Genomic DNA, 144,179 nt, shown 5'->3' on the forward strand with positions numbered 1-144,179 from the left:
TTAGATGCTCATTAACTTAAATTACATTCGATTTGATGTTGACTATGTACCTACGATTGTGATTAATGTAGGTATTCTTAATGGTCCCGGTGCCAGTTTTTCAAATTTTTCACAATTCAATAAAATTTGAAAATAAAATTTTATATTTTAGTTGCCCCCTCAATATTATAAGACTTTTCCCCTAATCTACTACCCGATACCTATTAAGGGGGGGTTGATAGGGTGTATTATATCGAAAAAAATTACTTTATTACTCAAGCTTTGTAGAGTTGTCGGATTTTGATGACTATTTTTTTATCTGAAAGAAGAAGACGTCCTACACCCGCATCGATCTCTGATTTTGTATTTTATTTCAAATAGTTGTACTAAAAATTTGTAACAAAAATGCTTTTTATCTTGAATTTTTTTAGACATATCAATCATATCATAAAGTTTGAGAATAAAATATTGAAAAACAGAGATCGATGCGGGCTGTAAAATATTCACCTCTAGCAATTAAAAAAAAAATTGTGAAATTTGGTTGATTCTATTATAAGACGGTATTGTTATTCCCGTAGAGTGTATTTTTGAGGACAAAAAGGCATCGGCACCGGGCGCCTTAAGACAGAATTTAGTTAGTATAGCGATAAGCGCACAACAACATATATTGCACACTTATATTATTATTATTATTATTATATCATAATTAAATTTATTTAATAAGAATATAAGCATAATTTTAGATACTCATCAACTTAAATTACACTCGATTAGCTGTTGACTATGTACGATTGCTGCGAATGTAGAGATTTTAAGAGCTTACGATAATATAAGTCACGTCCCAAATCATTGATAACTAATTCATATAATATTAGCGTTCGAATCACATCAATATTATACGTAGAACTCTGGAGAAAAAAATTTCTCTTAATATAGGTATAAGAAAATTACAGTGTTTGAAAAAGTACCTTAAAAAAAGAATTCGTACCGTTACTTGTTCATTAAAAAAAAAAGAATTCGTTTCTTTAGAAAATCAAAGAGTTGATTTTTTAGTTCCAAATAAAATAAAAATTCTTATTTAATCATTAATGTTTTTTTTTCTTATGCATACATCTTTAATTTTAGATTCTGAGCGAAGCGATGAATGTATTGATTTTACAATGATGTGTGTTTTTTTATTATTTTTTTTTTATTTTTTTTATTTTTTTTATTTTTTTTTTATTTTTGGGTCTGTCATCACCTTTTAGGACAGTAAAAGTGCTTGGATTTTCTTCAACAGTAACTTTTCTGATAGGAAAGTGAATCTAGTTGGTACTTTGGGGGGTCAAAAGTAAAAATTCCAGTAGTTTTCACAAGCGACGTGAAAAACAAAAGAAAAATTAAGGAAAAATGGGAATTTTTACGCAAAATCTGTTTTCGAGAAAATCGATTTTGGTTTTTGGTGTAACTCTAAAACAAATGACCGTAGGGACATGAAATTTTGACTGAATGTTTATATTAGCATTTTCTATATACCATAAAATTTTGAAAATATTTTGACTCTTTTTGAGCTGTTTACGGCCTTTGTCAGTTTTCAATTTTTTTAGTTTTTTTTTCTATAAATATCAATGAAATTTTATCTGATGAGTAAAAAAGCTTGAAAATTTAATAGAAGGCTCCTAGGTTATTATTTCAAAGGCAGATGAAAAAAATTAAAAATCCTTAGTCACAGTTTTTAATTATAGCATTTAAAGTTCAAATTTTGACAAAATACGGAAAAATCACGAAAAATAGCAAATTATTTTGATGAGAATTCATAAAAATTTTCTTTTTAAATCTAAGATTTGAAAATGTAATATAAGATTACTCATAAGTTTGTCTACCTTTATCAAAAAAAAAATGTATAGAAGAAACTTAAATTAAATTTTTATGAGCGTCTGAAATTTATATTTTTACAACATTTGATATTTACTCGATTTCTCATGTAACAATTTTCTTATTTTATTGTAATTAAAAAACGAATGACTGTAGATACTTGAAAATTTCACTGAATGTTTATATTAGCACTTTCTATACACCATAAAATGTTGAAAATATTTTGACTCTTTTTGAGCTGTTTACGGACATTGTCAGTTTTAAATTTTTTTAGTTTTTTTTTTCTATAAATATCAATAAATTTTTATTTGTTGGGTAAAAAAGCGTGAAAATTTAATGTAAGGCTCCTGATATATTGTTACAAAAGCAGTTGAAAAATATTAAAAATACATAGGCACAATTTTTTTTTATAAGCATTTAAAGTTCAAATTTTGACAACATTTGTCAAATTTATAATTTATTAATTATTTTGTGGTTAAAAATTTATAAATTTATAAATTTTTAACTTTTATGGCTAAGGATTGAAAATTTAAAACAAGGCTCCACGTAAATAGGTTATATATAAATTACTTTATTCACAATAATATCATCAAATATACTTGGTAAAATCATAGGCTGACTGACAGTTTTCGCTCAGAATCGTTTTTCTTATACAATGATATTATATCATTGAATTCAAATTTAACACCATCCATTACAGTGACCCACTTGTAACCCACTGTACAGCAGAGCGACATCCACTTATCCACCTTTTTTAATTATAATATATACCTACAAGTTAGTAAGGTATACATTTTATAATTCTATTTTGAGATTTTCATCAAAATTAAATCGTTGGCCGACGTGTGTCGACTGTCTTATCATTTATTGTTATAAATAATAATTATATTTTATATAGGTACTCAATTCTATATAAATAATAACTATTATAACTAATGAGAAATATTAATAAAGTAACTAATGACTAATGAGTAACAATTAACGTCGATACTCGATAACGATCACTAATTGGCAATATACATTAGACACATTAAAAAAAAATATATCTTAATTTCAATTATTTACATATCAGTGAAAATTATTGGAACTAGTAAAAAACGAAAAATTTTGTTACTTTTCCTCGAAAAAGTGAACTTGTTCTTTTTTTTATAAAAAGGAATTCGTTTCAGGAATCAGTTTCTTTTGGAACTCGTTCCTTCCAAACTTTAAATGATTAATTATCTACAATTTTTAAATGAATATTAATTATATATTTATACATCAAATATATAGTATTAACAATTGTACAATTATTAATGAAAATGTAATAGAGTATTTTGTATTTTCGGTCTTTTTTGTCTGACAATAAAAAATGAGTCCGGACTTTTTGTCCAACTTTTTTTCAGAATGGACTTTTTGTCCCCGAAGTTTTCGTCTGGGATTTGGCAATATATAGGCATTTTAAATTATTAAACGTTATTCTTAAATTGGTTGTCGTTGGTAAATGTCCACATTCTGCAGTTTCATACTTAAAACCGGAACTGGTTTTTTAATTTTGGTTCAAAAAATGGATCAACTATTATAATTGATTTAATAATAATACTAATTGTATTGTTGTCTAATAATTGATCTATACGAATCTATACCTATATATTTTATAGTATATAATCTATAGTTATAGTCTATAAAGAATAGAAGATATAATGGGTAATCTTATACCAATTTAAATTTTTAAGTGTAATTCGCAATTAATATTACCTATAATTTAGAGGTACCTACCTAATATTAGCTCAACATTTTTTGAGTATACGGTATACCTTTAGTCTTTACATAAATATATATACATATTTAAATTTTGAATATGTTTTTGGTATTATGGTTTTCGAATATCTACGATATAGCATAATATTATATTATAGATATCAAAGCATCAATTGTTTTGCGACTTATACGTCTTTTGTGCGTTACTACATTATGTTTATTGTTAGCTATCTACTATCAATAAGACAATAACTACGTTTACACTTTTTATGGTACCTAACGTTATTAAAATGGTTTTGAATCCACGGATAATATTGTAATTTTCAATTCAAGGCGTGTATTCGTGTATATTTAAAACCGTATTAACTTATTGTGTATTGTGTTTTCTATACCTAATCTGTAGTCTATACTCTTATATACTCTAAAAGTCTAAAGTATAGAGTTACTCTATAATTTTAGAGTATATAATATTATATGGGGAAAATTACGCACACACACTAAATATTAGTAAACGTTACTATTTTTATTTAATTTAAACTCCATCAGTAAATCGTTGATTCAAAATCCGTTTGTTATTACCCATACATGTTAATTTAAATATTTTTGCATGTAATATCTGATATAGCTTGTTACTGGTATTCACTATTCAGCTATATAAGACAGGTAATGCCACATTCCTTCAGCGATTAAGTCTCCAGTGCGCCAGCTTCATATTTGTCAGTGATTTTTCCAACATAATATCCTACTAATATTATAAACGCGAAAGTTTGTAAGTATGTTTGTTACTCTTTCACGTAAAAACCACTGAATGGATTTTAATGAAACTTTACAATAATATAACTTATACATAAGAATAACACATAGGCTACAATTTATAAAGATATATTGTGTGCATTTTTTAATTTTAATTTTAACCCATTAGCGCCCGGCGTTAACATATGACAACAAAACTGATTAAAAAAAAAAATTTTTATTTTAATATTAGTGTCAGGGTCAGGGTCAGGCACAGGGTCCGCGATCTACCGCAGGTAGACTGCTTACCTGATAATATAGTGCTGCGAAACAGAATTTTTATTCCGGGAAACGGAAAAGTTAAGATAAATTTTGAACACCATACATTGAATATTAAATAACGAATTGAACAAAATTTGAGTCATATAGAGTTGGTATATTTAACAGGCAACAAAGTGCACGGGATCAGCTAGTATACAATATACTCAAGTTCTGTCAGTAATTTTTGAAATATACAATTAAAAACGTTGCGACTGCAAAAATGTTTGCATTAAAACATCATTACATTGTTAATAAATAAAACTTTTTCAAGATAACAAAATAAAATATAATAAAAACCATAAACAGTAATAAGGTGTATTCTATCTAAGCTGTTAAACGTTAACACTTACTGGTAACATTTTGTGAACAAAATACATGTATTATTGAAGATTTCAAAATTATATTAGCAAAACTAATATTTTTATAAATCATTATCAATAATAAATAACACTTGTTATCAAAATATATATTTTGTTATTTAATAATATTTTTCAACTAGATTTTTTTTTTTTATAGATTACAATACAATTGTGATATTAATAATAATTACAGTTATAATAAAATAATGATAATATATAAATTATTCAGCATAAAACATAATAAAACATAATCCAAATAATAAGTAAAAACTAAAGATGTGTGTAAAAAATAGTATATAATAAATATAATGTCTATTGATATCTTTTGTCAGCAATTAAGATTAAGAAATCATAATATATTTTTTTATTTATTTTTATTATTATTGGATACATAACATATTTTAATTATTAAACTTAAGTTATCTGGAACAGACGTAAATTTTGTAAATGTTAGATTGAAGAATGTCTTAATCATTTTATTTTATTTTTTGTTTTACTTAAAATAGAAGATTATCGTCATCAACAATAGTAATAATATAGAATTATTATTATTATTCAACATCACTGCACAAGTGTACACTTGTAAATAGAATCGTTTTCTTCATATTATAAGATCCAACAAATACAATTCATATTAAACAAAAAAAAAAAAAACGAGGTATAAAACTACAATAATTATTTACCATAGTATAAAATAAATTTTTTTAACATTTAAAATGGCCAATATTCTAAGGATACAATTTATTATTATTTTTAAACAGGTCCATCAATAGAGCTGACCTTAATTCGGCAATAATATAGACATTTCCAAAGTGCTAAAAGTGTTAAGATGAGGACACCTGTGGAAAAGTGAAATATGCAAATATTATTGGAACAGAATTAAATTTTAATTTAATTTCAATACTAACCAATGTGAATAATGAAATAACCGCTGTGAGCCTTTGCATTTGAATATGTGAAGAATACAACACCTCCGCCAATAATAAACAGTATTACAGATAAAATGAGGAAAAAAATGGCTTTTGCTTTAGCAAATTCGGGGCCAACAGAAGACCTGTAAACAAAGATAACAAATATCTTAAAAAATGCATAATAGTTTTAGTTTTTTTTAAAAAAAAAACAACAGAATACTTACACTTTACGGCAATGCGGGCATCTGGCCAATGCGTTTTGTAACATATTAAACTGAAATATAATTTGAATAAATTAATCAAACTTAAATAACACAAAATATTATATTACTTTTTTTTATTTAATACAAACAAAAATATAAACATTAAACATAGGTATTATTTTGGATAGAGTTTATTCAGGGAGAAGTGTCATTGATCTATATAACCTAAGTTATTTTTGTTTTGGTGATTATTAAGCAGTATAATTCCCATGCCTTTTATACATGTATACAATTACAGTTTTACATAGTTTTAGATAAATACTTTCTATTACTGTTGTCGTTGTAAATGTTTGTATCAATAATCGGTAATTTATCCATAACCCAATCGGATTCAGATAAGTGATTAATTATTATTTATTTGCTTACTCATTCTTTAAAAAATATTTTATACAATAAGACGATCAAATTTCTCCATAAAATTGGTTTTATAATAAAAACATATTTTTTTTTTTTGTATTTATATTAGAGGTGGGACGAATTAAAAAATGATGGTCTCGAACCGAACATTGGTATGTCAAACCGAACTCGAACCAAACATTTTAGTGTGATGTCGAACTCGAATCCGAGCATTTTATTCAACATCTAACCACACCGGTACCATATATTTCATTACCAAAATAAACCCAAAATAAACTTTTGAATTTAATGACAAATAAAAGCTTTATATTTGTATGCTCAGTGTTGGAAAATATCTAGATAAGTAAATAAAAATTATTTATCTTTTATCTTTTATCTTATATAGATAATTTTCAGCTCGATTATATTTATCTTCATCTTGGTCAAATTCTAGTTATCTATGTGTACCTATCTATATAATTTATTTTAATGGACAAAAAAAAATGTTGAAAATTATTAATATTATTCATATTTTTTATTTACTATAGTATCGTATAGTATAGTATATTTATATAGTATAATATAGAATATAGCATATAACTATATAGACAATAAACAAAAATAAACACAACAATAAGCACCGGGAAAATTGTTAGCTTGAAGTTGAAACGTTTGACATGTTAGAATTTATTACTGTTCGAACTATTTTAATTGTCGAACTATTTTGATTTTCAAACTTTTTTGTTGGAGTTCGGTTCGGTTTTTTTTTTTAAAACTTGGTTTGACTTTCGAACTCGAACTGAACACCGACCCACCTCTAATTTATATGAATAGAATGTACCTGTTATTTGTTAGCTGGTAAGGATATGTTCCTCTCCATAGACTATAGTATATTATAATATAATCAATAATAATAATATACATCCAAATAATTGAGTAAAGTAACTTTTGAGCAATATATAAAAAGAACTTTTAATTAATCATCAAAAAGATCAACATGTCTCATTAAATTATTCAACATGACACTTTCCTAGGTTAAATAAGCTCAAAAATAATTTGAATAATGAACTCTCATAATGTAACTAATAATAATATTAAATTAATTTAAAAAATTTAAAATAAAATAATATAATTATTACATGTAAACAAATATTTGAATATCTACTAAAATATAAGTACTGTAATTCGTAATTTGTTATAATAAATAAATAATACAATATTTATATTAATATGGCTATTACCTAATAATTTATAACTTAATTAAAATAGGCTTTGGTTCAGAATACTGATAGTAAGGTTATATAAAAATTTAAATATTTTTAACACTTACAAGGAATGTATCCTGGCAGTGTACACAAGTAACGCGACACATGCCTGGAACCTGAGGAATCGGCGGTGTTACAGGACTTGGTGCTAAGTTTATAACTCTTTTGCAGTTTATACGGGGACAAGCAATACGTTGTGATGTACTTTTGCAAATCAAAAGACAATGACACAGACAGCGTACATATTTCTTGCCTGCTGGAGCACTTCTAATAGGCTAAAAATTGTAATTATAATTAAATGATTATGCAGTGTTGTTTGTAATGTATATTATAAACATATAGGTAAGTATAAATATTTTATACAATATATAAAATACATATCATTCATCCTAATTTTTATCCAGAATTTACTAAATCATTTTGATTTTACTCACAGTGGCTTCATTGCAGCGATTACATTTTACAACATGTTGTTCCCTTTTACCAATTACATCAATCATTTCTTGACAAACTCTACATGTTACTTTAGAAGCAGCATTTTCAGGTCCCATTTCAGGAACTGTAAATTCTGAATTTTCATTTGGTACATTAGTAGATAATGTATTGGAATCAATAATGGAAGATGAAGGAGACTCTAAAAAAAACATTAAAAAAAATAATATAGTTGATTGTACAAGAAAAGTAATGCATAATTTATTGTGTTACAAACATTTTAATATTAACTAGAGCGCAGATTTGTATGCACTAAAATATGTCATATAATACGCAGTTGAAATCATGAAAATATGCAGGAAAAAATCTTTAAATTGTGTAATATGGTAAAAAATTCACAATTTAATAGTTTATAAATGTATGACTCAAAAATAATTTAAAACAAATTAAATAACTTATAATTGTAATTATATGTATCTACTATCTATATGGTTGAAATATACAAGGTTATTGCATATATATATATATATATATATATATTTGATGATAAAAACAAAAATGGCAGTGTAAAGCTGTAAAGTAAGCCAATAATAATCAAGCATATATGCGCGGGAATTTTGAACTCGTTAGCTTTTGCCAGCATATTTCTGATGATAAGAAAAATGTATATTTGTGATATCCCTTTACGCAGCCATTTTGTTTCTGACAACAATCCGAGTTTATATACAATAACATGTATATTTTAACCATGGTCTCTACTTAATAAACATACAATTTTGTTATTTTGTAATTCATTATTATTAAAATGAATAATCACTTAGTGCCTACAAAATGAATTATAAAATATTATGCTTGAAAAAAATGATATTTTAAATTTCCGCTTCAGCATGCAAAACATTTTGAACTTTGTCAAAATATGCAGAATAATGCAAAAAACAAAATCGTCATTATCTTCCAACTATTAGAATTCGTAAAGGTTACGGATAAAAATCCCAAAAATGTGAAAAGGAAAAAATATGCAATTCCATAAAAATCTGAGCTATAATTATAACTAATGTATACATTTATTCGTAAATTAAAATAAATATCAAATATTTTAGTACATATACTTTATTCAAGTTGAGAAACATAGTTGGTGGCCAACTTGTGTGCAGGGGCATGGAAATACTACACGATAAGTATATAGATCAGAGGTCACCAACTGGCGGACTGCGGTCTAGATACTGACTCTTATCCGGAGTAGTTTTTAAATTTATATAATACATATGTAAAAACTATAAGTGTCATATAAAATTTATATTACAACAAAAATTGTTCATACTAAAAATGAAATGTTTTCTTGTATACCTTATCATCTTTTTTAGAATTTTTCTATAGTAATAATATTATCAGATTAAATAAATCAATTAATATAAATACAAATTAAAATAAAATAAAAATTGTTTTTATTAACGTGTGTTGTGTGTAAGTCATTAAAACTGTTTGGGACCGCAAAAGTTAGGAAAGTTTCATAACTGACCTCTTTAGAAATTATTTGATGACCCCCTGATATAGATAGTTGACTTGGTATGGGTTACAAACGTGTGTTGCCTGACTGTCGCCGACAAAATTAGCGGTAAAATACTAGTTAACAAATGCCTACAAAATATTGAAATTCATTCAAGATTTTTAAACTTTTGACTTATCAAAACAAAAAAAAACCTGATTATTTAATTGGATATTAATAAATAAAATACAAACTAATAAAATATTGTAAATTAAAAACATTGTAATATTAAATTCTTCAGTTTCAGAAAACACAAATGTAATTTAACATTTGATAGTAGAATTTAATTGCACAGTACAAGACAATCAAACTATAAATTAATATATAATTTTCGATTGTACCTACGACTTTTATAATATTTAGTTTATTATCCTGTATGATTGATGATATTTGTATAATAAAATACCTATGCTGTAAAAATCTATTCATATTAACATATTATTATTGTTAATAACTAATAAGAAATGGAAATTAAATTAAATTCATCACTATTCAAATTTGTAAGTTAACAAGTTGTCTATAAAATATAATTAACCCACTCAGACAAAATAAGCTTACTTTTATTTTACATATTTCTTCAAACATACAAATTTTTAATTCTCTATTTTTCACAATAATTTCAAATTTAATGAATACATTTTCATAGATATGTGTATTAAATTATCTTAAAATGTTTAATACTATCTATATAGTGAAATTTTCAAAGGCCATTAATGTATTTTACCAAAGATATCCTTGAGATGTCTTACACATGCACTTCATTGTATTGGAGAGAATATAAGAGCATTATTTTCAAAGTGGAAAAGTAATCTGCTCCCAGTCAAATAAAAGTTGAAAGAAATGTATCCAAATTTGAATCAAAATATTAATGAGTATATAATATAAATAATAATATCACAATCATATAAAATAATTAATATCTAAATAATAGTAATTTATCCTTAATAGGTATACTAAACAATAATTCTATTATAATATTATTTTAAGATAAATATTTTTTACCCAAGATTAAGTAAAAATGTAATTTTCTCAAACATAGATAATGTTATTCAAACACTAACAAAAAAATAAGTATACTTGCATACTAACCAATTTAATAATTATAAATAAATAAGTTACCAACCGGGTTTTTGTTAAACTTTTTTTACATACCTACCTAGTTTCAAAATAAAACATAAAGGTTAATTATTGATTTTATACATTTTTTAACAATGGAATGTCACAATATATGATCATAGACTTCAATGACATTCTATTGTTTATTCCTGTAATGTTTAATAAGTTTAAAATATAAAAATTATACATATTATACAAAAAAAAATCCAATTCTCAAATTAAATCTATAGGTAGCCAAGAATTTGTTATTTCTATATTTCTTTTATTCATTACAAGTTTCAATAATATTTGAGTGTGTAAATTTAGATCTTTAGATATAAAATTAACTAATAACTCTATTAAAAAAATGTTTACTTAATTATTAGGTATTTCTTATCATGCAAGTAAATTAATTATTTATTTAGAACAATTAATTAGAATAAAAGTATTTAACATAAATTTAAATATGCAATTAAAACAATCTTAGGTAGAAAATACAAATTTATTAGTCTATTATTTGATTTAGTTTTTTTTATTACTTTAAGTTTATTAGGTAATTCAGATTAATAAAACCTATTAAACAGGGTTAGGCATGGGTCTTTATTTTTTCACTCAATAACCAATTTATTCATAGTATTTATTTATAGTGATTTAAGGAAAGTACCTAAACAGAAACTATATTTTTAAATAGGTACTTATATTCAGTATGCCATTTAAGGCGTGCCTGTGGTGGTACTAACTTTTTTTACAAATGAATACTTATACAATTTTTTTAGTGAAAATTGTTAAACAGATGATTTGTTTAAAAATGTTATGTACATAAATCAAACAAGTGCTTAGTTTCTGAATTAGTAAGTATACTTTGTGCTAACAATAATAATCCATGAAACAGAAAAACGTACAGACTATAATGATTTGAATATTTTAGTAATTAACAATAATATATTAGCATTTTATAATTTGTAAAAGTCGTCTGAGCAGAGTTACATAATATTATGCACTAGAATAATTAATATTACATCTTTGTATATTTGATGTAAAATCTACAATTAAAACAATTATTCTTAGAACCTACATAATATTTAATAATGAAACCACACAATTTAATTTTAATTTAGATGCATCAAAATTAGAATCAGAATTTTCAAAGAAATCATGATTAACAATTTAAAGTAACAAAGGGTTTAATGGTGTTTTTCATTTGGAAAAAATAAGTCTATATTGCCATAGAAATGTCAACTGAATGATAACTTTAAATGTTATAATAATCTAGTATATTTAACCGGGCTGCATAAATAATCACTAAACTAATAAATCAATAGTGAGCTAATGGTCCCTTAAACATGATTGGTCAATTAAATATAAGTGAACCATTAAATTTATCAATTTTTTATGTAACTCAACTATTCCCAAACTGTTAGTATACCTACATATAATAAAACTAGTGCATTGTACCAGTTACAGCTTTATAATCACTAAATGAACAAAAAACGTAAGAGCTACCTACCTATTACCTACTAATTGTGTATTTGTATAGCACACAAAAATGGCCCAAAACTTTTGTCGATAATAATGAATCTATACAACAAATATTGACAAAAGCAATAAATAAAAAAAACTAACTCTACGAAGCTCGGTCGAGCAGACAAAACTACGTCTATCGATTGATATGTTGCAAGACAGCCCGATTAAACAGGTACCAAAGCTAGGAACACTAAATAGGTACACATTATAAACAAAATAATATGTAACCATTGTAACTTTTGGGGTTTTCGGGCACTGAAGACAAAGGGAGAAAAAAAACAAGCCGAGAAATATAGTAGACGACAAATAAATCAACATCAGCTCCGTTTACCTGCTTCCGAAGCTTTTTGGGCGGTCGAATCTTCGCTGTCCAACAGCGGTTTCGTGTCCGTCATTTTTCCACAGTCGGCAATCAGCAATCAGCAATGGCAACAAAAGTATAATACAATTTATAGCTATTGTTATTATTACTATTATTATTATTATTATTATCCAACTGCGTCGACAATGGTGACAGACGCGGCCAACGGGGGAAACGCCGCAGCAAACGGGAACGGCCTACGGAATACTAAAACGGAAACAAAGTCGTAAAAACTAAAAAGGACTACCCGTCTACCATATACGGCTGGCGGCGGCGGCGGCGGCGGCGGCGGCGGCTGAGTTTCCAAGCTCTGTTGTCGTGTTACAGCCAATAATTATTTTTTTATCACTCGTCCGTCGTGCGGTGTCGGTGTGTGGCTGGTCGGCGCGAGACGCAAAACAAACGCCGAACACAATAATAATAATAATAATAATAAAATATTGATAACACGTTACGCGATCAATATGGCGACTGATCGTCGTCCAGCGACGTGCGTCGTGCTCACGGCTCACGCACAGCAGTTCAATAATGAAATAATAATAATATTAATAGTAAATAATACAATTAAATATTTAAATATTATAACGCTGTAATCTGCATCGATTTTTGAATTGAGTATTTATTTTTTAAGGTGATCGGGTTCTGGTATCGCACTAACCAGGAAGTTGAAAGCTTTGGTGCCTACGGTTGTCGGTTTGTGATAAAGTTGTCACGAAAATATTGATATATTTATTATATAATCCTAGACAAAGAAAATATATATTAATAAATCCGACAACCATAATATTATAAGTAATAACAAAGAGTGACGACGGTCAAGGCGATAGTAAATTCTGTAATACCTATTGGGTATGGTATTTGGTATATTACTATTTAGTATTTGGTGACCGCAAGATGTCGGCGACGGCGACACGACGACACAAACTATACAATAATATGATTATATTATTAAATAATTAATATTATTATCGCCGGACGTCGAATGCTTGGGGTATTTTCGTTTCAGCTCCGCCCGGGAATTATTATTTAATAATAATTCAATTGAGATTATTATTGTTATTTTTTTTTTACACTTCTTTATTCGTCTATCACGACTCACGACTGACAGCCAGCATAAATGCGTAATCGTTACGGTATACTTATATCGTTTGGGCTCACCAGCCTCCGCCGACCCATCGACGTCGTCGTGGGTTTTCCTTATCAGCCGGCCGAAATGTTATATTGACATCACCGCGACACTCCGCTTTCGTCATCATTATTTATTTTATTGTTCGTCTTCATTCTTTTACCACGGCTATTACCGTACCTACTCAGTGACGGTCAAATCATTTTGTAATTTGGTGGTTACCGTTGTTTACCTAAATCTATAAATCAATATAAATATTGAAAAAAGATCATTGGTGTGTGTTTTCAAATAATCGATTTTATTTTTTTATTGTAACTCATAAAACTAATAACCGTATACATTTGAAATGCTCACCAAATACTTATATTACCATTTTCCATAATATTATAATATGGTAGAGTGACCCCGATACCGATATACTCGATATTGGCACTATCGATATATCGCCATATCGGCTATCGGTTTTTTTTCGAACCGACATAATGCGGTCGCATATAAATTTAAAATTTGTATGTAATGGTGGTCGGTGGTCGGTGGTCGGTGGTGGTTAATGGTTATACCAATAATGTTACTTCTGAATAAGAACCAGAAATATACTTATAAGTTAAAATATATTAACATTTACCACTAATCACTAATTGGTATCTAATTAATAATTATTAACTTTTTTTTATTGTCTAAAAATAAAAAGTTTAAAGAACTTTTTTGTTATTAATACTTAATTAATAAAATAATAAATATCAAATAGTTATTATTTAGTACAGCGATTTAAAGTTTGTTTATTATAATATTTTATAATTTTGTATTACTATTATATTGTTTTTTTTTTTTTAGTCCAATTATTCAACTAAAAGAATATTTTAAATTATTAATTTATCACTAATTATCCTTGCGGTCTTCGGAAATCTAATATGTTTTGGTATGTCAGTACTCAGTATGTCACATGATTAATATTATGTTACATCAGTTTATATATATATCGCCATATCAGGTAGCGGTTTTTAAAAATATATTGGTATATAAATAAAATATCAGTTTTATATCATCAATATATGTAAATCGGAATATCGGATATTGGAAAAAGAGTTTTTGGCCCAGCTCTAATATATGGTAATAATTTTGAAATATTTTTACATAGCTCTTTTTGAGTTATTTATACAGTCATGACAAATTTTCCAAATTTTGTAAATTATTTTTCAGTTAGAGATTAATAAAAGTTTTCTTTCCATAGCTAACATTAAACATTTTAATAGAAGATTTCCGTTAAATTTTTTCACCTTTAACAGAAAAAAAGTTTGGCGGAAAGTTACTCTATTTATAGTCAAGAGATATTTTCGATTTATATTAATTTTTTGACTATTAAATTTGATTTATTATACAAGGATTATTTACAGGAGGACACAACGTCTACGCTAAAAACTGTTTTTCGTATGCAATGATTTATTATTGAATTCAAATTTAACACATCCATTACAATGACATAGGAATTCGAAAAATACTGTACAGCAGAGTGGTACACTGGTACCCACTGACTACATGTCCACGTTTTAGATTCTGAGCTATGAATAAATTGATTTTACAATTTTTATTTTTTTATTTTTGTGCCCTTTTGGGGCAGTGAAATTTCTTCGATTTTCTTCAACAGTATCTTGTTCGATGTGAAAGTGAAACTTTGTGCATTGTGGAGATCAACATTTAAAATTCCCAGTAGTTTTAAAATGCGAAAAACAAACATAAATTTTCTATAAATATTAATAAAATTTAATTTGTTGGGTAAAAAAAGCGTGAACATTATTTAATACAAGGCTCCTAATATATTGTTACAGTAAAAGTTAAAAAATATAAAAAATACACAGGCACATATTTTTTTTATAAGCATTAAAAGATCGAATTTTGCAAAATTTATCAAATTTAAAATTTAATAATTATTTTGTAGTTAAAAATTTATAAAATATTCAACTTTTATAGCTAAGAATTGAAAATTTAAAACAAGGTTCCACGTAAATAGGTAAATATATAAATTACTTTATTCACAATAATAATATCATCAAATATTATACTTAGTAATATCATAGGCTGACTGACCGTTTTCGCTCAGAATCATTTTTCTTATACAATGTCACAATGATATTATATCATTGAATTCAAATTTAACACCATCCATTTCAGTGAACTACTTGTAACCTACTGTACAACAGAGCGACCTAACCTAACCCACTTGCCCACATTTTTAATTTTTTTTCGGCTTGAATATTTTTAGTGGCTTATTCTTCAAAAGTTATGTTTTTCTAGTGTCTAGACTACTGAACAACCGTATTAACCAACATTAAGCAGAATAATAACAGTTATTAAAACCCTAACGTTTGTTCAAATTTTTATTCCGATTTTTGAACACCCGAATACATCCAGCATTATATTTTCTAAACAAAATAATTTGCACATTTTCGTGATTTTTATGTATTTTGTCAAAATTCGAATTTTAAATACGGTCTTATCATCCGAATCATTTATTCATGTTTCGGGTTTTCGATATACCTGCCCACATATAATTATATATATTTCATATACCTATAGTTAATATTCATTTGAAAAATGTAATTAATAATTGTCTTATACAATATTAATATTAAATTATACTTGATGGATATTCCTATTATAGGTATTGTAATAACGTAGAATAAGATAACATATAAATAATTATAAACATACGGCTCCTGCCGATAGTTATATTAAAATAGTAAAAGTTAGAATTGTAAAATTACGCTATTACCTTCCTCCAGGTGTTCGGAGGGCTCTCGAGATCGTGTATTCGAGAATTATATCAAATACACCGTACAATATGATTTTATGAAAAAAAGCACATAGAACGTATTGACTGCAATCCACATAAAATATTATATCAAATGCCTTACCTGATTCGCAGTTGTTCGTAGACAATATTGTAAGAGTTTTAGGTTTTAGATAAAATAAAGTACTACTTCAAATACACAAATTTAATTAACGAACGCACTGATTATTGCTTGCATAAGAAGTCCAGTTGTCGCTCGTTGAAATCGGTTTCTTTGGTACTTGAGAGGTTGTTACTTGGTGGCTGGTGCTCATGCACTGGTTTAAGGGACGGACGCGAGGATGCTGACCAGAGATAGGAGGGTGGCTTTGTCACTAACTTATTGTGGGCCTGGGAACTAGATTATTCTTTGGCGTCAGCATAAAATAAGGTCACACACATCCTACGTAATATTGTTATGAGTGCGTGTCGAATTATTAGTTGTCGTAATCAATGGTTTTATTTGATGCGACCGATTTCTACAAGCGACAGTCTGGCTGTTGTTTATTAATCTGTACAATTTTAGTTTATTATAATGGTATGTGAGCATATCATTACATCCACCCTGCACTTTTTTGTGTTGTGCCCTCACAACACCACTCGTGGGTGAGAGTGAGAGCAATACAAATATTTAAGTAGAGGAGAGATAAAGTTAGAAAAAGTTGAAAGTTGAAAAAGTTATACAATTTAAACTGGACATTTGTATATATATATATATATATATAAAGAAAACAAATTTTACTATACAATTTAAAAGGGGCAATGTAAATAATATTAAAGTTTACATATTACATTGGAAAACAAAAAATTAGGAAGATAGAACTGAAGCTGAAAGTTCGTACTCCCCGCATTCCATTGATGTGTTTCTATTCTTATATATTTTATATTTTAAGTTCCCTATCTGGTGTTGTAATGATAGCTATACAGTTTTTTTTTTTTAATTTAATATTTGTGTACAATATATTGTCATGTTGACATGTTATGAATTTTTACATATTTTGGTTTTTATCCTATATATTCTACATAGTTTTAACTTTTAACTAATCTAATCATACATTTTTCATATTTACTTTGCTTACAATGTATTTAGTTTATAGACATTTTTTTTTTTGTTTTTATGATAACTTAAAAGTTAAACAAAGTTAATTTTTTTTTTATATATATATTTTTTTTTTTTTTGGTATTTCTTATGCTTAACATTTATTTTCTTATTAGTACTAACTTAAAATTAAGTTAATCATTTTACATTTTTTTTTTTTACATTTGTTTTCAAGCTTATGCTGACTTAAATAAATTAGAAAAAATTTTACACATTCTTTGTACTTGACTTGCTTTAACATTTTTTTTTTGTATCTTATACTAACTTAAATTAGGTTAATTTTTTTTTACATTTTTATTTTTTTTTACATTTTTATTTTTTTTTATACATTTGCTTGCTTTAACATTTATTTTTGTGCTTATGCTGACTTAAATTAGGTTTTAGTGCTTAGGTAAGTAACTTAAGGTATGTTATTTGTATTTGTTATTATTATTCTGTAACTTTTATACAATAGTTATATAATAGTTATATAGGTAGTCTTAATAATTCGTGATTTTTTTTTTTTTTTAAAAGTTATGTTAGTAAAACAAAACATTTATTTGGGGTTTTTATTATTAGTCCTGTAGGAGGTTGATAGTATGATTGAGTCTTCCATAAGATTTGGTATTAATACTTTTTTTGTTTTCATAATATATAGTTTGGATACTTGTCAGGGTAGTATTTTTATTGTTAATTGGTTTATTTTACAAGTGTTGTGGTATTTGTGAATTAAAGATTAATGTTTTTTGTATTTTTAAGAGTGTTGGTTTGTTTGACCTTTTATTATTTATTTTTTTTGTTTGTATATCAATTGGTTTGTTAGGGTATTTTACTATTTTCTTAATTCTTTATTTCTTTTTGTATGATTTTCGATCGAAGTTATTTGTATTTTGTTTATTTTAATCGTTGTGTTTTTACCATCGTATTTCTTGTATGTGAATTTAATTATATTGTTGGGATTTTTACTGGACATTTTTGTTTTAACGGTATACAATCCACGATTCCCATCGTCGAGGGCGTTTTCTCCTGGTTTGAATATAGGACATATATTATTGGCTTGTTTTTTAGGTTGTATCATGTGTTTTATTTTTGTTTCATTTTTATTATTATCATTAAAAAATTTATGAATGTTATTTATTATGTTAATGTGTTCTTTTGATTTACAATTGTGTGTTATTTTTTGTTCATCTTTATAGTATATATGTATTTTAATGTTAGTATTTTAAAATTCAGAGTATATTAATTTTCTTATTATAGACCAATTTAATTTGTCTATTCGTGAAACTAAGGTGCAGGGTATTGCAATTTTTGAAATATTTAGTTTTGTAGCTTCAAGTTTTAGATTGTGAATTGAAGATTTTAGATCCTTATATTTGGGCTTGTGATAGTGTAAATTTTTTGTTATTAAGTGAAATATAGTTTTATAGTTATTGATTATAGGTATTGTGTCCCCCACATTTATTTCTTGTAATGCAAGTTGTGGTTTAGTATCACCGTATACTTTAGATAATAAATTCGTTATCCCCTTATTCATTTTGAGATCTGCAGATATACAGTGTGCTATAGCGAAGTTATCTGGGCAATTAAATATGCTACCTGTTAATTCTATAATATTGTTGGTATTATCTATACTATTGAGCGCGTTTATATTATTGTTGATTTTTAATTGGATATTTATATTATTATTTAAAATAATGTTACTGTCTTTGAAATTGATCAGGGCATTATTTTTGATCAAAAAGTCATTTCCAAGTAAGATTGCGCTGCTTAATTTTTTTACTACGTGAGCGTCAATATTGAAATAGTTATTGTCGATTTTGATTTTAATTTTGGTTATACCTACCACGCATAGTAGTTCATTATCTGGTCCTGATAGCTGTAGCGTACTCGGCGTTATTGTATAATTACTAGGTAGTAGTTCTTGTCTAATACAACATATGTTTGCCCCCGTGTCAATTGTTATTGGTAAGGTAATATTATTAAATTGAGCTTCAATATAGATAGCATCGGGTGTACAGTTAATTTTATTTATATTTTGTTTCCGTATTTCTGTATTTAAAGATGAGCAATTATCAGAAGAATTTAACCTTGTATTTAATTTTTTTGGCTTGTTAGTTGAACTTGAACGACAAGTGATCGCGGAATGTCCAAATTTATTGCATAATTGACATATTATATTAGTTTTGTTTTTAAAGTAACATTCATATTCAGTGTGGTTATTCTTCGAGCATATCGAGCATTGTTTTGTGTGTGCTGAATTATTATTATTATTGATATAATTACTGTTATTTTCGTTATATCTCAAAATTGGGTCGTATTTAGTAAAATTGTTTTGATAATTATTATCATTGTTTATCTGAGATAGTTTTAACTGACCTATAGTTTCTTTTAAATTTTCTATTTCCTCTCGTAATTTACTATTTTCGTTGGTTTTTAGTTTGTAGTTTGTATTTATTTGCTGGATTTTATTTTCAATTGTCTCTGTTTCAATTTCATATGGGTTTTTATCTATACTATCTGCTGTCATAAACTCTATAAGTTCATATTTGCGAACGTTATTTTTAAGTTCATCAAGTGTTTTATTTCCTAATATTCCTATACATCTCAATATTGTGGGTTTTAAGCCTTTCATTATACTTCGTACAATTTCTCCTTGTGACATATCTTTGTCAATTCGCCTACACAATGACTCTACTTCATTAATGTAAGACACACTTTGTTCATCCGGTTTCTGTTTGCGTTTTTCAAGCATTATTCGAAGCATATGAGTTTGGGCAATGGGTTCAAATTCTAGTCTAAATTTTTTTTCTAGATCGGACCAATTAATGTTTTCAACGGTATCCATTATATTGTCATAAAATATGAGAGCAGTGCCTTCTAAAAATACGGGAATATATAGACTTTTTTCAGATTCGGACCATCCGTTAATTAGTGCAGCTCTTTGATAATTTTTTAAGAAAGAATCGACGTTTTCAGAATTATTTCCCATGAATTTTCCGGGTTCAAAGTAAGGTTTTTTATTGTCTCCCATATTTAATTACCTATTTGTATTATTTTTAAAAAATAGATTTATAATAAATAATGTACCATTATTTAATTGTAATATTTTTGCAACTAATTTAATAGATTTAATTAATATATTTATTACTAAATAAGTAATTTTTTTATTTTAATGAATATAAATTAATTGGTTTTGTTTTTATAATAAATGATGATACCTATGTTAAATCATAAATCGTAAATTAGTATGTTTTATTAATAAATAAATCTCTTTTTGTTATTATTGTTTTTCTAAATTTTTTTTTTAATATTTTTTTGTATTAATAATATAATTTTTTTATTAATTCTTAAAATTAATATTAAAATATTATAATCTTATACAACGAATATAATTTTGTAAAATGTATTTGATCAATTCTCAGTTTATTTATCTGAATAAACTGAACTTGTGTGGCGCCACTTTGTAATAACGTAAAATAGGATAACATATAAATAATTATAAATATACGTATATTAATACGGCTCCTGCCGATAGTTATATTAAAATAGTAAAAGTTAGAATAGTATAATTACGCTATTACCTTCCTCCAGGTGTTCGGAGGGCTCTCGAGATCGTGTATTCGAGAATTATATCAAATACACCGTACAATATGATTTTATGAAAAAAAGCACATAGAACGTATTGACTGCAATCCACATAAAATATTATATCAAATGCCTTACCTGATTCGCAGTTGTTCGTAGACAATATTGTAAGAGTTTTAGGTTTTAGATAAAATAAAGTACTACTTCAAATACACAAATTTAATTAACGAACGCACTGATTATTGCTTGCATAAGAAGTCCAGTTGTCGCTCGTTGAAATCGGTTTCTTTGGTACTTGAGAGGTTGTTACTTGGTGGCTGGTGCTCATGCACTGGTTTAAGGGACGGACGCGAGGATGCTGACCAGAGATAGGAGGGTGGCTTTGTCACTAACTTATTGTGGGCCTGGGAACTAGATTATTCTTTGGCGTCAGCATAAAATAAGGTCACACACATCCTACGTAATATTGTTATGAGTGCGTGTCGAATTATTAGTTGTCGTAATCAATGGTTTTATTTGATGCGACCGATTTCTACAAGCGACAGTCTGGCTGTTGTTTATTAATCTGTACAATTTTAGTTTATTATAATGGTATGTGAGCATATCATTACATCCACCCTGCACTTTTTTGTGTTGTGCCCTCACAACACCACTCGTGGGTGAGAGTGAGAGCAATACAAATATTTAAGTAGAGGAGAGATAAAGTTAGAAAAAGTTGAAAGTTGAAAAAGTTATACAATTTAAACTGGACATTTGTATATATATATATATATATATAAAGAAAACAAATTTTACTATACAATTTAAAAGGGGCAATGTAAATAATATTAAAGTTTACATATTACATTGGAAAACAAAAAATTAGGAAGATAGAACTGAAGCTGAAAGTTCGTACTCCCCGCATTCCATTGATGTGTTTCTATTCTTATAGACTATAGTTCCATATAAACATTTAAAATAATGGTCAATAATCAATATAAAAGTAAGTTCAAAATCAGTGTTTGGAACTCAATGGAAGGAACGAGTTCCATAAGGTCCATAAGGATCAGATTCCTGGAACGGATTACTTTTCAAAAAAAAGAACGAGAAAATAAACGAGTTCCTTTTTCTTAAGGAAAAATAACAAAATTATTCGTTCTTTTCTAGTTCCAATAATTTACAGAGATATGTAAATAATTGAAATTAAGATATATTTTTTTTATGTGTATCTAATGTATATTGCCAATTAGTGATCGTTATGGAGTTTCGACGGTAATCGTTACTCATTAGTCATTAGTCACTTTATTAATATAGGTATCTCATAAGTTAAGTTATAATTTATATAAAATGAGTAAGTACCTATACAAAATATAATCATTTATAACAATAAACGATAGTCGACATTATATAGTGACATACGTCGGCCAACAATTTAATTTTGAAGAAAACCTCAAAATAGAATTATAAATGGGGGGATCATGGGGTTAGACCTCCCCCCCCCATCGACCGTATTATTTTCACTATTTCACGTACGTATTACAATTAAATATTTTTTTACCAACAATATCACGATTATTGATTAAGTGAATAAATTAATATAATAAATAAAAATAAATGAATGTATTGAATATACAATTATGTTTTTTTATTTATTTATTTATTTTATTTGTTTGTGTACACGATAAGTATAGTCGAAATATGCTTCGATTTTCCACTTCAGTATCTTGTTCGATGGCAAAGTGAATCTAGTTGGTGCATTGGGGAGGTCAAAATTCCATACTCCCATTAGTGTTAAAAAGCGCCGGGAATTTTTACACTAAATCGGTGTTTGACCAAATCGATTTTGGTTCTTGGTGTAACTTTAAAACAAACGACCGTAGATACTACAAATTTTCACTGGTTGTTTATATTATCATTTTCTATACACGATAAAATGTATTATTAATATTATTTGGATTTATTTTGAACTGTTTACGGACATTTTTGGTCCACTTTTGTTTCTTTTTTTTTCTATGAATGTCAATAAAATTTTATTTGTTCTATAAAAAGCTTTAACATTTAATACAAGGATCTTAATATATTGTTACAATGACATATTTTTAAAAGTATTAAACATCTATAGGCACAATTTATCATATGTTTATTTTATCAATTCTTATATGGATATACACTTGATAAAATTTTCAAAATTTCAAAATGGTTTTCTTGTTTTGAGCTGTTTACGGACAATTTCTAATTTCCAATTTTTTAGTTTTTTTTTCTATAAAAATCAATAAAATTTTATTTGTAGTCCAAAAAGCAAGGCTGGGCATCAACAAGTTATAATAAGTTAAAGGTTGGGTTAGGTAAAGTTTTACTTTTAACTAAGTTACTTTTTTTCTTATGTTATTCAGTAACTTACAAATTAATTAATTTTTTTCCTAAGCCACAGGTTTAAAATAAATTCAATTTTGTAAAAATTAATTTTATAAAAAAAAAATCAGAAATATTAAATTAATATATTAGTTATTATAGTTATATTATTTATTAGTAAATAATAATTTATAATAATAGTTATTATATTGCATATTCACAGAAAATATTATATAACTATATTATAGACGGAAATGTTATAAGGGTTACTGTTAATATTACTTTCTTACAATATTGTATCGTACCTATTGTTTGAAATTTTGAATAAAAATATGGATAACTATTAACTATTAACTTAGCTAATAGTGACACATCTCATTCAAAATGGAGTCGTTAATAAATAGTTTAAAGAAACGTTCGGGCCGTGATAACAGGCAGAGCTCATCCCCACTATTGAATTCTAGTGAATTTTCAGAACCCACCCCATAGAAAATTCCTGAGAACGCCACTGCTTGTAGGTATATATTATAAATAAAAATTAAAGAAGTATACATATGAAAAAAAAAATATTAATGATTAAATATTAATTTTTATTTTATTTAGAACTAAAAGAGGAACGAATTCTTTTTTTTTAAGGAAAAAGGAACGGACCGAATTCCTTTTTTAAAAAAAGAATGAGGAACGGAACGAATTCCTTTTTATAAGAAACTTGCCAAAGTGCCAAACATTGTTCAAAATATATATCAACCTTTTGTCTTTAAGAAATATGATAAACAATTTAAAAAAAAATTAGTCAATACAATCATTGATTGGTATCAACCAATAATAAATAAATACTATTTCTATTAATTATTTCTCCTATAACCAATAGCAACCATTTATAAACAAAATATTTCCATCGTAAATCTCAAAATCCTTGTTTGAGCACTTCTATTAATTGGTCGTAGTGTGATATTATATAGCCTTTAACCTTCCTCGATGAATGGACTATCGAACAAAAAAATAATTTTTCGATTCGAACCAGTAGTTCCTGAGATTAGCGCGTTCAAACACATAAACTCTACAGCTTTATATATTAGTTTAGATAATTATTATATAGATTAACTATATAGGTACCTACATATTATATATTATATTATTAATTATGTATATAGTATATGATTAGGTATAAATGAAAATGTAATAAAATATTTTGTATTTTCGGATTTTTTGTCTGAGTATGACAATAAAAATGTTCTCGGACTTTTGTCCAACTTTTTCCAAAACGGACTTTTTGATCAATTACTAGAAAGCATTTATTATCTTGTATAATAGTTAATTATCTTGTTGAAAATAAATATTAATTAAAAGTGTCGAGAGGAAGCGATTAATAAAGTAATCCAAACAGTGTTAAGTTGAAATAATAAAAAGATTACAGTGAATAATAAACCATATAATAATACAATGCACTCAGAAACGTATATCGCCAACGGGTCGTATAATATCTCGACTGCCATAAGAACTGTATTATAATAATACTATAGCTAATATTTCTAACTGCCGTATACACACAATATTGAAAATATGTCAATTCTGCATTTTTGCTTTCCTTATACATGTATAACTAAATAGCTAATCTACAGTATGACAATACTACTTATTCTATACAATCTACAGGGTGAAAACTAAATTTAAATTTAATATTTTAACAAAAAGTTTCAATTTTTACAGTTTCAAATGCTGAGATGCCAATTCAAAATTACGTAGACATAATTTACACATATTTAATAATATATCTATCGCATGTATCCATCTAAATTTTCTGAGCTTTGAAATAAAACTAAATACATTATTTTAATCAGTACTCCAGGCGCGGTACTAGGACTAAATTTTCGTATGGGCAACAGAACATTTATGATTTATATACATTTAGGTATAATTAGGACTGTCTTAACTGCGAATAACATTCTCTCCCCCCCCTCCCCACAAATATTCTCTTAATAAAATATTAATGCTTATAGTTTCCACGGCAGTGGTGTACGCTTTTATATTTTACCATAAAATTTTGAAAATATTTTGATTCGTTTTGAGCTGTTTACGGACATTGTCAGTTTTCAATTTTTTTAGTTTTTTTTTCTATAAATATCAATAAAGTTATATATGTTGAGTAAAAAAGCTTGACAATTTAATAGAAAGCTCCTAGGTTATTGTTTCAAAGGCAGATGAAAAAAATTAAAAATCCTAAGTCACAGTTTTTATTTATAAGTATTTAAAGTTCAAATCTTGACAAAATACGGAAAAATCACGAAAATTAGCAAATTATTTTGAGTTGAGAATTCATAAAATTTTTTTTTTTTAAATCTAATATTTGAAAATGTAATACAAGATTATCCATAAGTTTGTCTACCTTTATCAAAAAAAAAAATGTCTACAAGAAAGTCAAATTAAATTTTTATGAGCGTTTGAAATTCATATTTTTACATTTGATATTCACTCGATTTCTCGTGTGAAAACTTCTTTTTTGTTGTAATTAAAAAACGTATGACTGTAGATACTTGAAAATTTCATTAAATGTTTGTAATTAGCATTTTCTATATACGATAAAATTTTGAAAATAATTTGACTCTTTATGAGCTGTTTACGGACATTGTCAGTTTTCAATTTTTTTAGTTTTTTTTTCTAAAAATATCAATAAAATTTTATTTGTTGGGTAAAAAGGCGTGAACATTATTTAATACAAGGCTCCTAATATATTGTTACAGTAGAAGTTAAAAAATATAAAAAATACACAGGCACAATTTTTTTTTATAAGCATTTAAAGTTCAAATTTTGACAAAATTTATCAAATTTAAAATTTAATTACTCTTTTGTAGTTAAAAATTTATAAAATATTTAACTTTTATAGCTAAGGATTGAAAATTGAAAACAAGGCTCCACATAAATAGGTTATATATAAATTACTTTATTCTCAATTATATCATCAAATATACTTGGTAATATCATAGGCTGACCGACCGTTTTTCTTATACAATGATATTATATTATTAAATTTAAATTTAACACCATCCATTACAGTGACCCACTTGTAACCTACTATACAGCAGAGTGACATCCACTTACCCACCTTTTTTTTTTTATTAAAGTTAGAACAATTTATGGGGAATCTTTTATTAAAATTTCTAATGTTACCTCTGGAAAGAAATCTTTTATGAATTTCTAACTGAAAATTAATTTACAAAATTAGAAAAATATTTTCATGTATATAATTAGCTCAAAACGAGTCGAAATAGTTTGTAAAATTTTACCATGTGTTGAAAATTATAATATGAATATTTGGTGTAAATGTCAATAGTGTATACAGTTATACATTTTGAAATTACAACAAGATATCAAAAATCGATTAATGGGAAATCGTTCGTTAGGTATAAATTATACCTAGTATACGTTTAACTTTGCAATCTTATACTATATTACAAAAAAAATCTTCTCTATAAAAATTGTAGATTGCTAAATTGCAAAAATTAGATGCTAGATTAGAAGCGACATTACCACGACATTGATAACTAGTAACTACCAGTTTGTCACAAATATAATTATAATAATATAATTTATTATTGTAAATATTATCATAATAATTTATCAAAAGATAAAAACATCTTATGTTTGTAAAAAATTACAATTTAAAGTAAGGTCACAAGAAATTTTGATTTAGACAGCTAGAACCATAGCTAGAACCGCCACTGCAGTACTTCTTCCAACATGCCTACTGGAGTAAGGCTGTAGAAATATGCTTGCTCTTGCTATACAACTTACAACCACCAGCTATATAAGTACAACTGGAGATTTAAGATCTCACCTAAAAGGAAAAACCTTTTCATCCCACCAAATATTTAAAAAAATATATTTCTGATTTTAAAATAGGTTGAAAATTAATTTTATCTTTAGGATTATTATGCATTATTTTCTAGTGATGCCTAAACCAACCAAATCAATAGCTGTAAGATTTAAATCTAGAATAATAGCCTGCTTTAAATACAATTGTTCAGTCAATATGATCCTGCAGCCCAGTATAATCCTTTTTGTTCACCCAATATATTATTATTATTATTATTTACTTATAAAATAACATAATGGTCTTGAAGAATAGTCCTCCAAATCTCAAAACAGAAAAAAATCAAAAATCAACGCCGACCGACATAAAAACATTAAACAATATATAACAATAGTATGATACCGCCATAGAAGTTGTATATTTTATTGTTGATAACTGGAACAATTGCATTTGATTTTATGATATTAACTATTAAGTATAACATGGACAGTTTTAATACATTCATAAGAAATTTACATTTTATTAGACCTTAAAACATTAACTTATAAAATAATACAGATGTATATAAATATAGAATACAATTTTTAAATGATGTAATTAGTAGTTTGATATAACCTTATAATTCATTGAAAATTATCTTTTTTAATTAAAAATCATAGCTATTCCTATTTAGTTACCTTTATACAATAACTTTCCACTAGACATTGGCAAATAAGCTACATATATGGTTGCATAAATAAAGCAAAAATATGCAATAAATGAAAACAACAAAACTTGAATTCAACTACATATCTTAAAAAAAATAACTTAAACACAGATGTTACAAAATGATAGAATAGTTGAAGAAATAAACTAAATATTGACCCTCTCTATCAGTTATATAATATAAACTAATAATAATACTTAGTACAACATTTTCATCACATTATGGGATACTTAGATATTTGTTTACAAAAGTTACGTGGAATTGCTTCCAAATTTCTCCAACCTTTTTAACCTAATAATTCGCTGCTGTTCAGTTTCTTCTTGGATCAATTGATCTTCACTGCCACTGCTGCTACTAAATATTTCAAATATTATTAATATTTTGAATTACAGTAAAATAAATTATTTACACAGTTGATTTGTAATTCAGTAGAATTAAAATAAATGTATATGTTTGTTAAGAAAAACTTATAACATACAATAAATATTTTGTTAATTGTTTCAATAATAAATATAGATACCTAATTACAAATTTTGCAATTTAATATAAAAACTGTCATTCATTGTATCACATATTTTATTTTCATCCAGTGAATGAAATCATTTCCAAATCCAGTTTTAATAATTTTTTTGAGATTTAGATAGTAAAGTCCCCTTAGCAGTCAACGTGATTCAATAGAAAACTAAATTAAATTACTGGTTTTACAATTTTTTTTTTTTTCTATATGTTTCCTATTTAATCATCTAAGTATTAAGTATGTTCTCTAGATAAAAGAGCAGTATAATACATATAGTGTGCACCCAAACTCTACACATTCAGTAGCTATTGAATGTGACAATATTTACATTTTAGATCACTAAAAAAACAATGGGTTAAAAATAGAGGTGCACGAGTGGCATACAGGCATATGACATTTGAAGATCTATTAACAAAATACAATTTGGCTTCTTTACTCAATAGTTGTTAATACATATCAACTGAAGAATCGCTAAAAATAAATTAGCTAGGTTATATCCATAGAATTAGATGGCCATTGACCACTTAAAATTCATCAAGAAAGACGTTCCCAGTGAATCAGAATTTGAGCAATAGTAATTGCAACAGTACCTAAAAGTAGTGAAAAATCAAATGGACATAAATACTGAGTTTATTGGAATCCATATAGCTTAATTAATTTAAAAAGAATATAGGTAATGATTGATAAGACACATGCAATTTAAAAATATATATAAGATTTGACAAGAAGTATTAAAAAAAATCTGTAACTCCTCAAAACAAATTTAAATACAATAAATAAAATACCTATTGTACTTGATAACTATGTAAATGATCCATATACTTCAACAAATGGCTATACTCAGCAAACTATTACAATTGGATCAGAAGAAAAAATATGAGAAGCACTTGCAAAAAGAATATCATTACTGTTTGAAGGCTTTGTGATAACTTGGCAGTGAAAGCTAAAATCACCAAAAAAAATTTGAGAAGTAGACAGAGAAAAATAGAAAATGTTGATCCAAACAAAAATTGACAAAGAAAAGATGAATAGCAAGGATGAGGACAAAGATTGTAATTTGTGAGTGTACTATGTATTTATGTTGATACAATTCAGAGGCTATTAGAGGTATATTAATTGGGGTAAAGTAATGTAAACGCAGATTCGCCTACGTCCTTCATTTATAAAAAAGAAAATAATATATTAAGGCCATCTATAGAACCAGGAAAACCTATTGCACGCTTGTTAAATTTTTGCAGCATGTAAAAATAGTATTTCATTGTTCAATATTGTGTTTAGTAAAAAAAAAAATTGTAAACCAAATTATTTATTATTTTTTAAAAAAGTCATCAATTAAAAAAAGTTTGGAACTCACTACTTCTAGAAATAATATTTTATACTTAGACAAAAAATGGCTCATTCCAAATATATACAATATTCACGCCAACATACTTAATATTTGAAAGATTATTTTCCACAAAGAATTATTTTAAATCCAAACAGTGGAATAATAAATTATTGGATGAAGCTAATTCTGTTTGTAATTCATTAAAACATCTAAGACTAACAAAATACACAACTGATAATAAATAATCTCAGTAGACTTATTAAGACCTCGTCACCTTGAGAAATAATGTTTATAGGTACCCATGAACATAATATATTACTAGCATGTGAATTTTTTTTAAACTTTAATACAAAATGTTGGTATGTGACAAGAAAAGGTCCACCACCTCTGCTAGAGTCTGATGGGTGAATAAAACAATTTTATATTCACTGTATAGTACTATGGGGTATAACCAAAATAACACAAAAACAAATTCGATTTAAGTGTTATTGGTTTATTTGGTCATGAGAAAGTAGAATTTGTATCTTTGTGTGATTAAAGATGATGGTTAATTATTGTTAATAGAAGTAATTGAGTAAAAAGGAAACTCAGATGATGATGATTATAAGTATTATAACAGTAGCCTAGTATTACTAAATAATATATATATTATTAATACTTAGGTATCTAGGATGTTTTTTGTTATACCTACAATTTTTATCTTTATATATATAATTTTTCTACGTGTGTACCTATTTAAACTCCTTCTAAATGTTTGGACTGATTTTGATGAAATTGTTTGTGTGTGTTTAAGTTTGTGGGTTCCTGGATGGTTTAAATGCACAACTGGACCCGATAGGTCCAATCCGGAACTACCTTATAGGTCGCTAGAGGGTAGCTCACCTATTATTTTTTTTTCAGCTTTCGAAAAAAGAAAAAAAATGTTTGTTTATCTAAATGGTTGCAATTGGTCGGCCAGTACAGCGAGTTTTTTTTATATATTTTTTCATTTGTTAAAACAAGAAGACCAAACAAAACTAAATAAGACTAAAATATTTACCAGAAATTTGTTTTTTTTGGTTAAATTTATAGTATAGTATAGTTCATAAACGTTAAAATTATAATTGTTATCAAATGTAAATAATTAAAACCAAATTTTTGTGTTACAAAGCACTGGATTGGGCCAGACTGATTATTTTTTTTTCTGATGCCATACATTAGATTTTTAATGTCATACTCTAGTATAAAAAAAATAGTTATACCCAATGTGTTGCCTCCGTCTTACAGACGTATAACATACCAATTTTGTTTTGTTAGCGTTTATATTAGAGTGAATTGACCTATCATGTAAGGACTTAAAGACATTATAAATTATAAGTGTTATCTTGTTGAATGTTTATGATATATTTCTTTTTAAACAAGTTATGATAATGTAAAGTATTAATATTTAAATATGCTCATAACTCACTTGAAATTCAAATATCATAAAAAACCAAAGAACATAGATAATGTTCTTACCTTTGAGTTTCATTTAAGATTAATTCACTCTAATATTAAAGCTAACAACACAAAACTGGAACATCAGAACATATTTTAGTATGTTATCATTATGAAGACGAAGACAACATAATATGCAGGTACGACAATGGATACTCCTTTTAGGAGGATGTGACATTTTACAATATAGGTAATTGTCTGCATGGGTATGGGTTATGATAATGTATTTGTAGTAAGAGATCATTAGTGTGTGTAACTACATACTTAGAAATACTTGAGTGCATGTCAATATCACACTACATAGATGTTAATCAATTAATTTTTTTCATAAACACCAACCTTTTTCCAATTCTATTACCTATACCGGCTATACCTAGTTATCCAATAAAATTTCTGAAAATATATTTGAATGTATCATAACATTATATTAAAATCAATTTTTTTTTATCAATGTTCTTATTAACATATAACAATTCTTAGTACTTAAAATTTAAAATTCTAATTTTGAAGGATTCAAGAATTTAATTCTAAAAAAACTGGAGAAGTTGTTTTAAGTAAACTTTAAGACTAATTTAAAAATGTTCTCAGGAGTTATATCCGATACTAGGTAATTGGAACTATTGGTATAATATAGGTCTATTTGTGTAGAAAACACTGCCAGGATAATTCTCCTTAACTTTTCTATAAATTCTATACAATTTTTTTAATAGTTGGTCTAAAGTAAAACCAGTTGAATTAGAACAATACTCTTCACAGTTAGGTTATAAACATTATTATATAATTAAAAACAGCAAGTAAACTAATTTGTGAAGTTTAATGAAAAAAAAATATACAAGTTTGCAAAAACCCTAGGGCTTAATTTATTGTTTAAAAATAATAAATTTTGAATCATCATAAATACCTAGTAACTCCACTACCGGTACTAGAATCAGTTTCAGAAGAAATATTACTGGGTGGTCTAGTTTCTAATTGCTCATCATTTTCTGTAGTATCCGAAGTTTTAGTTTCACTGTTAAAAGTTGAATCCGTACTATCGAGACTAGAAAACAAAACGATTACAATTAACAAAGTTTGTTATCATTAAAACATAAAATTTGGTACATTAAAACATTTCAGAATATTACCAAATTGAAAACAGAACTACTTATAAAAGTTATAACTACAAATTACTTAATTATAATACTAGGTCATTTTAGATTCTGAACGGTTAAAACGGATGAATGCATTGGTTGTACACAGTGCTCAAAGTGGCTCAAAATAAGTGAAGGGATGCATTTGATTTATACAGTTCTTATACCTGACTTAAAAGGACGGTACACTCGCATGTGTTGTCTCCGTTTTACAAATAATTAAAAAAACATTTGAACAAAACAATTTTTTCAATATCGATTTTGTTTTTTGTTGGAATAAATGAATGTAGATACTTGAAATTTTTTCCAAATACTTATTAAGCATTAACTAAAAATATTTTGGGTCTTTTTATTGATAAATATTAAAATTGTTGACTTAATTTAGTTTTATGTAATTTTGTTTTGGAGTTATAAAGCTAAAAAATTTAAAACAAGATTCCTCATAAGTTGTTCATAACAGAATTAAAAAACATCAAAAATATAGTTATCATTTTTTTGTAAGTTTAAAGTACAAATTTCTAAGAAATTCATCATAATCACAACATTTGGACAAATTATAAGATTCATAAAATGTTTAAGATTTGTAAATTGAATACAAGATTTCTCATTATTATAAGTTGCTATAAAAATGTTTATGATATTGGACATTCAAATAAATAATAACGGTTTACCCTCTAACAATTTTTGTTATTTTGTGATTAAACAAAATATTAATTATTAATTGCTGAAGCTTGAAACTTTTCATTAGAAATATAGTACCTACTACATCCACTATAAGATATTATTTTCTATACACGATTAATTTTTTTTAATATTTAGATTAATTTTAAGCTACTTTTAGGAATTAAAATTTTTTTTAGTTTGTTTTTTTTAAAGTGTTTAGGTTTGGTCAAAAAGTTTGAAAATGTTGTACAACATAAAGGAATTTAAAAATATTGAAAATACATACCCACAATTTTTTGGATAAGTGTTATAAGTGTTTTATAAAATTAGATAACAATCAAAATGAAAAAAAAAGATTTCAGTTGCGTGATGGTTCAAAAATATTATTCATGAGGACTTGAAACTTTTAAGTATTCAGTGAAACCTCTAAATAGCAGACAAAGTTTCGGTAACCGAGAGTGTCCGGTATTTAGAGGTTTCACTTTATCACATTATTATCATGATTATATTTTAGTATGAACAATGGCATTGCCAAAATTTAGATTAATTTTAAGCTATTGCCTAGTATAATAAGAACTTATTTATATCGTAAGTCGGTACTGACATTAATATAACATTAATATTTGATATTATACTTTTATAATAAATGCAATATTTTTGCCAAAAATGTATTCCAGTGGTGGCTTGAATCTACAAAAGTCAAGGAGCAAACTTCATAAGCTACTCGCCCACTTATCTACTAAATTTACTAGGACCAATGTAATATTTGTAGGTTATTCATAAGTTAGATTTTTCATGTACTTATGCAATCAAATATTATTAAATAATAGATACACTTTTTTAGCTTGAAAGATTAATTTTCTGTTATGATAAAAGTATAAAACTTGTTTAAATTCAAAAAAAAATTGTATGATGATTAGGGCATGGTTTTGAATGCAAAATGCAATATTTTTTTGGGAAGTCCCAGGCAATGCTTTTCAAGTACAAAATTTGTTTCATACATCAGAGAAATGAAAACTTAGTTTTATTTTATTTTCAAAATATTAGCCCAAAAAAATGTATTCTGACCATTTATCGTTCGTCAATTTGTACAATTTATGATTTTGATACGTTGATAACGTCTTTACCTACCATGTTAATAATATTAAAATAAATTACTCTAATAGCAATATAAATATTATAAAATATAGTTGGTGGACAGACCGTCTTAACTCAGAATAGTTTTTTGTTTGCAATGATTTATTATTGAATTCAAATTTAACACATCCACTCAATAACACAATGACAAGAACACTTCTTAGATCATATACAATGGATGGAGTTATGTGTGTGTTTCTCGTATACCGAGCTGTGTCCAATATAACCCCCCACCACCCATTTAATTTCAAGATACAACGAGTTATTGCGCATGCGTTTCGCTGACAATCACTATAAAATAACTAATAAGTGGGGGGTTATGTTGGACACAGCAAATGATTAAAGCAGCTCCATCCATTGAATATGATCTAAGCTCCACCTACTATATAACAAATAGTTCAATTTTCATTTAAATTCTAATATCACTAATATTTTTACTTGTAATACATTTGACTTAATATTGTAAAATCCAAAAGTTACACATACAATTAAGAAATATACATAATTTAAAATCATTTACCCAGCCATAAGACATGCTGATGAATACTGATTCATCATCACAACAGCAGCGTCCAGCATACATTTTATATCAGTAATGTATTTAATACGTGCTAAACATCCTTGTCTTGTATTTTGCTCCATTAGACGTAATTCTTCATCTGATAGTGTATCCAAGTTAGGAGGTATATTTGGTGGCTGAATTGCGATTCCTTTTATTAACAATATATTATATTAGTTCAAATAATAAGAAATTACAAGAAAATATTATTTTGTAAAATGTCCAACATATCTATAATATATATAATACTGGAAGTTTATAGATGAGTATAAATAATTATTTATTTTAAGTTAATTCTGTAGAAAGGAATAATAATACCAGTTTCCCAAACGTTTTTGAGTTAGCAGTTTATTTAAATATATAATAAGTATAAGTATAGGTAATTTTTAACTTATTTTGAATTTTAAACAAAAAATTATTAGGTTTTAAATATTTTATTCTTCTTCTTTTCATATTATGCTATCCCACATAAATTAGGGCTTGCTTTTCTATACATCCTATTACCCAACGCCTACTTTGGGAAGCTCATAAAAAATCCAAAAATATTGTGTTTGAACCGCATTTCAGTCGAAATTTTTTTTTATTGGACATGTAAGCAAATTATATTTTAGACGACAGTATTAGTTAATAGTATTTTAACCAATAATATTTTAGATAACATTACTTCAGCAACAGTTTTTTAACAAAAATTTTGACCGACATTATTATAGCTAACTGCTAAAATACGTTTCGACTAAAATATGGTTTAGCCAAAATATTTGTTGGCTGAAATACTGTCGGCCAAATTATTTTTGAATCAAATACTGTCAATCAAGATATTATTCAGCTGACATATTTTCGGGTAAAATATTATTCGGTCCAAATAATTGTCAGCTAAAATACTGTCCGTGACATTATTTTCAGATTATTTATAGTTCTTCCCTATTTTGTGACAAAACAATAAAACATATTTCATGCAATATCATGTGATATGTAAATCAATTATTTATTATAAATAAGGAATATTTTTAAAACCATTAAGATAGAATAACATGTACTCCCTCTTTTTAAATAAAAATAATTCAAAATTAAGTAAAAAAGTACCTAAATAGAATTTAAACATTAGTAAAAGTATAAAATTTACTTACCACCAACAAATGGTAAATTAAGTGGAATCTGTGGTATGTTTGTAAATGGTAAATTGGAGGATGTTTGTGGCATATCATCTAATTAAAACAAACAAATAAATAAATAATAAGTTAAACTTTTTAAAAATGTTGTTATTTCTAAAATTTAGATTTTTAATTACTGAACAATGATGATGGTCCAATTCCACCACCTATTCCTGCTGCATTCATAAATGCTATCCATGATTCATTCATATTATTTGATTCAGGTATACCACTATTTGAATTATCACTGTTGTTTCCATTAATTTCATCAACAGAAGTTGATCGTTGTTGAAATGTATATGGTCTAAATTGATACTGCAGTGGTGTTTGATTATAATAGGAGCTTCCACTACTTCCTGCTTGATTTGATGGTACATGTGTATGATTACTAGTAGATGGCCCACGACTATTATCAGTGGCAGAAGATGATGCAGCTGCTTCAGTTGATGGTGTTTCCTGGGCTGTCCTGTCAGGTGTTGGTGTTACTGGTGTAGGAACATTAGAATTCTGAGTTGTCGAAGGCGTTGGGCGTAAAATATCTAATCTACAAGTTGGACAAGTTTGATGACGTTGGAACCAGCTACGTAGACATGATGTATGAAATATATGATTACAAGGCAATTTTTTTGCAGCTAAAAATAATTAAATTAAAAATCAGAATTTTTTTTATTATTTAAATAGAATGAAAAAAATTTAGTTAATACAATTGTACAGTAAAATTATTTTACGTTTATAAGTTAAATAATATATCAATATTTACCTGCAGCTGTCATATCTTCCCGGCATATAATACACACATTTTCAATGGCTTGTAAATCTTGTAACGTAGCATCCGGGTATAAAGTATTCATATTATGTATTGCTCTACGAGAAAGTACAAGATCTTGGAATACTTTTTTGAAATTTCTACAAAATAATGTATTCTTGTATTAGCATTGTTTGTAAATTCTAGATAGACAAGCTACACAATTTTTTAAAAATAATATTTAAGAGGCAAAATTAGTATCGTTGTCTCTATCCAGTTGCTTATCATACTATTTAAAAGAGTTAATGACATAAGTACTGTCATTTATAATACAGTTTATATTAATAATATATAATGTAGGCAATTTTGTTTTGTTTCCAAAATAAGCGTAGACTTTCTAATGAAGTCTTTCTAAAGAATTATACTATACTTAATATTATTAATTGTACTGAAATATTAGAACAAATAAATAAAATGTATTGTTTAAATAATTTTATAAATTTACCTTAGTGTATGATACATTGGTCGAAAAGCAAATAGTGGTATTGTGTATGTTCGTACCATGATTATAAGGAAAACCACATACATCACAGCTTTACACAACCCTAATCAATCATATTATAATATATGAATTAGTTAAAATGATTTAAATAATCAATTTAATAAGAAGGTTCTTTAAAATAATACAATACTTATAAAGAGGACTGCAGTCAGTGTTTAAAGAAGAAAAATATAGAAAAATTGATAAGAGAATATTATAATATCATACATTTAAGATGACTAGTCAGTATACATTATTCTAATCTGATGATGTTATCTACATAAAAATGAATGGATGAATTAATTATATTCATTAATATTTCAGTTTAAAAACCAATAGGTACGTATTGAAAATCACGTAAATTAAAACATAGTTAAATTGTTAATATTTTAAAATATAGTTTCAAAAATTAAATCTGTCTAATCAAAATCTTGTTTTTCTCAGGTGATTAGGTTTAAATACAACCTTTTTATATTATGACAGTAGACTGTAGTCCCCTTAAACTTAATATTCAATTGGTAATGGATTAGAAAATATATATTTTAAATAATCTTACCAATAAAAAATTCAAGGTATAGCAGGAGGACAGCTTTACTTTCCCAAAAGGTGTCACTATGTACATCAACTGCATGCAATACATACTTAAAGGCAGCATTAGCTGCTAATGTGATGAGTAATGCATATTCAAATCCAAATACTAATTGCACCGATGGGCCTTTGGCCATTGTAGTAGTATATGCATCATGAACAAAATATATGTCACCCAAAGTTAAGATAACTAATAGCACTATTTAAAAACAATTTAAATTATTAAAAGTATTAAAAATATAAGATGTATATACATATTTGAATACACTGATATTTAGATAACTTACACCATATGCGCAAATGAAATATGTATGAAATAACTGGAGTACGTTCCATCTTAAAATATAAAATTAATATAAATATATATAAAATAACATGTTTATCAAATATAAAATATACAAACATACATAATCTACTCGATCCTCTGCCAACCAATGAAAACATTTTAAAAATAATAATAAAGTAAATAGAGCTACAAATTTGGGACTCAAATCATCTTTAAAAATAGTAAATGCTAAACATGTTTCTGTCACAGCGTACCAGGCCTTTTCAATTAAACGCTAGAAATATAAATACATAAGCAAATCAATTAAATCATAGATATTAGAAGTTTATTATAAAAAATGTAAAATGTATAAAATAAATACCTCTGATTCTGCAGGGCGTAATGAGCCAAAAAATAATTTACCGGTTAATTTTCCGATTAAATAGACAGCCACTAAAGCTTGCATATACATTATCTAAAATAGAAATATATATAAATAAAGAATAAAGAAAACAAATACAAGGCAAGTAGGTGGGTATTATCGTTTTTTTAGTTAATATAAACATTAACCAGTGCCGCAACTAGGTTTTGTGGGGCCCTGATGCGAAACATTTTATGGGACCCCTCGCACCTATAGCCTATACTTCTATTCCAATATAATGAAAAAAAGTTAGTGTCGCAACTAACCTTTGGTAAACCTCTAATGCAAGACAATATTTATGGCCCACAAATTTTAACTTTTTTTCAAGCAGTATAGTAGTAATGTTGGTTATATTAAGAGGACATGATATTTGCATGTGTTGTCTCCGTCTTACAAGTGCGTACACATAACAAATTTTATGCTCAGGAGACCGTGTGTAGCTCCGTTAGTTTAAAAATTAGAGGGAATTAACCTCTTATAAAATCTAAAGGTAAGATTATTATCTAGGCAATATCATGGGCATTTTAATATATTTTTATTTTAAAGTGAGTTATGAGTATTTTAAGATGTACAAACAATTTACAATTTTAAAATACTCATAACTCGCAATAATAATCTCACCTTTAGATTTTATAAGAGATCAATTTGCTCTAATTTATAAACTAACAAAGCTACACGTGTTCTGCTGAGCGTAAAATTTGCCATGTTACCCACTTGTAAGACGGAGACACACATGCGGGTATCAGCCTTAAGTTCATCATATTTCTAAACAGATCTCCAACAATACATCAGTTATCAGTAGTCAAGTAAATTAAAAAGCAATTAATTTATTAAACAAAATGTAATAGATATGTTCATTTTTCTCAATTTTAACACAATGTATTAAATTACAATTTAAATAACAAAATATAAACTATCAACAAATATTAGGTAGGTATACAACGATTTTATTTTAAAATGTTATTCTTTCTAGACTTCATATTTGCAGTCATTTATCAAATTTTCAAGATCAAGTTCATTTGTCCTTAATTTTTCAATGTTAAGTACCTATGCCAGTTAATCTCTTGTGACATTGAATTCCGAAGATAGTCTTACAACAGTTTGAATTTGGAAAATTACTTTTCAGCCAGGTGACAGAACGGGGAAACTTAAATGTATAAAAAATTTTAACTATATCAAATATCACTATAAAGAGAAAAGATTATTTTCAATAATAAAAAATGTCAATTATTGAATTGTTTGAATTTTTGTTTTTCGAATAATAATAAATTTTTCTCTCTTGTTGGTGGGACCCCATTTAAATATAAAATCTGGGAATGCAATGCATACCTTGCTTACCCTATTGTTGCGGCATTGACATTAACTCTTATGATATAATCCAAATTATTTAGTGTATTTTTACTTACTGCCATACTTGGATTGGATTTACATATATATACGACTGATGGGTAAAATTGTTTCTTTTGACGAAAAGCATTTGCTATAACGCAACTGGACAACACTAGACTTATGGCTACAGCCGTGGTGCTGGTCATTTTCGCAGCGGCCGCAGCCGTGGTTGTACTCATATCGATACTTATTTTCTATCGGCCGAAAAAAAACTAAATTAATATAATGCCGTTTACGTGTGTACGCGAACGTACGAGATGCGAAACCGTCGATTATAAGATATTCAACCGATAATTCAACCCTTTAATTAAAAACAAATACAACCGCACTTGGTCGACTTTGCGCACTATGTTTCGTAAATAAAATATTGTTTAAACGATACCTACTTTCTAATATGTTTCAGCAAAAAGACTAAGGGGTACAATAAAACGACTAAACTGTTGTCACTTTTTCCAGCGTATGGACGACGCGCACGTCAACTAAACAATATCAATACTGTTATCATTTGTAGTTAATTATTGTTAAACACCAAGTAAATAGTATTATCACAGAATATATTTTGTGGTATTATCGAGATGATAAAATTAACAATTATAACCATGGAGATAAGAGATTAAAAATTAATTTAAATTTCAAATTAATAAAAAGATGACGCATCCATATACGTTTGATATAAATTAATCGCATTCGATAATTTTATCATTTTATCGCATGCGATAAATATGTCGCATAATCTATAGATCATTTCAAAAATTAGCCTCCTGAACATTTTAATAATATAATTATTATGGTTTATGCTCATCATCGATGTAGTGATACCATAGATATATACAACAACTAGATAGCCGTCTCCTTCTTGTCATCGAAGTCGGCCGCCATTTACAAAGCAGGCAATGTTTACAAAATAATATTATCATAGTATGTATGTATGTATAGATAATTATATACGTATATAAATAAAAGTAAAATAAATGGAAACTATTCTGTTTTAACAACTTTTCGATTTTTAAACATTTTTTTTTTCCAAACTGTTTGTTTTAAGGTGTTTTGTAAGAATGAAAAAAAAAAGCCCTGACAAACTTCGTTTTGAAGTTATCGATTATTGTTTTTCATCAATAACTTCAAAACGAAGTTTGTCCAAGCTTTTTTTTTTTACATTCTTACAAAGCACCCCAAAACACAGAGTTTGGAAAAAACATTTTTAAAAAGTTCAATTCTCAGTATTTTTTGATTGCGTAACGAAAAATATGAAGTTTTTGAAGTTATTTATCAATAACTTCAAAATTAAGTTTGTCCGGGCTTTTCTTTTTTACATTCTTACAAAGCACTCTAAAATACAACTTTTGGAAAAAAAAAATTTGAAAAACCGATAGGTTGCTAAACCAGAATTATGCCAATAAATGTAAACATTGCCTGCTTTATAAATGGCGGCTGATTTCAACATTGGTCACAACTGTAGTATAAAGACGGCTATCTAGTTGTATATTGTATAATATATCTATGAGTGACAGATACTCACAATTGTCTACATAATATTGTAAACTCTACAACTGTCTTTACAATATGGCTAAATAACCATGGTCTACAAAATGCTATCGTAAATATCGAATGTTTTCTATATCTGATATCGATTTATAGTTTTATACAAATATTTAGTTTAGATACCATGGCTACCTAATTAGTGTTTATCCAATTAAAATTTAAAAAAAGAGGGAAAGTAAGTAACCTCTCTGCTGTACTGCAGTATATACGATGTCGAGTGTAGGTACTCATTGAAGAATAACTGTTAGTACGTCTGTACGTCACTGTAATGTATGCACTAAACCTGAATTCAATGATAAACCATTGTATACAAAAAACTATTTTGAGCGAAGAAGGTCTGTCAACCTAAATAAGGTTCCCTTCTAACTATCAAGTATATTTTATGATATTATTGCTATTAAAGTAATTTATATAACTACTAGCTAATCACGCGACTTCATTGCCCGTAAAAAATGAAATCTCTTTAAAAAAATATGCTTGTTTAACTCCTTTTGGGTGTAACTCGCTGTAGTAAGTGCAACTCAGCCACCCTGGTAGGCAATGTGCGAAAATTCGACTTGATGAATGCTTGTACCTGTTCTCCCCAAAATCCGAATAACCAATGGCAACCAATAATAAATAAATACTAATTTCTACTAATTATATCTCCTATAAGTTATAAACAATAGCAGCCATTTATAAACAAAAATTGCCATCGTAAATCTCAAAATCCCTGTTTGAGCACCTCCCCGGATTGGGTGTACCGGGTTCAATTGTGAATCTAAACCGTTCAAGGACCCACTCAAGCACACGCAAAAAATGTCATCAAAATCGGTGTTGCCGTTTAGGAAGAGTTTGAATACTTACACACGGACAGAAAAAATATACATATATTAAGATTAGTAAATAGTAATACGGTAGGTTGAATTCATTTTTGCTGAAAACGTCATTGTGTAAAAAAAATAAAATAATATACTTTATAAGATTCAGGTACCCGCGAATAATATTTTAAAGTTACAAAAAAGTAACTAAAATCGGTATTTTTCGTTTACATATCTAATTTTATATTTTTATCCAAATAAGAAACTTGAATTATTAGAAACTTATACATTTTTTAATTTTTAAAACTGCTATTGTAACAATCGGTGATGAACCTTGTATTACATTTTCAAGTTTTTCGACTCAACAAATAAAACATTGAAATTTAAAAAAATATAAAAAATTATTATCAGTGTCATTTTGTTTTATGCATAGATAATGAAGATATCTATAATAAATATATGGCTCATAGAGTTATTTTTACTCAATGATATGGTTTTATGATAATTTATTGATGGGACGACTACTATCAGAAATTGCCACTATCAAAATGTTTTGTTTGGTAGATTGTATCATAACCTTAGATCATATACTAAGATCTTATTTGTCATGGAGTTTATGAAATGAACAATCAGTTATAATATTCTAATAATATATTATTATGCCCTTAACGAGTAAACAAAAAAATTTGACGAAAATCAAAATTTTTTTGGTGTGAGGCGAGTTAACATCTTTGCAGTTGGTTGGACGTTAAGACTACTCCGGTACGCGGCCAGTGACCACATCGTGCACAGTGGAGCAATTTCATTTATGAAAATATAACTCTTCGACGTCAACGTAATGTACGTATACAACGTATATAGAAACAACTAACTAGCCATGTAGGTGGCTATAGTGTCTGCCGTACGGCTGGTCTGACGCCAACTACCGCGAGCGAGGCACTGATGAACAAACACCGGTTCGGTTGTATATATACTATTATTGATTATAAATACTAGTACCTTAGATTTAAAAAGAAAATTATAATTATTATAATAAATATATAGTAAATATTATAGTAAATAATTTGTAAATTTCTGTGATTTTTATGTATTTAGTCAAGATTTGAGCTTTAAATGCTTATAAAATATTTTTGTGGAGTTACGTTCAACTTTTTTTTTAATTTCCATTAACAAAAACTGATGAGGACCCTTGTACACAATTTTTAAGTTTTTTGTCTGAGCATAAAATGTTTTATAGACATTAGTTTTTAAAAAACTAATAAAAATTTAAAATTTCATATGCCTATAAAAGCTTAACATATTTTGAAGATTGTATGGTATATAGAAAATTTTAACATACAAACTTCGTAAAAATGTCATGTACCTACGGTAATTTTTTTAAGAGTTATACCAAAAACCAAAATCAAAAAGTGATTAAGCGTAAAAATTTCCTTTTGCCTTAATTTTTTTTTGTGTTTCCCGGCACTTTTAAAAATTACTGAGGATTTTAAACTTTGACCGAATGCACTAACTAGATTCACTTTTCCGCCGGAAAAGATACTGAAGTTGAAAATCAAAGCATTATTCCGACACTACTTATCGTGTACACAGACACAAATAATAAAGACACGAAAATTATAGTAGAACATCGATGGTACATCACCCTTTGAACCATCACTGCAGCCTACTAGTTCAAAAGAAACAACGCAATTCACCATGATATTATGCTGCCTACAATAGCAGACGAAATCCAAAGGTTTGCTTGCAAACACGAGAGGAGGACAGATCACCACGTCAATCCATTGGTCATCCGCCCGTCCAATTATGAGACAACTCCAAGCACAGCAGACTTCTTAAGCGTCTGAAACCATACGACTTAGTTTAAGAATTTTGATTGAGGACAGGTGGCCACTTCATTGGAAGTGCGACTTCTTCAACGTGTGAAGTATATATTAATATTTAGTATGTAAAATATTATATACAATTATTAAATATATTAATAAAGACCTTTGGGCCGTTATAATAATAAATCCGCAGGAAATTAAAAACAAAAAAATTGAAATTGAAATTAAAAGACAATACATAATACACATTATACCATAATATTCCTAAAATCATGTACAATACATGGTATGGTAACATCAATTTTGCAGCACTTTTTTGGTTTATTTTATAATTTTTCATTCGTTTTCGTTTTGTGGTTGTGGATGTTCTTGTGCTTTGTTCTGGTTCTATAATATCATTTATCCATTTTCTATAATAGTCTACGAACACGTGGATAGTCTGCATTTCTTCACCTTTGAGACTTATTGAAAAACTACATACTCCATATTGCCAACCATTGCAAATCATTGGACCACCACTGTCTCCTTCATATGTTTTTCGCTTGCTTGGTACCACACACAAATATTGTTGCCATGTGTCTATTATTTGAACACTATTTAAACACGTAAATGTTATAAATCTTGTCTGAAATATATATGTATAATATATACCTGTCATATCTTTCACAAGCTTTTCTACCATGTTTAACCATAATTTTATTCATAAATCCTTCATTGCCTAAAGTATTTTCAGCATTAATACTACCAAAGCCAAAAACTGTACACTTCAGGATTTTGTTATTGGCAAAGTCAATAGGCGTGCCACCTATCCTTATATATTCTTTAATATGAGGGTATGGTTTTTCTATCTAAATAAAAATGTTTTGATAATAATGTACATTATTTTTTATAATAGAACAGTATTTGTTTTGACAACAACTAAAATATGACAATTGATAATGTCGTTACTACCTACATAGTTGGTAAATATTTTACTGTACATGAGGCAAGCAAGAGTAATTAAGTAGAATCTAGGTACAAATAAATCTTAATTTTCTTAGGTAGTATAATATAAAATAAAAATGCGCTTACTTGCAATACACTAATATCTCCAATTATAACTTCAGATACAGGGTTATAGCTTTCGTGTACGAATAGTTTAACTACGTTACGTGAATCATGATTTTTTATCCATGAACCTTGATATACCTGCATAAACATGGGGGTTTTAGTAACAAATAACAACGTATTTAAATGTATGTTTCGTTATGCATAATATAACATGTAATTATTTACACGTTATGTATAATAATATAACATAATTATTTACATTAAATATTTATTACATAGATATATTTACTTTTAAATTCCTTTTGTCTTTTCCGTAAACACAGTGAGCAGCAGTCAATACGAACAACTCTGTTAACAGCGAGCCTGTGCAAGTCGCTATCCTATTATTAGATAAAAATACTTTTAAAGACATTACGTACGGATAATCTTCGACATTATTCATATCTTCATTGTCTATAATAAGTCCTTTGTGTATATGCTTGGTGGACTTAGATTTAGATAATGCCACTTTAAATGTCAGTAATAAAATAAATGCAATTCGCATCGTGTCTTAAAAGATTGCTTTTTGCGTACCTATTATTAATATTTTATTATATCCAATTAAGACAGTAAACACTTATATTATCATGACAACACAATTCTTTTGAAATATAAATAAATCTACATTGTTTAAATATTTTTGATAATGATATAATAATATTATAGTGTTTACGACTCGTAAGGTCATTTGGAATTTCGCTTCACCAATAAAACTATTGCCACCAATTACGAGAAGATTTCCAAAACTTCGTTGGCCATCGCGATAATCTCCTTCGCACGGCAGCGTGACAGCCCGGACAGTAAAGTTGGCGTGGGCAACAAGTATACAGTCCCCGGTGTGTGTTCGCGCGTGACTATCGTACGGCCCAGCTTCATCGGCCTTTGGTGCGGCCGTTCGCCGTTCAGTTTATTATATAAACATTATACACCACATTTTTCTCATCGCTTTCTGGTCCGAGACGACATGTTGATATTTTTTGTATTATTATATAATTGTATGAAGTCACCGTTTTACGTGTTGTTGTAGTCACGTGTTGATTACGGTTTACAAGATATCGATCGTTATAATATTACGGGTAAAACACGATTGCGTACGTTCGTTATCGGTAATACCTTTTTAAGCGTACGATGCTACATGTTTTTAAAATAAATACTTGATTGCGTACGAAGTATTAAGCGTTGTTACCAATTTTCATACCAGTATAAGTATAGGTATACCACACGACCAAACGAGTAAGATTTTTGATAATTTAAGTAATGTTCAGTAAAACTATAACAGTATAACTACAACTAACACCAGGACATCTGTCACAGATTATTGTTTAATAAATAGAGATGCTCCGCCAAATGAAACTGATTATTTCGCAAGTCTTTCAAATTTCAGTGGATGGTCTAATGCTTCCAATTAATTATCGTGAGCCATTGTACACTATCATTCCAAACAATGATTAAGTACGTCTGAAAAACCTTTCCCATTTTTGATGTTTTTGAAATATTACATATTATGTTGGCTTTTCTGTAAATTGCATGTTTAGTGATATATTAAGAGCTGAATGTACATTCTCCCTCCTTCTATTAATGTGGCAACAATGCTGGAAGAAGCAGGCGCTAACGCAATATGACCGTTTGAACGGATTTATTTAGTATCAAGGAAATTAAGAATGTTTTTTCAGTTCCACTGCGGAGCGTCTAAAACCTACGATTCAACGGATTGGTTGGCCACAGCTTGCATGATGGTATCAAATACTATATTTTGTTCTGGAAGGAGTTCCGGTGTATTTTCTTGTACAAACCACTGTAAGTAATTTCTGTTGTATGATATTGCTCCCTGAGCAGTCATCTGTCGAATGTTGCATTGATGGACCGACATCAAACAACTCATTATCAATTGTGATTTGTGGGATCTGGTAATTCCGCTGATCTGCCTTTTCTTCTGCTTGCATTTGTAATATACTGACTCCAACACGTTAATTTTCGTCTAAACTTTCTTGATCAACGCGGTTTAATCTCCTTTGACGTTTTGTGAATGCGTGTCGAGAACTGCGACCTATGATTGAACGTGGGCGAGACATTACAGATGATTAATGTGGTACTATGACTTAAAAATAAAGATTGCCGAAATACATTAAGAAATTTAAATGTTATGTTTTACCGATAATAAATTATGTTGTTATAGTTACTTGACATGGTTGACAAAGGAAAAGTTCCATATCTGCAGTTTTATCGGCTCAACAATAATTAAGCTCCGTGTTTTTTCTATTGATCAGATCGGGTATTTAGGTATATAAAAACATACGGGTGTTCAAATTTAACGTTGTGTCAAAATATTAAATCAATCGACTGACTGGGGAGGGGGGGAGGCACTGGCTACAACTGCCCTGGGCGCCAACATTTTGTGGTCGGAATTTTGTTCCCTAGTAAATTATTAAAACTTTTAAAATTGAAATTATTTCACTAACAGAATTATATAATATTAATGTATTGTGCTGTTTGAAATTAAAACAACAACTAATGTATTTATAGCAATATAGCTATCAGTGTTCGAAAATTATTAATATACCTAATAATAGTTCCTTAAGAGGACGCTACACGGACATTATATTTGTTGTCTCCGTCTTACAAGTGCGTAACATAGCAAATTTTACGCTCAGCAGATCATGCTTAGCTCCGTTAGTTTAACATTTAGAGTGAATTGATCTCTTATAAATTTTAAGGGTGAGATTATTATCCAGGACATCTCATAAGCTTTTTATTATATTTTGATTTTATAGCGGGTTATGAGTATATTAAAATTGTAAATTGTTTGTACATCTTAAAATACTCATAACTAGTTTTAAAATTAAAATATAACAAAAAGCCTATAATACATTGAGGTACCCTAGATAATAATCATACCTTTAAATTGTATAAGGTTTAAATTCACTATAACTTTTAAACTAACTAAATGTGATCTGATCGGCTAATTAAATTATTAAACAATAGTCAAAATAAAAATCACACATTATTGTAAAACAAATATTATTTTCTTTGTTCAAAATCTAAAAGGTTCATGAGGATCTCCCATCTTTACCGTGATTAGGCCCCTCACGGGGGCGCCAAATTTTTTTTGCACTGGAGGGCAAAATGTCTCAATGCGGCACTGGCTCAGAATGATTTTTTTTCGGTCAAAAAGTTTCAAATAATGTCGCTTATAAAAAATTATTTTGATTGTTTTTTTATATTTTTTTATGTACCTAGGTACAAACTTTTTTCAATTTGTTACAGCTTACAAGAAACTACCCGCAAACTCCAAAGTTGGAAATCTGAACATTTTTCTGCTATACATTCGTGTACCGATGGTATATAAACACAAAAAAATAAGAAAAACTAAAAAGTAACAACATAACGCTTCACACAGAAACTAAAATGTAATAAATATGTACCTATATCTAAGTAATGGTGTTTATCGTTTATCTGTAGCTTAAGATTTGGAAAAATAACCATTAACTGGTACCATTTTTTTTTTAAACTCGAAATCGAAAAAACTTTAAAGAATTGTACCGGGACTTGTACTGAATATAAACTAAAATATCGAAATTTCCTCGAAGCCCGGATAGCTCAGTCGGCAGAGCATTAGGCTTTTAACCTAAGGGTCCAGGGTTCGAGTCCCTGTCCGGGCGAAATCATTTTTTGATCTTTTTTATTATTACGAATTAAATTCAAATATTTCACATTTATGTTATGTAATAACGATAAATATTGTAGTATTGATCTGATGTATTTAATATCTTTGTCTGTTATTTTTTCTTCACAGATATAATAGTTATTTATTACGAATAAAACAAATGTAGATTATGAGTCGAACGATAAATGTGTTAATTTTACAATGAAGAAAAAACTTGAAGATATATTACAAGAACAAGATTCCTCGTAAGTAGTTATAATAGCAGTTCAAAAATATTAAAAATACATAGGCAAGATTTTTGTTTACGTAATTAAAGTTCACATTTTGACAACATTTATAAAAATCTCAAACATTTTCAAATTATTTTGTAGTTGTAAAATTATAAAATATTCAATTGTGATTGAATGAATGATGTTTTAGATTCTGAGTGGAACGATGAATGTATTGATTTTACAATGATGTGTGTTTTTTTTTATTTTTTATTTTTTATTTTTGTGTCTGTCATCACCTTTTAGGACAGTAAAAGTGCTTGGATTTTCTTCTACAGTAACTTTTCTGATAGGAAAGTGAATCTAAAATAATCGTGACTATGTACCGTTCATATTTTTAGATAGAAATAATAAAATAAACATGTACCTATTACATTTTTAAGCTTTTTTACCGAACGAATAATTTTTTATTCACATTTTTAGAAAAAATAATGAAAATGAATCAAATACAATCCAAGCGAAAACACGGTCTAACAAAGGTTACCAAACAATTTTAACAATTTTAACAAATTTTTAATTATTTTCCCAATTATTTTAAAAATACAGGGAATTTTTAATTTTGACCTCCCAAAATCCCAACTAGACCAAATCTGTTTCCAAAAACCTCCATCAAAGTTTATCATCAGAGTATTTTTTCCACTAGAAAAGTTGAAAAGTCAAGGTTTTCAAATCCTCACCTAAATGTCTAAAATTATTTGACTAAAACAAATAAAAATAAAATTGTAGGAAATTAATTTTCAAGACCCCTCTCCCTCTTTAAAATAATATTGATTATAAAAGTTATTATAAAGATTTTAAATATAATAAAAAGTGGACAAGTTGGTACAGCTCTGATGTTTAGTAGTTGTTGAGCATGACATTGTAATTGATGAGTTAAAAATGATTTTTAATGGAGATGTTGGGTCATCCTAAAAAATTAATAAAAATAAAAATATTTTATGGCTATAAAATAAATTACTTTTATTTAACAGAAAAGTTTTAAATTCTGAGCGAAGCGATGAATGTATTGATTTTACAATGATGTGTGTTTTTTTAAATTTTTTTTTGTGTCTGTCATCATCTTTTAGGACAGTAAAAGTGCTTGGATTTTCTTCAACGGTAACTTTTCTGATAGGAAAGTAAATCTAGTTGTTACTTTGGGGAAGTCAAAAGTAAAAATTTCCCAGTAGTTTTCAAAAGCGACGCGAAAAACAAATTAACGCAAAATCTGTTTTCGAGAAAATCGATTTTGGTTTTTGGTTTAACTCTAAAACAAATGACCGTAGGGACATGAAACTTTGACTGAATATTTATAATTGCATTTCCTATACAGTGTAACAAATATTTTGACTTATTTTGAGCTGTTTACGGACATTGTCAATTTCCGTTTTTTTTAGTTTTTTTTTCTATAAATATCAATAAAATTTTATCTGTTGAGTAAAAAAGCTTGAAAATTTAATAGAAGGCTCCTAGGTTATTGTTTCAAAGGCAGATGAAAAAAATTAAAAATCCTTAGTCACAGTTTTTATTTATAAGTATTTAAAGTTCAAATCTTGACAAAATACGGAAAAATCACGAAAATTAGCAAATTATTTTGAGTTGAGAATTCATAAAAATTTTTCTTTTTAAATCTAATATTTGAAAATGTAATACGACAAGATTATCCATAAGTTTGTCTACCTTTATCAAAAAAAAAAAATGTCTACAAGAAAGTCAAATTAAATTTTTATGAGCGTTTGAAATTCATATTTTTACAACATTTGATATTCACTCGATTTCTCGTGTAACGATTTTCTTATTTTGTTGTAATTAAAAAACGTATGACTGTATAGATACTTGAAAATTTCACCGAATGTTTTAGCATTTTCTATACACGATAACATTTTGAAAATACATATTTTTATGCACAATTTTTTTTTATATAAGCATTTAAAGTTCAAATGTTGACAACATTTGTCAAATTTATAATTTATTAATTATTTTGTAGTTAAAAATGTATAAAATGTTTAACTTTTATAGCTAAGGATTGAAAATTTAAAACAAGGCTCCATGTAAATATGTTATATATAAATTACTTTATTCACAATAATAATATCATCAAATATACTTGGTAATATCATAGGCTGACTGACCGTTTTCGCTCAGAATCGTTTTCCTTATACAATGATATTATATCATTGAATTCAAATTTAACACCATCCATTACAGTGACCCACTTGTAACTTACTGTACAGCAGAGCGACGTCCACTTACCCACCTTTTTATTATTAAGGATTGAAAATTTAAAACAAGGATTCTCATAAATAATTCATATTGTAACCATCAAATCTAAAAATATGTCAACACAGTTTTGTATGTATAATATATATTAAGTTCATATTTGGACGAAAGTACATATTATAACCAAGAATAACGATTTTAGTTATTTTTTTGCAATTTATAAATATTATTCGTGGGTTCTTGAAACTTCTAAAGTATATTATTATACACAAATATATGATAATATGCAAATAATATTAATGTAGCTTTCCGGCTACCGTTTTTATAATAACAATATAAATACTTAGTATAATGTGTTAGGCTGTCAAACCGTCTCCGGTCAGAATAGTTTTTCGTATACAATGATTACATGATGTTATATCATTGAATTCAAATTTAACACCATAAATTACAGTGACCCACTAGTAACCTACTGTACAGTAGAGGGACACTCACTTACCTGTTTTTTTTAAATAACTTTGATTAATAACCGGTAAAATCTTAAAATTATTATTTTTTGTTTTCTCCGATTGTATGTAAAGGATATTCTTTTACTTTTTTCCCCCTCCATAGTTCATAAATCAAATCTATCAGAAACCTTCAATAAGTTGATCATCAGAGTATTTTTTTATACTAGAAAAAGTTTTAACAGACACAAAAAAAAACGTTCACATAGTCACATCATTGTAAAATAAATACATCATCGCTACGCTCAGAAGGCATACAGATTCTAAAAAGAAAAGAAAAAATATTTTAGATTTTGTGCGGAGCGATTAATGTGTTGCTTTTATAATGATGTATTTTTTAATTTTTCAACCACAAAAAATATATGGCGTTTTGTTGTTTGGGTAGGTATGCTCAGAAAAGTGGAATAACTCTGTGTAATATCCATCATACGAATTTAATAAAGAAATATCAATTAAAGTATAATTTGTTATTTTTCAACATTCAATTTAAGTTTATTTATTTTATTTCACAAAAATAATAAAATAATATTGATAAAAAAAATCATATATTTTTTTTTTATTGATCTTTAAGCTCGGCAACTATGGCTATTAGCAGATTGTGGGTTTTTTTATGATTGTTTAGGTAGTAGGTTTTGTTACGGTAGGGTTTTACACGTGTGTGTTGTGTTTGGCAGAATTTCTAATGGGGCACCCGTAGGTGGGGGATGGCGGCACTTGTTCTCCGGACACCGTGACTTGTCCGAAGAAAAATGCCACCCGCGGCCGAGGTATCGAACCAGCGTCGGCTACGTCGCAGCAGACGTCTTGGTCCACTCGGCCACTCCGTCCCCAAAAATCATATTACTTATTTAAAAAAATAAGAATTTAAATATAATATATACAAAGAGAAAATTATGAGTTGTACCTACAGCAGTTTCGTAGGACAATATTGAATTGAGTCCTGCAAATACTTTTGGGTTATCTGAGTTGAGTCCAACCAATATTATTGTTAGGTTGTTCGAGTTGACTCCATTCAGCCTATTAGCGTTACCTAGGCCACACCACGTGGAGGTTGGCTGAGAAATCTCCCAAAAAATGTGTGTGATTGACGATTGTTTACACTATTTTTAATTGCAATAATAAGTAGGTACCTACCTTTAGAGGGTCAATTAATCAAATAATATTTAAAATAATAAGAATTATGTGAAATTGTATACACTGTTTTTTTTTAATCGTAATAATAATAAGTATAAAGAGTCAATTAATTAAAAATAATAATAATTATGTGTAATATATTATAATGAACAAGGCTCAAGGTGTTCACCGGCTTAGGTAGTTATGACATTTTATCTATACGGAATCAATACAAAGATATTAAGTCATTAAGATAACTCAATTCAAACAAATAAAAGTAGCATGGATCAATGCAATATCATCGGTTTCGTATGTAACATTTTAAAATGTTACTGTTTATTTGAACCTATATCTATTTATATAGGTGTACGGTGTACCTGAACTAAGAATTGGATTTACCATTTCTGCCGGGTTTAAAATTACGTAATGGCATTGAAACCGATTATGTACAATATTATATAGATTAAATCAAATAATGCGTCTCATTATTTGATTATACAGAATAATTTGTGCTGAAATAATATATAAGATTTATTATCTACCTAATAATTAATTGATACTAATAATAAATGATTACGTTTTATTTTCTAGTATAATTAAATGCAGCTCTTTATTCTTAATTATAAATTATAATACGAAGTCATTTTGAACAATGGTCAATGTCAATGGATATGAAAAGAGTTAGGACTAAGATCTATAGTAAGAATAGTAATTAAGACTTAAGACTTATATAAAAGAATTTAATAATAATGTATATTAAATGGTAGTTTTTCGACCACAATACCAGTGTAAAAAAAAACCGATAATCATTGCTTATAAAAAGTATTATAAATATAAAGTACATATTTTAAATAAAAGTGAAAAACTTACTATTTTTACTTATTATATTTAAGGGGTTTCCATACCGGGATTTTCTGTTTTTGTCTAACACACGCGCGACATACGATTTGTCTAAACGATTGAAATTTGTAAACGTAATTATAGCGGAAAGCGATAATCAAAAATAATTAAATACCGCAAAACATAACGATTAACAAAATATATTATATATCATTAAACAAAACATAACGCAAAACGTAATTTATAGAATTTCATTGGACGAATTATAATGCAAAACGAAACAATTTAAAATCCATTTATTTAAAAATTATATTGGATTCGTAGAAATATTTATTTCATGCATACGGGCATAAGAATTGATTATAATTTATAATTATTATAATCCGTATCCGGGCCATTAACTGTCTGCATTAATTATTATCAATACATTTATTAGGTATTAACATTTAACACTATTTTAAATATCGATAAACTCAATTAACTTGGATAGCGTTTTAATTTTGAATAACGAAAAACACAAAACTCGTATAATGGTAAACGGTTTAATTCTAAATAACGATAAACTCAAAAATTGTGTAACATTATAATTGTAAATAACATAAAACAGAATTTTTTTTCAAATACAAGCCCTTATTTTGTTGTAATTTTAAAATACTATTCGTGGGTACTTGAGTCTTTTAGAGTACATTATTATATTGTATACAGTATACATACTCAATGACATTTTCAAATTTGATTTCAAAATTAACACATCCATTACATGGACTTTCTTTTCTCAAGACTCTAGACATCTATACCTGTTTTTATTTTTAAATTGTTATTGAAGTAACTAATTTCACTATTGGTATTACGGTGGGTTAAATTAATTTTTTATATAGAATTTACAAAATATTTTGACTCTTTTTGAGCTGTTTACGGCCATTGTCAGTTTTCAATTTTTTTAGTTTTTTTTTCTATAAATATCAATAACATTTTATCTGTTGAGTAAAAAAGCTTGAAAATTTAATAGAAGGCTCCTAGGTTATTGTTTCAAAGGCAGATGAAAAAAATTAAAAATCCTTTTTTACTCAACAGATAAAATTTTATTGATATTTATAGAAAAAAAAACTAAAAAAATTGAAAACTGACAATGGCCGTAAACAGCTCAAAAAGAGTCAAAATATTTTGTAAATTTTATGGTGTATAGAAAATGCTAATATAAACATTCAGTCAAAATTTAATGTCCCTACGGTCATCTGTTTTAGAGTTACACCAAAAACCAAAATCGATTTTCTCGAAAACAGATTTTGCGTAAAAATTCCTTAATTTTTCTTTTGTTTTTCACGTCGCTTGTGAAAACTACTGGGAAATTTTTACTTTTGACCCCCCAAAGTACCAACTAGATTCACTTTCCTATCAGAAAAGTTACTATTGAAGAAAATCCAAGCACTTTTACTGTCCTAAAATGTGATGACAGACACAAAAATAAAAAAAAATAAAAAAAATAAAAAAAAAAACACACATTATTGTAAAATCAATACATTCATCGCTTCAGTCAGAATCTAAAATTTACAATTTATACGTTGTAGGTCTATATAAGAAAAACGATTCTGAGCGAAGATGGTCAGTCAGCCTATGATATTACCAAGTATAATAGTATATATTATGATATTATTGTGAATAAAGTATTCTATATATAACCTATTAACCTGGAACCTTGTTTTAAATTTCCAATCCTTAGCTATAAACGTTGAACATTTTATAAAATTTTAACTACCAAATATGTTGTACAAATTTGAACTTTAAATGCTTATAATAAAAATCTTTCCTATTTTTAAAATTTTCTTCAACTGCTATTTCAACAATATATATTATATATATATAAAGAGCATTGTATAATGTATTTTGTAATTAAAAAAATTTTAAATAGAAAATGTCCGTAAACAGTTTAAAACGAGTCAAAATAATTTGACAATTAGAGTTACACTAAAATTATACTTTTTTTCTATCATTCTTATAATAGTGCATATTTCTATCATATTATATTATTGTTATTATTTTGTGTCAATACCACCTTTCAGTAGAACATTATAAATAAGTTCAAGGTTTAAATAGGTAGGTAATAGCTTAAAATTAATCTAAATCTTTTGAAAATATGATTGTGTATATTAAAATGTATATGATATACCTAGGACGTAAAAAAGTCCCCACGAATGATGTTTTCAAATTTCATATTTCAATAACTAACATCATTGTTCTTCGTTTGAAAATCTAATTACGTCTAAATTTGAATTTAAAATGTTTATACTTATGTTTTCGGAAAAAATTAATTTAACCCACCGTAATACCAATAGTGAAATTAGTTACTTCAATAACAATTTAAAAATAAAAACAGGTATAGATGTCTAGAGTCTTGAGAAAAGAAAGTCCATGTAATGGATGTGTTAATTTTGAAATCAAATTTGAAAATGTCATTGAGTATGTATACTGTATACAATATAATAATGTACTCTAAAAGACTCAAGTACCCACGAATAGTATTTTAAAATTACAACAAAATAAGGGCTTGTATTTGAAAAAAAATTCTGTTTTATGTTATTTACAATTATAATGTTACACAATTTTTGAGTTTATCGTTATTTAGAATTAAACCGTTTACCATTATACGAGTTTTGTGTTTTTCGTTATTCAAAATTAAAACGCTATCCAAGTTAATTGAGTTTATCGATATTTAAAATAGTGTTAAATGTTAATACCTAATAAATGTATTGATAATAATTAATGCAGACAGTTAATGGCCCGGATACGGATTATAATAATTATAAATTATAATCAATTCTTATGCCCGTATGCATGAAATAAATATTTCTACGAATCCAATATAATTTTTAAATAAATGGATTTTAAATTGTTTCGTTTTGCATTATAATTCGTCCAATGAAATTCTATAAATTACGTTTTGCGTTATGTTTTGTTTAATGATATATAATATATTTTGTTAATCGTTATGTTTTGCGGTATTTAATTATTTTTGATTATCGCTTTCCGCTATAATTACGTTTACAAATTTCAATCGTATTTTGTCAAGTAGGTATAACGTTATAATCATAACATTATTATAAAGTTTGCAAGCCCTGAACAAAATAATTAAATTCGTGCATATATATTATATATGGATCATTAATATGTATCAACTGATATTATAACAACTTATAAGGAACCTTGTATTACATTTTCAAGCTTTTTGACCCAACAAATAAACTTTTATTGACATTTATAAAATAAAAAACTAAAAAAATTTCAATTTTCAGTCAACATATTTGTAAAATTTGATTATAATATATATGACAGTGATAAAATGAACCTTGAATAAAAATTAGTTACACTATAAAAACAAAATCAATTTGCTCAAAAATCTTAGTTTTTCCTTAATGTTTTGTTTGTTTTTCCTAACGCTTTTAAATACTATTTGGAATTTTTAGATTCTGATCGGAGCCTTGAATGTATTGATTTTATAATGATGTTTTTTTTGTTGTCTCTGTGTCTCTGTTGTCTCGATAAATGGGCAAAAATATTGGTTCAATTTTTAACTTCAGTATCTTTTCCGGTGGGAAAGTGGATTCACGTATATATTTCCCAGTTGTTTTAAAAAACACCTGCAAAAACAACAAAAAATTTGATAAATTTTGTCAAAATTTGAATTTTAAATGCTTATAAAAATATTTTGTGCCTATGTATTTTTAATATTTTTCAACTGCTATTGTAACAATATATCAGCAGCCTTCTATTAAATTTTCAAGCTTTTTTACCCAGCAAATAAAATTTTATTGATATGTATAGAAAAAAAAACTAAAAAAATTGAAAACTGACAATGTCCGTAAACAGCTCAAAATAAGTCAAAATGTTATGGTGTATAGAAAATGCTTATAAAAACATTCAGTCAAAATTTCATGTACCTACGATCATTTGTTTTAGAGTTGCACAAAAAACCAAAATCGATTTTCTCCAAAACAGATTTTGCGTAAAAATTCCCGTTTTTCCTTAATTTTTCTTTTGTTTTTCATGTCGCTTTATACTTTTTACCCCCCCCCCCCCCCAAAAAAAAAAAGTACCAACTAGATTCACTTTCCTATCAGAAAAGTTACTGTTGAAGAAAATCCAAACACTTTTACTGTTCTAAAAGGTGATGATAGACACAAACAAAATTAAAAAAAAAACAGATCATTGTAAAATCAATACATTCATCGCTTCGCTCAGAATCTAAAAATTGAAAACTGACAATGTCCGTAAACAGCTCAAAGAGAGTCAAATTATTTTCTAAAAGGTAATAACAGACACAAAAATAAAAATATTAAAATAAAATAAAAAAACACACATCATTGTAATCTCCACTCAGAATCTAAAAAACTTTACCTACCGGAAAGTCAAATTAAATTTTTATGAGCGTTTGAAGAACAAATATTTTGTCATGACGATTATAAAATATTTTCTAAATATAATAATCATCCTAAATGTTATGTGAGATGTATTCTTAATGGTAGTAATAAGTAATGTCTAATAGTAAAATCAATTATTGTAATAGCAATAATATCATAAAATATACTTAATAATAATAATATATACACTGTATCACTGTATATACCCTTGCCTAACTTTTTAATAAAAATCAACAACATAACTAAAATCATTTTAGATGAAAAATCGTAAAATGTTGATTAAAAATCAAATTTCGTCGAAAATGCAAATTTTAATGCCTACAAAAAAAATGTGGGTATATATTATCATATTTTTAAATTGTCATTAAAACAAGAGCAAGAGGAACTTTTTATTTTACTATTTCTGAAACGTGTGTTCAATAGTTTTTGTTTGAATATTAAAATTATTTTAAATGTATTCTTATTTACTTTACACAAAATATAGGTACTTTAAGATATTATACTTAATAATAATAGAAGCTGTATCCACAGTCTAACTTTTTTTTTTAAATATTAAAATACAATCCACATAATTCAACATACCATTGTACAAATATTAAAGGTAGTTATTATAATCAATGATACTATGTGGCCTATATAATAGCGCAAAGTTGGAATGAATAAATTAAACAATACATTTTCAATTTTTTCATTTTTTTACCTACATAATAAAAGTAACAAAAGAAGTGACAATATTTAATTAATAAAATGCCTTCGAAGAAAAATCCAAGAACTAAAAATAAATAGTTACGTCAGTTTGATATTTTGTTATTTATTATAAAATATTTGAATTGAAATGTAAAATTAAAATACTTGATACCTAAAAATAAAAATAATTTGAAAAAAAAGTGAAAAAAATTTGTCGCCCGGTCAGGGGCTCGAACCCTGGACCCTTAGGTTAAAAGCCTAATGCTCTACCGACTGAGCTAACCGGGCTTGTGAATATTATTGATTATTTAGGTGTCATTCAATAAAACTGGCGCAGGATTTAAAATTATGAAGTATATGTTTAAAAATGATTGTAACCAACTAATCTAACAGAAAAGATGCTGTTGAAGAAAACGGAAGCATTTTCACTATCTCAAAATTTAATGACAGACACAAGAAAAAAAACAAAGATAAACAATCATTGTAAACTCAATATATTATATTCATTGCTACGAGCAACATAGAATCTGAAACATATTATTATTATAATAATATTATTTTGATATAAGCTAGTTGAGATATCATCTCCGCTCCGTTTTTCGTATAAAATGTCGAAATGATAATAAACCTGGGTATTTGATTTTAAAAAACGTAAGCAAGTGGGTCACTCTGCTATACAGTAGATTACAAGTGGGTGGTGGGTCACTGTTATAGATGGTGTTAAATTTGAATTCAATCATATTTTATCATTGTATAAGAAGAACGATTCTGAGCGAAGAGTGTCAGCCAATCTATGATATTACTAAGTATATATGATGATATTATTACGAATAAAGTAAGTGATATACCTAAAACCTAACTACGTGGAAGTGGAACCTTGTTTTAAATTTTCAATCAATAGCTATAAAATTTGAACATTTTATAAATTTTTAACTACAAAATAATTATTAAATTTTAAATTTGATATATTTTGACAAAAATCGATCTTTAAATGCTTATAAAAAAAAATTGTGCCTATGTATTTTTAATATTTTTCAATTTTTATTGTATCAATATATCAGAAGCCTTGTATTAAATTGTTATGCTTTTTGGACCAACAAATAAAATTTTATTGATATTTAAAGAAAAAAAACTAAAAAAATTTGAAATTGACTAAACAGCTCAAAATATTTTGAAAATTTTATGGTGTATAGAAAATGAGAATTTAAACATTCAGTAAAATTTTCATGTATCTACAGTTATTGGTTTTGATTTACAACAAAATAACAAAATCGCTACATGATAAATCGATAACTACCTATCCAATATTGTAAAAATATTAATTTCAAACGCTCATAAAAATTTAATTTGATTTGTTTGTAGACATTTTTTTTTTTTAATAACGGTAGACAAGCTTATGAGGAATCTTGTATTACATTTTCAAATCCTAGATTAAAAAAAAAAATTTTTTATTAATTTCTAACTCAAAATAATTTGCACATTTTTGTGATATTTACGTGTCTTACAAAATAACTTTAAATGCTTATAAAAAAATAATTGAGACTATGGATTTTTAATATTTTTTAAATTTCATTGTAACAATATATTAATAGCTTTGTATTAAATTTCCAAGCTTTTTTACTTAACAAATATAATTTTATTGACATTCATAGTAAAAAAAACTAAAAAAAAATTGGAAACTGTAAATGCCTGTATGGCCGTATACAGTTCAAAACACACCAAAATATTTTGAAAATTGTATCGTATATAGAAAATACCAATATAAACAACCAATGAAAATTTCATAAAAGCAGGTTCCTTGTATATATTTATAACAGCAGTTGAGAAATATTAAGAGGACGCCAAATATTAAGAGGAACCGCTTGATGTGTTGTCTCCGTCTTACCAACGCGGAACATACCAAATTTACGCTCAGAAATTTGGTATATTACGCGTTTGTAAGACGAAGACAACATATGCGAGTGTGGCGTCCTCTTATAAAGATCCATAGAAACTATTTTTTTTTATAAATACTTATTTAAAATTCAAATTTTGTCAACATTTATCAATATCTTGAATATTATCAAATTATTTTATAGTTAAAAAATTAGAAAATGTTCAATTATTATAGCTAAGTAAGGATTTAAAATTTAAAATAAAGATTCTCATAAATAGTCCATATTGTAACCAACAAATCTAAAAAAAAAGCTGGTAAGTGAGTGTCACTCTGCTGTACAGTAGCCCGAGTAGGTTACCAGTGGGTCACTGTAATGAATGGTGTAAAATTTGATCTCAACGATATATGTAGGAAATAGGTATCATTGTATACGATAACGATTCTATAAGCGAAGGCGGTTTGTCAGCCTAGGATTTTATTTTATATTATATTATTATATTTATATTGTTATTATTAATACGGTAGCCGGTAAGTTGAATTAATATTATTTTCATATTACCATATTATTTAAAAATTTGTAGGTACATAATTATATACTTGAAAAATTGACTACATTTTCATGTACAATAATATCAAGGTATTTAATTTAAAATAAGCGGGAAGTGGGAATAATCTGTCATAGTTTTTGGTTTAACTATTTTCAAAACCAAAAATCTTCAATTTTCATTTTTTGAAAAAATTAAAAACTGTTTCTAATAATATATAATACTACGGAAATAGTTGACGACAAAAAAAAATATTTATTTGGCAAACGGGTTCTTGAAAAAACGTAATTGAAAATCAAAATTTTGAAAAACCCTTACGAGTTGTTTTACACAAAAACAGTGAGGTATAGTGCTATAGACATCAGAGATTAAATTATTTATCATAATAAGTTACATCCATGGTATATTTTGAATTTTTAAAAAAAACAAATTCAATGTTTTTCAAACATAGTTTTTGTTTCAACTATTTTCGAAAACCAAAAATCTTCAATTTTCATTTTTTGAATATTTTGTATAATTTAAAATAGGTATTTAAATTAGGTAATTATTATAATTGAAGTACAAGATTAAATTATTTAAATTACAAGAAAATATCCTTCTTAAAATAAAATATATAGCAACAGAAACAGAACCAAAATATTTTTAAAACTATATTTAACTATTAACAATATGATGGCATAGCTGTTACATAAACAATTTATATAATGCAAGTTTATTTTTTTTTAATTTAAAACTGTATTATACTATAACATTAAAATACTAGATTATAATATTAATATTTATTAAGATGAATTTACTAAACTTTCAATATATTACAGGTACTAATGAGTTTGAAGAAGTTAATCAAATAATTAATCAATTAGTTAATTGGTAATTCCATAGTAAAAAAGCCTATACTTTGGCATACCTCATAACTTTTTATATTATTTCAGTCTATTAACAATGATTTTGATAATTATGACATTTTATTGCAAAATAATTGGTCCCAGTACCAACTCTGCCATGATGAAGACTCGGATATGCGCTGCTCTTCGCAACACTTCACAAGCATCACTACCAATACCTTCCACTTCAAAAAATCCACCTTATATGATGATATGGCAGAGGACATTTGGCCCACAGCTGCATCAATTCCACCAAAAGATGTTGAAGGCAAAAAAGGAGTGTCATGAAGAAGACTAGTCAGGACTGACCTCCACATTAGCATCAGAAACCCTTCTGGAAGATAAAAAATTGTCTTTTTATTCATCGAGTAGGGATGCCGGAGAAGAGCATACACTACAGATGGAAATCTTATGGTTAAGGGTACAAGAGGTAGAAAAATTAAAAAAAAAAAAAATGAAGATTGAACTAGTCACTAAAACTTCAGATCCAGTGTGAGTCTGGAACAGAATGGGTTTTTGATGACAACAATGAGGATGAAAATACAGACTAATAATTACTTATTGTTTTAGTTTAAAATGTTTAGGCTTAGTTTTAATAATATTATGTTTAACTGATATACCACAGAACATATTATTTTATATTATTTTTGTTTAAATCGTTGACAAAAAAATAAAATTATGTTGTGTCTCATCCACAACACAAAAAATGAAAAGAAGAATATGGTTGGACAATATTTTATTTTTAAAAACATTAGTTAGAATGAGTAAATATATTGCTTAACACTAATCAATTTGTCGATGTGTGATTAATCTGGAACAAAAAAAAAGAAAAAGGTTAGACAATATATTGGTAAACACTCTAATTAAAATAAACATAGATTAAATTCAACAAATTTACTATGTATAATATTTAAATATTTAAATTGAATACACTATCGTCTTTCATGTACTAGGAAGATAACTGTTTATTTAAATTATAACCTAAAAAATAAAAAATAAAAATTGAATTTGTTGGTACAATAATTAATTTTCCAACAAATTCACAGCTCCATCAACCCCGGATTAAGGGGGGGGGGCAAGGGGAGCATAGTCCCGGGGCCCATCTTTATCCCCAAAATATATTTTTTAAACGTGTCCAATACAGTTTTCAAAAAGAATTATTTAAGTAAGTAGGTATAGTAGGTAAATTATTATTAATAATTATAAAATAAAATTGTTCTTAATTTTATATCATGAAAAATTACTATAAATAAATAAATAATCAACTGTTTGCCAAACATTTTTTTTTTTTTTTTTTGAGCATTTTAGATTACCGATTTAACTATTTAAGTATGTAAAAAGGTAGTCATAAGAAAAAAATATTTAGCTCTTGTAAATTAGGTATTTCGGTTATAAGTATAAATGCATATTATACTAAACTTTATTAAACATAGTTAATAACCTAGCGCCTAGCAAACCAAAATTGGTAATTTATTTTGACCATCAAAATGTTCACAAAAAAAACTTTACCAGAATCCATCAAAAAATATAGTTACCATTTGATAAATTAAAATAAATTTTATAATTGGTATACCTACAACTGCGTTTTTAAAAATGTTATAAAAAAATTGCCTGTTAAAAATAAAGAGACACGTCTTTTTTTGTTTTAACAAAATTCCATATCATCAATCCATAATTATTAAAAAACCCCGTGTACATATTATGTACAAAATTATACAATAATATAAAGTCATCAATATGTAATGATACAATTATTTTGAAGTTAACGGTTAGTGTAAGTGTATGGTGTCCCAGGGCCCAATTGATCCTTAATCCGGGCTTGAGTTCCATTAATATTTAGTTTTATTTTCTATGAATATTATATTTAAGCATAATTTACCTCTCAAAGTGACCATCTATTAATGCCTGCCGTCCACTATTTTGCTGTGTTACTCTTCGATGAATGGGGTTTGGTGCATATTGAATTTCTATGTTATCCTGGGCAAGTATTTCTTCCCAAGGAGCAGACAGTATCATATCAAATCATCTGGGGACTTCCTCCCCAGCTCTTCCAGCAATATTATGTAATGCTGATGTTGCAGTGATGATAGGGAATAAACGTATAAGATTTACTCGTAAACCACAGACATTTATTGTCCTTATCTGTGACTAATTATATAAGATTCTCCACCTGCAATTCAGAAAGACCACTAATGTATGATACTATAATGTAACTATAGTTTGTAAAATTTAAAATTAAATAAATAAATTCATATTATTAAAAAAATGTAAAAAATATTAATTAATTTTGTAAATACCTGGTGATTGTTACAGCTTTACATGGGTACAGTCAATAGCACCGATGACTCTTGCAAACTTGGCTCTTCTGTAAAAATTTAACTGGGTCTGTCCTATTTCCTCTGGTGTTCCAGGACTAGTGACTACATAAGGAAGCAATAGTACAGCTTACTTTATACACTATCCTATTTACTGTTGAGGAACTAAAGCCACAAAGAACCCCTGTAGTGGGTTGAAAGCATCCAATGGCATAGAACCGAAGTGTGCATAATAACTGATTAATCGGAGATATACTGTCGAAAAAAAAAACTGTTATACTTTGAAGTCATTTTGTAATTGTAAGCTCAAACTTCACGGACTGATCTGTCTGTTTCATACTCAAGACGATGTTCTATTTTTTTACTGTTGGTTTTCTCAGTCTGTACCTTGTAATGAAATCCCGATCATCCAGACTTTCGAAGTATTCGGCCCTCTCCCGTATCCATCTAGGATGGTGGATAGGGAAAATTACAAATTCGTCTTCGTCTTCATCGTCTTTATCGTTTTCAAAACAAAGCTGTAGAACACGTTTACAAGCTCGTTGCATTTTTTATATAAATATTAATTATTATAATCGAAACCAAAAAACAAATTAACAAAACACTTGAAGTTTAAACGAAAACGATTAACAAAATGAAAAAAATAAATATGCTACATAATATTATTATTGTTCTATGATATTATTTTGTTAATATTTTAATAATTGTTAACGTCATTATCAATATCTCCAGAAACTAACCGAGATTGAGGACGATAATCGGCCGAAATCGTGATTACGCAGCGGTTATGCTTAACCAGGTTTGGTGTTGGTGAAATCGGCCTAGTGAGTGACATCTGCGACTCACTGAGTGTCACTGTAATGGATAATGGATATGTTAATTTTGAATTCCATGATATAGTATCATTGTATTCAAATTATATTATATTATAATAAAATTATATAATTACTTATATTATATTATATCATTGTATTCAAAAAGCAATATTGTATCTGAGCAAAGATGGTCTGTCAACCTCTAATATTATTAGGTATATTTTATTATATTATTTTGATTAAAGTAATTTTATTTACAAGGTATAAAGCATTAAAAGGTACAACAGTAGATTAAATTCATTTTTGCCAACAAATTACATTTGAAAATGTCTTTGTGTGTATAAAATATAATAAATAATAATCTTCTCTAAAAGTTTTTAAATTAACCACAAATTACAACGAAATTACTAAAACAGTTGATCTTAGTTTTAACTTTTAATATGTAATTTCGTCCAAATACCTTTGAACTGAAAATGTATGCAAAAGATAACTGTGTTTATATATTTTTTAGATTTGATGGTTTCAGTATCCTTGTTTTAAATTTTCAATTCTTATTAGTTTTAAAAATTGAATATTTTATAATTTTTAACTACAAAATAATATTATGATAATTTTCAAGATTTTTATAAATTTTGTCATTATTTGAACTTAAAATACTTACTAAAAAACTCGTATTTACAATCTTTTTAGACCTAGATTCCAAAATTCAAAATCCGGCGCCAGTTTTATTGAATATCACCTAAACGATCAATAATTTTCAGAAGCCCGGTTAGCTCAGTCGGTAGAGCATTAGGCTTTTAACCTAAGGGTCCAGGGTTCGAGCCCCTGACCGGGCGAAATCTTTTTTTTTCACTTTTTTTCAACATTTTTTTATTGATACATTTAAATTTAAATATTTTATAATGAATATAAAAATATCAAATTGACCTAACGTAACTATTTATTTTTAGTCCTTGAATTTTTCTTTAAAAAGTAGTTTTTTCAATCTTAATTAAATATTGTTACTTTTATTATCTATACCAATGGAAAAAAATCGAAAAATGTATTTTTTAATTTATTCATTCCAACATTGGCACCATTATAGGCTACAAAATATCATTATTCAGTTTAATAGATATGTCATATCACCATATTAAAGAAATATATCGTATTATAGACAAAAATATACCTATATATAACCTAATCTTCTGCCTACGACGTATTTATTGAACGAATAATTCCATCCGTTTTCATAATCCACAAAACTATATAGTACTGTTAATATATTATAATAACAAACTGACATAGTGTTAACTGTTAATGGATTATTTTAGTATTTATAATACTTAAACATAGGTTACATTTTGATATTGAATTCAGCAGTAAATAAGTAGCGCATAAGGCTTATACGTATAATGCGCCCCTCCCCCCCCCCCCCCATCATAGAATCGGTATTACACTTCTATCTATTACACTGATTTAATATATTTTGTATAAAGTAAATAACGCTACATTTGAATTCATTTTAATATTTAAACAAAAACTAATGAACACGTTTCATAGATAGTTCGTAGAAGGTTGCTCAATAGTTGCTTAAACGACAATTTATAGATAATATATAGCCACATTTTTTGTAGTCTTTCGAATTTGTATTTTCGATGAAATTGGATTTTTAATCGACATTTTACGATTTTTCATAAAATTTGATTTTAGTTAATATGTTGTTAATTAAAAAAAAATAAGTTAGGCAAGAGGATACAGCGTATAATATATTATTATTAAGTATATTTGATGATATTATTGTTATTACAATAATTGATTTTACTATTAGACATTTATACCATTAATAATACATCTCACATAGCATTAAGGATGATTATTATATTTACAAAATATTTTTAAAATACTATATCCTACGTAATATTTCAATACATTATTTCTTGAATGTTTTAAAAACTTTTTCTTTGAAATATTTTTTGATAATCATACAATTTAATATATTTTAAAAATATGCTATTCATATTATTTAAAAATATTTCCAATCATTTATTTCTAAAGTATTTATAAAATAGCCGCGGTTGCACGATGATAGTAAAGCGCGATAGTTACTATCGTGAAAGCTGCTATCAAGAGAGTGTCATCATGCGAACAGATCGATAGTGACTATCAAGCTATCACGAAAGCGACTCTCGCACTATCATGCATAGCATCTACTTCATCATTATAATTATATATATTTATATAATTATATCATATTATCATTATATTATTGTTATGAACTTTTGAGTCAATATACTTACCGATTTACTCTAGAACGGTAGAAGCATAGGCTTATTTACTGAGAGTATAGTTCACAGTAATGTAGGACAAACATTTAAATTCAATGATATTATCATGCGAAAAACAATTCTGAGCGAAGACGGTCAGTCTATATTATTATGTAATATTATATACCTACTAATAGTATATTTCATTGTTATTTTTTTGTTATTGCTGTTAAAGTAATTTATTTTACTATTATTAATACGATTTACGTTAGATACATAGGTATTAGATTGTAGGTACAGTCATACAACATTCCTACATAGTACATTCAAAACAAACTAAACAAAACAATACAAATTAAATACATTTAAATACAAATAAAACATATTAGTTATAATACTATTATTATAAGTATAGAATATATCCAATTAATAATTTTTACATTAATTATAGCTTAAATATAGCAGAATTTATAAATGTTTATCTATTTTAAATAAAATAGAAGCCATGATATTATTTTACAGTTTTAAGAGGCTAAAAATATTTAAGTGATTTTTTATTCTGACCTTAGAGATTTAAGTTCTTTGAAATTATCTGTTTACTCGTGCATTTGACATCATATGTTATTATTTTATGTTTAATTATTTTAATATTGATTTTTGTAATTTTCAATAATTTTTTCGTCGAATCCTGGTTTTTTGTCAACAGTAACTATTTTCTGAATTATGTCAAACATCGTTAAATGTTCTTCAGGTAAGTAGTTTTCTAAAAATGTTTCACAAATAGTATGAAAATATTTTTTTTTAAACTACTTTGGTAGGTGTCTAAAGTAGACACCTGAATTGTGTCTACTGTATCCATTGGTTCTTTATTTCTCGAGTGCTTAAATTTGCAATAAAAATATATTTGAACATATTATAAAGGTAGTAGGTAGGTACCATTATATTTTCTATTGTGCACACGTGTATAATTTGATTTTAAATTTAATTCATAACTTATTCAGAGTATCGTATTATGCGATAACTATGTGTATAAAATATAAATATTATTAATTAATTGTGTGGTATATATGTTAGCTAAGAATTACTTTTAAACATAAATTGTAGATGATTTTCAACATAATGAAATCGCAATAGTATGTGATAATGGTTCTCATTCGCTGAAAGCTGGTTTTTCCAATGACAATTTTCCACGATCAATAATTCCAACTATCGTCGGAAGACCTAAATATGAAAAAGTATGCAATGTTTTTGTAATTCAATAGATTTTATATACATAAACAGCACATATCTGATATATATGTGTGTATTGTTCTACCCAATGAACTGCGTACAACACTACCATAGTTTTTATAAGCTTTTTTATGATTTCACTTTCCATAGATGTTTTGAAATGCAAGTTTGGTGATTAATTGTTTAAGGTGGTTTTTAGTCCTAAAACTGATGTTGATAACTAAATTATTATAAGATAATTACGTTTTAGTTTAAGTTATATTAAAACGTATTAACATGTATCACGTATTCACGTTTGACATACATAGGTAGATCATTTTTTAATAATAATTTTATAAAATTTACATTGCCTACAGGATTCTAGGTAGAGTATATTTTCCCCCAACGCGGTGTCATAAAATATTGCACGAAGCTTTAAAACTATTATTTTCGCATTGCCCAGATTGATCGGGAAATGTTCACATATTTCCTACTTTAAAATTTATAAATGATCTGAATTCGAATACAAGTATTTAAAACAAAAATAATAATCATCAATTTAAATTATTATGTCATCGATTTTAATTTTAAATAAAAAACCAATAACTTGCTTCTATATTAAAATTATTTAATCATATTCAAACATTTAATATTAAATTATTGTTATTTCAGATAAGTACCATACCAGAATATGGAGAAAAACTTTTATTTACCAGTGAGTCTGCTATAAGAAATTTGGACATTTTGGATACGATTTGTCCGATACGTAATAGCATAATTTCTGACTGGGATGCTATGGAAAAAATTTGGTACCACATGTATTATGAAGACTTGTTGGTTTCACCAGAAAATTATAACATTTTACATACAGAAGTAGATATGAATTTAAAATCGTCACGTGAAAAATTGTTTGAGGTTAATAATTTTATAAATACCTAAAACTACCCATATTTTATCATGTAAAAGGGTGCAACAACGTAAGATATTATCTCAGTCAAATTTTGATTCTTGAAAAAAAAAATCCTCTCCGCTCAGAATCTAAAATATAGTTTGTGGTTCTTGTAAATCTTATCCATTGTAAATAATACTACATTTCTAAAAAAAATCTCATGTTTTGCTTTTTTTCTTGGATGATCAAAATAATAAAACCATTTTCCGCCAAAAAAAATTGTATCTTGATATAATTGGAAAAAAAATAAAAATTCACTAATTTGTTTTCTATTAGATTATGTTTGAATTATTCAACGTACCAAAGACAGCAGTGATACCCAAGTCAGTACTTGCTTTATATAGCAGTGGTAGAACTACTGGCTTGATGGTAGATTCTGGGTACGACTACACACAAGTCATGCCTATTTTCGAAGGATGCCCATTGCATCATGCCGTACAAACAATGTCAGTTGGTGGATGGCATATAACACAATATTTGATAGAATTATTAAATAAACGTGGATACAATTTTAACTCTTCGAAAGATTTCGAAACTATAAACAATATCAAAGAAAAATTGTGCTATTTTGCTTTGAACTTCAATTTTGAAAAAGATATGTATACCGAAGAAAAAGAAAAACAATATATACTGCCAGATGGAATGGTGATCAATGTCGAAAGCGAAGCGTTAGTATTTTATTCAATAAAAACGGGCACTTAAGGGTTAAAATTGTATAAATAATATGTTGAGGACCAAAAAAAGGTAATCATGAAAGTAATTAAAAATGTTAAGTCTAAAAAATATCGAAACTATAGTCTACAATAGCTATCGTATAACTATAATTATATTTATGATGATTTATTTATAATATTATGTATTATGTACAGTTCGCTAGATAATACGATTGTCGATTATTAGAATACTTATTAACTACACAATATATTATAGGTAAATTTATATAGGTATTATCTATATAATCTATGACTTGCCTAGTTTATTATAAATATACAATATGTTACATTATAAGAAAATAATCATCGGTTTATTTATTGGAGTATAAACTATTATAGCTTTCAATCACCTGAAATCTTGTTTGATCCTCTTTTATTCAACATCGAATCAAAGCTAGGAGGTATCCACAACTTGATACACAGAGCATGCAGTGCTTGCGATTATAAAGAACAAAAAAATATGTACAACAACATCATATTGGCTGGTGGTAATACGATGTTTCAATTTCTACCTATTCGTTTGGAGAAAATGATAGCTGATTTAGTCACATCTTCTACTAACATTCAAATTAAAGCGGACCCCGAACGTAAATTTTCTACATGGCTTGGTGGTGCCGTATTAGCTTCGATGCCCAGCTATCAGCAAATGTGGATCAGCAAGGAAACGTACGAAGAAAAAGGGTCTGCAGCTATACACGAAAAAAGCTTAATCTGATTGATGTTAATCTATTATAATTTATGATAATCCTAAACGTCGATCAATTTACTAGCTTTCTAACAGTTATTTTAAAATTAAAAGACCGTTAATTGATGATTAATAACAATTTTCTTTTTACAAACATTTCAATTGCAGTTATATTGTTACCTATTCCGTACTATACAGTATACACTCATGTCTCATTCATACTAAGTTTAAAATATAATACCCAACTTCTAGTCTACGAAACCTATACATATAATATTGCTATACAGGGTGATTTTTTTTATCGTTGAACACTCATTATTTCGAAAAGTATTGATTTTTTTCCAAATTTTTTTTTTTTAATTTTAGTTTTATGTATTTTTACATTTGTTTAAATGTTTTATATTTGACACCCTTATATTATTGAGGCAAACTACTATCAACTTTTGATTTTCAAATGGTAACCTATACTTAAAATTTCATAAATTAATAAGGCTATTTTTTTATGAATTAGGAAAATTTTTATCACGTTTAAATTTTCATTTTTCGTTAATCCGTTGACGAGATATTGTTCTTCAAAGGTGGGTTGTTTTGGGAGGTGATTTTGTGTGTAAAGTAAACGTGTTATACCGCGTCAGTAGATACCTGCAGTTATTAGGATTTGTACGCCCCAGGGCAAAAGATATTACATTTTAAAATCAATTCAAGTAGGTGCAGTAAGTTTGAGTTGTGCCCCTAAATGTATTTATAATATCCATTTGGCTGGGTGTCCGCCGTTCGCTACACGGAAGGTGATTTCGGCACTGGTCATAAGCACTCATAATAATACTTATCAATTATAAAGACCAGTAGGTAGCTATAAGTAATAAATTCGATATCATTCGACCCAAAGGTCGATAATAAATTGTCAATTTATTGATAACCATTGTGGCATACAGTGTACAATATATATACTGCAGTTGTTGACAGTTGTGGTTGATTTTCTAAAGTATCTAATATATTAATTAAAATTCATAATATAACAAGGTATCGTTTAACACGTTGACTGTCATGAGCCCGCCGGCGACCTGTAATTTACTATTTATTTAGTTCGTTTTTTTCGTAAAATTTAAATTTAATAAGATCACAATTTATATTGTTTCTATAGTCTAACTACCTATTATCTAATTTATAATCCTAATTATAATCTTTTATACTATTTCAGATTATAAATACAATATTAAGATATATTATCAAATATACTTACCCAAAGTTTAAATCTAGCCCTGATGCTACAATATAATACTAGGTAAATTACTAGTATTACCCAATGTTGGGTAAGTTACTTTTAAAAAGTAATCAAGTTACTTAACTCGTTACTAAGAGATAAATGTAATTAAGTTACTTTACCCGTTACTCAAATGAAATCGTAATGAAATTACTTTACTTTTCAAATAGAAAAGTAACTGATATTACTTTCTCGTTACAAAAAAAAAAAATTTTTTAATTTTAAAATTTCTTAGCAATTATGTTTTGCAGGCAAATTGAACAAGCAAATTCTTTATAAAACTGTATAGTTAATAGAATCGTATAAAAATTAACTTCCGCACAAGCTATTCATAGGAAACTTATTTAAAGGAATCAAATACGACTTATCTACTTTAGTACTAGTTCTAGAAATACCATAAGTTTTATTTATCACTCATAAGTGAACTATGTTGGAAACACTTTAAACATTTAGTGTTCCAATCATGACTATACACCTGTCCTTCAATTACTTAAACTTGACACTCCAGCTAACCGCAGGCAAGCTGCAAATCTCAATTTTTTGACTAAATTGTTACAAGAGAAAATCGATTCGCCATAGGTACCTGTTATCCCAAATCTCTTTCAATGTCCCTGTCCAAATCTCATGCCACCCTGTTCCTTTCTCACTGACTACTACCTCAACTAATTATGGTAAGAATGAGCCTCTACGTCGCTGCATGTATTTAGCAAATCAAGACCCTTCTTTCTTACTTTAATAGTAGTTAAATTATTGTTCCAACAATGTATATTCTATATTCACTCATGTATAATCTGTAAATTGGGCGAAAACCCATGTTGTATTATAAAATAAAATAAGTCATAAGGTCATAGACCGTCTATAACACAGTCTAAGTGGGTTGCTCACAATTAATTTAATCTACACGAAAAACAATTTATAAAGTTTGAAATAGTTCCCCATCGGTGAAATTTGAATATTCATTATCATAGGTAAATGCACATATTTGTGTTTTAATATTTAATTATTATATTATCACCTATAAATATATATTAAGTAAAATAATCTTGACAAAATAAAATAATTCTTCAATAATGAATAGATACATAATTTTTAAATCGATATTTTTTAGAATTTATAATAGGTATTGGTTTACGCAGATCCTAGTAGTAGTTACGTATGTAGGTACATTTTAGGCTCATAACACGTTAAACAATATTCAAATAGATCAGCCCATAACTGCAATCGTCTAAATAGAGGACCCGCGTATTAGTTTTAACGACATTCAAAAACTACAATAACGCATTATTATTAAATCAAAATAATAATAATTATAATATATATTATAATCACGGTCTATAAAATGTATAATATTATATTATAAATTACATATTATTAAACCTTGCATCAAAAATTGAATTTGGACAAAGTGGGGGCAAAATTAAATTAATATTTACCATTTAAGATTCTGATCTTCCTGTTACCAAATTAACTTGTCACGACCATTAACGTTAAGTTCTTAAGTACCAACGTTAATTAATGATTTAAACAATTTTAAACTAGAATATTTGTCTTTTAATAACCACAATAAATAATGTAAGTAGGTATATTAGCTTGTAATTTTGGATGAAGATCCGATTGAGTATATATTTATTGAAACCAACCTAATTGGTAAAAATTTGGTGCCTACCTACTTAGCCATATTATCCAAATTACAGCAAAAATAAAAATTATAATTCACTTGATATTTTATTTGTACGATATTTTTTATTAACAATTTGTGATTGAACATTCTGCTCATTACTCGTAAGTATAATATGTAATAACTTTTTCACCACCTTTGTATTTTGTACGATTCAATCGTAGTGGAAAAGGGTTAATATTTTTATTTGTACTTAAGCGATGTTTTTCATTCTCTGTTTTCTCTTTTTTAGTAAATTCTTGAAACTCCACAGTAAAAGTATCATCTTGAATTGGATTTTCCATTTTGATTTCGTCCATAAAAACGTTATAAAGCATATTATAATCATGCTTTTGACCCCATCCAATATACATATAGTCAGTTTGGCTGTTAACAGTTTTATTATATATACGGTTAGAATTTTCTCATATCAAATATTATAACATTAAAAGTTACAATTATCACTAGTAAAAACTTCTAGTAAAAATTATTTAACGATAACTTAAAAATATAACAACAACTTTACTGTAGTCTATCCAACATTCAAACAGGCTTTAGAATATTATTTAAACATTAACCACATTTATTACTTAAAATCTAAAGCAATAGTTAAATAGGTTTGCATTGGATCATCACGATTATCGTTAGTATTTTAGTACCTACTTATGCAATTGAATAATTTGATTGTTATCAACAAAAATAAATACCTCAATTTCTAAGTGCCTAATAAATTATTAACTAGGTCCTAGTCACGGTTATCTACTAGTAGATAACCATGGTCTTAGTTAGTCTGACTATATTGCAATTTGTTTCCTAAATGTAACAAAATAGTTGTAAATTTGTATTATTTACTATTACCTCGTATTATTAGTTATAATATTGATATCTCAAGTAGGTATATAAGCTCAAATTGGTCTAGCTTGAGGTTCATTCCCCCATAAATCGGCTTTATCATAACTGGTAGATCAGGCACCCCCACCTAAACGAAGATATACTCACCAATGTAATACTTATTTAAAATATAAAATATATACTTATATACACCAAATAAACTTATTTACTTTCTTTTTGTTAGTAATTATTATTGTTATTTTATTTTATTTTTGACAATAAACGTGATTTAATTGTAACATTATAATTGATTTACTAAACTAATAACTAGTTAAATTCTTAAAAAATAAAAATCATTAGACACTTATTTTAAGACATTTTGGAAAATTTTAAATGTTACATACAGATTGTAAGCAACTGCAAAAGCTCCAGGCCATACATGAGATTTCATTATTGCTTGAGAATAACGAGGATCAAACGGAGAGCAAAGAACACCTTTCCACGCTGATGTATTGTCAACAGAGATATCATTTCCTAAGTTTCCAAATAAATCACCCCTAGAATTTAATACATTATCACCATAACTCAAATTGTCCTCTTCTTCAAATTCTTCAGCATTTCCTTCATTTTTTTTCGAATGGGACAGATTAGAAAAACCTAATTTATAGGTAACTCCATTAATGTCTATGTGAGGATTCTTATGCACCCAATAATTTACATTCGTTAAATTAATATTAGAAATAGGTTTGGTATTTTCGTTGAATATAAGGTCACCACTTTCTGAAATCAAACATGAAAACTTAGTTCATATTTACAAAAATTAATAAGTTTATATTCTATACATATTATATAATACATTCGATATATTGCTATAGGTATTTATAAATAGATACCAATAACGTTATTATTATTATTATTATTATTATTATTATTATTATTTATTACGTTCAAAATTGTATTGTTTATTATTCAAGAATAATAGTATTCAAATTTTATTGTATTTACTTTTTACTTATAATTTTATGTTTTTAACTTTTACATAACCTAATATTCATATTTATTTTTTTCTATTTATACAATCAAAAATGTATTACCTATTATATTAACAATTCTTTTGTTGAATGTTAAATAGTTTTATTATTTTTATAAATACAACGCATAATAAGACAGGTAGTTTTTTAATTATTTGGTTTTATTTTTGCTTTTAATAATTTTTCTTATACATATAGGTGAGTAATATTAAATTTATTATATACATTTACCAAAGTTAAAATAATTACATAAAAATATTAGTAGGTAAATAACAATAAAATGTTGTTATAAAATTAATATACTTTTAAACTATTTTTATCTAATGAGTAATAACATTAATACGAATAACATAATATTTGATAAAATAAAATATATTAAGTACCTAGTATCTTTAATAAGTAGTGGCGTACCAGAATTGTTGCCAGTTTTTATCAATACTATTTGATCAAATTTCATTATATTATTGTTTAGTTTGATTGTTTTCAAATTATCTGTTACACTATCGTAAACGGAAAAAAATGTATTACAGTAGAACCCGTTTAAGACGATTTTCTGCATATTATTCTAATTTTTACGAGTCCCTTGATTTTGACAACGTAATAATATGATACGCATAGGTAATACAATTTCCCGTTTAAGACGCAGTTTTTAATTGGTTCTCAGGAGAGTTTCTTAAACGCGTTCTACTGTATATTTATAAGGTTAAGTAAGACACTAAGCAAAAAAACAATTTAATCATACTTTTTCTGCTTGAAATTAATGAATTTGTGGATCTTAGGTCTGATATTCTGCTTAAATCTGCTTTATCTTTTTCTTCTATAATATAATACCCACGTGGACATATTTGAGTGCTCGATGATATTCGTGCAATTTGAGCTCTAAGATATTCATTTTCTGTACCATCGAACTTTGGAAAACTGTTTATCTGTGTTGAATAAACAATAGAACATAATTAATTAATAAAAATTAAATGTATATATAGGTACCTATGCTGACCGGATTTTTTAATTTCCCGGTGAAATATCGTTTTATTTTTCTTGCTTCAACTATATGATGTGGCTTAACAGATTCTAGTTCAATCCATTCGGTATTTAATTTATTTGTGACAAAGTATACCTATAGAATTTACACTTTAAAAATAAATATTGTTCATTAAAAATTGTATTAAATAAATTTACATTTTTGTTTGCACCAACTCCGAACATTTCTGGTGGTAACAAGGTTTTTGACGAGGATTTTGGTATTGCTGTGCAACTGTCACTATCATTTAAAGTAATCCATGAATCGTAATGATTAATTGAATTTTCAGCCATTTCACCATCAGTATATGATACAGCAGATTCAAATTCATTTTCTGTATCTAGGGCATTATCTGGATCTATTATTATGGGGCCTTGTCGAAGTGAGTCACTAGTGATATCATTATCTATATGTTTTGATGATTTTGAGTTATGGCTTACACTGTTTACTCTCTAAATCCCCATTAACAATAAATAGCACAATTATAATGTATACCAAAGAGGTGAAGCTCAGATTTTTACCATTATTTTACGTTCTAATTCTACGTCCGACCATTTGCATTCTATTACATAATACATTTTTTTTATACCAAATATTTTTCCCCAAAACCTAAAAATAATTTAAATGATATAGTATATGTTGTTAATTGTTTTGATATTGTTGGTTTAGTTAGGTATAATTGAATAACCGTACCTTATGCTTTCAAATTTTTTTAACTGAGCCATTTCATTCATGGTTAGGTATATAACTGCAGCTTCATCCGCTGGAAGTCCAAAACCAGCTTTATTAAACATATAGTTTACTTCACAAAGATTCTGAACTTGCACGATATCATTAATATTATTCATAGTTTTCTTCTCTTCATGTTGATCAATTTCTGACTTTCTAATATTTTTTTTGTTAATATTATATTGTTTTTGTTGTTCAGCTTGTTTTTTCAATGCACACTAAACACGAATTGTATAACTGTGTTATGAATAGTACTAATTGATAATATCTATGATATAAAGTAAAATATATGCCCAAACGCAGGTACGATATAGGTCATATATATAATATACTAATATACATATACTTTACACCACATTAACCACGCTCACGTACACAGAAAATAAGCGATTAAATATTTATATACCTATTGCAATATTGATAATTGATACACCCCCAAAATATTAATACTAATTCTATCGTAAATAAGTAAATATATAAAATATATTCTATAAAGGTTCTGTTAATATAATGAAAAAGTGAGCATTATTATAATGTATCCAACATTTAATTGATTCATACTTCTTACCCGTCTTATATCCGTTCCCTCAATTTGAAAATTATAGGTAATAGATGTAATGTTTATAACTAATTTTCCTACTGACATTCATTCATATAATATATTATATTAAGGGAAATCTCTTATTTTTTGTCAATTATATATCACCCGAGTCATATAAAAATTTTTTTAAGAATACTTAAAATTTTAAAACATCTATTTTTTGTAAATTATTTCAAAATACGGAAAAGTTATGAAAAGACACCGAACCATGGTGTTAGGAAATTTGCCTATTTACCATGCCATGTAATAATGATTGTATTATTGATATGCATAACAAAAAAAAATAAATAAACATAATTTAGACTAGAAAAATAGACCTATGGTATAGGTGTATCTTCTGAATAGAGGTTCCTATGATTGTTGCAAATAGCTCTACATTACCTTATACATTTGTAAACTCTTAAAGCAATAATTCCGGTTTATATTATCCACAAAGACACGTTCAAAATTAACATCATTATGAATATATGTACGCTTCAACATCACGCTATATTTTTCAAAGTTTTGTAGTGGATTTTTAGGCCTTTCCAATAATATCTTATCTAAAATGTCTTGTAAATGACTATACCTAAACATTACATTGTGTATCTGTAATCTATCTAATTAGCATATACTTTATAATAAAATAATATTAAAATCTATAATACTAATAATGGTTCTAGACTTCTAGTATGGAATAGAGCAGCAAAACTGAATAATTATAAAATAGGTAGGGGAGACGTGGGCAAAGAGAATAATGAGAATAATATTTTAAATAACAATGATTACATTATAACATGTTACATATTTTAGTTAAAGTTTTATATCAAGCTGATAGTAAAAATATAATTCTCATTCAAGTTGTTTTTTAAATTATATACAAAGGTTAAGAAAGTATGCATATTCATTCATTAGTAGTTTTAGAACTTATTTATTTTGTGTTATACCAACTAGTTTTAATTAATTATTGTAATCGCGATAAAAATACCGAAAGTATATTAATATGGTCATAATATTTTTTTATAAGCATTTTAAGTTAAAATGTATGCAAAATTCATCAAAATCACTAAACTTTTCTAATTTTTTGTAGTGTAAAATTCATTACATTTTTAATGATCATACCTGGCTTAAGTCTGTAATTGTAATACAAGGTTCCATATCATTTTTACTTAGGTACAAGAACTATAAAAAGATGAGTGTAATTTATTACACAAATATTTTCAATGAGCACATAATGTTAAAATGTTGATGAACTTAGAAGTTCACGCGTAAAATCGCGATTTTTCATCAAACGATTTTAGTTTTTTTCAGTGCAATTCAATGAGTATTATCGGTAGAAATTTGATACATTCGACTATTACTTAAATTAAAATTGTTTTCAAGTTTTCAACACCAATGTTTATGACAATTAATATAAATAAAATATACTTTTAACCATTAATCCAAATTTACTTAGTATTATAATTTGGTATAAGCAATATAGTATTTAAGTCTATTGTTATAGTCCACTAACCATTTTTTATGCGAGTCGTCGATTAAAGCTAAGTTTACAACTTATAATTTTAGTAAATAATGTTCACTAGGTATCTAATTATTAACGATATTAATAATATTAATATATTAAATACTTACACATTAACATTTCCATCTTGTTGTTTTAATAGCCCAATTGCATAATTTATGTCAATATCATAATCAAATTCTTTCAATCCTGGTACGCCACACGTAAATAATGATCTAAATTGGGTTGACTGAGATGATACTTTTGATTTATCATGGTTACTTATTTTTTTGATTGATTGTACATTATCTTTAATTTCTTTTGACGATATTTTCTTTGTGTCTGATATCGATTTTACAATTTCCATAATAGACATTTTTAATAAATAGTTTATTGTTCTTATAAATTAAACATAAACATAATTAATGCATATATTACACAGCTTTAATGTGGAGTAAAGACAGAAATACTTAAATTTTAACACTATATTATATTCACATGAAAGATTGGGTCGTGAAGCTGTTTATATAGTAAGAAACAAACAGTATCTATGTACTGTTACCTTGGATATACCTAACTAGGTACCATTATTTATTTCATTTAGTTAATAATGAAATTAATAAATCATACAACTAAAAACTGTATTAAGATGAATATATTAGTTTTTCCCATATTATATAATAAGAATTAGCTGTATAATCCAACTTTGTCGGGAAAAAATGATCAAATATAACGGCAAAACGGCATCGATGCACCCAGATTGTGAGCTAATTCGACTGACATTGGCACCCCCCTGTTTTGAACGCGATTAAAACTTCTGTCTAGGTACACTTTTCTGATATTACCGCTAATTACTATTTTTAAAATTTTACTTAATATCGGTCAAGTAGTTTTTGAGTATATAAGCAACAAACATACATTTATTTTTATATACTATTGTTCTGTGGTACTATACCCATTGATTATATAAAAGTATCTTTTATTTCTATAACCAATGGCAACGCTATATATTAAAACAAAAAATATTTGATTTTCGTGAGCCAACTTAAAATTCCTGGGTGACTGTGTGAGCCACCCGAATACCCAATAGCAAATTATATGGACTGAGAAACGAAGCTATAAACACTCCAAGAGTTTCAATAGGAAATAATAGGAATAGAGGAATACGTGTGCAAAATGTCTACTGGTTCAATAGTGTCCATGATTACTGGATACTAACATACGCACAATATTTTTTATGTACAAAGAAGAAGATAACATAAAGATTAGAAACTTTATTTAAATATAATTTTTAATACATTATATTTTAATTAAAATATAATATTATGTTCAACGTTTATCAGAACTAATACATTTAAATGTGGTTAATATATTCAGAACGAACATTTTTTTTTAACTAATATTATTTGTATCTTCTGTATGTGAACGTACATTTTACTTTTTAGAAACGGATTTTCTTGTGACATTAAAAATAAACCGTTGGCCGTTCACTAATTATATTATAATTTATAAAAAAAACCAACGTAAGAAATTAATTTTGGAAGGTATATTATTTCATATAGTAAAATGTTTTTAAAGATTGTAAAATATATACAAATAATTTTATATCATGTTGTTATACGGAATTATTTTTTAATTATACAGGGATTCCTTTTGAGTTATATTGGTATTAATGTCCTGAAACACTATAATACAGTATACTACTAGTTTGAGAAAAACATATTTTTATCTTTAAAGCACATTAATAATGCCATTTAATATATTGGTAATACTGAATTTTTTAATTAAACATTTCTAAATAAAATTGGTTTCTAATCAGTTTTACATGCTAAAGCTGAACAAATACGCTGTTCTAATCTATCTTTACACCAAGTCCATGCAACATTTTCTGGAACTCTTGTACGTTGTTGTACTGCATTCATACCACATAGTGCTGAGCATAATGACCACTCCGACCATGACGAATAATTACATCCTATAAAAATTCAGTTCTATCAATATATGAAATAATATTACCTAACTTCTACAATTCGCAGTATTTTAGTTAAACATGACGTACACAACTCCAATCGCAAGAATTGTTTGTATAAAAATAATTAATCAATTTGTATATTATAAGAATTAGAAATATTGACATATTTACGTAGATGATGGAAAAATGTAGAGCTCTTTTTTTATTAAGACGGTTTCCTTCAACAATTATTTCTAAAAGTTATTGAAAGTATTACAACTATCGTCCTTACCTAGTAATAGGTTTAGATTCTGAGCAGAGAGATGAATCATAAATGTATTAATATTTTATTATGTCTATGTCTGTGTTTTTTTTGTCTGTCATCGCTATTTGGATTAGTTATAATCCAGAAGCTTCAATCTTCAACTTTGAAAAGAGTGGTTTTTGGTAGGAATCCGGTTTTAATTAAAAGTTTGAAGTTTGAAGGGTCAAAAGTAAAAAAAACGAGAATGTTTACGCAAAAAAAGTTTTTGAAAATTTCGTTTTTTTTTTTGTAACTCATAATTTAATATTTTAAGAGACTTGAATTATTCACCAAATATTTATTTTAACATTTCTGTACTCAATATAATTTTTAAAATATTATGGCTTATGAATATGAATATTGTTAGATACCTACTACATTTATTATTTTAGTTGGTAAATATAAGATTAATTATTATTTTATTGTGGAGTTGTACACCATATTTTTAAAATTAATTTATGCTTACGTGCTTAACCAATCTAATGTGTTATGCTGGGTAATGCAAAAACAAAAAAATAAACATCACAGATTAATTGTATATATATTTTAGTTTATACTGTTGTATAAGTAACAGCAAGTATTTTGTTAATATTCTACATTATGTATTTTTAGATATTTGGTAATTGATTTCGCAATATCGAATATAAATTAAATTATTTTGAAATTGTTTTTTTTATTTTTAAGATTAACAATGTGTTAGGCACTCGTAATTTGTTTAGTAATTCGGTTACAGTTTCACATTGTCCATAAATGCCATTGACTTGACTGTGTAAAAAAAATTACAAAATAACTTTTAATTTTTTTTATATTGATTATATTATTATCTAAATATAAAATGTTATTGTATAGTTAACCCTATAAGTCATATTATTATTTTATTTTCATAATAATATTAAATAAGATGTCTTATTGCATTTTGAACTTACTGCTACATTGTCTTCCTCGACAGTTTCGACGATCAACTAGTTTTTTCCTGCATTTCTTTTGTTCCAGTGGATCCGTTGGGGACTAAAATACAGAATATTTATACAAGGCTGAATTCTTATTAAGTAATAAAATAACTAACTAGTATGGTTCGCGTACGCTCTTTGAAACCAGGACCACAAATAGCATTACAACTTGAAAATTTACTCCAATTTGACAAAAAACATTTTTCCGTCGAGTCGTCTGAAATCTAAATAGTAAAAAAGGTGGATAAGTGGATGTCGGTCTGCTGTACAGTAGGTTACAAGTGGGTCACTGTAATGGATGGTGTTAAATTTGAATTCAATGATATAATATCATTGTATAAGAAAAACGATTCTGAGCGAAAACGGTCAGTCAGCCTATGATATTACCAAGTATATTTGATGATATTATTGTGAATAAAGTAATTTATATATAACCTATTTACGTGGAGCCTTGTTTTAAATTTTAAATCCTTAGCCATAAAAGTTAAACATTTTATACATTTTTAACCACAAAATAATTAATAAATTATAAATTTGATAAATGTTGTCGAAATTTGAACTTTAAATGCTTATAAAAAAAAATTGTGCCTATGTATTTTTAATATTTTTCAACTGCTATTAGAACGATATATCAGGAGCCTTATATTAAATTTTCACGCTTTTTTACCCAACAAATAAAAATTTATTGTTATTTATAGAAAAAAAAACTAAAAAAATTGAAAACTGACAATGTCCGTAAACAACTCAAAAAGAGTCAAAATATTTTAAACATTTTATGATATATAGAAAATGCTAATATGAACATTCAGTGAAATTTTCAAGTATCTACAGTCATTTGTTTTTTAATTACAATAAAATAAGAAAATTGTTACATGAGAAATCGAGTAAATATCAAATGTTGTAAAAATATAAATTTCAGACGCTCATAAAAATTTAATTTAAGTTTCTTCTAGACATTTTTTTTTTGATAAAGGTAGACAAACTTATGAGTAATCTTATATTACATTTTCAAATCTTAGATTTAAAAAGAAAAATTTTTATGAATTTCAACTCAAAATAATTTGCTATTTTTCGTGATTTTTCCGTATTTTGTCAAAATTTGAACTTTAAATGCTTATAATTAAAAACTGTGACTAAGGATTTTTAATTTTTTTCATCTGCCTTTGAAACAATAACCTAGGAGCCTTCTATTAAATTTTCAAGCTTTTTTACTCAACAGATAAAATTTTATTGATATTTATAGAAAAAAAAACTAAAAAAATTGAAAACTGACAATGGCCGTAAACAGCTCAAAAAGAGTCAAAATATTTTGTAAATTTTATTGTGTATAGAAAATGCAAATATAAACAACCAGTGAAAATTTCATGCATCTACGGTCATTTGTTTTAGAGTTACACCAATAACCAAAATCGATTTTGTTAAAAATCGATTTTGCGTAAAAATTCCCGTTTTTCCTTAATTTTTCTTTTGTTTTTCACATCGCTTTTGAAAACTACTGGGAAATTAAAATTTTGACCTCCCCAATGCACCAACGATATTCACTTTCCCATCGAACAAGATACTGAAGTCGAAAATCGAAGCATTATTTCGACTACTTATCGTGTACACAGACACAAAAATAAAAAAATAAAAAAAAAAATAAAAAAAAAACACACATCATTGTAAAATCAATACATTCATCGTTTCACTCAGAATCTAAAATTACTTTAACGATGTATAAATGAGGTAGAATAGTCGCTTTATTATTGTAGTCTACAATGATATACTAAAATCAGTTTAAAATAATAATTAACAGTTAACAAAAAAATTAATAATCGACAAGGATTTGAATAAGTTATTTTATTTATTTATTTTAAAAAGAACATTATAGTTGTTGTGTTACAACCTAATTGATACTTGGATGGTAGTTACTAAAGTGCTTCCTTTTACATATTACCAAACAAATTAATCCGAAGACTTTGAGTTGAGTCAATCTGGTAAGTTACATTTCTTTTAAAAACTGTTTATAATAAATAATTTATACTGATTTTTACTCAGTATTTGTGATGTGCATTTTCATTTCACCAAAAATAACTTACTATTTAGTTTGTTTATACTTACATCGTCTGGATTTAAAGTAACAGATGTTACTGGTGTATTTTCAGAACTTGGTGATATGGTTGTTTCTAAGTAAAAATAAAAACACTTTGTATAAAACGTAGATGTCGAAAAAATAATTATCTTTTTTTAATTTGTACGATTTAACATACGATTGACGATGGAAGTATTGCATAACCTATTTGTCTTTTGATTAATATTATAAATAAGAGAGCGTTGTACCGTTACATTATATTTCTTTAACATAAAACTGTTTCCAAATAATAAAATATCCTCTAATATATGCAGCATGTAAAATTTTATTAAAACATTTTCACTTTTATCATTTTAAAAATTTATAAATTTGTAATGAATTATTAAGATTTAAGATCAACATATCTTACCCATTCGCATATTGTTTTCACATGGAGGATTATCTGTACAATTTATTGTCTGTGTATAACAACGAGGGTCACAATTTTCTGACATTGCAGTTCTGTCTAAATTCATCCTATGCCTCTCCTTCTGACCCGTTCCACATTTCATATTGCAAGGCGACCACAACGACCATTTAGTTAGCGAACAATTACTGCATATTATACCCAAGTCCTAAGATTTCATTAATACCTCAGACATTTATTATTCATAAATAATATAATATAATATTGATTATTTTATTCTAACCACGTTATCACGTTCGTCTTGACAAGGTTTTGATTCGCATGGTATAGTTTGTTGTAAGAACATTCTACCTAAACAGTATTTTGGTGTCACTTCTTCGTTTAAAATTGTCCGAAATCTTGCTGTTACGCCAGGTCCACACTCTGCTGAGCAATCCGACCACTGACCAAAAGCAGTTACATCACATTTTGGATCAATCGTATCAGTCTCCTCACTCTCAATTCTAAAAATAAATCATATCGTATCATTTATTAATATCAATTTCTAAAGACATCATAAAGTTCTCAATTTTACAAAAAGTAACAAAAGATTTTAATATTAGTTTATAATTTAAATTATTTTTTTTTTTATTATTACTTCTTCAAACAAATCAATACATTGATAAATAGGCAAATAAACTTTAATTTGAAAATAATTTTGTTCTTTAAGCATGCTTGCGGCGGAAGAAGTGAGTTAAAAGAGTTATACTATTACAAATATATATAATACCTATAAGAAAAGTCAATATAAATATTTAAGAAATTAAGAGTGGACCTATACATACCTAATTTATAAATTAAGAATTTAAACATTTTTGATCTAGTTAAAATAAAAATATATAAAAATACCTAATTTATAAAAGAAACCAATATTCCTATTACCTATTCATATAAGCAACTCGTTAAGAGACTCAAATATATATTTCAAAACAGATTTTTTGACATATTTTACAAAATTAACAAAAATGCTCTAATTTTTATCTTTAGAGACAATTAATTATATATGTAAGACCAAGATAGTTCACAAACTAAAAAAAAAACTTTTTAACAAACTTATATAATATTGTAATGGTAAGCACCAGGTATGTTTTTTTTTCACTTTATTTTTAAGAGTTTATATATACCTAGTCAACTTAAAGATATTTGAGTTTTTACTATCCACAATATAGCAATTTTTTTAATGAATATTAACTTACGCACACGAAGGAAGCACATAACATCCTTTACGTTGTGTCATCGACCGTTTGCTACAGTGAGGTTTATGTGCGTCTTCTGGATTCTTATATTGCCTATATCTATTACTATAGCCTTTGCCACAAGTCACTGAACACTCGTCCCAATCTGACCACGGACCAGTATCACAAACTTATAGCACATAGAACAAATAAATCAGTTCGTTGATTCAAACGTAAACAAAAAGAAAAATATTAACTAACAACAGACCTGCTGATTCGGTTTTAGACTCTTCTTCCGAACAACTTTTTTCATAAAGACGTTGTCTCATAAGATGAAGTTTTGCAATAGGCTTCATTTGTGCACCCGATTGGTCATAAAATGGAGAACGCATATCATTGATATTCGATGGCCAAACTCTTTCTATATTCATTATTGGTACTTGAGGCATATCAGATGACTAAAATCATATTAAACATGTTTCCAGCTTTTTTTTTTTAAATAGGTACTATTAATTATAAACAACAGCAATAATTATTACAATTTTTATATTATTTATAAATTATTAAAACTAAGTCAATACCTAGTTGAATAGTGACTGAAAAGTATGAAACCATAACGTGGTTGTATCAATATGGTTAGGTATATTAACTTTTAATACTATTAGCTTGTCAATAAGTACCTAACTCTAAAACAAATGACCGTATATACATGACATTTTCACTGGTTATTTATATTTTTTTCTAAAACGAATTTTTATTCGTAATTATTTCATCAACTCGTTATGAATTATGCTTTTTGGTGATGAGAAAAATAAGTTGTTGCTAAAAATTGTCTGGTTAAAATTATAAAAAATTTTGATATTGATGATATTAAACAAGAAGTTAGGTACTGAAGTTATGTACCCAAATTTATATAAATTCCTACAAGTAACTTTCACCATATAGGTACCTGTTAGTTGTGCAACCGGCAATCTTTAATTTTCTTCCATGTAGCGATTAAAAGCTTGTCAGAGAACAACAATATCGAAAAAGATGTAACTAATAGTCTTGATATTCACTACATAGTTTAATATAAATTTATTTGTGTATTGTAAGTAACCAGTCAGTATGTTAGTTAGGGGGTGTGGGGGCAAAGCCCCTGCAGATCTACGCAGTTATAAAATTCTATCCCCCCCCCAAAAAAAAAAATTGACCATAGTTGCACTATGTATCATATTATGTTTATTTTATAAATTCCTATACTTGAAAAAAATTTAAAAATATTTTGACTCATTTTGAGCTGTTGACAGACATTTTAAATTTTCAATAAAATTCTGTAAAAAAGTGTGGAAATTTAACACAAGGCTCCTGATATATTTTTACAATAGAAGTTGAAAAATATCAAAAATACATAGGCACAAATTTTTTTATAAGCCTTGACAAAATGTATCAAATTTTAAATTTTAAAATGATTTTGTAGTTAAAAGTTGATAAAATGTTCAACTTTTATACCTAAGGATTAAAAATTTAAAGTAAGATTCCACGTAAGTTATTAATTCTGTAACCAAAGAGTTTAAAAATATACATAAACCCAGTTCTTTTATAGTTATTGTTCAAATTTGGACGAAATTACATATTAAATAACAAAGAATAACGACTTATTTATTTGTAATTTTACAACATCAATTGAACTTACCGGCTGTTCGGCTACCATATAAATAATAAATTATAACAATACAAGTATAATATAAAATATCCTAGACTGACAAACCGCCTTCACTCAGAATCGTTTTTCGTATACAATGATATGATATCATTGAATTCAAATATTACAGTAACCCACTCCTTTAGTAGTACAAAAAATATCAAAAATATGGTCTTAAAGTAAATTTAAAAACTAAAAAAATCAGATTTTGAATAACTGTGCAATAATGAAGAAAAAAGGGGTGCATGCTTGGTGAATCACCTGTTTACGAAAAACGATTCTGAGCAGGGACGGTCTGTCAGCCTATTTCTAGGGTACTTTTAACTTATTTTATTATTAGTGTAGCGGTATGCTGATTTAATTTTTTCCAAAAACATTGCATTTATTATATTTATTTATTACAATAGTGTACATTTCAATACTATACTATAATATTGTTATTCACTTTTGAGTCAATACCACTTTACCGTAGAACAGTATGAATATAATATTTTGATGGTATAAATAAGTAATAGATTAAAATGAATCTAAATATTTAAAAAAGTCATTCCATATAGTAAATTTTATAATACAGGTACGTAAAAATTAGAAGTCTCCTCGAATATTGTTTTTGAATTATAACAAACCCACACAGCATTTGGGGAATGATAATATTTTGTGAATGTCTTAAAGTGGTTGAATAATGAATATTTGACTAATAATATTTTATAAATATTTTCTTCTTATGATAAAAAAATATTGTACTATATGATTGCATAAAAATGTTGACTTAATATTTTTATAAAGTTTCCGTAAAAATGTTTTTTGAAAATATATGATTAAAATATTTTGTAAATGTTTTTTATAAAATATTTTCAAATATATGAACTTTTGGGCCAAAGAATATAACTAAAATATTTCCTAATTATTTACGCAACTTTTTAAAATATTTTTACAACTATATTATTTTCCTGAAAATATTTTTACCATAGTTGGGAAATATTTTTATGCTGTATGGGAAATAACAACTAACATCGTTATTCATCGTTTAAGTATGTAATTTCGGCCAAATTTGAACTTCGTTTCAATTTATGTCTATAAAAAAATATTTTGCATATATATTTTTAAGAATTTTTGGTTTCGGTATGAACTGCTTATGGTTATGGCCTTATGGTAATCTTGTATTAAATGTTAAGGCTTTAAAATCAAACGAACATTTTTTTATCAATATTAACAGAAAAAATCAGAAATGTTAGCTATTAATAGGATTAAATATGATTAAATAGGATTCAAAAGATTTTAAAAATTGTGCCCTTTACAGAACATGATAATTTAAACATTTGGTGAAAATATAAAGTATCTATGGTTATTTATTTTTGAATTACAGCATATTATGAAAAATCGTTTGAAGAGAAATAGTTATTTTACGAGTGAATATCGCCAATGTCTTACAAATTTAAAATCCAAACGCTCGTAAAAAATTTTTGTGATTTTCCAGTAAACTTTTTTTATTATAATAGGTATAAAACCATAAGAGGAACCTTGTATCAAATTTCCTTTCTTTATAAATTAAAAATAAAATTTTTATAAATTTCTAATAACAAATTAATTTGCACAGTTTTGCGATTTTAACGATTTTAATGAATTTCATCAAAATTTTTAATTCATTCACTCATAAAAGTTTATTAGGGATTTTTGTTCATGACAGTAATTGAAAAAATCCTAAAAAAAAATGAAAATTAAAAGTTATCTAATTTCTATGTTTTTAGTAACAACTTTTTATTAGTAGCAGAGCAGGATTAAGAATCTATATCAGGTGCGATATTGGAATTTTATAATATCTAAAACTATTTATTATTGGACTTAATTGAGCTTCTAAGTCTTAGTTTCTACCACCACCCACGACTTGTGTGCGAGTTCTCTTCCCGTTAATCCAGCCAGAATCGATAATAAGTATAGTAATACTAGCAAGTTTGGTGTTAATAAGATTAGATATTAGGTCAACTTTTGATGTATTAGTTTACCTAATCAAACATTTAATTTTCTATCTTTAAATATTAAAGTAAACAACTCAATATTGTAATATTTGTAAATTGTAATATGTATAACAATTGATGGAATTTTCGTATATTATAGTAAGTGATTAAAATTACTAGAACAAAATACATTGTATGTGACTCCGCTATCAATTCCAGCGTCCCATGGGTATAAGTTGATGGTTTTATTCGTAATCCAATTACAGTTTGGCAAACACAGTTCCAAACCTGAAATTCCAACAAACCAGTCCGGCGATGGATCTAGTTTTAAATGAAAAGTATCTTAAAATGTAACCAAAACCAGTTTAGAATATTTTACAAATACTTTAGATTCTTACACATGAATGACACAACTGAAATCAAATGATGATCTTGATCCACTCGAAATACAGCAAATGTCTTTCCAGTCACATTTGGATAGCTAATACCTCTGGCTTTAATTATAGTACGAATTTTATCGCTCTAAAACAAAATATTATTAAATAGCTTTAAGTTACTCAGACGGTTATAACATTTTTTTTTTATCACTTTAGATTTAAGTTCAGATTCCAAAGTCGAAGTAGTTCCACTTTGTGCTATGCTATTCATCCCATCGGAAGCTACTTGATCTTGTTCCCAAAAACTTGAAAATTAAAAAAAAACTTGATAATCATATTTATGTATTATATATAAATATAATTATACATTGTTTATCATCAATATACCGGTAATCAATTGTATGTGAAGCGCCAATAACATCACTAAATCTAGTCTGCCAATTGTCGTCCGGGTAATCTTTTGGGTGAGTATGTCTTGACCATAGTCCTTCAAAAGTTAACTACAAAATGTCGTATTAAACTTTCAAGATAATTTTTTTTTGCATTTCTCATAAGCATAACTTACAAGCTCGTAAAACAATAGCCAAACAAATACATACTACCTACTTAAACCTAGATACTGTGAATTTAATTTTAAACTAATCTCATAAATACAAACCTCGAACTTAGCTTCGTGACACGCACAACACTCGTATACTACATTAGCGTTATCGTCATTGCTTTCATTACTTTCTTCGCAAATTCTTTTGTTTAATTGGTCATCGTCCATATACCAAATATCACGATATTCAACAATTGTAGCTCTAATTAATCCAAAAAATTAATAATGATATACATATATTAATACATTATATAACTACTATAATAATATGTACGCAAAAATATGACGTAAGAGTTGAAAATACCAAATTTCAATTGTAGAAATATAAATATAGTACCTAATTATTTTAAAAATGAAGAATCTTAAACATACCTAAATACAACACATCCGCTACCAGATGACGGAGCTGTCCAAAATACTTGTACTTCTGATTTTGGAATTAAAGAGGTCTGAGTAACTGTATTTGGACAGACTTCGCTAATTTTTGTTCTTACGTCACCAGTAAGTTGAAATTTTCCAGATATAAAGTCGTTGTTTTCGTCGTCATAATTCTGACTCTCTTCAGACTCGACCATCAATATAAAACTAGTAAAACTTGGTGTTGCAGTAGTCCTAATACCTTGCAATAAAACTAGAGACAACCGAAATTAATGTTTTACATTTTAGATTCGAGCGGAGCTATGAAAGTATTGATTATACAATGATTTAGGATTTTTATTTTTCAGTGTACTTATGTGTATTTATAGTAGAAAAATACTTCAATTTTCAACATTGGAGGTGATTTCTGGTAACAAATTGGATCTAGTAAGTACTTTAAAAAAGTCAAAATTTAAAATTCCTTATAGTTTTTAAAAGTTTACCGGAAAGCCACATTAATTTTTTATAAACATTTAAAATTGATACGTCATTTGATATTTACCTGATAATTAACTATTTATACTCAATTGATTTTTGATATTTTGTTGTTATTCATAAATAAATAACTAGAAATACTAGATGCAAGAAAAAGTTTTCAAAATATTTTGACTCTTTTTGAGCTATTTAAAGACATGCATTATTTCAGTTATAGTTGATAAAAAATGTTGTCAAAATGAAAGCTTATAATTTAATATAAGGTTCTTTATAAATTTTTACTCTAGGTATTAACAAATATTAAAGATCCATAGAAGTATATTTTTTTATAAATATTTTAGGTTCAAATTTTGACAAAATTCGTCAAAATCCCGAATATAATTTTGTATTAAAAATTTATAAAATTATCAATTTTTACAACTAAGATTTGAAATAGTTATTGAAGGTTGCTTATCAATAGTTCATACTTAAACCAAAAAATCTGAACAGTTTTTAAGCTCCAATTTTTGTTCATACATTATGTGTAGGTATTTGAAGTTCTAATGTGGACAAAATTGCATATTTAAACGAAAAATAACGATGTTAGTTATTTTATTGTATTTAAAAATTTAAAATAAAACACAAAAAGTTACGCACGGTTACACGATTTTTTTTATTACACTTTACTGATAGTAATTTGATATTAACAATTAACAAAACTTTTTAGTATAAAACTACTAATACCGAAGCATACGATGCGACTGCTGCGCTCACTCCGCATCAGTTCTTTGGTAGTAACACCACATGGCACATATAACTACGCAAAAATATATTTAACAGCTGTAATTCGTAAATATTATTCGTGGGGACTTAAAACTCTTACGTATAATATACATTTTACTATAATAAATATTTTATTACAGTAACATTTTCAAAACATTTAGATTAATTTTATGATATTGTATGTTTACGGTTTATAATAAATAGCAATTTATTTATATAATAAATAGGCTTACGGCCCCGTTGCGCTCAAAATAATTTTTTGCATTCAATACTTTATCATTGACTTAAAATTTAACACATCCTAATGGATTACAGTGACCTAATCAATGACAATAGGTACACTCCAATGTCCATAAACAGCTCAAAACGAATCAAAGTATTTTGATTATGTTATCAAGTGTAGAAAATAATATAATAAACATATAGTGTGAATTTCAAGTGTCTACGGTTATTCGTTTTTGAATTACAACAAAATAAGAAAATCACTCAAAGAGAAATCGAATAAATATCCAATGTTGTATAAATTTGAATTTCGAATACTCATAAAATGAGACATGTTTTTTTGATAAAAGAAGACAAACTTAAAATGAATCTTGTATTACATTTTCAAATCTTAGATATAAAAAGAAAATATTTTATGAATTTCTAGCTTAAAATAATTTGCAAATGTTTGTGATTTTAACAAATTTTATCAAAATTTGAACTTCAGAGGCTCATCAAAATTATTGAGGATTTACGCTCAACTTTTTTTTAACTTCCACTAACAACAATTTACGAGGAACCTTGTATTGCACTTTCAATTTTTTGACACAGCAAAATTTTTTTAATATACATTAATTTAAAAAAAAAACTAATAAAAGTCATATGCCTATCTATAAATAAACTAGGTACTATAACCTCTTATATCTTCATCGTATTGGTTCATACCATTTAAGTATGAATTTAACACAAAATGAACGGTTAGGCGCTGCAAAGCAGCTACATATTATACTTTGTGTATAACTATTATTATTTTTGTATGTTTTTGCATGTTTTTGTATGTTATATTATTTACTATAGTTTATGAAACTTTAGTTTATCAATATTCACAATAATTTTCTACAGATCATACTCTATTTTATGTCTGTATGGAAAACATGTTATTATAATAAAAAACATACAAAATCCTAATAGAACCATTATTTTAAAAGTTAAAACAATTAGATATGAAAGCCCTAAGTGAAAAATGCAAGTAAGTGAGAAACTATCCTGCTATACAGTAGGTGTTGAGTGTAGTGTATCTCTTCATTGAGTAAGTAGTAATGGATGTAATGGACATGACGTCGTTATGATCATTTAATTTTGAATTACAACAAAAACATAAAATGTATTTTGTCGAAAACTGGTTTTGACATCTTAAAGCCAGTACTAAATAGATCTCATTGGTACTAGAAACCACCCTCGAAGTTGAAGATCAAACGTTTTGACATTTAACCTCTATAAAAACGTGCACTCACTACTATACAGACACAAAAAAATAATATTTTTATTTTCTATAATATTATGTTTATATATTTATATTTAATAATTTTTAATAATAAAAAATCCATCAAAATGTCATACATTCATCACTCTACACATCGCTCTACTCAGAATCTAAACGCCAATCTATATTGGCTATATAGTATATTGTACATAAAAAATAATTTGTAAAACAAGCACCTATATTTTCACAATTATAGGAATGTATAATAAGTAAATGTAAAAAATAATATAGAATTTCTAAAAATGTTGTTAGTTTTTGATTAATACATTTATAATTATTCCCTAATTAGTACCTACTAATTTAAGTTTTAAATTACCAACAGTTAGAATTTTGTAACGAAATTGTTTGTGAATAAACATACAATTATACTTTTTTTTTAATAAAAAATAGTAACTTATAACAATCATGATTTTTGTTACCTGTGTATGTAGTTCCTGGTGTATAATATTCTATATTTCCTTTGAAAACAATTCTAAATGGATGTGGATTTGTACTTTTTGGTGTTGATATTGAAGTTGGTTTTCGATCACATATTTTAATTGCCGAAGAAATAGAAAAATATAATACAAACGCCGCAAAAAATATACTTCTGATAATCATAGTTTCTGTGAAAGAGATATCATTTTACATTAATATATATTTTATAAGAAAACACATTTGTTCACATTCATTATTCGGCTATTAAAATTGAAAATAAGTACTATAATCTTGATGAGTAAGTTTATTAAGATAGGTACCTACCTATTTTTAATCTTAAAACTACCTTTTTATTAAACATTATTTATATTAGGCAAGCATGTTTAATGATATAATTAAATAAGTAGGTAGGTACTAACCCTTAATTAATTAATTATATTTATAATATAAAATTATTTTATTTAAGTACAGCTAAATAATATAATATAAAATCAGTGACAAAAACTAATAAAAATGTTTTGATTATTGTTCAATACTGAATATTGAAGAAATACAATATTGAATAATGGTATGCTGTCCTGAATTGTTACTAACAATTTGCCTTAAAGTACCTCTTTTAAGTTTTAACTCGAGATTTAATCCACCTTTTGCTATACCTCATTCTAAAAATAATTACTTTACAAAATAGTTCGGTGTGTCCGGTGTCGCCTACCAATAATGTGTAATCAAATTCATAACTTTGATTTTTTTTTCAACCCCTGTTCTAGGCTAAAAACGTGTATTTATAATTTAATTAGTTTATGTATAATTTGTATTCAATATGTATTCCTTTATTCTCCTTAAATCTTAATTTAAAGATAATTTTGTTCTTCACTTGCTGTACTCTTACCCTCTTGGGTGTTATATATTTATTTATTTATTTGATAAATATCAATTATTATTATTATAATTATTATTAGTACTATTATTAGTAATCGTATTGTGCAAAGGTACATTGCATAGGTGTATGTAGCATATATATGTTGTTCATGAATAATATTGTCGCTATAAATACAAAAACCATTTTGGCATGTACCGCTACTACTTGTTAGAACTCATTGTAATAATCATTAAAATATTAAATAATTTGTTAGTTATTACACTTGTGGCTTGTGCGAGTTATTCTAAACTTAATGATACTAATTAATATTTTTACTTATACGTTTATTTAATATTATAATTTTATAGATCCATTCAGTTATAGAACATAGGAAAAGTTAAAAATAATATATTTTAAATTTAAATAAAATATTGTATAATTTATAATAACGATAATGTAAACCAGTGGTTTCTTGGAAAAAATCAATATGTAAATATTCACAATAAGATTTGTTGATAACATATATATATATATATATATATTTATTACGAGGAAAAATTGAACTGAGGAGAAACCTAGTCCTAATTTTTTTTTAAAAATACGTTTAAATATCTTATAACACATTTTATTTATAGCAGCTATATTACTAAATAAATACCAAACACGCGTAATAATTAATAAATATTCCATATTTATATGTATGTGTCTTTATCATATATTATTAATGAATTTTTTACTGAAACAATTTTCTTGTATCAATTTATAATATATTGATACAAGAAAATTTCTATAGGAATAACTCGTTTTATATTGACCATCCATTTAGTATTATTTTTAATGAATATCATCTCAACAAAATCCTAAACATTGAAAAAGTATGAAAATTTAAACAAAAGAAAAAATTGTTAACTCCTAAATTGATTACACGTTGTAATTAATAATTATTGTCGAAATATGCAAATACATTTAAATGTAGTGAATTATGTTCACATTTTCTTAATATAATAATTTTAAATTATATACCAAACAATTTACCTTTATGAATGCAAATGGAATCTGTAGTTAGTCCACGTGAATAATAATATAATATTATAATAATATACTACATATTTGTAACAAAGGAAATTCGTAAGATCTCGTAAAAAATGTAATTAATTGTATAAAAAAATCACAGTGACGACACACGTAAACGTATTACTGTGGGTCAGAATAAACTGCCACAAAATGGAATGCTGGATGCTGTACCGTTGCCAGAAAAGAGATCATAATAAAAAATGATGTAAAAAGGGATTGCGTGTAACAATCTGTAAACTTTTTGGTACTTCACATTTATGTATTAGCGCTGCCTGTCGGGTCGGCAAAAGTGTGACTGTTCTATAAAAAAAAAACTTCAATCGATACAGCGTTGAAGCACTTCCCAGCTCTACAGGAAATTCATTATTCTCTCTTATTATTCATACCGGATGCCTTTTAAATGTACCTACTAATACGCACATAAAGTTGAACTGCGAATATAATATTAAGAAATGTATGATATTATACATTATATACACGCTATACATATCATAAAACTTATTTATATACTTACATATTATTTTACAGGACCCGAAGACTATAATATGTCTATATTATATTGTTATTCAACTATTTATTCTACTTATGTTATAATAGTTAAATAATTTGTTTAAGTTTATATATCATATAAAATAATATAATATAATATGTACCTATTTGTTAACTACTGTGTATTGTGTAACTTGCTGAATATAATAATACTTCATTATTATTTAACGAAAACTGTCGCAGTTCACAATATTATGCTGTCTTTTGTGAAAGTCAACTTACCACAAAGAATCATACTGAAACAATCATAAAAAAATCGTTGTAAGTAAATCCAAATTTGATTTATTCTAAGTGGAGTTTCATCAAAAAATATTTAAACTCTGTTAAACCAGCTGTTTGACCGAAATTTTGAAACTATCTAAATTAGTGATAATTTTCAAATTTACATAGGTAATACATGAACTTAGTTGAGTATTTTATTATGAAAATGTTAACTGAAAAACCCATTATTGTAATGTATTACAATAAAATTAGGTATGTAATTTATTATATGTATACCTAAAATCAAAAAATGTTTTTCTAGTTCAAAACTACCTACTACTTATGCAATTATACAAAGGGGGAGGGGTATACTTTACCTTCTCGTTATCTCCCCTATCTAGTAGTTTTATTAATACTTAAAAACCACAGCGTTATGGCTCAATTTTTTTTCAATATATGATAACAACACGAAGCTAAAAAACAGCACAAACCATAGGCGGCCGAATGTCAAAGACCTCCCGGCCTTATTATGGTGAAAACAGCCTTTTTCAGAGTTACAGACTGACAGACTTATACAACGATTTTGACTAACTTCTTAATACGTGCCAATTAAAATTACAAGATGCCTACCGGAAAATATATATATACGAGTGTATATATCACTTTTTAATAAGTCTATATTATAATTTTGGTTTTAAACTCTATTAAAATAATAAAGGTTAGGTATGTCATAAATGGTACCATAATATATATTTTAATCTTTTTTTTCAAAAATTAATCATACAAATTAGTTACCTATACCGGGGATATACCTGACCTAATGACAGTTGAGTCCCACAAGTCGTATATTATTTTCGAATCTATATGACTCAGCTTAAGGTTTTAGATAAAGAACAAGAGCCAATTCATTGGAAGTATGACTCAACCAACGTGTAAAGTATACATTATCATATTTTAAAATATATACATTTGTTAAACATAATTATTTATAAATAACTTTGGGTCGTTTACATAAAAAGCATTGGAGCAGGTATAAAAAACACACATATGTGTTATTATTATCGGTAGTTATTATGATTAAAAATTGGCCTAATTGGCATGATACCGAAATATCAAATTTATACCAAAATAAGTCATTGATGAGTTAAGTCTAAAATACAATCTCTTGTAGTCGCTCTACAGTCTGCTGTAGCCTGTAACTATAGGTAATAATAATGGATTATTTGGAATAATGGAATAATTGGACAATGGTGGAGTGTATCTCAACCTCATCATTAAGTTCATCACTGTAATTTAGTGTAATGGCTGTATTCAATTCGAGTTCTACTATCATTGCATAGGTGCGAAAAATTAAAATGTTTCTATAAGTAGTAATTACAGTATGTTAAACTCATTTTTGTTAAAAACCTTGCATTTCAGCATTAAGCATTTAATATACAGCCATACAGTAAAACAGTGTGTTCAAAAAGTTTTGAAACAGTCATTGGACTATTAGAATTTAGAACTGATAAATGATAATATTTTATATTATGATATAATGAATAGGTGATTAAATAGTTTCCTAATAAATATGCAGTTTTATCTGTTATTGCTATATGTAAAGATATAAAAATATGCAAACAGTAATTAAAGCGTTTCCAAATGTTTTGAACACCTTGTACTATTAATTAGTATACATAATATTAATTGTTGATATAAACTTATAACTTAAAAGAATAGATATCGTAGTATAAATAACTTAAACATTAAAATTTTTTACTATGAAAATCGCATAGTTTATAGAAAATAAATAACTAAAAATAACCTAATAGTGTTGTGTACCTAAACTTATGTTTCAAGTTTCTACAATTAATATTTTTTGAATTACATATAACAAAATTATAAAAATCGTTTTTCATTTAAATAGATACCTATCCAATTTCGTCAAAATTAGAACTTGTCAATAAAAAAAAATATATTGTGCATACGTATTTTAATAATATTTGGGTAACATGCCAGAATTTCGAGGCGTTATGCATCGTCGGACATCTTGGACTTGACCTAAAATTATTATCGTTGTACTAAATATTATATGAATGAATCATTCATATTTTATAATATTTGGTCGTACTCGACACTCGCGATTTTAAATAGTTAAGTACAATGTGTATAATATAAATTATTCTTTGCAATACATGTCACGACGGTGAACAGTGAACACGGGACTTTCGTCGGACCGCGGCACATTCTCTCGCTGGAGAGAGTATAAACATTATTATTATTATTAAAAAATGGCCTTTTTGCCACCTACCAAGGTTTTACTTCACCGATGAAGTGAGCAAATCAAATTGTTTAGGAAATGTGACACATAATTATTATTGTGATCTTAAATATTATCCGGTCATTAATTTAACAAACACCACCACCATTAACGTGTAAAACGTACAACAAACATATGATATAAACGTATTCACTATACCGTATTAGTATAATTATTGATATACGACATGTTAATTATTATCAACGTGGAGAATGCCACCGATCGATATTGAAAATTATTATCAGAAAATATGCCCGACCAGAAGGTCAGGCGTTTAAAAAAATTACATTTCTAGACTCCTTTGAGTGCTCCCCTCCACGGAAATCTTTAGTAAAAGGCGAAAGATTTTTACGATTTGAAAGGGAACCGGAGTTGACGTTATGTCGGTATTGGGTTCCCTATATACCATCGGCCCGGTCACGACACAGTGCAGTTGGCTGGTGTCACACCACACCGTTTTCCTGAACACGGACGAAAGTTGATCGGTCCTGTGCGCGTCCGGATCAGGTCAGGTGGAAACTTTCAGCGTCGTCGCGACGGCCGTCTGCAAAACCCGGCGGCTGCGGCTCGCCCAAAACGCCCGGCTACCACGTCGATACTGCGTCGGCAAGCGACCGTGCACGCGAACGCCATCTACCGGCTGTCAGACGAAACACCGGTGATCCGACGGCGGACGACCTACAATAACACATACGTACCATATTATTATATATTATTATTGTCGCTTTCAAACGGTTGTCGATCATCTCGATAACAAGTGTTTGTTTCTATTGTTTCGCACTAATTTCGCTCCCGTGAAAGAATTATAATCTCCACTAATTTGTTTGTTTGTTAGCATCGACTAATTTTCGAGTAGAACAACGTTCACTCGCGTACTACAATATAGTCAAATTTCTGTCTTTAGCTTATCTACCACTGTGTTCGACGTTACATTCCGCGCCATTGTATCACACCTGAAAAATAATAATCCACGGACTGCGTTTAATCACTGAACAAAATATAGTTATTAATTATATAAATATATACTGTAATATACTGTTTAATTCCAAAATTCCAAAACTTTCATACCGTATTCAACGTCCGCACGCACTGCGGCGGCGGTAAAATTCTATTAGCTTTGCGGTGTCGCCGGACAACACTATCTTATTTACCGCCTCCATAAAATTATACGTATTTATCTATACAATTTGATATTATATAATATATATCATATTATCATTCACTAAAAACTTTTTTTACCGGGACTTTTTTTCCGACTACCATTAAAAACGTGCAAGTAATTATAGCTCTGCTTGCGTCGAAAGGATAATATGTTTAAATTTGAATTCAATGAAAAATCATTATTGCGCCTACACGATGAAAAACAATTCTAAACTGAAACTGTCAGCAATACGTTAGAGTATACCTCTTAAAAATATTTATATTGAGATTAAAAACTAATCGTAAATTAATATATTATATAATATTAAGGGTAATATCCACGGTATAGATGATATAGATAATATCGATATTATATAGGTAATAATATATAGATATTATCTACATCGTGATAATAGCATTGATTATACATAATAATAATACGTTTAAACATATAAGTATAGCTATTATTTTATTTTATAGAGGTTGTCTAATTTGTACAATTGTACATTGTAATTTGTTATATTTTATTACTTTATTTGACTGTTTAATAAGTCACGCGGAATTCAACAAAAAAATCTATTTAGAATATATATATTTAATATTTATTATACTTTTATACAATTTACTGTTTATATAAGCTATAATATACTAACTATAATATGTCCTATATTTAATATATTCACCTATTATTTATTAAGAGGATGTCAGCGCACTATTTGTTTTCTCTCTCTAGCCCACGCGCAATATAGACAAAACACATTTGCGCAGTATCGTTTTTTCTATGTTTTTAAGTAATCTTTGAGTAAAATCACCCATTACAAAAAAGATAGAGTATAATATTTTTGAGGGAATGACATATCGATTTCTCTAAATATTGTTTCAAAACATCTTGTTTTTAAACATCATTTAAATTTCCAAATTTTTTTTTATTTATTTTGAAAGTTGATATAAAATCGATATGTCATTCTCTCTAAAATATTATTTTCTATCTTTTTTGTAATGGGTGATTTTACTCTAAGATTACTTAAAAACATAGAAAAAACGATACTGCGCAAATGCGTTTAGTCTATGTTGTGCGAGGGTCAGAGAGAGAAAACAAATAGTGCGCTGACATCCTCTTAATTGCATGATATGAATAATAGTATACTTAACCAGGCTAGTCAAATCATTGATCTAAATTTGTTATTAGAAAATAGAACTAATGTATAATAAAATATGATAAAAAAATTAAAAAATTAAAAATATACAAATTTGGTTAATTTTCTGTAGTTTTTTTCCGTGGTTCATTTTAACCTATAAGTTACCTAATAATAATAAAATATCATCAATAATGATATAATATAATAAAAGCTCAGCTGTATAGCCTGTGTACAATGTATAATGTGTATGATAAAGTTCAAGGTTTGGGCATTGAAACTTTATAAAATCCATATCTGTAATTATTGTAACTTAGTAAGAAATTAATAATACATATTATTTAAAATCTAATTACGAACTAACACAGTGTGATTGGGTACCATTAAAAAATAGATTAAAACATCTTTGTGCGGAATACAAATAATATAATGATGGTAGTAGAGATATTTTCAATTTTGAATATACCAATACGGCAATACATAATAGCCCTAGAAATCACCCAGAAACTAAAACAGTAAAACTAAACAAATTATAAAATATCAAGTACTCAAGTACCTTACTTGTAATTTCTGAATGACTTAATATTATCATTGATTATAAGTACTATTCTAATATTAATAATCAATGATATTATCTAATACCATCGATAATACATAGTATAATACTATAACCCATATATAGGTATATATTATTACTAATATATACCTATTATTTATATTTATATTTATTTTATATAAGTATTAAGTAGGTACCACCATTGATTATACTTGGTACAATAGTACCTACTATGCATAATAACCAATGCTAAATACTAATACCTACCTATTTGCTTGTGTACAGGAAGTAATAATATAAGTAAGTAATAGCAGAATATTTCCTGCGGTTTCTACAACAATTATTTATTGAATTACAACCAAGTAAACCAAATAACCAAAAGCTTTTGTTGAAAAATTATTATCATTGAGTACATTATAATAGTATTGTACAATATAATAATATAATCGATGTTGTTAGTTTAGACATTTTTGTTTTAATATTCAATATCGTGAAAATTTCATTTTTAAATGCTCAAAAAAAAATAATGTGTATACCTGCCCTTCAGCCTTTGTATTTTCATTCGTTTTTAATTTCAGTAAGGAAATATTGTTAGGTTGGGTAGGCGTATTCGATTTATTTTGATCGATGGTCTCATTGAAAAGACATAGGTTTTCCAATAAAAATGTACAGATTGTGTGAAATTAAACGGGCGACATTTCGGCCTCAAGAGCGCACCACCTGTACATGATGCCAGCTTTGTGTTGTAATTTTAATAAAATTATATTTTTTTTATGGTCGTGTTCGTTTACATTAAAGATTATGTGCATGGTTGTGTACTTGTGACTTATGTGTTAATGGTATAATACTCACAGAAACCGTCCACATAAATACATAATATTAACATATCATCCAGAATGAATCGCAATATCTACGTTATGTGTACAGAATCATTAGTTGGACCTTTTATTTAACACTATAAAATAAATTTAGGTAGGTAGTAGCATTGCGTATAATATTTTCAATAATGTATACTCAATGGTTGTAGGTAAAAAAAAAACAACACAATTTACACCGAGCTATACATCTATTTAGTCATCAGCCACGGACCATAATCATTACTCACTGGCCATATTCTGTATAATTTCTTATAGCATGAACTAAGAGTAGTTAAATAACTACTTTTATAACTAACTAGTTCATTCTTATAGGTAGGTAGCTTGAATAGTTTGATTCCGTGTGGTGTATATTATTATTATTAGTATTATTATTGGAAATTAACTGAATTAATAAAGAACTTCAATAATAATATTTAAATACTTTGAATTAATATGATTATAATAACATTTAAGATTAAGATTAACACTGGCCGGGCTTGACTTTGTTTAATATAACTAAAAAATTTAATTTAGAGTGGTATACGTTGCCTACTGTTTGCTCGGTTGTTTGCCATAGCCCATAGATAACGTTAAATAATTGTTGTTATTTTCAAAAATATAATATTTAGTTAGTTAAAAATGATTAAATATTAAAATGCAGATTGTATTTAATTATTTTTAATTACAAAATATTATATTTTAGGTTCTGAGTGGAACGATGAATGTATTGATTTTACAATGATGTATTTTTTTTTATTTTTGTTTTTTTGTGTCTGTCCTCACCTTTTAGGATAGTAGGATAATAAAAATGCTTGGATTTTCTTCAACAGTAACTTTTGCCAGTAACCTACTGTACAGCAGAGTGACATCCACTTACCCACCTTTTTGAAAAAAAATTCTGAATGGTAAATTTGAGAGAGACAATGGAGTTTCAAGTTTATGGATGTTCTACTAAAAATACTCATACTAAAAAAATATAGTAGTAAAGAAGTGACCAAAAAATAAAATGTTGTTTCCATTAAAACTTATACTGTAACACAACGGGCCAAATGTCAAACCAAATATTTGAATAATTAAATAAATATTAAATATGGAGTTTAATAAACATAGAACCAGTGCTCGAATTGGGAAAAAATAAGCAGACGAGCTCAATCTAACGATTTAAAAATTGCGTTTCAAGGGCGCAATTATTCAACACAGGCCATACAAAAAATTGTAGGGGCACACAAAAAAAAAATAAAAATAGTAGGGGACCTCCGTCCCTCTGCGCACCCCTCCAGCCCCCCTCAATTCGTGTACTGCATAGAACGTTGCAAATTCTTCGTTAGAGAATATTTCAGAACAAAGCCATTATTACCCTAGACAGCTAGACGTAAAAATGTATTTTATTTAATTTGATTAGCTTACATATATTATGGTTTCTTTATGTACCTACATTATAATAATTTTCTTGAAATGTGTCCATAAAAACGAGCTTGATTGATGAATGATTTAAAATACATAATCTAATAAAGATTAATAATTTTTAAAAAAATTATTACAAAATTATTTCAAAGTGACACAAACTACATACACCCGTTCTAATTAATGGTATCAGGGCGTACACGCGTATTTGTTGTCTCAGTCTTACAAACGCTATCTAAATATGGGAAAAGTACGCTAACAGAACGCATTTTAGTTATTTTCGTTTTAATAATAAAATACATTATAATTATTTAAAGGTACATGTAAGGGTACATGTAAGGTTGTATGTATGATATATATCTATATAGGTAGCTTATTACTTGGGGAGTAATTTTTCTCGGATGTTTTTAGTAGAATATTACAGTCTTTATTAGATCGGAAAAAGTCACCGATATAATATTATTGTAATGATTATTTTAAAAAGAACTACGATGTTATTTGAATTTTTAACAAATTACTTTATCCAAACTAATGCCTATCAATTACAGTTCCGACCAATATTGTTAAATTGTACAGACATTGTCTGACAACACTACGAGAGGGCGCCATCGATACACAATCGATGAAAGACGCGGTGCTGCCGTTGCCGTATTCTGCCGCTCAACGTCACTACAACACGTAATATTATTGTGAAATTTTATAATAGTAATTTCCAGTCATCTTATTTGTCTATGGTAATACCTACATTAATTATTAATTGAAAACAGATCCACGTAAGCATTGAAATATTATTTAGTCACATCCAACACGCCCATTGTGACACGCAAATGAGTGAAAACTACTGAAAAGATAAAAACGAACAAACCGATAGCCACCGCCACCGTCGCCGTCGAATTTTTTTTTTTCAAACGCCGTTTCCCATTTTAATATTGTTATAATTCTGTCTGATTGTATCGTGTTTTGACCTCTAAAATATTTTTTCTTTTTTCTTTTTAAGATTCCTATTGTACTTAGATTTAATCCGTTATAGAAATAATCTGATATAATCTGTTTTGAATATTTTGAAGTCAATAAACCTTTTAGTATATTATTGTACCTATAAACTATAGTTTGTATCTATATATTGGTGTAATATTATGTATTAAGTATAATATGTTTCTTATATATAAATTATAATTTATATTTTAAATTCAATAAATTATAATATCAGAAATCATAATAACATTTTATTTCCAACTTAATTTTTTTCAGATTTTTTCATATCTACCAATTTCTTATACTTATAAATACTATTATACTATCTAAATTAGATTAATCTAACTTTATTTCATTACATACCAACTAAATCCATACATGATACTTTTTTTCATAACGAATTGTTTCCTTAAGGCTCCTGCATGATGTAGATAATATTTTTGTACTATAATATTATTATCTACATTGTGGGCTCCTGTAAACGAGTCATTTTTAAGGAGTTGTGTTTAGGCAATTCTTTCTTTCGTTGCGATCGTCTTTGTGTGTGTGCAGTGGCGCCGGATCGCCAAAATAAAGGTTTGACAACATTTCATTATGACACACACCCACCTACCCAAAGGTATATTTTCGTGAGTGTTAAAGACCCCCCCCCCCCAAAAAAAAAAAAAAATTGCTAGCCCCCAAAAAATCAAAGCTGCAGTATAGGCCGCAAAGGTTAAAAATTGCAATCTCACAACTTCAAAACTCAAATTACTCATAACTGTTGAATTTAAATTAATTTTAAATTGCAGTTATGTTATATTTTACTTATATAATTAATAGTTACTTTATATTATACATTTATTTATTTATTTAAAATTAGGGTACAGGCAAATACTAAATTAATTGTTTATTACATTTATGATTAAATATTATTTAGGTACCTCGTACCTACCTAGTGGCTAGAGCCTACTAATACATTTTATAATTTAACTTTCACAAAAGATACAGTGAAATAGTGAATATTATTACTGAATCAAATTAATTCATTACATGACTTCTAAGAAACAAAGTTTTATTTCTTGAATCAAATGCAGCAATTTGAAACACATATATTAAGGTATAGGATTAGAATAGAAGATTCAACTCAACTTTAACAAATAAAGTAAGCACTATAAATATTATTCAAGTAGTAGTAATAGGAGTAAAATAAAAGAATATTTTGATAAAATTTATCAAATAAACGTATAATAAAAAAACTGTTTTATCATGGACATAAACTTTTCCAGTTATCGCTGGGTGCTGATAGTCGGTTGTTATCAATAGTAAATTAAATGAAACTATTATGACAAAATAGAAAGATACAACGGCGAATGCACAGGTCACCGAGACCGTCCTGCATGTTATTTATATACCTTATCCGCTTATTGTATTACTAATAGAATACAAACATACTAACTGTACACAAGATATCTTCATTTGTGGCTATTACTATATACAATGTTAATATACTATTAGATATTACTATTTTTGTATTGCATAAGTGACACCTAACAGTAGTATGGTACCTACGCCTACCCACCCACGCCCACCCCTTAAAAAGGTGTTACCGCTGTCACACCTTTATACCGTGTTCGGCGCCACTGTGTGTGTGTAGTAAATATTGTCATTAGTGTATAGTGTATACTCCCCGCCTATCACCCGCACATGACATTTAGTCATTAGATAAAATACCTAATTCAAAATCAATTATGTTACATTATGTACATTTGTTTTTTTTAGGGGGGGGGGCATTGTCTTTTCAAGTTTCACGACACAAATATTTAAAAACAGTCCAATTTATTAACCTGGATGCTAGGCCAATGGTGTGAGAGGGGTGTGAACATGACGTGTGAGTGCAAAAATCGTCAATTACTACTTAAAAATTATATACAATATTACAATATACATATTCTGAAATCAATTGTGTTACCATGACCAAAACATTCAAAAATGTATTAAACATTAAAACCAAATATTTATTGGTGTTTAATTTTGTAATCAACTTCAAAACGTGTAATATAGTATGTACTAATGTTTAGTAATCTAAATGTAAATTCTACCTAAAATACTAGAACACTCACAAGTTTTTGGTAATTTTAATTTTTAATTAAATAGTAGATAGTTGGTTCACGTATTCATAAATAGTAGTTAATACAGTAATGATGTCTAAAATACTGAATTTCGTATGAAAATTAAACAGTCATCAACTTTTGTTTGCAAAATATCAATGTATATTCTATACTGATTAATAAGTAGCCAAGTAGGTAATAACAACTATAATAAGTCATATCTAGACTAGACTAGACTAGACACCTAGTATAATGTTATATAAGTACTTAAGCCAATACAAATAATGACTAAAAATGTAAAAGACGTGTATTATAATTTATAGACTATAGCTGTATTATCCCCGTATACGGTGAGGTACCTATACAATATATAACATTATAACAATATTATAACATTAAACATTGAACGTGTTATAACTTATAAATATCAAATATTATTTTTAATATTTTTATTTAAAATATTATAATATAATAAAACATATATTAGGTAAAATTTTAATAAATTTAAATTGTATTTTATTCAAACAATAAATATTTAGTCCAAGTTAACTGCAGTCTGCAGACGTCTAACATTAATACATATTTGATGGTAAATTAAGAACAGTCCCAGTAAACATTATAGTGTAAACTAGGTACGTCTATAAAAAGGATAACTTTGGTTAGTATACGTCTTATACGTTGTTTCAATATGTATATTGTTAGTATAAATGTATAATATACGTTTAACCAAGTTTATTTTTCGTGTACGATAGGTAGAACTGTATTCGTAGGTACATTTTACGTGTTGACTCAGAGGCGTAGCCAGGGGGGGGGGGGGCTATAGCACCCCCTATACAAAATGTCTGGCTATACTTGGTGGTGTATCTTGTATCTAAGTCTTGTATTTCACATCGACAGTACGTTTATTATTGGCTGGTTGAAATAACATTGTTGTTTACTTGTTGTAGAGGTAAAAAGTCACATACACTTTACGTTTACGGAACGTTGAGTAGTATTTTAAAATACGCAATATTTTTCATATTATCTTGAATAATTTCCATCGCGATTATTGTACAAACATTTTATGGTATGACAACGAGAGGGCGCTATCAGTACACGATAGCTGTCGTCTACGAAAGACGCGGTGCCGCCGTATTTCGCCGCGTTGTCATTACACGTAGCAACATAGCCATCGAATTTACGTATGACAAAACGTCGTTTGTTGTTATTCCATTGTAACGATACTGATCGTAATATGTTCAATCGGTTATTTGCAAACTTGTACGTGTCTTACAACTATTAAACAAAGGAAAAAACAAATTCTCGTAGAATTAGACAACGAAATCCGTGTTTTTGGAAAGTAATATTTTATGTATGCGTACGTTTTTTTCTGACGCTAGATAGCGCTATTGAGCTGTACCGTTTGTCTGATCGTATCGTCGACAATTAATCAATAAAATCATCCATTTAAATGCAATTATTATCAACCTGTGAGGTACACATCATGAAATTAATGACGTATACAGCTGATTTTTAAAATGCGATTTTTCGAAAATCGATATTTTCACTTTTCCAGACACGCTCAAATTTGAAACTACAATCGTCTTAGAATTGCGTTTATCTTTAAGATACCTCAGTGATGTTAATAGAGTATCGCTTCTCGGCCTATCGGCTAAGATCAAAGTGTAGTATCTGTTCTTATCAGCTTAACATCTGATACACCTCTCATTGAGAGGTTCAAATGTTAAACTAATTTTTTCAAACATGGTGGAGATTTTGGGGCTTGCTCCTGCTCCACCGCGGGTTGACCCGGTATTGCAGTACCACCGGGAACGGCCCACATAATAATCATGATCAATTACAATAATTATATATCAATTATATAAACGCTTATCCAATTTATAATTATGATATATTGAAATATTTTCTCAGAATGTTGGAAGAATATACATTTTAAAAAAATTATAGATTTTGGACCAGCCGTTTTGATTTCTGTGAATTTTACAAACAGCCTGCTGCCGCCGCTTTTTTTGGATCACGCACGTTTGGCTGGTGTCTGTTTCTTGGCCCAGCTGTTACGTGTATTGTAATTTAAACGTCGACCAGCTGAACGCTGCTTTTTGGAGCAGAGTCTGGTCGTCACCGTGTCTACGTGAGTTCTTCAGTGTGTTTTTTCGACGTACCTGGTGCGGCCCCCTCAGTAGGGTCCGATGGCTGCCCACGCTGGCAGTAGCCAGGTGGCCGGCCCATCAAACCGCCCTGACCCAGTGCCGCCACTAGACCGAGACGAGTCGGATAGCGGACTCAGTGTCCGACGGTGGCAGCCCCGGGGCAGGTGAGACCCCTGCGCGTCGCCGACAGCCCACGCTTGAGGGGCAGACGCCTCACATTCTGGTACCGACTGCCAACAGCCCTCAGATGCCCGCACGAACGCTGCTCGACGCAAATCAAAGTGAAATTGTGGACAAGCACCGTCGGTAGCGGGATTGTACTTGGTATCCGGCCGGGTGGACACAAGTGCACAGTCGCAATCGAGGCAGCTGAACCTTGCACGATGGTCTTTCGTCGAAATAAAGTAGAAATTGACTCCGTGGTACCAGGGTCGCATGAACTAGCACTACTTTTCTTCAGTTTTGACGTCAGCGGCGGTGTCGCTGCAAGCGTCGGAGACGGCGGCAGTAGTTTCTCGTTCAACGGCTACCACAACATACATTCCTGTTACTTATATTCTGATCTTTCGCGTTATAATACGGGTTTACTAAATGAGGGGGCAACGAAACATCACCATATTTAAATTAGTTTTTGATTGCACATAATCAAAAAAAAAACTGATACACCTTTCATTGAAAGGTTCAAATGTTAAACAAATTATTTCAAATTTGGTGGAAATCTTGGGGCTAGCTCCTGCTCCACCGCTGGTTGACCCGGCATTGCAGTACCACCGGGAACATAATAAACATAATCGTAGTATTACAAATATTTAGAATTTTGGTTTTCAAAATTAAACCGTTTAATTTTGGATTCTCGAAATAGTTACTGGTTGTTCTTAAAAAGATTGCGAATAATTTTTACATTGATTGATTTTTACATTGATTACATACAATCCACTAAAGAATATTACTATTATGAATATTTCGAAGTGCGTGCATTCATAACATTAAAAAGTAAAGTTCATTTAAAATATTATTATTTATATTGGTGAACCAAGTAGGTAGTGACCACAAGTTTTTTATTTCCACTCCGAAGGGCGTTTTCGTGAAACGTTTATATTGTTGGCAAAAAGGATTTTAACAAATGCTCATAAATTTGTTTTATTCATTAATCACGAAATGTGAATCACCTCGATCGAGCGTTTCTGATGAGTGTGTACACCAAGGAACATAGGTAATTAATAATAATAATAATATTATTATATAAAAAATGACTGGTTAGTAGAACGACACCTCTCAATTTTAATGATAATATTATACGCTTTACTGATAACTGATAAGTGATAAAAATGTTTTTTCTACATAAAATCAGTCAACCAGTGAACGGAAGACGGATTGTATAATATTTGAGTCAATATTTTCCTATGATTCTGATACTGGTTTAATATGTACCTGTGCCGTAGCCAGGGGCACTGGGTGTGGCGAATATATTTTCCCACACGAGATATCAGGTAAAAATCACACCCAGGTATGCATACGTAAGTTCCCACACGAAAAAAAATTACACCGAATACAAACTTCCTTCCCAATGTGTTTGTTTTTGTGTTGCATAAAAAAGTCCAATACATTTTTAATTGAATCTAGTCCAAATATATAATAAAAATTAATAATATAATGTGTAGGTATGGTCCACATATTATTTGTATAGGCATAAATAATAATAGTTATAATAATTATAATAATAGTAATAGAAAAAATTTTATTTTATTTGGCTTATTGCGAAAGTTCAAACACTATGAAGACACCCTGTGAAGACATAGTCATACTGAGTAATTATTTTTTAGTTATAAGCTGATATTTTGTTATTGATATAGTTTCCTCCCTAGTATTTGGGCTAGTGCTAGTTCTGATACAAGTCTTACTACAAACACTTACAAAAATACAAATAATATGTGGACCATACCTACACATTATATTATTAATTTTTATAATATATTTGGACCAACTACGTTTAAGTTGTCAGTCCTAAGTCTGAATAAATTTTCGTGTGGGAACTTTCGTACGGGTGTATTTTTTTCCGTTAGGGAAATTACATATGTACTTGCATACCTGCTATGTTTCGTGTGGGAACTTACTAAACCCGACTGGGCGAGAGTGCCTCCCCCAATTTGTTTTATGAATATTTATGTCATATAAAGGAATAACAGGTGATCAGTATTCTAGGTCTACAATACTAGAGATAAAAAAAATAATTTGGCAGTGCTATATATTATTGATGTGCCTAGTTAAATTTGTTTAACTTTTTATATCTTAATTATAAAAAAAATTTCAGAAACTAAACGAAAAATGTAATTAATACTGACCATTTTATTAAAATGGCCATTATACAATACCTGTAGGGACTGCAGGAACCTTGATGATTTTTACTGTTCCCCGGTTCCGGTTCCCAGAAAAACTAAAATGTTGGTTCAGGTTCCAGTTCGGTTCTTAAAAAATGAAAAATTTGTTCAACGATTCTGGATTCATTAGCCATGACAGGGTTTCATCTATTCCGCCAGACCTTTTTATACTAGGGGATAAGGTATATCGATTCCGCCAGTTCAGGTAGTCTTTAAACAACCTATCGATTACGCCAGGGAAAAAATAATCTTCCCAAACAAAAATTAGAGTTTTATTTTACTTACATATAGCTATGTTATAATTATTATAAATATTATATGAAATACCTGTATAAAAATGTTATCTCTATAATAAATTATAAAAATAAGTAAGAACACAAAATATATTTATCAAAAAAAAAATTGTAGATTTATTAATAGATTATGAAAATAAAAAATTAATAGTTTATATTTCATTAGTTTGGCATCATCACATTATAAAAAATAATATCGTGGACGCGATTCCATCGCCACAGGTGCGCGTAATTAAGTCAATATTTTGACAGGACGAGTTGTAGCCTGTAAGTAATTTAAAATGAATTATAACTTATGAAACTTCCACAAAAATTTAAGTATATTACACCCTATCTTTTAGTATAAAAATTAGGAAAAAATATCAATTATTGATGAAACGGGACGGGATTCCACCATCACAGGTGCTAAAATATAGTCAAAATTGTAAACGGGACGAGCTGTAAATAAGTCCCAATTTGTTTAAGACTTGTAAAACGTATATCAAAATTTTAGTAGATTTATCCCTATCGATTAATGTAAAAATCAGCAAAAAATATTCATTATTGCAGAAACGGGACGGGATTCCACCGTCACAGGTGCTGAAATATAGTCCAAATTGTAAACGGGACGAGCTGTAGTTAATTCAAAAATAAATTAAAACTTATGAAACTTACACCCAAATTTTAGTAGATTTAATCTATGCTATAGAGTATAGGTAACCATTATAGAATGGTCTATTATATTATCAATGTTTGAATGCTATTAGTAGCCTATTACCTACTTATTATTTATGATTCATGTATCATATTAGTTGTTAGTGACAAACATGGTATCGTCCAATGTCAATGTTTTATCATAGAAAATTTCAATTTAATAGCTAAGCGATTTCCCAGGTTTTAGATTTAATTTGTTCCTGCAGAATATAATATGCATAAATATAATAATTTGTTTTTTTTCTCTAAAAATATGGTGGAGGTTATTATTAGTATGGTGTTATTTTCAATAATTTTATACTTTTGTGTCATGTCATTATAACAATGAACAAGGTTATAAAAATCATTGTAATCAAGAATATTGGTCAAAATTATGTGTAACTCTGAATGCAATAGATGGACGATTTACCGATCTGCTGATTCATTATTCAAAGAAGTAAAATAAAATCAGATGATTACCATGGTAAAAAAAAAAATTTAATCATAGATTAAAATCATTTGAATATTATTTTTACTCTGAATTCATTTGGAATTTTCTCAAGGTTTTCCAAGAACCTGCGTCGGTTACCTATTTAATAATATATATGCTTTAAAACTTTTAATAGTAGACATTAGACAATAAATCAAATGAAAAAAAAAATAGCGTATTACATATTACCGGTAAGAACCTATAGTTTTATCAAAAATAAATATGGTACAGCATTGGTTTTGAGTTTCAACTTATAGTTGCATTTCGGTCAATATAATCCAAATATCCAATAGTGGGTTGTGGGTATAGACTGTGGTTAGAACCATAGCCTCTTACTAATAGACCGGTCTTCTTTAAGTAGCTGCTGTAGAAATTGGCGATTAAACATCTCATTAGTATTTGTTCATCATTGGATATCTTGTAATAATCCAATAATATACAATTTTATTCTATTCGTATAAGCATTGATTATGAGTACTATAATTATTATTTATTTTTATTACTATTTTTATACACTATATTATTCATAATCAATAGTATGAACACAGATTATATTTAACTAAAATTAAATTTATAAAATCTGTGTTAAGGTCCCCACACACTGCAGCGGTGGCGGTGGCGGTGAATTGATGCAGGACACATTTCACCGCGGCGGTAAAACCAAGACAATAGAATTTAACGCCACCGCCACCGCCGCAGTGTGTGGGGACCTTTATAAGGTATAGAGCTTTTATCTAGGCTCTCCAGTATAAGATACATTAATATCTATGGTTAGAAACTAAGAAATATCTTAAATCCTTGTGGCTGCTACCGCCTGCTGGATACCCTAGCTCGGTGGCATTTTCCAGCCATGGTGCCTAGGTACATTTTTCTGATACTGTCTTAAGATTATTAAGCAACTAATCCTCGGTTATGAAGCTCTTATGAACGGGCTCTGGTGGTACCATCTACCAGTCAAGTACCACAATATTATTATTATTTCGATAATTGATTGTCGACTTACAAAACTTAATGAAGACCATGGTTTCAACAATCCATTGAACATTGTCGGCATTATTTTGCTTGTAGTAACAAATATGAGCCTATGTCTGTAAAATACCGCCAAAATATACAGACCCACGTAGCCACATTGACATTTTAACTATAAAATTAAAATTAGCAATTTAATACATATTTATGTACTAAATAATATTATTGGTTTACTTATTATCTTTGTGCTTGCATTATAAACTGTATCAATGCATATATAAATTTAACATATTACAACTGTTTAAAATGCAAGCACAAAACTAATAAATAAACTTATTATATTTAGTACATAAATATGTATCAAAATTGCTAATTTAAATTTTATAGTTATATTAATTGAAAATATTCACTTGAATCAAAAAGTTTGAAACTCTGTTTAATATTTAAAATTATAATAAAACCATTACTTCTTAGTACATCTTCATTCAAATTAAATATTATATTATTTTGAAAACATAACAAACAACAAAAAATTGCATAAATACAAAATTTAATATTGCAAAATAAAGAAAACAATTTATACATGTTACCAAATGCGTAACATAATATCTCTGAAACACAGGATTCACTTTAAAATAAACTGATAGGTAATAATAATGATAGATAACATTTGTTACAACATACAATATAATTTAAACATGTTTTTCATTAGTAATTATTAATATTGGTTCTATAGAATACCAATTTTAGAGCTCTTTAAAGCTCTGGTTTAAATTCGTACTTGCCATACATTTGGTATTTATTACATTATATATATATACAATTAAATTAATAAAAAAATACACTATAAAGTTATGATATAATTGCCATGCATATATTCAGTTTCAATTAAATGTACAAATGTAAGACTAACTATAAATATAATATATAAAATAATAAAAGGAATATATAGAGGAATTTGCCAAGTATTTAATGTTACACAATATGCATAGTTACATATTCTTGAAACTTAAGTAGTTTCATTATAATTTAAATTATTTTAATAACATAGAAATAATAATGTTGAACTTGTGGAGAGAACATAATATAATAATAATCAGAAAAATTAATAATAAATTGTAAAGAAAACCACCACCAAGAAACAAAAAACGCCAAAAATATCCCCTGACTTAGTAATTTATTAAATTTTAGATACATATACTGCAATAACATTCATAAAAAAAATTAATTATATCAGAAAAATTGTAATAACATTAAATATTCATCTATTTTATGCAGTTTTAAATAGTTATTTTTTTAAGTAGTCACAATTCAAGAAAAAAAAATATTTAGATTGATGTAAGTGCATATTTAGAGTTCAATGAATTCAAATACTTAATAAAAAAAGAAAATAATATAAACAGTTGAATTAAGTGGATATAATAGTTTTTAGTATTATCTAGAGAGCCTATAAGAGCTTATACAGCCTCTCTAGTTTTATCTAATAAGTTCATACTTAATAAACAAAATATATAGGTACTGTTCAATTTCCACATTAGAATATTAAATAAGGTATTATATTGTATGAATTCTGATTTTCATCAGGTTTGTCGTGAGATTCTGGAATAATCATTACTCGTGTTGGTATTGCTATTGGTTTTATGAGAGCGATTATTATAAACATATGAGTTGCCTTGTTGATAACCTCGAGATGGTCCTCCTGTATAAATAGATATTGTTAAATGTTATTCATTATCAAATATAAAATGCATAACCAACCTTCTACTGTATATGAAGCTTTAGGTTTTATGGAAGTAGATCTTTTATTAAAATCATTTGAGTGGCTCCTAGGATTACTACCATTAGAATTAGTATAATGCCCAATATTACGTTCTAACGATTGCTGCCCGTAATTGGTTTGATAATATTTTGAATTATTAGAGGAAGTAGCAACAGGGTATGATTCTTGTTTATTGAAAACCACTGATTTTTGCAATAGCTCATCGAGATTCTCTGTATATCCTAAATTGATAATTTATTTTAAATCAACTTTGTTATGTTTATATCTATAGGGTAAGAATAGCTGTAACTTTCTTGAATTGGAATTCTACATTACCTGAAGGTCAGACAGTCACATATTGCATGTTTATAAACAAATTTAAACATTTTATTGAGATTAAAGTTAAAAAATTAGTATGTGCTATCAAGAATAAAAGTAATACTCTAAGATAATCTTGTGTTATATTATACTTAACTTTGTTATATTTTAACCTTTTACTAATAAATGTTACTAAAGCTACAAGTACTAAACCAAATAAATTATTCAAAATTATAGGTAACACCTATATCCTATCTTTACATAATACATTAAAATGTTATAGTAGATAAATAATCATTTTATATACCGTTAGTAACTAAACCGAAATTAGATGAGGAATGTTTTGGTGATGGTTGAGTTGGTTCTGCTGGTGCTTGGTTTTGTTTATCTACTTCAGCCATTTGAACCCAATTGTTTTTTATGAGCCAGTCATTATTTGTGCTGTTATTTATCATTTGAGCCATTGACCAGTTTTCTCTAGGTAAATTATTACTATCTCCTGATTCGGTTTTACTTTGCCAGTTTACTTCATTTTTTCCTGTCCAGGAGTTAGAAGTATTAACATCCACGACATTTTCTAAATGATTTTGTTTTGTTTCCTAAATAAAAATATTCTCATTAACTACATTGATTAATTTTAAGTAAAAAAAACTTGTGTGAAATAGGTACCAAAGTCCGGTGTTGTGGAGGAGTAGACAGTATTTGTAAAATTGCATCATCTGTTGGTCCATGATTAGCGTAAATAGAAGAAGAAAATGTTTGAGTTGGTATAGAATTCAGATCAATGCTTATAATATCTTCTTCAAGTTGAGAATCCTGAAATAAAAATAATTTTTTTAAGGATATTTACTTAGTTTCAAAGTTTTAATAATACATATATAAATAGTAAATACTTGTAAAAAGTCAAATGATGTATTGAGTACTGAATCTGTGGGGTTTTTACTTTTTTGTAGGTTTTGTTCAACTGTTTTTCCACCAATATTATTATTTGTAAAATAAATTGTTTCTATTTTATTTGGAGTGAAATCCAAATTAGGAATACTAGAAACTAAATAAGTAATGATGGTTAAAATAACTTAAAATACAATTTGTTAGTAAATTACTTGGTATATTATCTGGTGAATCTTCAGTTACGGAAGCTATTGATTGGTGAATATGTTGAGGTATTTTGGTTTCTAAACTATTATCTTCATTAATTGTATTTACCTTAAACGTAATGTAGTGTAATAATCATAGATATCATTTAAACTATTTATTGTACTAACTTTTTTATCAACATGTTTCAGTTTTGCTATATTGTTTAGATAACCACTTTTTTCAATTTTTAACAAACATTCTTTTAAATGTGCATAACTTGTACCAGCTACAATATTAGGTCTACTATCTATAAGCTTCATGTAATGCTTGGAAACAGTCTTAAGTTGATCCTGTAATTTAAAGAAATATTAACAAAAATTATTTAAAAATCAAATATGCGCTAATAATATATTTCACACTAAAAGAAATTATTACATTATACATTTGAAATTCAATAAATATTTGCTTTATAGAGATATCTCTATTAGTAATGTGCTAAAAAATCTAATTTGTATACAGTTTTATTTTATTTTTTGTTATTTCCAGTTAAAAAAAAAAAAAATTAATGTAAGATTTCAGAAATTATTGTAAGATTATTATGAGATTTTTTCTTTTTTATATTTATTTTATAAATAAGAATGTTTTTTTTTTTATTTAGCTGGTGGTTTGTAAATGAAAAGGTAACATGAAAATATAAATGTTATAATAATAATATAATTGCATGTTATAATGTTATATGTTTATGTTTTAATGATTGAAATAAGTAATCATTTTTAGCACAGAACAATTATATACAAGTGATATTCTGTTCGACAGTATGGTCTCTGGAGGTATGCAAGTGTTATTATACATAATATGCCTATACTTTGTCGCTGTATATAGTATATCTAGTTTGGTTTTTACATTTAACATATCGTAAATTTTCCATCTTACACAATAATGACTTTTTTATTTTAGTTAATATTAGTAATTATTATTATAAACATTAATTAAAACAATTGAACCCAATAATAATAATAATAATGCAAAATAATAATATTAAACATTTTTACTTTGCATATTTTAGCATATTATGGGTGCAGGTGCATATTTTCCATAAAATTAATTTAAATGTTTTAATTTAATTTTATGATTTTATATAAAATTATTATATATAAATGTATTTCACAAAACCCATCTTTTTATATAACATTGTTTGTATTTGTTACTTTACAATGCCAAAATTTCCAAGTTCAAAATGACTATCATTTGGAAAATGGATTGAACCGTACAACAAATTGAGTGAAGTATTTAAAATCTTAAAAGTTAATTTAGTTTTTAGTCAGTATTTTAATTAAGTAGTTGTAGAAGAAAAAAAGTTTCAAATTGATCAGTACTTGACCTGATTTAATTTTAAAAAAATGTTCTTAAATTATTAATAAAAATAAAGACCTGCTAATATTAAAACAAATGTCTTAAATACACCAATGTGAAAGTGTTGACTTCTAGAATTTTTCTATCCAACATTTCTCCCTAGAAATGTCGAGTTTTAAGCATCCATAAGCGTTGATGCGAACTAAAATTTTTTTGCTTACAACTACATTGCTACAAATCGTTATTATAATTTAACCCAGATTAATATAGAAAATATTGTCATTAGGTACTTATTGTTTTTCCAATAATGATTATTGTATATTTTTTCATCACTATCATGAAATATACTGTATATAATATTGTAGTTTATTGATACAATAATTTTTTCATCAATAATGTTTCGATTTTATAACTTTACAATAAATAAATAGCTGTAATATTAAAAAATTATTTTGCATATTTTGTGCTTTTTTAGTGGATATTTGAAACTTTATAAGTGCATATTTTAAAATTTAAAATACAAATCCAGTTTTCTCACATTTTTCAAAAAACAACGATTTGTGTGTATTTAGGGATATTTCAAAGGGGTGTCAATATATTATATAAATATTTAGAAATTAAAGTATAGTCAAGGTTATGTAAAATAAAAATGATTTAATAAAAATAATCAGCCAATCAAGACATACAATTATATGTATGGAAAAAACAAAATTGAAAAAATAAATTTAATTATAAAATAATTTATACATAACACATTCTAAAGGGAAGGGGGGTTGTGTCATTTTATCTTCCCTCCCTCATGCCACTGGCTTTATGTGTTTCTTAAAGTTACCTCAAAAAGTGGTTTTCCTTCTTCTACTCTCCGTTTTGGTGATACCATTTTAGAAAAATATGACAATTTTGAGAGCTCATCATCTGTCAATTGTGCTGCACCATTATTACCAGCTAATAAATCTTGTTTCACAGTTTCATCTTTAATACTTTCCAGTATATTCTAAAAGGAAAGATAAGTATATGTATATGTTAATATATAAATTCTTTGAATATTGGTTATTAAAAATATCTACAATATAATCTTATGTTTAAGATAATCAGAATTATCGTGGCGTTATTGAAATATTAACCAATAGAGAATGCATAATGTTAATAAAATATTATATATTAATAAATTAAACAAAATGAAAGATACAAATTCGTTTTTTAGTCCATTATAAAATTTTAAGTCTTAAACTTCAATTGCATTCGGTGTTAGACTATGAAAACTGCAATATAATGAAATTTAAAAATAAAAAATTAATTTAATATAATACAATTTAAATTCAAATTGTTTTACAATAATTTATCGTTGGAATTGTGTAGAATCTGTATATAAAATGTATATTAGGTCATATATGAATATTCAAATTAATATAACAAGTCAAGAGAGAATCACTCTTAAATCGAATAAATGCATTTACCTAAGTTAGAAAACAATCAATCAAAAGTCATAATTAAAATTATATCAAACCACATGATTAGTTTAAGCAAACAAAAACTTATTAATAGTACTGACCAGTGAATTATAGACTAATGGCATCCCTGAAGAAGTTCAAGATGAAATTGAATATGAACACTGGCCTAAACTATATGTTATTATAATAACAGGGCTAGTATTGAAATAATTATAAGGAATAGATTTATACATGTGTTTAGACTTTCAAATTAAAATATCAGGATAAAATAAGAAGTGATTTTGTTTACTTTCCTAAGAACTTTGTGATTATAATTGATATAACTACCTATATTATTAAGTATAACAGGTAAATTTAGTATCTAGATCCATTACTATGTATTTTTAAAGGTGTTGTAGTTATACAATTTAGTTTTTTAATAGCATATCCAGAATGAGTAAATATATAAACAAAAATAGTAAAAATATTCCAATTTGTCGACATTAAATTATTAATTTAAAAAAGCATTTTTTCTTTGCATATTTAACAATATAACTAAATAATTTAGCGGCTCCTATATACTTGCTAATTAAACTATAATTTGTTACTTTCAATTATTTAATTATTTATTTTACATCAAGAAATTACCTGAAAATTTAAAACCTGCTTGATTTTACTATCTACATTGGTAGGAAGCTTATCACCATTTGTACTATTTCTATTTTGTTTTGCTGTTATTAAAAGCGTATTTAACTGGTCTTTCAGATTTCTTGCAAAATCTAAAGTACTAACTACTTCATTAAACTTTGATGCAGCAAGTAATTGATCGTCACTCAATTGAACTCCTTCCTCTTGTTGTTGAAGGTATCCTTCTAATTTAAGCTAAATACAATAATAAAAAAAAATTATAAATTCATTAGTTTTTATTATAAATTATAATCATTTGTTATATAACTGTATATAGTTAATAATGCATATTAGATAACAAGAACACTAATAACTAAGTAATATTAAGTGACCAAGCGGTGGACTGAACACCTGAAATAGTATTCTTCCTACTCATTTGAAATTAGAATTTCCAATTTTGATTTAGATGCGTCAATATTTTCAAAATCATTAAACAGTAAGAACAGTTTTAATTTACAAAAACAGTAAAAAAGGGTACATAGTTTATATTTGAAACAAATATATTTGTATTACTAATCTCTAAAGGATACTTCTAAAATAATATAAAAATCCAAGTATTAAAAATTTGATCTTCAAATATAGGTAGGTAGGTTTAAATTTTGAAAAATTATAATTTGAATAAATTAACTATTGACCCATTGAGGAACAAATTAAAAATAAACATACTACTCTGAGAGTAGTTTAGGAATGGAAAATTGAAAAAAAATTTAGAATAATATGTCTGAATGTTTGAGCTATAATTATGAATAATATTTAGTATTTACCATTTACGCCTCTTTTTATCACCATATTTTAAAAGATGACATATAAATGCACCATAAATAAGTGTATATAATGAATACATCTTTTTATAAGATAAAACCTTATAAAATGCATTGATAGTAAAAATTTATATATACATCAATGCTCCCTATGACTATATTTTTTAAATACCAATTTAAATGTCATTGTTTATCAACGAAAAAAGGGCAAAAGAAGGATGAGCATGCTTAGGGAATACTGCACTTTGGATTTTATATATTTTATATATTTTCCAGCTATATTTATTAGTAGTATTGTAAGGCTACAGCCCCTATCCCTTCAATATTTACTTAATTATTCAGACCAAACTGTGCCAATACTAATGCATTATTACAGTTATTAATTATTATAAATGTGTATAATAAGCTTAAATTAGTAGACAAAATTAAATGTAAAGCTTACATTTTTAACTTATATAAAGGTAGGTCAAATCATATTGTACTAAATAATAAATATTTTTTGAGTTATTTTTTATAAATAATTATAATATTTTATACATTATATGTTGGTGGTAGGTTATCTCAATGTAAAAAAAAATTTCTGTAAATTAGATAAATAGGTAATTTAATAACTGCGTCAATTTACCCGTTTGTGTATTATTGAATAATGTTTTACTAGATAGTATTAAAATTTATATATAATATATTTCATGTATGTAAGTACCTACAATTGAGAATATAATATAACCTAAGCCCAAAGGTACCTTACTCTCAGGTCAAGTTTATGCTAGTTTACAAAATGATTACCATGCATAATGTATTTCTAATTGCTAATAGGTAGATAGTTAGTTTTATACCATATGATTGCCCAATTATAATTATTTATTCATGTGATTTCTTAATAGTGCTTGTGCTCTGTAGACATGAACTATTCTGAAACTTTTGCCATGAGCCTATTATTAAAATTATAGGAAACAATACCATCTGTTATGTAAGATTCTTTTAACTTTATAATATGCTTTCCACAAATTTTTCTATTATCCAAGTATTTATATAATTAATAGCTTACTAAAAATCTAATACTATCTTACCTAAATGCTAAAGAGCTGAAGACACAAATAATATTGGTCTCAAATGTATAGAACATAAAATATATAAATGTTAAGTACTTCGTACTTCTATAATAAAATAAGTAGGTAGCTACATGTTTTGATTTTCCATAGCTGGAGGTTTTTGGCTGAAATGAAATGAATAATGGTCACTTGATCACTTATTAACAAATTTAAATAGGAAAACTTATTGAGACTTTAATGTAAACGACAATACAATATGATCAAACTCTGCAGTGCCAAATCATATTATTCCCTATGAGGAATTAAATTGATATTATGGTCAGATAAATAGGTGGAGAAAACGGTGCAAATCGAACGTTCGTCAAAGTGGAGAAAAATGATTAATGTCAGCGACAAGACAATACGTCCAAGTTACCTTGCGTTTTTCCAGGTTTCTGATTTTGTGTTCGATGATCAACATAGTCTTTTGCATCAGATCGTCGTTGGAAGTCAACGAAGTCATGTTTTGGCCGTTCTGTTCGGGCCCGGCAGTGGATAAGTTGCGTTATTGGTCGAGACCGAGAAAAATCAGACAGTCGTGCAGGACACAGTACTGCGCGGTGTGACACGGACGTGCAAAAACGACGGGTGTCCACGAATAATATTGACAATGTCGACGGACAGCAGTCTGGCAAGCACGAGAAGCGAAATAGATCGCAATCCAGTGGGTTTTACCGGATGGACGACCGATGGTACCGTACGCGCAGCCCGACTATCGGCGGTACGCGACGGACGAAAATAGAAACGAAATGAAAAGATATTAAATTTATTACAATATTATTATCCGATATATCACTGGGAAAAACTGATTACAAGATAATGGAATGAAAAAATGGACGATATGACAATATTATGTACAAGTGTACAACAACATTGTTTACGCATGAGCGGTGTGGGGTAACTGGTATGCAGTGGCGGTGGTGGAGGCGGCGGCGGCCGCGGTGACGATGATGATTATTATCACATCGTGTCAACCTCCGCCGTGAGACGAGAGCGCTGAAATCGCGGCGGCGTCGGCGATTCGGCATTCGGCGAACGACCTCTCATCTCTCTCTCGCGTCGTCAGCTACTCAGCTATAATAGACTATTAGACTCGGGCCCAGGCCGACAGACGTCCACGCTTCCACTACAGTCCATACTCTGCCACACGGACACGGACGTACGCTTGACAAAATAAATTTGTACGGCATTACGCCATCACGGCCAACTTTACCGCATCCATCGAATTATCGTGTGTCGGTGCGTTACTATTTACTGCGTATTGCTTTACTACCTTTATTACTGCGCAGTGGCAGTGCGTTACTGCGTTAAGGCTCAGTCAAACAGTGAGTGGGCTGCCATGCCATGGTGTACTGGTACGCGGGCAGCGGTCTGGTTGTTTCATTTTACAGTGCCCGCTTTCTGTTTGACTGAGCCTTTGGTGGACGCGAGTGATTACGTAGTAGCGACACCACGTCTTTCTCTCTCGAACAGAAATATTTTGTTCGCGTCACCCACGATTAGTACATGAATACTAAAATAATATAATTTTACCATAGTATAAAACAAAATCCATTTTCTGTCTGTATGCTTAGATTTTTAAAACTTCGCCAACGGATTTTGATGCGGTTTTTTTTAATTGATAGAGTTATTCAAGAAGAAGGTCTATAATTTATATGTACCTATATTGTATATAACATGCATAATATAGTAAATAACACTGCCCTTTTTTGTATGTACGAGCAGTGCTCGAATGGGGAATTAAGTAGAGGAGCTCTATCCAACAATTTATAAACTGCATTCCAAGTGAAAAATTACTCAACGCAGACCTGTGGGTCATATGTAGTCAGTACATAACCTATGTAACATTTTATAAAAATTCAAAAACCTAAAATCTCTTATGTCCCCTCCCAGATGAAAAAATATCCTGTGTGACAATTTTTTTATTTAAATCCTTTAATATATTTATAAATAAAATATATATTATGACAGAATTTAAAATAATAAAATATTATTTATTTCTCGGACACTGAAAGTATTTTTAAATTAAAAAGAATAATAGCTAATTGAGTAATTTATAAATAACTGTTTTGTCTCTACTGAAAAGTAGTGTTTTTTCACGTAGAAGATTTATTCCCGTAGACGAGGATATGTATGTAACATGTAAGTGATGATGAATTTATATTTCATATTCACTTTATTTTTCGAAATTTATATTGATAGAAGTAAATAACAATACTACATATTTCGGTAGGAAACAAAAAATTATAGTTATCAGTGATAATATCTTAATAACTATAATATTGGTGGCTCAGACGCATACCTATGTCAATTGTGAACACTAGTCTACAGATATTTGATAACACAATAAAGTTTATTCAACATAATATCTGCGAACTACTAAACTAGGCAAAGAACAAGCGTAATATTATATGAACAAACTATATAAAAAAAGTCTTAACCAGGAAGTCCAAACCAGTGGTATTCAACCGAGGGGTCGCTACAAAATATTGGGTCGCGTAACCATGTGTGTGAAGTTGGACCCCCTCGAATTTGTCCGATCGATTAGATAAATATGTCAATGTTTTGCAAATTGGTTTTCAATATTTGCAAATAACTCGTTAACATATTATAAGCGAAAACCCGTTACGGGTGACCAACTTTAGAACTTTAAAATCAATATTTTATTTTTGGCGAATTTTACAATTTTTTTCATCAGCCCCCCGACTTTGGCCGATCGATTAGTGAAATATGTCAATATTTTGCAAATTAATTGCAAATAATTACAAATTGATTTTAAGAATTTGCAAATCAATATTTTATTTTTTTTGCTAAATTTTACAAGTTTTTTGGCCAGCATTATTTGCATTTAATTTTCAAAATATTGACATATTTCCCGAATTAATCTGACAAAGTCGGGGGGCTGCCAAAAAAAACTTGTAAAATTCGCCAAAAAAAAAAATATTGATTTGCAAATTCTGAAAACCAATTTGCAATTATTTGCAATTAATTTGCCGAGAAGTCAGCCAGTTGGCCGAGATGTTGCCAGGTTAGCCGAGAACTCAGTCGGTTTGCTAAGAAGGCACCAGGTATAAGACGAGATGTCACCAGAATTGGCCAAGAAGCCATCAGGTTAACCGAGAAGTCACCAAATTAGCCGAGAACTCAGTCGGCTGGCTAAGAAGTCAACAGGTTTAGGATGATAAGTCAACAGGATTGGCCGAAAAGTCACAAGGATTCGCGAGAAGTCAGCTAGTTGGCCGAAAAGTAGCCAGGTTAGCCGAAAACTCAGCCAGTTGGCTAAGACGTCACCAGTTTTGGCCGAGAAGTCACCGGCTTGTAATTAATAATCACCGATTATATTTAATAATATTGAAACAATAAATGATGGAGGCCCGAGGGTCGTAATTCTAAAGCAGTCCAAACTCCTGTTTTCATAACCATAAAAAAAAATAAATAAAAAAATAAGACCTCGAAATTAAATGTTTTTTTAACATTACGACCCCTCGGGCCTCCATCATTATTGTTTCAGTATTATTAAATATAATCGGTGACTATATTATACAAGTTGGTGACTTCTCGGCCGAACCTTGTGACTTTTTTGGCCAATCCTGTTAAATTCTCAGCCAAACTTTGGGACTTCTCAGCCAATATTTTTGACTTATCGTCCTAAACCGGGTGAAAGAATTCGGCTTGCTGAGTTTTTGGCTAACCTGGCTACTTCTTGGCCAACTGGCTGACTTCTCGGCCAAATCTGAGGACTTTTCGGCCAAACTGAAGTAGACTGCCACGCGCAGCGCCTATAACAAATCAACATTTTTGTTTTTATCTAACCCATATCAGCCTGTCATCTTTCATAACGACATTCTTTAATTTTGATATCTTATTTTTTTATTTTTTTAGTAGTAATAAGAATAGGAGGCTGGACTGCTTTAGCATTACGACCCCTCGGGCCTCTATTATTATTGTTTCAATATTATTAAATATAATCGGTGACTATATACAAATTGGTGACTTCTCGTTCAAAACTCGTGACTTTTCGGGGAAACCTGGTGACTTCTCGTCCAAAACCTGGTTTCTTCTTAGCCAACCTGTTGATTTTTCGGCAAAACCTGGCGACAATAACAAATTAAATTTTTGTTTTTATATAGGTTACCAGCCTGTCATCTTTCTGATGATAATTGCTTCTTAACAACATTTTTTTAATTTTGAGGTCTTATTTTTTTAAATTTTTTTTTTTCGTTGTCATGAGATTTGCTTTAGCATTACGACCAACCGGGCCTCCATCATTTATTGTTTTAATATTATTAAATATAATTGGTGTTTATATACATGCTGGTGACTTCACGGCCAAAACTTGTGACTTCTCGGCCAAACCTGATGACTTCTTGGCCGAACATAGGGACTTCTCGGCCAATCCTGGTGACTTCTCGGCCAATCCTGTTGACTTCTCGTCCTAAACCTGGTTTCTTCTTAGCCAACCGGCTAATTTTTCGGCAAAACCCGGTGACTATAACAAGTTAAACATTTTTTATATTGGTTTCCCTCAGCCTGTCATCTTTCTGACGATAATTGCTTCTTAACGACATTGTTCAATTTTGAGGCCTTATTTAAAAAATTTTTTTTTTTTATGTAATGAGATTAAGAGGTGGGATTGCTTTAAAATTACGACCCCCCGGGCCTCCATCATTTATTGTTTCAATATTATTAAATATAATCGGTGTTTATATACATATGCTGGTGACTTCTAGGCAAAACCTGGTGACTTCTGGGACAAACCTGGTAACTTCTCGGAAATATGCCAAACATGGTGACTTTTCAGCCAGATTTGTCTCATGTAATAAGTCAGTATTCATTTTGATCAAAAACACATTCCTCTGCACCGTTATAGCATGGTAACAAAAACCTAAAAAATATTTAGAGCACCCAATTTACACCAACATTGCTACTCGGGACCTGTTTAAAAATAAATTAGGAAAGTATAAACAAGAAAAAATTACCTTAAAAATAAAAGAAGGAGTAATGCCAGTTTTTTGTAAGCCTAGGTCTATTCCATTTGCGTAAACCTATAAGTTATACTTCAAGAGTATTAACGGTAGCTGAAAGAAAATATGCTGTGATACAAAAAGAGGCTCTAACTATTCTTTGGGGTGTAAAAAAATGTTAACAATATTTATTAGGTAGAAAATTAATTTTATGTTCGTACCACAAACCATTATTGGCATTATTTGGGGAACATAATTCCATGTATGGCATCAAAGAGATTACAACGTTGGGCTTTGTTTTTGTCAGAATTTGATTATGAATTAAAGTACGTTCAAGGAAAAAATAATTGTGCAGCGGATGGGTTGTCCCGTTTACCATTAGAAGTAAAAAGAGAAGAAAATGATAATGAGTACAGTTATAAAAATTTTGTGGAAGGAATGATTCCTTTAGATTTATTAAAAATTAAAATAGAGACAAGGAAAGATAGAATATTAAGTAAAGTTTATAGTTGGATTGAAGAAGGGTGGCCAGAAAAAGTAGAGTTAGAATATATAGGTTATTTTATTAGAAAAAGTGAACTAAAGATTGAAAAAGGTGTAATTATTCCAGAATAAGTTGAGAATATTTTTATTAAAAGAGACACATAACACACATGCAGGCATTGCAAAAATAAAAGCGATTACTAGATCTTATTTTTGGTGGCCTAGACTTGACAAAGAAATAGAAAGTTATGTAAAAAGTTGTGAAGTCTGTGTATCATGTCAATCTAGTCCAGTAGTAGATAGGCAAGCTAAGTGGGCAGAAGCCGTTGGTCCTTTAGAACAAGTACATTTAGATTTTTTGTATTTAAATAACAAAAATTATTTAGTATGGATTGATGCGTTTACAAAGTGGCCTGATGTTATAGAAATGAGTAAAATGAATAGTGTTTATTTAATTGATAAATTGTCGGAAATTTTTGGACGTTTTGGATTACCAAATACAATTATTCCTGATAATGGTCCACAGTTTCGTTCTAGTGAATTCATAGAATTTTGTAAACAAAATGGAATTGTATTTTATACATCACCACCTTTTCATCCTGCTACAAATGGTGCAGCTGAAAATGCAGTTAAATCTTTTAAAAGAGGGATACACAAACCATTAAAAGATAAAAATAATAAAAATGTGACTGTGAGCACTTTAATTATACTATGCGAGAGATTTTTCTAATCCAAATAAAAAAAATTGGGAAAAGGCAGTGATAGAAGAAGTGTTAGGAGGCAGAAATTATATAGTTAGACTTGAAGATAAAGAATTAGTATGGAGAAGGCATATAAACCATATAATTAAGTTGGAAGAATTTAGTACGTATGATGACTATATAAAAAATTATGATAAAGAGTTTTTAGAGGAACTGAAGAGAAAATGAGAAAGACAAAAGAACAGATGAATTGGAAATCAAAAAAGCTAGTGAAGAAGTTGATGAAAAAGGGAAACAAAATATTACAGATGTTAATATTAATAATAAATTAAGTTTACCAGATATAAAACCGTTAGGTCAGTTAGAAACAAAGTCACCTAAGCGTTTAGATTTGTAATAATAAAAAAAAAAATATAAGTGAAAAATGTATTGTGAATTGTATTACCTAAAAATAAAAGAAATTGTTTGTTTATATTAAGTATATGATTATTTTGTAAAATATTGTAATAAGATTTATATTAAATTTTGTAACAATATTATGTTTACTATAAAAATTATGTTTTTTAATTAGGATTCAGAATTGTTATGTTGTTGGTAACATTGGATGTTAGAGATGTTAACCTCACTTTTATAATAATTAATTCTGTTATATATACAAGACGTAATCATCTAGTATGTACGTTTTTTATTAAATTATGTAAAATAAAGAACACATGCTTAACGAGAATTAATTATTAAGTTATGTCATTACCACACGACATTTCAGTTAATCAGTCAAACACTTCTTCTGTAATTATGAGTTACACTACAATACATTAATAATTCTAAGTAATATTCTCAACATGCACACTTAATGTCAAGACGGGCTACATGTTGACACAATTTTATCAATGCTTCTATTATGACGTGCAGTACTATTTATTAGTTTAATAATATCTTATACTTACATAAAAAGTATAGACACTTTAAGATATACTTTAATTTCCTATTTTTTTTTAATTTCAAAACAAGGTTATTATTTAAAATTATGTATTATCATTTTTTAAATAAAGCTTGTGTTGTTTTAAGAATATAATACAACATTGAAATCAATATCTTTAAGACAGATTATTTAATAAACTTTTCATATAAAACTTTGTATTTATCTAAATATGAAAACAAAAAATGAATGTGTAAATAAAGTACAAATTACAAAAATAGGATTAAATTCTAAAATGAATACAATAATAATAAAAATATAAATGTAGGTATTCAATAAAATTAATATTTTTACAAATTTTAACTAAATAGTGTAACTTTAAGACAATTTCTATTTTATAATTCTATAAATACAACAATTCTTTGTAGTTCGTTTTTACTTAAAATAAATGTTGTTCAAAATAGTATTTATTTTAAAATATTTTAAACATATAATAAATACGCTAAAATATTTAGAACTATTATTTATCAATTAGTAAACACAATAAAATTAATTTGAAAATTTAGTAGTGAGCATAACAATATTACAAAGAAAATTGACTATTTCATTTGTGTTATTACTCAAAATATCTTTTATTATAATAATTTGTAGGATTTATTTAATTATAAAAGATAAGTAAGCTACAATAATTTAATTCATAAATGGACTACTTATTTTTTTAAATTCTTACATGTAATATCTAAAAACCTAACAAAATACAGAGTCTGTTATTTTTAGTCTCTAACATTTACAACAAGCAAATTTAGTGAAAAACATTATTGTTGAATTTATTTATTATATAAAATGAAGTAATAAAATAAATAAATATTGCCTTACATAAAAAGTTATCTTTATGAAATGGAATACTGATTAAAGAACATTTCAACAAAAAACATTTAATATAATTTTTATTTTGGATATAAAGTGTAGAGTAAAATATACATTTTAATAACAATTTTTGATTTATACAAAATGACAGCAAAAGTAAGAATACTTTTAAGTAGTTGTAATTTAATTTACACTTCTATATACAATTGCTTTATTGGAACATTATAAGTTACTACCGGTTATTAAAAATATAAACTATTTGGCACTTAAATATGAAAATGCATTCTATTCTGATTTTACTGAGTAGTTATTTTATCATTTTGTGTATTTTTATAATACGTGCAAGGCGTTGTTTTGGTGTAGCCATACCTTTTCTTGGTCTTCCAACTAAAACACAAACATAATGAAACACAAAAATTATTGCAAATGAACATTATTATGACCAAAAATAAATTTAAAAAAAAAACAGTACAATCTGGGATTTATACTTATAACTTTAAATATTAAACACACACAGGTAAAAGCTGTAGTGCCTATTAGTATTAGCATTTTAACTTTAATACAATCATGTTAAAAGGTTTATGCTTTGAATACTTATATCTGTATGTATTAGATTTCACTCTAGATTAAAACTGCAAAATATTACCTTTAGGAGGCAGTGAATCACAGTTTTTTTTTGTTATTGATTCACTAACAGTTGTTTCGTCTGTTAAATCAGTAGCTGGCTTTGAAACATCTATGTCTTCTAAAACTTGTTTACATTTTGGTAAACGACCCTTTTTCTAATTGAAGTAAAGTAAAAGGTTATAAATATTTAACTATTCAAATTCAATGAATGGTTCCATTTTACGAATTACATACCAAACGTTTAATTGATACTTCGTTATTCTTATTATTTTTACATTTATTTTTCTTTGATACATGTTTTTCAACTTTTGGATACAAGCACTTAATATGTTTGCGTGTTAAGCGTTCCCCAGGAGTTAAAATATTAGATGGTGGTTGCCACGTCACATCCTTGGTATCTTCATCATCAGAGTTAGTTATAGCTGGATATACTATTATGAAAATTAATTGTTAAAACATAATTTGTATACATATTATTTATATTTTATTTTAAATATTTAACATGTTGCAGTATTAATTGTATTTGTATGCAATAAAAAAACAGTAATTATTAAATATTATTAGGTATTTATTACTTATTACTTAAATATAACCAAAGATTATACCAATGTCATGTTTTATATTTACAATTTAAATGCATCTATATTTACAATCAATAAAATTATAGACATATATGACCTAAATAAAAATGTTTAATCTGACAATTGTGAAAACAAGCTAACGATACGCGCTCTGGTGGCATAATCCTCAACTCACATATTCGGAATGTATAGATATAATTTTATATTGGTTATTTTAATTTTTATAATAAATTAATTTTGGTATCGAAACTTTATACGCTTTTATAGCTAACTGTATATGTTGGTAAGTACAATTTCTACTAATATTATCAAATACATTTAAATACACTTCACTTAAGACAAAATGTATGAGAAATGTCAGGAAAATAAATACAATCTACCACATTGAATCCCACATTGACGTAGGGTGGGTACCTGCCTAATCATCAGTACGATAGGCGTCGACAGCGCTCCCAGTGTTAATTTGTTTTCCCAATAAACTAGTATTTTTTACTATCATATTATCAACATTTCAAATTTTTTTAGAAATGACAATAGTGTATTAAAATTTTTCCTATAGTTTTACAACAATTTTATGACTAAAATTAATGTTTGACGAGTAGTTAAAATAAAAAGGTACATACAATTATTTTTTTGGTTAAATGCAAGTACTTAAAACTCACCTGTCCTAATAGTTTATGACAATCAAATGTATTGTTAAGAAATAAGAAAATTCTCCATAAAAGCAAGTGCAATATTTTAATATTTCTTTAGTCTTTCTGGCATATTAATTTTAAAAGCTAAAAAAGTTTATATTAATCTTGCACATTCCAAGTTCATACATCATCAAAATGCATTTCTTATACAATTAGAGGCATTCAGAAAAAATCAAATATATTTACATACCATACAAACAATCTATAAATTATTGATATCACATGGAGAAAATATACATTTTCAGGTTGTTGGAAACTAAAGAAATTTAAAAAATGTTAAAAATCATGATAAATGTTATTAGTAAATAATATAACGAATATTACATAATATAATACAAATTATTTGAAATCTGATATAATATTTACTAAAGAGTGATAATCATAATTCACTAAAGGATTTAGATTATCTAGATTTAACTATCGTTTCAATAAAAATGTGGACTCCAACTTACTTAATCGCCCAGAAACTATAGTTATTATTTGTCTATGAAAAGATTTTTTTTATAATTTTACTTTATATCTATAATTCTAAAAAAACTTAGTAATTAATGATAGATAATATAAATAAATTTAGTATTGATAATAATAATAAAAATAAAATTATAAATATACTATTATTCAAAATGTTTAGTTTATACACAGTATATGTTTTATAGGTTTGGTAATATTATGCAGGTACTATGAATATTGTAATAGCGATTAATTTATTAAATAAAGAAGTTAATTATCTAGATCAGCGTTTCTAATCTGTGGTACACGGAAGGCTCATAGGTGGTAAGCGAAGGAAATTTCCTTTTAAAACAACAAAAGGAATGGTCAATGGATCATAATTTATATTAAATATTATTTGGTTTATTTGATATTAATAATAATTATACATATTTTATTTTATTTTTGTTGTATTGTTATAAGTCATAACTTTATAGTAATAAAATAAAATACAATTCCATACGTCATGTAAAAACGTATACATTTTTCATAAGCAAAATAAAATAGGTTATTTGGTATTAAGAGGTTACGAAAATTGTTAAACTGTATAGGTTGTACGTGGGTATAAAAAAGCTGAAAACCGCTGATCTAGGTACTTGAATTATCTTATATTATGCATGCTTATAATATTAATCTCATATTCATATTTCATACTATATTATATTACAATGTATGTGTAGGTTATAACTAAAGTCCGGATTTATATTCTCTAAAAACCTACAAATGTTCTTATATTATTCTCTCAAAAATTAGAAAAATATGCAAAAATAATCAATATATCTTATTATATGCTTAAATATGCAATTTTTTCTTTTTAGAATAGTCAGATTTATACTAGCATAATGGAATAATTGCACTTAAGTAAAAGTTAAAACAGTTAAAATAGGGCATTTTATGTAAAATAGTTCTACAAAAAAATATAATTATTTGTAGATTTTGTTAGTTTGTTAATTTTATAAACTTAATAACACATAATTGCAAACGCAAAATATTTTTATACTTATGATAAACAAATAAGTTGTTGTTATCAGTATAGGTTTGGTAAAGTAATACATAATGGCACAGAGAAATAATAGTACTATAACTGAGTGTTATTGTTTTATCAAAATTATATTTAAAAAAAAAACTAAGGTTGGTAAAATATGTTTTTAGGTATCATAATATTAAGAATTAAATTAATGAGTATTTTTTTTCATAATTTACAAAATATGCTAAATATTCCCTAACTCATGAAATATGCAAAAACATTTTTTACTATGAACTCTGTTGAATGAGTCATCCACATTATTTTACTCTCTTAAGAGTTATGACTGTATAACCTCAAATTTGATATGTAAAAAACTTAAAACATATAAATTTGGACTTAAGTTATAGCAAACTATTTTGATTTTCACTAAATCAAAATAATAAAAACAAATATTTTGAATTAACTTACTATAATTTTCATCTTGACGAATAGATTCAATTGGTTCATCACATATGTCGATCAACTCTGATTCAGTTTCATCAACTTTTTGAACAAATTCGCAAGTGTACGACCTATAATTTGTATATATATTTTATTTTAAATAATATTCTGATTTAAATGAACTATAAGACAACCTATTAAATCTCAAATATAATAAAAATTTAAAATAAAAATAAAATGTTATATTTATCAAAAATATAGAAAATAGCAACAAAAACAAATTGTGTTTTTATGAGTTATTATTTATTACTTTTTAGTTATAAGACATATTACATTTTAGGTTATATAGTTACAAAAACATAAATAAATTATTTTCAATTGAACTGATCTTTAAAGTATTACTAAGATTATTTTAAAAACAAAAATAGTTCTACACTTTTTCCAGAATAAGAACGTACCCGGGCGGCGGACCAAAACAGGTTCGTCGCAAGCAGGTTATGACATTCTTTTTCAGATTAGCTTATTTTTTTTTGTGATAAAAAATAAATATATATTATACAACTAAAATGAATTATTTCTTTGTTTCATCATTTTAATAATAAAATATAAATTAACTTATTAAGTAATAATATATTATAAGTAAAATTAATTTATTGTTTTCAATTTTACTGATTGTAAAATGGCATAATTATTTTAACAACAAAATTTTTGTTATTTCGTCATCATTATTCTACCTGGTTGGGAACCACTGGTTTAACGTTTATCAGTTTTGGTATTACGTATTTAAATTACAGGGTTTTATAGCATATTATTATCATTTTATTTATATAATTTAAAATATTTCATTAAAAACATGAGTAGTCAAGAAGATTTGATCAGTAATCAGTTCAATAACACCTAAGCTTTTCACTAAGTTAAATATTTTAATAGCTATTTTTCATCACTATTTATTTAATTACATCAAAATGCCCAGGTATGCCTCACTCAAAATGTATTTCACTCGACCCATAACTGGTACAGTGAAAAAATATAACGACTGATACAGCACAGTATGATATACCACATTTCATCTGATAATGACATTTCAATTGTATAAGTAGTATTTAAATAATTGTATGCTTACATATTACAATTATAATACAGACAATCATTCTGAACTTAATTTTTATATAAAATTATTATTTCATAATACTTCAATAAAAGTTTTGTAAGCAAAAAAAAATGTAAATTAAAATACAATTATTTGTTAAACCTTTATTTCATTCTAGGATTTTTCAAAATCAGTTATTAAGGCTAAAACCTAGATATAATGGTAGTAGACAAACCTTAAAACTTGATTAAAAAAAAAAAAAATACCCATTACCTACATTATTATATTTTAAGGTAAAAATAACTTAAGCTAAAACTCCAATTAGAAAATTTTTTTTTTAATACTTAATTTAAAAAAACCTTTTTTTATATTCATAAAAATACATTGATTGTTAATATTTAATAGTCTAAAATATTTTGAACTTAAATAGGTATGAAGCTTTTTTGATAAATAATTCATGATACATCAAATATTATTAATTAATAAATAAAATATAATAATAAGTGTAATTTTTTTTAAATACTGCAATAACAAAATGTTAAGACTGAGCCCATGAAAACACTTATGCCGAGTTGCATGAAAAATGAACTAATTTAATGGATCAATAAAATTTAATAGACCAATCAGGAGCTATTAAATTATGTTTAAAGGACCATTAGCTCACTATTGATTCAATAAATGTAATAAAATAGCTTACGCTGCAATTTATATCTGTAATCTACAATAATTATCAAATCCTATAGAATCTGAGCCCAGATTATTAAATTGTGTATTTTTTTAATCAATTGTATTGAAACTTACACAACTTCATCATGCTCTGTGGATGAATCTTTACCTTCAATGTCAACATCTGGTTCTTGCTTTTTGATTCTAATAATCATTTTATCTAAATAAAAATATTATTTTTAAGTTAATAATAGTATGGAACATAAGTAAATCATATATAATATACATACCTTGAGTAGCTAATTCACTAGAATACTTTTTATGATGAGAGTTATCGGGCATTTCATCAATATCTAATTCCATATTTGACAAGCTACCAACTATAAAATACATTAAATCAACGTTAAAGTAATTTGTTAATACTATATTGCATTCAAATTAAATTTTGAGTTTGTATTAAGAGGACGTTACACCAAAAATTTTTTTCTTTGTCTTACAAGAGCGTAATATAGCAAATTTTACGCTCAGCAGATCATGTTAAGCTCTGTAAGTTTAAAAATTAGAGTAAATTGACTTTTTATAAAATTTAAAGGTAAGATTATTATCAATTATTATTATTAGGCAATATCAAAGGCTTTTTATCATATTTTAATTTAAAAGCGAGTTATGAGTGTCTTAGATATATAAAAAATTTCCCCTTAACCAGAAAAATAATAAAATATCAGTATCAACATATTGGTTTTATATTAATTTAGGTATATGTACCACACCTGGAATATAATAAACAAATTAACATATGATTAATATTAATCCGAAATAAGACTTTTGAATCTGTGTTACTTTGTCGGCAATGATCGATTTTACATTTGCATTGTTAATCATACAATATAAAAGGCAAAGGATAAGAATATTAAGTGTTAGTATACCTATGTAATACTATCAACAAATAACAACACAACCAAACCATGAAGGTGTAGTGTGTAGATAAGAATATTAGGAATGAGAGTATAGTACTACAGACACTACAGACAATACACTTACCAATTTCACTTCATTTACAATTGACACAAGGTTATTTGTAATACTTCAAATGTCTACTCAAATTGAATTATCTATTATATTATAAAAGTAATATCAACTGAAACTCTGAATAACTGTAGACTTGTGATAAAAACTGTATACTAACAGAAAGGAATAACTAACCTGAAAATACATGTAAGCGGCACAATAATGTCAACGCTCAGGAAACATCGATACGAATAACCACTTGGCGTAACTTAACACCATAAATGGGTTTAAGGATAATGTAGGTGCCAAAACATTAAAACCGAATGGGATCTATACGCATTCGCTCAACGGCTATTGAATACTCACCTAAATCAAGAACGTTTGACACTGCGTTATGATGCAATAGTGAGATCGATAAATCTGACCGTCTGGTTGATCGTTACGCAGAATGTTTCCCATTTGAGTTCGCAACGGTATGAAACTACTAAAACGGCATTAACGACGACATATTAGAAAATAGTTAACTGACAAATTGAACTAACGTTTTTTCACAAGAACAACAACACAACAATCATATTTTGTTTTCTAAATATTATCATTCGCGATATCGGAAACCGGCTATCGATAACCATTCGATGACAGTACCTATTCGAAATCGCCGTGGCTACCGCCGATTGGTCGATGTATGATGTATATATTAATCGTTGTATCGTCGTATCGAAGGCGAATACATAATAATAGATTAGTTTGATGATTATTCATAAATAATATCAGAGTTGTCAGTATCGTTAATTCAACAATTAATTAATATTCGAAATTCGAATGATCGTAAACCGACAAGTGACGACTACTAAACGTGTTCGGTCAGCGGGGGTAATAACTCACTATCGATTGTCCGGAATTAAAATCGTTCGATAGCACGTGAAATTAAACACTTAAATGCTGTTATCATAGAATTATTGAATCGTAGAAACTAGAAAGTTGAAACATGAATTCAGATTTTATTCATGGTAAAAACTAAAATCTTTAGAAGTTCTGCATTTTGTTGCTACCTAATATATTTTATGGACGGATGGTTGTTTTAGGATAACTATTAAATCGACCACAAAATGTATGTATATAATAGATTTTATCTTTTATTTGTCAATGGATTTTATGTGAAGCTCATAGATACGATTATCTAGATAGATATTAAGATTTTGGAAATTGGAATAAGATAATATCGTCAACTTGAAGCAAAATCTTACCAACAGCAAAAACTGAAATGCTGGGTAATAGCCAATAAGTAAATAATAATACTTTGATAAAATTTTTATTCTGAGCCGATACAATATACCTACAATATTGATATTTGATTTTACAAAAGTATGTTCCTTTTAGATTCTGAGCAGAGCAATAAATGTATTGATTTTTCAATGATTTATGTCTGTCATCACCGTTTTAGAGCAGTGAAACTGTTTCGATTTTTTTCAACAGTATCTTGTTCGATGGAAATCTAGTTGGTGCATTCAGGTCAAAATTCCCAAAAATTTTCAAAAACAGCATAAAAAAAGGTTTAGGTAAGTGGATGTCGCTCTGCTGTCAGTAGGTTACAAGTGGGTCACTGTAATGGATGGTGTTACATATGAATTCAATGATATAATATCATTGTATAAGAAAAACGGTTCTGAGCGAAAACGGACAGTCAGCCTATGATATTACCAAGTATATTTGATGATATTATTGTAAATAAAGTAATTTATATATAACCTATTTACGTGGAGCCTTGTTTTAAATTTTCAATCCTTAGCTATAAAAGTTAAACATTTTATAAATTTTTAACTACCTACACAATAATTATGAAATTTTAAATTTGATAAATGTTGTCAAAATTTGAACTTAAAATGCTTATAAAAAAAATTGTGCCTATGTATTTTTAATAATTTTCAACTGCTATTGTAACAATAAATCAGGAGCCTCGCATTAAATTTTTACGCTTTTGAAAACTGAAAATGTCCGTAAACAGCTCAAAAAGAGTCAAATTATTTTCAAAATATTATGGTGTATAGAAAATTAAAATGTTCATGTATCTACAGTTATTTGTTTTTGAATAACAATAAAATAGCAAAATCGTTACATGAGAAATCGAGTGAATATCCAATGTTGTAAAAATATGAATTTCAACCGCTCATAAAAATTTAATTTGACTTCCTTGTAGATATTTTTTTTTTTTATAAAGGTAGACAAACTTATGGATAATCTTGTATTACATTTTCAAATCTTAGATTTAAAAAGAAACATTTTTATGAATTCTCAACTCAAAATAATTTGCCAATTTTCTTTGTTTTTCCGTATTATGTCAAGATTTGAACTCTAAATGCTTATAAAAAAAACTGTGATTAAGGATTTTTAATTTTTTTCATTTACCTTTGAAACAATAACCTAGGAGCTTACTATTAAATTTTTAAGCTTTTTTAACCAACAAAAAAAAATGTTATTGATATTTATACAAAAAAAAAACTAAAAAAATTGAAAATTGACAATGTCCGTAAACAGCTCAAAAAGAGTCAAAATATTTTCAAAATTTTATGGTGTAGAAAATGCTAATATAAACATTCAGTGTCCCTACGGTCATTTATTTTGTTTTAGAGTTACACCAAAAACCAAAATCGATTTTCTCGAAAACAGATTTTGCGTATAAATTCCTGTTTTTCCTTAATTTTTCTTTCGTTTTTCACGTCGCTTTTGAAAACTACTGTGAAATTTTTACTTTTGACCCCCCAAAGTACCAACTAGATTCACTTTCCTATCAGGAAAGTTACTGTAAGAAAATCCAAGCTTTTTTACTGTCCTAAAAATTGATGACAGACAAAAATAAATTTAAAAAAAAACACACATAATTGTAAAATCAATACATTCATCGCTTCGCTCAAAATCTAAAATTAAGGGAAAACGGGAATGGTTTTGGTTTTTGGTGTAACTCTAAAACAAATGAACGTATATACATGAGATTTTCACTAGTTGTTTATTTCGCATATTCAAATTTTGACAAAATACGGAAAAATCACAAAAATTATTTTGAGTTAATAATTCATACAAATTTTAGATTTTGAGCGGAACAATGAATGTATTGATTTTACAATGATGTGTGTTTTTTTTTATTCTTGTGTCTGTCATCACGGCTTGGGGCAATAAAACTGCTTTGATTTTCTTCAACAGTATCTTGTTCGATGGAAAAGTGAATCTAGTTGGTGCATTCGAGAGGTAAAATTTTAAAATTCTCAATAGTTTTCAAAAGCGCCGGGAAAAACAACATAAAAATTAAGGAAAAACAGGAATTTTTACACAAAATCGGTTTAAAATCGATTTTGGTTTTTGGTATAACTAAATCCAATAAAATGTATATTCATGAAATTTTCAATGGTTGTTTATATTTGCATTTTCTATATACACAATACAATTTTCAAAATATTTTGATTTGTTTTGAACTGTTTAGGAACATTTTCAGTTTCCAATTTTATTAGTCTTTTTTTTCTATAGATGTCAATAAAACTTTATTTGATGGGTAAAAAATCTTTAAAATTTAATACAAGGCTCCTACTATATTGTTACAATGACATTTGAAAATATTAAAAATTCTTAGTCAAGGTATTTTTTTATACGCGTTTAAAGTTCAAATCTTGACAAAATACGGAAAAATCACGAAAATTAGCAAATTATTTTAAATTGAGAATTCATAAAAAATGTTCTTTTTAAATCTAAGATTTGAAAATGTAATACAAGATTATTCATAAGTTTGTCTACTTTTATCAAAAAAAAAAAATGTCTACATATAAATCAAATTAAATTTTTAAGAGAGTTTGAAGTTCATATTTTTACAATATTGGATATTCAATTGATTTCTCGTGTAGCGTTTTTGTTATTTTTTTTTTTTTTTATTGGTCTTGAAATCTATACTATTTCTGCTTCGACAACTTGGTCATTAGCATGTTACTATAAATAATAGATACATAATATTTATAGTGGGTAACAGATCAAAGAATTAAAAACAAAAATATACAATAGAAACAGTTTTAGATTAGTTCGTTTGGTAATTTGTACATTGATATGGGGTTGACTAGACTACTAGAGTAGCTTGAGTAATTTGGTTTTCTTAAAGAATTTGATGGTCTTGATCTCATTTTCAGGATTTGGGCCTAGACTTGCTACATTTTGGTGGCTTATATTGAGCTCCTCTCTTTGTTGTATGTAAATTCTACATTCTTCGAATATGTGTTTTATTGTGATTGTTGTGCCACATGACTGGCATATTGGTGGGTCTCCTTTGATCATTATGTACTCATGAGTTAGTCTTGTGTGGCCAATTCTGGCCCTATTTAGTTTTTTTTTTATATGTGGTACTAATATTGAGATTTCTTCTCCATTTTTGGACCGTTTGTTTAACTTGGTTTAATTTGGTGTTTTGGATGTTCCATATATTTTGCCATAGTATAGTGGTGTCTTGTTGAATTTGTTTTCTTATATCAGAGTATGATGAAATGTTGATATATTGTGAATTCGGTGTACTGATTGCTAATTTAGCTTGTTTATCTGCCCTTTCGTTGCCGATTATTCCAATGTGTCCAGGTATCCAAACTAAGATTATATTGTTGTTCTTTTGGTTTGCTTCTTCTAGTCTATTCTGAATTTGAATTGCTATATCGCTCGGATTGAATTTTTTTTTTACACTAATTAGTGTACTTAACGAGTCGCTTAGAATGATATGTTTTTGGTTTTCCTTTTTGTTTATGTATTTTATGGCTAGCAATATAGCAAGTGCTTCGGCTGTATATATGGAACATGTCGATGGTAGTTTGAATGATGTCTGTGAATTGTTTTTTATTATGGCTATTCCTACCCCTTTGTTACTTTTGAATGCATCTGTATAATGTTCTTGAAATTCATTTTGGTTCTCTAGAGTATTTTTCAGAAGGTTTTTGTATATAAGTGGAGGCGTGTTTTCTTTACGTAGAGTATTCAATTTTGTGTTTAATTTTATATATGCTTGTTCATGGAGGACAAATTATTTTTTCTTTTTTATTATTTGTGGAATCTTGGTGTATTTTTTATTATTTTGTAGTTCAAGGGTTATGTTGCTAGTTGAAGCTGGGTTATTTGTTAATCTGGTTAGTCTCGCAGCGTATAGGAGTGTCAACTCTGTTCTTTTTAGGTCTGGTGTTGGTTCTCCCGCTATATTATAAATACTTTTAATTGGGTTGCTTTTGATGGCCCCTATAGCCATTCGCATCCCCGTGTTGTGGTTTGAGTCTATATATTTTATTAATGTGTTTTTGGCAGTGTTATAAAGAAATGAACCGTAATATAATTTTGCTTGGTTTGTTGATTTAAATATTTTGATCAATGTTTCTGTTTCACATCCCCAATTTGTGTGCGATAATATTTTTATTAAATTAAGCACTTTATTTGTAGATACTTTCAATGATTTTATGTGCTGCGACCACGTGAGCCTAGAATCGAATGTGATACCCAATATTTTTATACATGTTTTGTTGGGTATATTTGTATTATTCATTTTAATATTTAGTTCTCCTACATTTGATTTCCTAGTAAAGGTTATGCTCTTTGATTTTTCTATTGAAAAACTGAATCCCGTTTTTGCCGACCATTTTTCTAGGTGATTTGCTGTTGCTTGTAGGTGGTATTTAACTGTTTTGATATTTTTAATTCTACAGGATAAATTAGCATCATCTGCAAATATGTTGGCTTTTATCGGAAATTTACAATGTTTATCAATTTTCTTAATTGCCACTAAAAATAGTGTAACTGAAAGTGCGGATCCTTGTGGTACTCTATTTTTCTGTGTAAAGGTATCAGAGATATGGTTTGATGTTTTGACTTGGAATGTTCTAGTTTTTAGGAAGTTTGTTATAAAATTTAGCATATTACCTTGGCATATGACTTTATTTAGCTTAGAAAGAATGTAGTGTCTCCAGGTGACGTCATATGCTTTTGAAATGTCTATACTGAGTAAACCTAAGGTTTGTTTATTTTGAAGAGCTTGCTGAGCTTCTTCCTTTATTGCGATGAGGTTGTCGTATGTGGAGCGATTTTTTCTAAAGCCACTTTGGAACGGCGTTAGGTAATTAATTTTTTTCTAAATACCAAAGAAGTCTAAA

At 27.3% G+C, this 144,179-nt stretch overlaps 9 protein-coding genes, 1 long non-coding RNA gene, 5 other non-coding genes and 2 pseudogenes across 24 annotated transcripts; 7 read left to right on the forward strand and 10 right to left on the reverse strand.

The window, feature by feature from the left end:
* Nucleotides 1–5,326: 5,326 nt before the first annotated feature.
* LOC132936370 (type 1 phosphatidylinositol 4,5-bisphosphate 4-phosphatase) lies at nucleotides 5,327–13,388 on the reverse strand. The gene is made up of 7 exons (XM_061003090.1): nucleotides 12,974–13,388; nucleotides 12,689–12,925; nucleotides 8,195–8,394; nucleotides 7,826–8,035; nucleotides 6,121–6,170; nucleotides 5,894–6,039; nucleotides 5,327–5,824 (listed from the first exon to the last, which is right to left on the reverse strand). The coding sequence occupies exons 2-7, from the start codon at nucleotides 12,750–12,752 to the stop codon at nucleotides 5,739–5,741; spliced, it is 756 nt and encodes a 251-aa protein (XP_060859073.1). The 5' UTR covers nucleotides 12,753–12,925; nucleotides 12,974–13,388; the 3' UTR covers nucleotides 5,327–5,738.
* A 14,473-nt stretch (nucleotides 13,389–27,861) lies between these two features.
* Nucleotides 27,862–40,603, reverse strand: LOC132935068 (E3 ubiquitin-protein ligase synoviolin B-like). 2 transcript variants are annotated; one of them, XM_061001517.1, is made up of 13 exons: nucleotides 40,478–40,603; nucleotides 40,109–40,285; nucleotides 38,664–38,756; nucleotides 38,424–38,576; nucleotides 38,304–38,352; nucleotides 37,985–38,215; nucleotides 37,393–37,492; nucleotides 36,903–37,048; nucleotides 36,280–36,774; nucleotides 36,119–36,196; nucleotides 34,953–35,142; nucleotides 32,404–32,541; nucleotides 27,862–28,536 (listed from the first exon to the last, which is right to left on the reverse strand). In XM_061001517.1, exons 2-13 carry the CDS (start codon nucleotides 40,268–40,270, stop codon nucleotides 28,434–28,436), a joined length of 1,938 nt encoding a protein of 645 aa, XP_060857500.1. In that variant the 5' UTR covers nucleotides 40,271–40,285; nucleotides 40,478–40,603; the 3' UTR covers nucleotides 27,862–28,433. The 2 variants fall into 2 exon arrangements, with proteins under 2 accessions (XP_060857500.1, XP_060857499.1); XM_061001516.1 differs by having other exon boundaries at nucleotides 40,346–40,566.
* A 3,631-nt stretch (nucleotides 40,604–44,234) lies between these two features.
* LOC132940083 (chymotrypsin-1-like) lies at nucleotides 44,235–45,850 on the reverse strand. Its single transcript, XM_061007500.1, has 5 exons — nucleotides 45,596–45,850; nucleotides 45,328–45,444; nucleotides 44,908–45,104; nucleotides 44,540–44,849; nucleotides 44,235–44,273 (listed from the first exon to the last, which is right to left on the reverse strand). Exons 1-5 carry the CDS (start codon nucleotides 45,848–45,850, stop codon nucleotides 44,235–44,237), a joined length of 918 nt encoding a protein of 305 aa, XP_060863483.1.
* A 3,081-nt stretch (nucleotides 45,851–48,931) lies between these two features.
* On the forward strand, nucleotides 48,932–49,004 carry Trnak-uuu (transfer RNA lysine (anticodon UUU)). Its single transcript has one exon. It is a non-coding gene; the product is annotated as a tRNA-Lys (tRNA).
* A 10,249-nt stretch (nucleotides 49,005–59,253) lies between these two features.
* On the reverse strand, nucleotides 59,254–59,326 carry Trnak-uuu (transfer RNA lysine (anticodon UUU)). The gene has a single exon. It is a non-coding gene; the product is annotated as a tRNA-Lys (tRNA).
* A 402-nt stretch (nucleotides 59,327–59,728) lies between these two features.
* LOC132934531 (uncharacterized) lies at nucleotides 59,729–62,894 on the forward strand (annotated as a pseudogene).
* Nucleotides 62,895–63,064: 170 nt separating this feature from the next.
* On the reverse strand, nucleotides 63,065–65,465 carry LOC132934532 (uncharacterized). 2 transcript variants are annotated; one of them, XR_009663038.1, is made up of 4 exons: nucleotides 64,980–65,465; nucleotides 64,641–64,913; nucleotides 64,223–64,513; nucleotides 63,065–63,154 (listed from the first exon to the last, which is right to left on the reverse strand). It is a non-coding gene; the product is annotated as an uncharacterized LOC132934532 (long non-coding RNA). The 2 variants fall into 2 exon arrangements; XR_009663037.1 differs by having other exon boundaries at nucleotides 64,641–65,463.
* Nucleotides 65,466–66,236: 771 nt separating this feature from the next.
* Trnak-uuu (transfer RNA lysine (anticodon UUU)) lies at nucleotides 66,237–66,309 on the forward strand. The gene has a single exon. It is a non-coding gene; the product is annotated as a tRNA-Lys (tRNA).
* Nucleotides 66,310–68,442: 2,133 nt separating this feature from the next.
* On the forward strand, nucleotides 68,443–71,305 carry LOC132933473 (uncharacterized). The gene is made up of 5 exons (XM_060999747.1): nucleotides 68,443–68,470; nucleotides 68,824–68,954; nucleotides 69,601–69,843; nucleotides 70,154–70,545; nucleotides 70,930–71,305. The coding sequence occupies exons 1-5, from the start codon at nucleotides 68,443–68,445 to the stop codon at nucleotides 71,303–71,305; spliced, it is 1,170 nt and encodes a 389-aa protein (XP_060855730.1).
* Nucleotides 71,306–74,315: 3,010 nt separating this feature from the next.
* LOC132933973 (radial spoke head protein 4 homolog A-like) lies at nucleotides 74,316–80,265 on the reverse strand. Its single transcript, XM_061000245.1, has 9 exons — nucleotides 80,021–80,265; nucleotides 78,791–78,977; nucleotides 77,773–78,026; nucleotides 77,601–77,688; nucleotides 77,238–77,531; nucleotides 77,056–77,175; nucleotides 76,801–76,984; nucleotides 75,432–75,807; nucleotides 74,316–74,583 (listed from the first exon to the last, which is right to left on the reverse strand). Exons 1-9 carry the CDS (start codon nucleotides 80,263–80,265, stop codon nucleotides 74,316–74,318), a joined length of 2,016 nt encoding a protein of 671 aa, XP_060856228.1.
* A 920-nt stretch (nucleotides 80,266–81,185) lies between these two features.
* LOC132935808 (spondin-1) lies at nucleotides 81,186–97,128 on the reverse strand. 4 transcript variants are annotated; one of them, XM_061002430.1, is made up of 18 exons: nucleotides 96,853–97,127; nucleotides 94,961–95,146; nucleotides 91,775–92,033; nucleotides 91,460–91,604; nucleotides 91,189–91,301; nucleotides 91,013–91,106; nucleotides 90,823–90,946; nucleotides 90,615–90,745; nucleotides 87,054–87,243; nucleotides 86,807–86,975; nucleotides 85,855–86,074; nucleotides 85,575–85,779; nucleotides 85,344–85,466; nucleotides 85,195–85,259; nucleotides 83,211–83,318; nucleotides 83,071–83,152; nucleotides 82,611–82,636; nucleotides 81,724–81,864 (listed from the first exon to the last, which is right to left on the reverse strand). In XM_061002430.1, the coding sequence occupies exons 2-17, from the start codon at nucleotides 95,139–95,141 to the stop codon at nucleotides 82,632–82,634; spliced, it is 2,214 nt and encodes a 737-aa protein (XP_060858413.1). In that variant the 5' UTR covers nucleotides 95,142–95,146; nucleotides 96,853–97,127; the 3' UTR covers nucleotides 81,724–81,864; nucleotides 82,611–82,631. The 4 variants fall into 4 exon arrangements, with proteins under 4 accessions (XP_060858411.1, XP_060858410.1, XP_060858412.1 ...); XM_061002428.1 differs by lacking the exon at nucleotides 82,611–82,636 and having other exon boundaries at nucleotides 81,186–81,864; nucleotides 85,858–86,074; nucleotides 96,853–97,128; XM_061002427.1 differs by lacking the exon at nucleotides 82,611–82,636 and having other exon boundaries at nucleotides 81,190–81,864; nucleotides 96,853–97,126.
* Nucleotides 97,129–100,192: 3,064 nt separating this feature from the next.
* Nucleotides 100,193–100,315, reverse strand: LOC132937662 (U5 spliceosomal RNA). Its single transcript, XR_009663764.1, has one exon. It is a non-coding gene; the product is annotated as a U5 spliceosomal RNA (small nuclear RNA).
* Nucleotides 100,316–109,729: 9,414 nt separating this feature from the next.
* On the forward strand, nucleotides 109,730–109,923 carry LOC132937633 (U2 spliceosomal RNA). The gene has a single exon (XR_009663746.1). It is a non-coding gene; the product is annotated as a U2 spliceosomal RNA (small nuclear RNA).
* A 940-nt stretch (nucleotides 109,924–110,863) lies between these two features.
* Nucleotides 110,864–111,040, forward strand: LOC132937654 (U2 spliceosomal RNA; annotated as a pseudogene).
* Nucleotides 111,041–116,208: 5,168 nt separating this feature from the next.
* Nucleotides 116,209–124,756, reverse strand: LOC132935794 (uncharacterized). 2 transcript variants are annotated; one of them, XM_061002411.1, is made up of 10 exons: nucleotides 123,903–124,753; nucleotides 121,636–121,869; nucleotides 120,390–120,551; nucleotides 118,393–118,554; nucleotides 118,231–118,333; nucleotides 118,021–118,175; nucleotides 117,797–117,943; nucleotides 117,435–117,726; nucleotides 116,809–117,051; nucleotides 116,209–116,749 (listed from the first exon to the last, which is right to left on the reverse strand). In XM_061002411.1, the coding sequence occupies exons 1-10, from the start codon at nucleotides 123,987–123,989 to the stop codon at nucleotides 116,631–116,633; spliced, it is 1,704 nt and encodes a 567-aa protein (XP_060858394.1). In that variant the 5' UTR covers nucleotides 123,990–124,753; the 3' UTR covers nucleotides 116,209–116,630. The 2 variants fall into 2 exon arrangements, with proteins under 2 accessions (XP_060858394.1, XP_060858395.1); XM_061002412.1 differs by lacking the exon at nucleotides 116,809–117,051 and having other exon boundaries at nucleotides 123,903–124,756.
* A 3,998-nt stretch (nucleotides 124,757–128,754) lies between these two features.
* Nucleotides 128,755–130,071, forward strand: LOC132940090 (uncharacterized protein K02A2.6-like). Its single transcript, XM_061007512.1, has 4 exons — nucleotides 128,755–129,027; nucleotides 129,101–129,664; nucleotides 129,729–129,841; nucleotides 129,894–130,071. Exons 1-4 carry the CDS (start codon nucleotides 128,755–128,757, stop codon nucleotides 130,069–130,071), a joined length of 1,128 nt encoding a protein of 375 aa, XP_060863495.1.
* A 735-nt stretch (nucleotides 130,072–130,806) lies between these two features.
* Nucleotides 130,807–138,441, reverse strand: LOC132936745 (uncharacterized). 4 transcript variants are annotated; one of them, XM_061003497.1, is made up of 7 exons: nucleotides 138,220–138,337; nucleotides 137,307–137,396; nucleotides 137,152–137,236; nucleotides 135,288–135,391; nucleotides 132,322–132,518; nucleotides 132,107–132,242; nucleotides 130,807–131,847 (listed from the first exon to the last, which is right to left on the reverse strand). In XM_061003497.1, exons 2-7 carry the CDS (start codon nucleotides 137,377–137,379, stop codon nucleotides 131,768–131,770), a joined length of 675 nt encoding a protein of 224 aa, XP_060859480.1. In that variant the 5' UTR covers nucleotides 137,380–137,396; nucleotides 138,220–138,337; the 3' UTR covers nucleotides 130,807–131,767. The 4 variants fall into 4 exon arrangements, with proteins under 4 accessions (XP_060859480.1, XP_060859479.1, XP_060859481.1 ...); XM_061003496.1 differs by lacking the exon at nucleotides 138,220–138,337 and adding an exon at nucleotides 138,058–138,115; XM_061003498.1 differs by lacking the exon at nucleotides 138,220–138,337 and adding an exon at nucleotides 137,787–137,912.
* Nucleotides 138,442–144,179: the final 5,738 nt, after the last annotated feature.

This window comes from Metopolophium dirhodum, chromosome 1 (genome assembly GCF_019925205.1).
Source record: "Metopolophium dirhodum isolate CAU chromosome 1, ASM1992520v1, whole genome shotgun sequence".
NCBI lineage: Eukaryota > Metazoa > Arthropoda > Insecta > Hemiptera > Aphididae > Metopolophium > Metopolophium dirhodum.

Coding starts and splice junctions, on each gene's coding strand:
- LOC132933973 (XM_061000245.1), bottom strand. CDS start 80,265: ATGTCTATTATGGAAATTGTAAAATCGATATCAGACACAAAGAAAATA. Junction 77,176..77,237: donor GAGTTGGTGCAAACAAAAAT/GTAAATTTATTT, acceptor TAAATTCTATAG/GTATACTTTGTCACAAATAA. Junction 74,584..75,431: donor TTTGCAGTTGCTTACAATCT/GTATGTAACATT, acceptor AACTGTTAACAG/CCAAACTGACTATATGTATA.
- LOC132940090 (XM_061007512.1), top strand. CDS start 128,755: ATGGCATCAAAGAGATTACAACGTTGGGCTTTGTTTTTGTCAGAATTT. Junction 129,028..129,100: donor AAGAAGGGTGGCCAGAAAAA/GTAGAGTTAGAA, acceptor TAATTATTCCAG/AATAAGTTGAGAATATTTTT. Junction 129,842..129,893: donor AAGTTGGAAGAATTTAGTAC/GTATGATGACTA, acceptor GAGGAACTGAAG/AGAAAATGAGAAAGACAAAA.
- LOC132936370 (XM_061003090.1), bottom strand. CDS start 12,752: ATGACGGACACGAAACCGCTGTTGGACAGCGAAGATTCGACCGCCCAA. Junction 8,395..12,688: donor CCAAAAAGCTTCGGAAGCAG/GTAAACGGAGCT, acceptor TGTTTTTTTTAG/AGTCTCCTTCATCTTCCATT. Junction 5,825..5,893: donor TTATTTCATTATTCACATTG/GTTAGTATTGAA, acceptor ACTTTTCCACAG/GTGTCCTCATCTTAACACTT.
- LOC132935808 (XM_061002427.1), bottom strand. CDS start 95,141: ATGATTATCAGAAGTATATTTTTTGCGGCGTTTGTATTATATTTTTCT. Junction 85,467..85,574: donor TGAAAACAATATGCGAATGG/GTAAGATATGTT, acceptor TGCATATATTAG/AGGATATTTTATTATTTGGA. Junction 83,319..85,194: donor TTACTTTAAATCCAGACGAT/GTAAGTATAAAC, acceptor TTTACTATTTAG/ATTTCAGACGACTCGACGGA.
- LOC132935794 (XM_061002411.1), bottom strand. CDS start 123,989: ATGACTTCGTTGACTTCCAACGACGATCTGATGCAAAAGACTATGTTG. Junction 117,727..117,796: donor CTCCACAACACCGGACTTTG/GTACCTATTTCA, acceptor ATTTTTATTTAG/GAAACAAAACAAAATCATTT. Junction 117,052..117,434: donor TTTCGGTTTAGTTACTAACG/GTATATAAAATG, acceptor TTATCAATTTAG/GATATACAGAGAATCTCGAT.
- LOC132936745 (XM_061003497.1), bottom strand. CDS start 137,379: ATGGAATTAGATATTGATGAAATGCCCGATAACTCTCATCATAAAAAG. Junction 135,392..137,151: donor ACAGAGCATGATGAAGTTGT/GTAAGTTTCAAT, acceptor TACAAATTATAG/GTCGTACACTTGCGAATTTG. Junction 131,848..132,106: donor TGATTCACTGCCTCCTAAAG/GTAATATTTTGC, acceptor TTTGTGTTTTAG/TTGGAAGACCAAGAAAAGGT.
- LOC132940083 (XM_061007500.1), bottom strand. CDS start 45,850: ATGCGAATTGCATTTATTTTATTACTGACATTTAAAGTGGCATTATCT. Junction 45,105..45,327: donor GAGATATTAGTGTATTGCAA/GTAAGCGCATTT, acceptor ATTTTTATTTAG/ATAGAAAAACCATACCCTCA. Junction 44,274..44,539: donor AATTGATGTTACCATACCAT/GTATTGTACATG, acceptor GTATGGTTTCAG/ACGCTTAAGAAGTCTGCTGT.
- LOC132935068 (XM_061001517.1), bottom strand. CDS start 40,270: ATGAGTACAACCACGGCTGCGGCCGCTGCGAAAATGACCAGCACCACG. Junction 38,577..38,663: donor TACGCCCTGCAGAATCAGAG/GTATTTATTTTA, acceptor TTATATTTCTAG/CGTTTAATTGAAAAGGCCTG. Junction 37,049..37,392: donor CCAATGTATCATACACTAAG/GTAAATTTATAA, acceptor ATTATTTTGTAG/AAATTTCAAAAAAGTATTCC.
- LOC132933473 (XM_060999747.1), top strand. CDS start 68,443: ATGTCAAACATCGTTAAATGTTCTTCAG. Junction 68,955..69,600: donor GAAGACCTAAATATGAAAAA/GTATGCAATGTT, acceptor TTGTTATTTCAG/ATAAGTACCATACCAGAATA. Junction 69,844..70,153: donor CACGTGAAAAATTGTTTGAG/GTTAATAATTTT, acceptor GTTTTCTATTAG/ATTATGTTTGAATTATTCAA.